At 35.7% G+C, this 117,753-nt stretch overlaps 11 protein-coding genes across 11 annotated transcripts; 6 read left to right on the top strand and 5 right to left on the bottom strand.

Annotated features, from left to right (window-relative positions):
• The first annotated feature begins 3,761 nt into the window (after positions 1 to 3,761).
• Positions 3,762 to 7,117, top strand: LOC133861774 (acyl-acyl carrier protein thioesterase TE3, chloroplastic-like). The gene is made up of 5 exons (XM_062297616.1): positions 3,762 to 4,118; positions 4,249 to 4,349; positions 5,813 to 5,922; positions 6,330 to 6,425; positions 6,502 to 7,117. The coding sequence occupies exons 1-5, from the start codon at positions 3,913 to 3,915 to the stop codon at positions 6,670 to 6,672; spliced, it is 684 nt and encodes a 227-aa protein (XP_062153600.1). The 5' UTR covers positions 3,762 to 3,912; the 3' UTR covers positions 6,673 to 7,117.
• A 1,792-nt stretch (positions 7,118 to 8,909) lies between these two features.
• Positions 8,910 to 11,796, top strand: LOC133853066 (universal stress protein A-like protein). Its single transcript, XM_062289573.1, has 4 exons — positions 8,910 to 9,224; positions 9,334 to 9,425; positions 10,577 to 10,695; positions 11,513 to 11,796. Exons 1-4 carry the CDS (start codon positions 9,029 to 9,031, stop codon positions 11,589 to 11,591), a joined length of 486 nt encoding a protein of 161 aa, XP_062145557.1. The 5' UTR covers positions 8,910 to 9,028; the 3' UTR covers positions 11,592 to 11,796.
• A 2,224-nt stretch (positions 11,797 to 14,020) lies between these two features.
• LOC133861866 (uncharacterized) lies at positions 14,021 to 16,076 on the bottom strand. Its single transcript, XM_062297721.1, has 4 exons — positions 15,828 to 16,076; positions 15,545 to 15,611; positions 14,358 to 14,438; positions 14,021 to 14,240 (listed from the first exon to the last, which is right to left on the bottom strand). Exons 1-4 carry the CDS (start codon positions 15,987 to 15,989, stop codon positions 14,173 to 14,175), a joined length of 378 nt encoding a protein of 125 aa, XP_062153705.1. The 5' UTR covers positions 15,990 to 16,076; the 3' UTR covers positions 14,021 to 14,172.
• Positions 16,077 to 17,467: 1,391 nt separating this feature from the next.
• LOC133853082 (D-xylose-proton symporter-like 2) lies at positions 17,468 to 29,543 on the bottom strand. The gene is made up of 14 exons (XM_062289574.1): positions 29,122 to 29,543; positions 28,429 to 28,526; positions 26,830 to 26,908; positions 26,499 to 26,558; positions 26,289 to 26,355; positions 26,071 to 26,195; positions 25,447 to 25,548; positions 24,890 to 25,258; positions 24,761 to 24,808; positions 24,596 to 24,658; positions 20,785 to 20,865; positions 20,437 to 20,535; positions 18,510 to 18,647; positions 17,468 to 17,913 (listed from the first exon to the last, which is right to left on the bottom strand). The coding sequence occupies exons 1-14, from the start codon at positions 29,164 to 29,166 to the stop codon at positions 17,782 to 17,784; spliced, it is 1,506 nt and encodes a 501-aa protein (XP_062145558.1). The 5' UTR covers positions 29,167 to 29,543; the 3' UTR covers positions 17,468 to 17,781.
• A 3,188-nt stretch (positions 29,544 to 32,731) lies between these two features.
• On the bottom strand, positions 32,732 to 37,399 carry LOC133853098 (probable NADH dehydrogenase [ubiquinone] 1 alpha subcomplex subunit 12). Its single transcript, XM_062289575.1, has 5 exons — positions 37,243 to 37,399; positions 36,368 to 36,394; positions 35,080 to 35,168; positions 33,155 to 33,264; positions 32,732 to 33,074 (listed from the first exon to the last, which is right to left on the bottom strand). The coding sequence occupies exons 1-5, from the start codon at positions 37,332 to 37,334 to the stop codon at positions 32,919 to 32,921; spliced, it is 474 nt and encodes a 157-aa protein (XP_062145559.1). The 5' UTR covers positions 37,335 to 37,399; the 3' UTR covers positions 32,732 to 32,918.
• Positions 37,400 to 38,492: 1,093 nt separating this feature from the next.
• On the top strand, positions 38,493 to 47,336 carry LOC133853114 (ERAD-associated E3 ubiquitin-protein ligase HRD1B-like). Its single transcript, XM_062289576.1, has 8 exons — positions 38,493 to 38,649; positions 39,383 to 39,928; positions 41,225 to 41,401; positions 43,167 to 43,316; positions 43,410 to 43,615; positions 44,789 to 44,945; positions 45,605 to 45,884; positions 46,879 to 47,336. The coding sequence occupies exons 2-8, from the start codon at positions 39,396 to 39,398 to the stop codon at positions 47,041 to 47,043; spliced, it is 1,668 nt and encodes a 555-aa protein (XP_062145560.1). The 5' UTR covers positions 38,493 to 38,649; positions 39,383 to 39,395; the 3' UTR covers positions 47,044 to 47,336.
• A 5,333-nt stretch (positions 47,337 to 52,669) lies between these two features.
• LOC133861958 (laccase-15-like) lies at positions 52,670 to 57,269 on the top strand. The gene is made up of 6 exons (XM_062297825.1): positions 52,670 to 52,818; positions 53,085 to 53,236; positions 53,318 to 53,562; positions 53,712 to 53,840; positions 55,925 to 56,869; positions 56,988 to 57,269. The coding sequence occupies exons 1-6, from the start codon at positions 52,720 to 52,722 to the stop codon at positions 57,116 to 57,118; spliced, it is 1,701 nt and encodes a 566-aa protein (XP_062153809.1). The 5' UTR covers positions 52,670 to 52,719; the 3' UTR covers positions 57,119 to 57,269.
• A 964-nt stretch (positions 57,270 to 58,233) lies between these two features.
• LOC133853130 (laccase-15-like) lies at positions 58,234 to 61,907 on the bottom strand. Its single transcript, XM_062289577.1, has 6 exons — positions 61,720 to 61,907; positions 61,326 to 61,477; positions 60,996 to 61,240; positions 60,727 to 60,855; positions 58,687 to 59,631; positions 58,234 to 58,579 (listed from the first exon to the last, which is right to left on the bottom strand). Exons 1-6 carry the CDS (start codon positions 61,816 to 61,818, stop codon positions 58,449 to 58,451), a joined length of 1,701 nt encoding a protein of 566 aa, XP_062145561.1. The 5' UTR covers positions 61,819 to 61,907; the 3' UTR covers positions 58,234 to 58,448.
• A 5,929-nt stretch (positions 61,908 to 67,836) lies between these two features.
• Positions 67,837 to 75,509, bottom strand: LOC133862049 (ER lumen protein-retaining receptor B-like). Its single transcript, XM_062297939.1, has 6 exons — positions 75,321 to 75,509; positions 73,848 to 74,113; positions 72,436 to 72,551; positions 68,514 to 68,587; positions 68,361 to 68,424; positions 67,837 to 68,047 (listed from the first exon to the last, which is right to left on the bottom strand). The coding sequence occupies exons 1-6, from the start codon at positions 75,409 to 75,411 to the stop codon at positions 68,011 to 68,013; spliced, it is 648 nt and encodes a 215-aa protein (XP_062153923.1). The 5' UTR covers positions 75,412 to 75,509; the 3' UTR covers positions 67,837 to 68,010.
• Positions 75,510 to 80,437: 4,928 nt separating this feature from the next.
• LOC133853146 (protein EXPORTIN 1A) lies at positions 80,438 to 106,150 on the top strand. The gene is made up of 32 exons (XM_062289578.1): positions 80,438 to 80,785; positions 82,194 to 82,310; positions 85,040 to 85,132; positions 85,252 to 85,323; positions 86,075 to 86,182; positions 86,259 to 86,341; positions 87,643 to 87,781; positions 87,868 to 87,936; positions 88,026 to 88,103; positions 88,235 to 88,297; positions 88,378 to 88,422; positions 89,269 to 89,376; positions 89,481 to 89,582; positions 91,129 to 91,332; positions 92,624 to 92,683; positions 93,916 to 94,026; positions 95,176 to 95,273; positions 95,363 to 95,471; positions 97,416 to 97,481; positions 97,663 to 97,761; positions 97,843 to 97,923; positions 98,085 to 98,174; positions 101,756 to 101,841; positions 101,987 to 102,067; positions 102,170 to 102,352; positions 102,898 to 102,964; positions 103,732 to 103,842; positions 104,021 to 104,128; positions 104,207 to 104,344; positions 104,422 to 104,559; positions 104,660 to 104,764; positions 105,392 to 106,150. The coding sequence occupies exons 1-32, from the start codon at positions 80,687 to 80,689 to the stop codon at positions 105,512 to 105,514; spliced, it is 3,234 nt and encodes a 1,077-aa protein (XP_062145562.1). The 5' UTR covers positions 80,438 to 80,686; the 3' UTR covers positions 105,515 to 106,150.
• Positions 106,151 to 107,499: 1,349 nt separating this feature from the next.
• Positions 107,500 to 117,248, top strand: LOC133853162 (uncharacterized). The gene is made up of 7 exons (XM_062289579.1): positions 107,500 to 107,838; positions 112,443 to 112,533; positions 115,010 to 115,125; positions 115,713 to 115,772; positions 115,855 to 115,920; positions 116,677 to 116,876; positions 116,953 to 117,248. Exons 1-6 carry the CDS (start codon positions 107,782 to 107,784, stop codon positions 116,866 to 116,868), a joined length of 582 nt encoding a protein of 193 aa, XP_062145563.1. The 5' UTR covers positions 107,500 to 107,781; the 3' UTR covers positions 116,869 to 116,876; positions 116,953 to 117,248.
• Positions 117,249 to 117,753: the final 505 nt, after the last annotated feature.

The following is a 117,753-nucleotide window of genomic DNA, read 5'->3' on the forward strand; positions in this document are numbered from 1 at the left end:
TTAAGGCTAGGTCTATATAAGGCCCAAAGTCTAATGATGGGATTACCGAATTGGATTGTAAAGTTTTGAACTTTTGGAGGCTTAGCACCTCGAATACTATGGAGATTCGCCTTCTCGAATGTGGCTATTTTGTTACAATTTCAATACAATTCGTTATTGATTTTACTGTTCATTCAGTCCTTCCATCAATTCTATTCGCTTTTCATTCAAATTCAATTACAATCCAGCAAGCGAAACCCTATAAATTCTATAACAGATTTGGATATGTTACTATTGGTATCAGAGCATCGATCTATACTTCCGCTCTGTTGATTTGATCAATCTTGATGACTCAAACAAATCGATCGGCGCTGAAATATTCTGCTGATAAATGTGGATGGTACGACGGCTTTGCTGGATTTTATCTTGTTCTTGGAGTTCCAGAGCATGTGCGGAAGAAGCAAGAAGCTGAGCGGAAATTTCAACAAGCTGGGCAGCAACGAAAAGCTGCAGTTATCGCATTCCTTGATGAATGTATTGAGCAGAATGCTACATATGCTAGAAAGTTCCAGGAGTTGCTGCAAGAGCAGTTACAGAAGACTTAAGACGCCGAGCGGAAGTCTCAAGAAGCCTCGAAACAACGATCCAACACTCGATTAGCTGAAATTATGGCAAACATTCGGAAGAGTCAGGCTAAAGGCGTTAGAGAGTTCCAGGAGAACCTCTTCAGCAAATTGTCTCCGGAGGCAGAACATTTGGCCATGAATGGAAAAGAAACGCTCAACGAGATAGTGGCAGTTTCTCCAGCGATTGACTCCATCGAATTTGAAGAGCTACCTCCAGTTCCTGAGAAGGTAGAAAACCTAGAAAAATTCAAGAAATTTCTAGGTTTCTTGAGTCTTCCACGAATACTCTTGCTGCAACTCCTGGAGCTTTCTGGCGTATGTCGCATTCTGCTCAAGAAATTCATCAAGTAGTGCGATAACTGCAGCTTTTTGTTGCTACTCAGCTTGTTGAAATTTCCGCTTAGCTTCTTGCTTCTGTTGGGGTTGTCCCACATCGGTTGTGGAAGGGGTTGGTGGTCAGTTTATAAGTGTGAAGGAAAATCTCACCTCATAAGCTAGCTTTTGGGGTTGAGAGATGCTCAAGACCACCTAACACTGGTATCAGAGCCCAGGTTTATAAGTGTGAGGGAAAACCTCACCTCATGAACTAGCTTTTAGGGTTGAGAGAGGCCCAAGACCACCTAACAGCTTCTTCCGCATATGCTCTGGAACTCCAAAAACGAGATAAAATCTAGCAAATCCGTCGTACCATCCACATCCATCGGCAGAATATTTCAGCACCGATCGATTCGTTTGAGTCATTTGGATTGATCAAATCAATAGAGTAGAAGTATAGATTGGAGCTCTGATACCAATTGTAACAGTACTGAATAACTGTTACTGATTTTATGAGAGAAATGAGAAAGATTAAGAAAGATTTGAGAGAGAACGATTAAAGGAGAAAGATGAAGAACAATCGTATTCAAACCCTTGGCAATTCGAGGAGCCACATGCCTCCACGTTCACAAATGAACATTTGATTATAACTTCCAGAATGAATTAACAGAATACAAGTCTCCTTATTTATACACCCGCCAATTAACAGAAGCTAACATAAATACAACTAATCAGAAGTTTGCATGACGCATGGCCTAGAGCAACTGCCAAGTAACTCCCTCAAGTCCACTTGCCCTGCCACGTGTCAATAGTAAGATTTAGGCTCCTTACAACTTCCAATTATGCTCCCTTTGTTATGCCTAATCTACCCATCTCATCTCTCTCAAACTCGCTTCCTCAAACTACCTACGTGTTGTGGGTTTCACAATTTGTGCCTGTTCTTAGAAGCTGGAAAATTTAAAAGATAGAGAGAAGGGGTGATCTCTTCGAGGGGATCAAACCTCCAACTATTACTCAAGCAATGTGTATTGTTCTTTGATGATTAGCCATATGATATTCACAGCTTATTTATAAGGGAAAATCAAGCCCAATATGGAGAGCGATAAGTGTAACAATCAAGAATAAACGTAATAATCAAGCAAAATGATACAGAGAAATTAGGGGGGAAGATTTGGGAATCCCAACATTCTTCCACTCTTAAAAGACAACCTTGTCCTCAACGTTGAGTAGTGAGTACCAAGTAAATCAAGGAACCTCTCTTTGACGGTCTTAGAAGGTTCACATCTTTTTGTAGCAGGTGGGAGCCCGATAATGGCGTTTTGTAGAAGTATCCAATTTCTTTTTCAGACATGAAACATGGAAGACTGGATAGATCTTGTAATTAGGTGGAATGTTAAGACACTAGGCAACATGACCAGTACATTCAAACACTTTATACGGGTCGTAGAAAGGTGGCGAGAGCTTCATTGACGACCGCAACTGGATAGAGGTCCGACAGTAAGGTTTTTTTTTTTTTTTTGATGAATAAGTAAAAATTGATATTAACAAAAAGAATAGTACTGTACAAACACCGACAAAACCAATTAAACCACAAACAAAACAGAGGAAACCTCTGGAAACTCATCTACCAACTAACAACCTGATTAAACCAAAACATTAACATCAATGTTCCAGTTCAAACACAAACTAATATTTTCTAGATTTTTCTTAAAACTTCTCTTCCCCGAAACTCTATACCGGACTTCCCAGATGATAGATTTCAATATCTGTTCTTCAGTTTTGATCTGTCCTCCATGCCGAATAGCATTACGAGCCTTCCAAATTTCATAAACGGTGGCACTTAGCACCTACCGACAAAGAACCCCTCTCATGGCCTTCGTCTTCCAACTTCGACACCCTTCCTCAAGAACTCAATCGACGTCCGACTTCAAATTCATATTCACTCTTACGCTTATCAACGTAATACTTCATGCGGGCATGCACGGAGGTAAGATTATCTTTGAGAAGCCGCAAGACTTGAGTAAAGTGGGGGTAGTGGTATAGTCACACATTGGTTGGTCTTGGCAAGAGGGGAATGCAGTGATCTTGTGACCTTTGGGGCGGGAGCCCTTTTGGTTCAACAAAAATATCAAAAAAGAAATTGATAGCAATGGTTCCAATTCAAAGACTCGGTTCCTCTATCTTCGCTCCTTAATTGTAGTAAGTATTCGTGACAGTTACCACCTAGTAGCACCTACAACATTGATATTAGGGAAGCTTGTTTTTCCCTAGCTAGATCCTTAGTTTTATGGGGTCAATTTCTGTATCTGTTTTTTTGATCAATAAAGTTTCAGAATTATTATGTTGTTACCACGTTTTTCACTGAATGTCATTATATTCCAGTATAAAATAAACTTCATGGTTAACTAGGAGAAATTCCAAAACACATCACCCAAGATTGAAAGAGGTTGAAACATCCAACATTTATATTGCCAATTTTGATAATTTTAAAGCGACATTGCTAACCAATTTTGAAAAAATTTGTCCGATAAAATATAGACAAGGTTGTGTTGGAAAGACAACAAAGCAGTAATTTGGGTGTGTTTGGTAACCACCCTCCCTTTCCATTCCCTCTTATTATTTTTCAAAAAAAAAAAAAAAAAAAAAAAACTGTTTTCAAAATATTTTAATTTTTTGAACTTTTTAGATTACATTAATAATTTTTTATTATTATTCAAAAAAAAAAACTTACAACAAATAATTTTTTTTTTTAAAAAAAAAAATTCATACAAATTCTTTCTATTTTATATTAAATTCAGTCACTTCTTACTTCCAAAAAAAAAAAAAAAAAAAAAACCTTAACGATGATTACCAAACCAAACCATCCTTGATTTGATCAAACAGTAAGGCAGCGAGTAGTAGGTGCAGAGCCGTTGGTACAGTTGCATGAATTGTAACGCCAACGAATTGGCACCACCTTCCCCCAATTCTCTGCCTTCTCCGTCCAAAGGGCATGTCGCAATTGCACTCGCTTCTGCCGGCCCACCCCACGCACGCGGCGGTTCCCGCCTCGCGTGTCAAGCCTAAGTGGCTCCATCTCCGCCGCCCACTGGCAGCTTTTCCCTTGACACGGCCGCTCTCGCTGCTGCGCGTCCAATCATTCCCAGCCGCGAGAAGCTGTAGCGCACTCGCATTTTGGGACCTCAAAGGTGGCAACGGGTACTTGCAGCTTACTCTCTCTCTCTCTCTCTCTCTTTGTTTTTTGGGTTTAATTGGAGCTTTCTCGTAGCATTTCTAAAAGACTTCAATTAGAGCCTTTGTTGATTACATCCATCCCCTTGATTTGCAGAATGAGTGGGTTCCATGATGTTGAGTTCAAAGTTCGTGATTACGAGCTGGATCAGTATGGGGTAGTCAACAATGCTATCTATGCAAGTTACTGCCAACACGGTGAGACTATTTGTGTATCGATTCCTATTGAAAAATTGAACAATTTTGACTGCTTGATTTGTTTTCAAACTTGATTATAGGAAAATTTTCTTAAGGGTGGGCTGTGGGCAGTAGTTTTTATGCCATTGATTTTTATGTTCCAAGAGCATGGTGTATGAGGGCAGTTTGTATGGATATTGTATTGGGAATTCATAAAAGTGTGAAATTAATTAGGAATCTTGAGGCTATCATAGTCCTTATTATTCCATTGTAACACTTGAATGCATGATACTGCTAGACCTGAAAGTTCATATGAATGCATAATACTGCTAGTAAATTACTTTGAAATTGTTGTACTTGTTATTCCATTGTAACACTTGAACAATATCATTGACGGAAGATATATTTGATGAAATATTTTCATGTATATCAAGTACATTCCTATGAAAGTTTATTTTTTTATTGTATCTCACTATGTAAAGCACAGTCCTTTCGTAATTTACATTTTGTTTTTCTGAAATTCATATTTGTTTCGATTAAATAGATCTGAAGTGTGTGTGTGTTTTCTTTCTCTGGCTATAAAAGTTGATATGTGCAATGTTGTCGAATTTGGATGGGCATTCTCAAGTAGATAGGTAGAAGTTGGCTTGAAGGGGTTCTTCCCAGTGTCTGGGAATGAATTGGATGATGTAGTAAAGATTTTGAGAAATTTGTTTGTTTTGTGTTTTGTGGTGGGCTTTAGCGATGAAAGTTAGGGTTTTAAGGCTAGGAAGTAGGGATTATGGAACTATGCCTTTAGGGTTCATTTAAAGAATTAGTTGTGCAAAAGACAAGGTTAAAGGGTTCAAAACATTCAGGAAAAAGGGTTGAGATCAAAGGATTGAAAGAAAGGAAAAATCTTCAAGCTGTGAACAGTACCATGATTAGCAACATGAACAGTGACCAATAGAAAGAGAAGAAGAAAAGAAAGCACTCTAGGCATACAAGCCTTCCATAGACCAGAGCACTCAATTTTATTATTGAACTCTGAATTATTTGAGTACAGCGAGACACTTGTATAGACTCTGGATATTAATTTCGCTAATAAGCTTGGAACTCTTTGACTAGTAAACAAATTCCTAACTGAGACTTTGCCAAAACTTACACCTAAAAACCCATATGCTAAAGAAGACTTATTTATTAACAAAATAAACCCCAGGCCCAAAAATATAACCCACAACCAGCAATTATAGAATTATAAAAATACCCTCGACTCTAGAAAAACCAAAAATAAAATAAAATAAAACGTTATTGACCTAATTAACTACCATGGACACTTGTTCTTGGACGCTTGGTTATGCCTTAGTTTTGGGCTATAAAAGAGGATGTTTCTTCTCTATCCATGCCATGGTTGCGCCATCATTGGCTCTTCTACTAATCCTAGCATTTGTAAGAGCCTACCCTCTTTACACTCACTAACAATTGATGAATTTTCCTGAAATCAGCTCGTTTTGAACTTATGGAAAGGATTGGTGTAAGCATTGATGCAGTTGTGCGCAGTGGTGATGCATTAGCACTGTCAGAATTGTCCCTCAAATTCCTTGCACCTCTAAGAGTATGCCTTTGATCTTTACAGCACAGTCTCTATATATTTTCTCATTATTCATTAAATTCATGAGGCACTAAATAGAATCCTGTTGCACATACTTCTTCATTACGTCTTTGTCCATTCCAAAATAAATGTCAAGTGTAATACAGCTCTTGATCTCAAGAAAGTGATATATTAGCTTAGGATGTTTTTGCAACGAAAAATGGATTCTAATAGCTTAAAATTGGAATTTGCTTGGTATTCATGAAGCACTGTATTTTTACAATTTAAACATGCTTTTATTCCTTTTAGTAAGCAGTTTAAAGCTGTTGCATTTCGTGATTGATAGGATTGGTCTTGGTACATTATGGCTAAAGCTCTTGATCATATCAATATCATCATATCTGTTCTTATGGTTTTTCATGTCCATCTAGAGTGGAGATAGATTTGTAGTAAAGGTGAGGATCTCTGGCTCCTCAGCTGCCCGGTTATACCTTGACCATTTCATCTTCAAACTACCAAATCAAGAGGTTTGTTACCTAGGCACCAATTTTGTTAACCATCTGAAGGATAGATGCTCAGTAACTTGGATAACATTTCATGCAGCCTATTTTGGAAGCAAAGGGCACAGTAGTCTGGCTTGACAAAAACTACCGTCCTGTCCGTATTCCACCAGAAGTGAGGTCTAAAATTGTTCAATTTATACGCCATGAAGATTCTCGACTGCAAAGAGAAATCAACGGAACCAATTATGTGGCCGAGGACCCATTGGTGTAGGTAATTTGTTTCCCTGTTTGTACTTGTTTTGCCCTTGGAAAAAGAAGATGGAAGGAAAAAAGATTCTAGCCGCAAATTACAATTTTAGTGAGGAAAGCTTCTCAACTTGAGAAGGAAATATTCCGTCACATAGGATTCATCATACTTGTTCAGTTCATTTGTTTGTCTGATGCAAATACAATTATATGAAAGAGTGAGAGACATTGGAATCGCTGGGTTTTGTTCAAGCCCTGTAGTCCGCTTGCAGTCCTGTAAGATGATTCAAATTAAGTAGAAAATCAACTGGGGGCTTCCAAATCTAATTCTTGTTTTTGTGTGAAGATGGTTCACACCTTGAACAATATACTTGTGGAGTGTAAACCAACCAGAGCTAACTTTTAGAGATCAAATGTGTTGGTAATTGTTTTAGATCTCGAATGATAATAGAAACCCTCCCACTCCCAAATCTCTTTTTCCCATGGCTTTAACACAAGATTTTCCTTTTAAAGGTGGAGAGGTATCACTTGATTATAAAGGGCAAAGGGCAAGTGGAGTTGAAACGGTTTATAGAGTTGAAGCATATTATTTGGGTTTCAGGGTGAGATAAAAGGCATTTTAAATAACATGGCGCTATATACACCATTAGCTATAGCAAAATTATATATGTTATAAATAAAGTTAAGAAATTGATTGGTAGATTTAAGGTGTCAAATTGATGTATTCAAGAGATTCTATTGCTGATTTCTTTTGAGTCCAAAAGAGGCCCACTGTGTAGCGTTACAGACTGGATCTGTGGGCTACACCATGAGAGGTAGCCATTTTTCTTCTCTTGAACCCTTTGTCCCAGGTGGATGCTTGTTCAACAACAAGAGATTTTAGCAGTGGAGCTATTTTATTACTGGTTCACATATGTTAATTTGATCATTTTCAAATTCTTCGAGAGTATTGGCATGATGAAGTACTCCTTAGAATTCGATTAGTGGAAAGTTATGTGTTATGCGTCGAGTGTATGCCACACAGCCACATGGTTTGGTGCGAGAATTATACGCCATTTTTTTACTACATAGCTCATAATGGTTTTTGTTTTCCAATTCAAGATTTTTTTGAATAAAATTTTAACAAATTCACAAATCTCTCCAACTGAAAGTTCATTATCAAAACTTTCAAAAATTTCGAAATACTGATTATTTTTATTTCTGGTTAAGTTTTAAATTAATTTGTAAACCATATCGAACTAGTATGTATGTTGCTAGTAGGGTTGTAATCGAACCGAGCCGAACTGATCAGCTTTAAGATTTTAAGACTGGCTCGTTTATAAGTCGATTCGAACTATAAAATGTGTATTTAAACTCAACTCGTTTAAAACTCAGGCGAGCTCGAGCTCGTTGAGAATGTCATTCGAGTCGAGCCAAGTTACTTAACAAGCTCAACTCAATTAAAGTTCAAGCTAGGCTATTAAATTTTTTAATGTGTAACCAAAGTAGGGTTCAAGTCCGAGTTTGTGAACAATCTCTAAACATTTATCAACAATATAAATATATAATATGTAACTATAAAAGGCAGATTATAAAATATAGTACATAATCTATAGACTATAAGTAACAAATTAATAATATATTATTATATATAACTAGCGATTATAAACTATGGTATATGTATAATGTGAGCAAGTTGTAAGTTTAATATATTCTATATGACTTTATATGTTAATTTAACATACTAAATACTATTATCAAAGTATTATAATTAATATGTAATGCTATATTTACTTAGCTAGTATACTATATGCTTATTTAGTATATATATATTTTATCAAAAAATGTCCTATAAATTGTAGTTAACTACTATATATATATACATAGAAATATCGAGTAACATCCATATTTACTTATATAGTATATATTAATTAACTAGATAATATGTTAGTTTGTAAACTAATTAGTTATAATGTTAACTAACACATATAAGTATTAAATAACATATATTACTTAATTACTAATATACATGCTTAAATTTATATAACTTATTTTTAGTTATTTTTAGTAATATATATATATATATATGTGTGTAAATCCCCGTATATCTAAAAAGAGTAAACACGACTAAACTTGCATTAGGTGAGAAATTGAACCAAGAAATGTTACCCACGCAAGCTGTCCCATCAGAAGCAGCCCCGCCCTCGTGGCATGTTCGTCTTAAATGGATAAAACTATTAAAACCGTTGCGAACAAACAATCAAAGAGCGCGTGGAATCTCGTGGACTCGTTGTTGGTTTGTTTGTGAATTGTGAGTTGGTAGTAATAAGAAGAAGAAGAAGAAGAATCAGATAACCCCAAAGGAAGAGGTGACCGACAACACGTACGAGAGCAGAGAAGAAATGGCTGAAGGAAGGAGTGAACAGAAGAAGAAGAAGGTGATGGTGGCAATAGACGAGAGCGAGTGTAGCCGCTACGCGCTCCTCTGGGCTCTCGACAACCTTCACGAAACCATAGCCAATTCCGAGCTTATCCTCTTCGCTGTACAGCCCATTGTTGACCTCAGTTTCGCTATGGTTTCCACTCTCGGCGCTGCCCGTATGTTTCTCTCTCTATATTAATAAATATGCTCTTTTCATAATTTACGATATCGATCAAATCAAGAGTTTCTTTGTAAGTGATTCTTTTTCTCTTTTCTGCTTTACAGCCCAGGATTTGATTACATCTATCCAAGAAAATCAGAAGAAGACGGCATCAACCTTGTTGGAGAGAGCTAAGGAAATCTGCGCCAAGCAGGGGGTATCTATATATATTCTGCTTCTTCTTCACTCATTGTTTGGTCTATAATTTGCATACTGAACATGGTGTTATTCTTTCCTAGTTCGATTTTGCTCAAATACAATTATCCTTTAGCCATTATATATATAAGTCCAACGGCATGTGAATTTACATGTTGACTTTATTTTTATATAAATTACATGTTAATTGAGAGAGAGAGAGAGAGAGAGAGATCATCAATTATCATATCCATTGGACCATAGTCACACTAAACCCTTCAGCAATTTCCTTCTCAATGTAGACAACCAGATCATCTTTAAGAAAGTCATCCTCCATTTTATTTCAAAGTCGTCTTGACAATGCTTGTAGCTAAAAAATGCTCGCTTAGTTAGAAAACAAAGAGAGTCAGGACTAGGTGAATCAATCTATCAACCAGATAATAAACTTGTAATTCTCCAGTTTTCACCATTACTTGACATAAGTTAGAAATTGTGGACAACTTTTGTAAATCTGGATGATGAGCCACATTCTGCTCACAGTGTTGCACTTGAAATTTGAATTGAACTTTTTCTTATTCAATAAAATCTTGAGGATAAAATCTCTCTACAAGACTACATATGTTGTCAATTATGAATAACTTGAACTTGTAAACAGTTTTAGCATTCAAAGAAGAATTAAGTGCAATAAACTATATTGCCTTCTCATTAAATCTATTATTTAACTCTTGCAATTATCCTTCCATTTGCTGTTTTGTATTTTTTTTTCACCCAGCTACATTTATTTACTTTTTCTTTTTTCTTTTTTGCCTTGAGGGGGAAGGGGAAGGATTTTTTTTTTTTTTTGTTTTTGGAGGGGGAGGGGCTCCCCTAGTGCCATCCCTGCTTATGCCATCCTTAATCAACACATCTGCAATTGGAATATTGAACTCATCATTAGAGATGCCCTCCTTCTCTTGAGTAACTTTTCTTCCTGGTTTTTTTTGTAAAATTCATCGTAGTGACAGCCTCTTTGTCTCGCCTCCAATCTTATTTATGGAAGCATTCCTATTTCTTCCATCCCCATGTGTATTGAGATCGCTTAATGACCTCAAACCTCCTTAATCCCCCCTACTCTCTGTTAAAAAAATTTCTACGTGATGGATAGAGTAATTTTTTTTTTTTACCTTGCTATAGATAGTTGCAACGACAGTGACAGAAGTTGGGGATCCTAAAAACGCAATATATGAAACAGTGGAGAAACTCGACATTCAATTACTTGTATTGGGCAGCCATGGTCGTGGTGTTATACAGAGGTAAGTAGCTAATATCACTTGTCCATGCCTTAGTTAATGTATATACATACATACACACATACATATATATATTGTCATTTTCTTTAAATTGCAAAGTGTTTCTTTCGGAAGTACTGCATGTGTTCATGCGGGAATTTCATTATGTTCTTAAAGTAATAAAATAGTTTCAAATTTATAAATCAGAAGACATGGTGCATTGCGCAAACAATAATAACTTGGTTAGATACTTTCTTCGACCGAGTTAAGGAAATGCTTTGGGCAAACTCCTAGATTTGGAAACTTATTATGTGTTTCAAAGGAATTATTATGTATTAGTTGTTGGTGTAGTGTATCCGGAGCTTTAACCTCAGGTATACTTGAATCAGAAGTGAACAACAGCTATGCACCAATGCATGCTTGTTGTTTTTACAGAATGGTTTAAATCTTCGATTAATGTGTTTCTTTACTCATGGTATCTTTGTTACTAATTTTGCTGTCATGCTGGTGTTAATAGCATATCAGTTTCCATAACTGAGGAAAAGAGATGCATCCATTTTCTTTTTCTTTCTCTTTTATTGGTAGGTTTATACACGTTCCGAGTGGGTTTTGAACCTACGACCTTGCCTTTTTAACCCCCATTCTTATGCGCGCGGGGAGGGGGGGATGCCACCCTTTACTACTATGTATACCGCCATGCCCATAATCCTTTTCATGTTAAGACTTTTAGCATGTAAATTGTCTATTTTCTGCTTGCATGCATATATGGCTGCCTTGGCTGTGCTCAAGAAGACAGGTTAGTATTCCATCTTGAAATACTAATGCAAATTTGTCGGGACAGGGCTTTCTTGGGAAGCGTCAGCAATTACTGTGTTCAACATGTCAAGTGCCCTGTTCTTGTCGTGAGAAAAACAGATTGAAGAATGAACTGTTACTATGTATCGTTGTTCTGAAGAAACGAGCAAGAAAGATTTCTATTGTTATCAACTTAATCTATGATAAGAAACCAAAAATTTCTTTGAAGATATTCATATTCTGTTTTGCTTAATGGAGAATTAAGTCTTGTAGAAATACAGAACTTAAAAGCTGTAAATAGAATAAATGCAATGCACTTGATTTAGCTTCTGTTATCTATCTAATTTGATGAACTAACGTGAGTTATGTTTGCTTGTTTAGCATTCTCTTTCCAAAATATGATTTAAAGACAATTTTGGTTGGCTTGCTTCCTCATTTCTTTCATCAGTACTGTCTTGGCCATTGCTCTGCAAATAAAATTGGTCAATGTAAATTGTTGACCAATGTAAATATAATATATGATTGTACAAGGGGAAGAGAATTTCCATTTTATTTTTTTTTTGGATGAAAAAAGATATCTTTAAGATATACGGGGGAAGAGAATTTTGGTTTGATGGGCGGAAAACACAGTTCCTAATACAACAAAAAACCAATAGAGGAAGGAGGTCAAACAGCAGCAAAGATCAGTGATGCTAAATGATCCACAGGTAATGAAAAGTTTGTCAACAACAGAAGTTAAGAAATCACCAGAGCATTTTGGGTCTCTTTCAGATGCTGGTTTCTGCTCAAGGCTTTTTGGTGATGGAGATTGATAAGCATGGATTTAATGAGCAGCTGCATCAGTCTCTTTCCGAATGGCGTATTTGTTAATCTCTTTCCAAGAGTAAACAGAAAAGAAAAAATAATTTGTGCAATTTTTTAAAAAATATTAATTAAATAATTAAATTCTTTCTTTTTTATCGGCTTAAGCTTCTATAAGACTCGTAATTATGGTGTCTACTGCTTCAGAGTAAAGTAGATATTGCCACACGAAGAGATGAACTCCTAAAGCAAGGGTACGTGATTTTGCCAAGATCGTTTATACCTACAAACTCAGTTTGACTTCTCTAGTAAGTTCTTCGGATCCTCTTTTAGTACAACTCAATTTCAAGTCTTCTAATGTTGGCAAGAAGAAAGGATTAGGAGACTAATTATGGAAAATCTCACTTCAGGATAGTAAATTTAGATATAATTAAAAATTATGTATTTTTAGACTTTATGAATAGTCTAAAACCGAACATAATTTTAGACGTTTGACCATTGTCCGTTGGTGATTTATGGAAGATGATAGGTTCATTTATAGGCCAGTGATGTGGACTTATGGAAATCGAAATTCCAGAGGTTGAGGGGATGGGTGAGAAAAAGTACTGAAGCGCATCGCACGGTCGATACGGGAATCGAAAAAGGGCTGAGCAAGTGAGGAGTTACAGCACTCTGAAATGGGTAGGTGATGAACCGGTGGACATTTGATGGAGCATCTTTGTTCCCACGTGATCAGCCTCCTCTGTTGTAGCAGAACAGCCCTGAGGAGATGCATACGGATTTTAGGGATATAGGTGAAATTTTGGTGTTTCATGTTTTGAAAAAACTGAGTGAGAAAAAATATAAAAGAAATGGGAAAATGGGAAAGAAATATGGGAAAAGCCCGCCGAGTGCTCAGAAGCAGGTAGGTGGAAAATTGGGGGGGGGGGGGGGTGTGGGGGGAAAAGGTTTTCAAACAGGGCCAATGTTATCATAAAAATTAGAATTTAAATCGTTATCATCAAATTCATTAACTCATCAAAATTATTTAGACTTTTTCTTGTAGAACCTCACAAACCTGTAAGATACATTCATGAAAAGAGGCAATCAAGAAGAAATCCACTAATCAAAAGTGGAATACGAAAAATAATAGCAAAGAAAATTCACTCAAATCCAAAATGCTAACACATCCAAATATTTATCTCACGTGAGGCGCAAAAAGAATTATTCTTTCATATGATTCTCTAATCGTAACCAAACAAAAAGAGCATGAAAAAACAAAAAGACATTGCAGCTCATGCCAATAGACTTGTATTGTATGGTAGCAGGGAACTCCCGCAACCCTCCCTCCGCCCTATAAAGGTGGTCGCAAGGGTGGGGTCCCTCACAACCCACCCCAACATGAGAGGGTGGGCTCAGAGGTGGAGCTAGGATCGGACTCTTGTAGAGGTGGAGCTAGGATCGGACTCTTGGAAGGATTAACGGGCCAAACCGCATATGGACATAAATATTAATCTTGTAAACTCAAAAGCCCAAAAATCAATTTCATCACTATCTAAAAATTCAGTGTGTGTTTTGATAAACACCAAGTCCACAAGAACCATTTTGGATTTAACCCTAATTTTAAATTAATATGTTGGAGGCACCATCATTATGCATGACCTAACTACAATGTACACACGAGAAGAGATGGGGGGGGGGTGGGTGGTGATCATATCATTCCCCCTTGTAGCCTGTTTTGGCGCCTTATTTATAGTGTGTTTTCCTTCTCGCATATTGTAAAGTTATGGATCAAATACCAGAAAGAGACGAAAAAGTGCATTATCATGTTACAAGCTAATTGAGGAACCAATAATACTCCTAAACAAAACGAATCTCTACACTTTCTCTCTCAGAAATAGTACAAGGATTGAGTTTCTCATCATTTTACTCCTCTAACATCACATCCACAGAAGCTTCAGCAGCTGGCTTTGAAGATTTTCTTTTGTTCTTACCTGTATTTATTCACATGATGAGTAGAGAATTTACATGAAATGGTCCACATCAAACTAAAAAATGATTAATAACTTGAAATGGCAGCAAGGACAAAGCTCTACATGAGAAGATCTTACCTCTGCGCTTTAGTTGTTTAAGCTTCAGACTCTTCTTCACGTTAAATGTTGTTGGCGTTCTGTTGGTGTCTTGAGATGTGCCTGGTTTCAGAAATAAACTTAGCGCAGCTTAAATTAAATGCAAAAACAAACTTAGAACAGCTTGAATTCAGCATTGAATGCAATGCAAACAATAATGACCTGTATATTGTATCACAGTCTAAGATGAACATAGCCTGCAGAAGGCAAATTTGTTATTTTTCTCAAAAGGTTTGCTCTGAACATGTGGGGGTTTGGTCTCTGGTCATCAATACAACTAAATAAGAGAGAGAGAAAATGACCACAGCCAATCCAAACACCAATACATATCGGTATTCCTAAGACCTTGACAGTCCTAGCATGAACTTGAAATGACCACAGGCAAGAATTATTAGTCAATGTGGTAAAGCAGAACAATAAAATTTCAAGTATTCAAACGCTAAGATTAGAACAATCGTTTGCAATTCCACGGTTATCCACGCAGTTTAGTTTACGCAAAAGTAGGAAATCCAAAAAATTACTAGTACTCATCACCCAACTCAGGCACTAGTTAGTTGTATAACTTATTAACTTCATTCAATTGAGTCACCATTTGCACTTACTACGGCAAAATCAAAATATGTTTTGTTTTCCACAATTTCAGAAACATAAAGTCACAGCTTAGAATAGGATGCGGAATACAATAGCTATCCAAATCTCGGGCCCAATTCCCCTTTTAAGTTTCAACATAAGTGATATAGCCTCCATGCTGGCATTTTTCTTATTGGTAAATTACGCTCACACTCAATGGGTCTTGCACCTGTAATCTCACCCTCCACCCCATTACGGGAGGAGGCAATGCCGCTCGAGCTATAGCTCATAGGCCTGGCTACCAACCTCACCGGCCACAACCACCCTAAATAACCAAAACATCCATGATACGATGCATTTGAGCTTTTGATTTTTCAAACAAATCATTATGCAACGTTAGAATCTTGTCTAGCTTTACAAAATGCGGCTTTCTCATTATTGGTAGTTCTTTTACTATAATCTCCGAACGCCCTTTAAAAAATTTAACATTGGCAATTAACAGGCTACAATAGCCATAATGAAAGCATATGAACATAACCCAAGAACAACAAATAGCAAATTTCGGTGAAAATAATGTGTAAAGGATGCTTTAGAGGTACCTTCAGCTGCTGCCATTTCCACATCTTCCATGCTCACTAGACCCTTCTCCATAGCATCCTTCTGATCCTGCGTCTCAGAAAACACAAAACATTAACCAAAACGAGAGAACAGGCACAAAATTCACATTCACAGAACAAGGTACAAGTTCTTAAATCACAGAATACAAGTATCTAAAAGGGCCTGCTTGTCTATTATATTTATGTATTTTAGAAATTATTCTTTACCAGAATTCAAGTTTCACATACAATTACAGCGAGAGAGACAGAGAGAAGGTGGTAGTACCCTGCGCCATTTTTTCAAGAGCTTGCGCTTGCGTTTGCCAGAGATAGAGAGGGGCTGGGGCTTGATCTTGAGTTTGCCAGAGGAAGGGTCTCCATGAATCGCTCTCTTCTTCTCTGCTAATCGAGCTCTCCTCCTCTTCTGCACCACGTTGAACTTCGCCATCTTTCTCAAATTTTCCACTCCCTACCACTAAAACCCTAACTCTCCCTCTCTCCTACACTTCTTATTTCTCTCTACTCTCTAGGGTTGCTGTTGATCATTTACCGGTCCAAACTCAAGCCCCAATATTTGTAAAGTATGGGTTGGGCTTCGGCGTAGTCTATGCTTCAGCCCATATTTGCTTCCCTGGATTGGGCTACGTTGGGCCGTCAATCTTGACTACCTAATGGATATATGATATATCGATTCATATATTTACAAATTTTGGACAAAACAACAATTTTTTTTTCTTATTAAAAAAAAAAAAAAAAATTGAATAAAAGTGCGTTTGGCGATTTCATACACTAAAAGTGTGTTTTAATTGAATCACTCTTTTAAGGGTTGAGAAATATTAGGGGTACTAAATCTTTTACTAAGAAATGGGTACTAAGATAATGCGTAACTTATTCATTGAAGATGATCAAAACAATTAATAAAAAGAAATGCTACGGATACTAATGAATAACCTCCACATCATTTTAGTACCCATCTGTTAGTAAAAAATTTAGCACCCTTAACATTTCTTGGATCTTTTGGATGTAATGAGCCTTTTTCTAACATTATCTTCATATCTCCTGCTTAATGGACAATTAATATTTACTTAGAAAATTTTGATTGTACAGAACATTATTATTTATAGGAAGAAAAGAATACTGTAAAGGTCCACAGGGTTTAATATTTTCTTAAATCAATATTTAAGGTTTAAAATTTATAAAGTTATTCCTTAAGATATGTTCTAATATTAAATCACTCTCCTATATACCTGGTATTAGGATTTTTAATAGAGCTTGTGACATGTATGCGTAAAATAGCTCCATGTGTATAAAAGTGTCACGTTTACTTGAAAACAAAAACCCAAAACCTGAATCTAAAAAATAAAAAAAATAAAAAAAAAAAAATTTGAAAGAAAAAAACGACAACAAAACACTCAAAAAGAAAAACATAAGGAAAAAATATATGAAAGAAGTAGCTACACAACCACGCCGCTCACCCCTCTATTTGGGAGCTAACTTTGCAGCCATTCCTAAATTATTTATTTTATCGGATTTCCTTATTTTTCATTTTTTCTATTGGCCTACATTTCTTTGCCATGTGTCAAGCAGAGGTAGCATTTTTGCATACGTGAAGTTATTTTATTAGGTTTGATATGATCCTACGGCTACATGTCACAATTTCCGTTAAAATCGCCAAGGTCAGATGTACAAAGAGAGTGATTTGATAACGGAGTATACCTTAAAGAGTGATTTGATAAATTTTTAAACCCGTAGAAGTAATTTGATAAAAGGCTAAATTCCAAAGACATCTATAGTATTTTTTTTATTTATTTTTTCCCGTATTTGTATACAAATGGGTTGACAACATTGCCTCTTACGATATAATCTTAGGTCATTGCCTCATTTTACTGACAAAAAGATAAAAGAATATACTAATTTAAAAAGAAAAAAGAAATACATGGATGCGTATAAATACAGGACTCAAAATATATCAAGTTATAACATATATATACGGCGGGAAAATGAAGAATTAGTAACATAATTTTAGAGACGAAATATAATAGACAAGAAGATTCTGCGTTGCTCCTACACCCTCGTAGGAACAGAACAGAAACATCAGTTTAACTCATGACTATTGTTGGTTACGGCCACGTCTCGATTGCATATAACATACGGTTTCTAGTTTCTACCTGCAGGTATGAAATTTTGCACAGGGATATCTAAACTAAAACCTCAGTACGAGGAAATGGAGGCTAAAAATCCTATAGGCATTTGGCTTCGATTTCCTCAAGAGTAAGCCCCTTTGTCTCTGGTACCACGAAAAATATGAAAAGCAGAGACACCACAGCAATTGCCCCAAATGCATAAAACAAAATTGCAGCTCCCAGCAATGCCTGTAACCAAATGTGAAATAATCGTAAGAATTTCCCAATGATCATGCAAATTTAATGAAGAATGTGGCAATCATGCATGATGCATGATGCGCGGGTGTGTGTGTGTGTATAAACTATAATCAACATGATGTAGCTTCCTTATATGGACAACCAGAAAAGGATTTGAGGTTTGATAACAGAAGTTGAAAAGCATCTGAAAATTCAAAAACCGCAGGGAGTTGCTTTTTGCAAGAATGACCAGGTATAGTTGATAAAAACAGACAATTCTTTTAAGGAAGATAAAACATCCAATTTCTACGACCAATAATGCCAGAGGACGAGGATGACAAGACAATCATATTCTCTTGGTGCCACCGGCTAAATAAGCTAAATTGTCAAAAACTTGATCGCATTCTCAATTAGAGAGACACTAACACAAGCTGACAAATAAGTACTCATGATTATAGCATGTATAAAAGTGAAATCCGTGGGATGCGCCTTCTGGAAATCTTGATGACTGTCTTGCTACTTATGGCATGAATAAAAGATGATGCCAACTCCAGAAATTTAAAGGAAATAATGTTGGCAAAACAGAAACCATTGAAAGACTTTCTCACCTTCAAAGGGGAAAACGCAAATGTCACCAGTGCATTTGCTCCAAAATTCACAAGCACTGCAATACTGAGTCCTCGCCCTCTAAGCCGTAAAGGGAAAATCTCTGAAATCATTAGCCAACCAATAGGGCCAAAAGATAACTGCAAGACCAATTTCAAGAGTCACAACGTTATGTGGTACAAATTGAAACAAATTGGAAATAAAAGCTCTAAGCCAAGTGAACAGAATAAGTCGAAAAGTGGATGTTTTGAGAGAATTTAAATAACAAGTTTCAAATTTGGCAACAAAAAAAAAAGAATCTTTTTAATAAATCTGCAGAAATGTACAGAAAAGATACTATTATTTCTCTGCCATACATGTAATAAAATAATATGCTGGGCTTTTTATCAAATAAGAACTTTTGCCATCACAGCTGTGAATCAATTTATTGAAACCATGCAGTTGAAAGAGCCAACAGTTAACGGGCACTACCTAAGTCATGTAGAACTCCTATTAATTATGTTTATGATCACAAATCTACTTCGTACTAAGTTCTGATTGATTGAAGGAACATATCTCACTACACATGATCAATCATTCACCGGAAGGTTTCAGATATGAGGATAACCATATTACAGAAAGATGCATCAAGTACTCGTGAACACCACTATGTCCACCCTCAAACTGGAATATTTTTTCCTCTGTTTAATGTCTGGCAATAAAAAGCTATCCAAATCTTCCTCCCTAAAGATGGTTCATTGTTTATTATATATTAATCTTTTTAGTTTCATTTCACTGTCACACCTGCCTTTTCAGTAACCCTTGTGTATGAGATAGCCTCTAGATCATCTTTGATGCAATGATATTACGTATGGATGCTCAAAGTTGTTAAATAGATATAAGTCAGATTTATTAACTAAATTGGACAAACCACCAAAGGCAGAAGAACTAATGCATCCTTTTGAACCATGGGCTTGAGGTATTACCAATATTTACAATGATGTCTACGTTGCATACAGCACAGATTTTGCCACATAACCTTTAGTATCTTTCGTCCTACCAGAGAGATTTTGATGTACTTTGACTAGGAGAATGAGGAAGACACCAAAAATCCTGTTGCCAGATCCTGGGTTTAAGGTCCACTCAAGGATCATTTAAGTGTTCAACAAGATAATAGACTGTTATTATTCCATTTCTTAAATCAATTCTTATAGCAATATAATTATGCGCACAAAGTTGACTTTGCATTATGAAATAGATGAGTACCTAGCGACAGACAGATAAACGGGAGGGGAAAAAAAAAGTAAGTGCCCTCTATCCCTCCCTCCATCCCTCTCTCACTCACTCCCTCTCTCTCTCTCTCTCTCTCTGGTGGCCAAGTGTCTTCAAAGGTATCGACATACATATAAATCAAATCAAAGGCAATTGTAACTCTAAAAGCCACTAAGGATTTTTTTTTTTATTGTTTTTTTACATATTCTACATAACTAAATTTTACAGTATTTGCATACGTAAGGCAGCACATCATCAGAAGTCTAATATTGTACACTATAATATTGAAGAATTTGCATAATATGGGATAAATAAGGCTGATATGTAGATCTTGTTTCCTGGAAAGAGTAATTTTCAAAAATGAAGAAATCAACTTTTCATGACTTTGATGGAAGTTGGGGAAAGATCTATTTTCTTTTGCTACGAGAACAGGAGGGGATTATGCCAATAATTTAACATTTCTTCCCGCTGGTGCACAACAATTAGAACTCTACTATTAACTGCCTTTAACAGACACCAAACATGCATAAGTTTGCAAACCACATCTCAATTTTCACCAACACATGTACAGCAACAGATATTCTACACCGTGATAGTATAAAAACGTCTCATCACACAAAAGCACAAATTTCTGAGATGAGAAGTTCAATGAGGAATGAAATTAATATTTCTAATTACCTGGTAACACCCAACATACAATAGCAGAGCTACAACAGCCATAACGGGTACATCATCCAGGAAAAGGTAATATGACCCCAGAAGGAATAGAGAGATAACCTGTTACATAAAAAAAATATATATATATATTATTCATATTTCAAATAAGTTGCTCAGAAATCCATTTTTTTCAGATAATTCGAACTCCCATGCCTTAATTATTCCCCTCTTTTCTACTTCAAAAAATAAAAAATAAAGGAACGGGCTGGCCTCACAATTTCAGTAACAAGTCAAACGTCACATCTATTCATCTCAATATTTTTTATTTGAAAAATGAACCAACCATGTAAAGAAATGTAGGGGCTTTACCATCCCAGAAACACCTCCAAGTAATAAAGGTCTTCTCCCAAGTCTATCAACTACAAGAACTGCTACTCCAGTCATGATCAACTACACAAAACAGAAGAACAAATTTTATTAAAATTGCCAAGTTCTATGGGGTGAATAACCTCATGTAATTTTATTTTTTTTGCCGGGGGGGGGTGGGGGGGGTGGGGGGAGGAGGGAGACAGTGTGATGGGGTGATCCTCTGTATAGAGAACTCGCACCAAATATGTGTTTGTGTGTGTAAACATGATGTATATTCAGAAGAGAAGATAACATCTATCATCACTTGCATGATTAATTTCAAAGGTAAACAATGTACAAAAAATTTTACAGAGTACTAGGGATTGTATAAAACTGTGAAATAAACCAGCTATTTCTTATGTATACAGGTGCTAAGACATGCATACCACACTTAGAAATAATTCAGAGAAGTAATTAGCAATATTTACCCCTTTTATGTAGTAAAAAATTGTTGCATTTGAAATCTACATTCTAACACATGCATGCTAGTATCAATATTAAGCAAAAACAATGTTATTGCATGCACAAATGTCAACAGCACAGGTACATAGATAAGCACTATATCATAAAATAAAGGGAAAATTACAGTTTAACCCCCCAAACTGCTAACCATTTTGTAAGTAGCCCCACAAACTACTAACGCTTAGATTATAGCCCTCCAAACTACCAAAAAGTTTTAAAAATGCCCATTTTGTCGAAATATGCCTATAATACCTCTCCCACGTGTCATTTTTCAATTAAAAAAAAACCCTAAAAAACCTAAAAACTAAAAAAAAAAATTAAAAAACTAAACCAAACTAAAAAATCAGCTCATTGTTGGAGACGGACATGCGCGTCAGCCTTCAGGTACACCTTCTCGAGCCAGGGGTAGGCGGCAGCCATGGTGTTCACCCAGAGCGCGAAGTGGGCCCCCCAGTCCAGCGGCATCAGGTTGAAGTCAGGCTGTGGCTCGACGGGGCGACACCGAGTAGCAGTTCCCGATGAAGAGCTCGGATCGGGTCAGTGCCTCCACGCGGCACCACGACTTGCACACCAATGACGCCGTGTTTCGGTCTCGCCATGTGCTCAGGAACTGGAGCACGTTCTCCAGCACCTGATCCGGGTACGGAGCCTGGAACTCCATGGAGCTCGGCCCGGTTACTCCGCTGCAATTCCAAGTCTTGCTGGACGACTTGACGATGTCCGCTCTGCGAAGATCCGACGGCAGGGAGCAGACAATGTTACAAGAAAATTGATAATTTAAATATTGTTTAAATTAGAAAGAAGTTGGATTTTGGAAGAGGTTTAAAACACATTCTCCACATCCCCTGTTTCATCGTCCAAAAACAAAGCATGATAGAGGCCATCCCACGTTTTCATATGTTGTCTTCTGCATGTTCTATTGTGTGCATTCATTCATATGTTGTCTTCTATGTGCCCTTGAAGAGCCGTCACACTCTCCAAATCATCTGGGTCTCCAAATCAGCATCATGCAATTATTTGTTTTTGTAAATTAAAGTAATGGCCTTGGGCTCTTGAGGTTCTTCTTCTTCTTCTTCTTCTTCTTCTTCTTCTATATGATTGGTTCGAGAAGTTTTCTTAAAGCAGTCCAGGTGGGCATGCAAGGAATCTAATATCTAATACAGAAGCCGAAGATTGATTATGTTCATTTAAGAGCAAAATCCAAAGCGCTTCTTCTCTATCAGAAACTTTGAGAGAATGGGTTCGAATCCTTCGGATATGCAGGAACCGAGCATCGACACTGACAAACTCAGCTACAAAATCTTCTCCATCCTGGAGAGCAAGTTCCTGTTTGGCTACGACAATCAGAAGCTCTGGATCCCCAAGCCGATCGCTCCCGCGCCCACCGAAGTTCAGCTTCAAGCTCAGTCCCAACCGGCCGCCGCTGAACAGAGGAAGAGGTTTTACCGCTCCTCCTTTGGTTCTAGCTCTAACGGCGGTGGTGGCTTCTTCCGATGGCTAATCAAAGGCATCCACTTCGCGCCCTGGGCGAATGCGATGGCCGCTGCCTACTCCATTTTAAATTTTAAATTTTATTTTTAGTTTTTTAGTTTTTTTTCTTTTTTTCTTTTTATTATTTTTTTAATTGAAAAATTACACGTGGCAGGAGTATTATGGGCATATTTTGTCAAAATAAGTATTTTTCAAACGTTTTGGTAGTTTGAGGGGCTAGAGTCAGAGTGTTGGCAATTTGTGGGGCTAGATGCAAAACGGGTGGTAAGAGCATTCCTAGTAGCCTCACCAAAATAGCTATTTTGGTGAGCCAATTTGATGAAAACACTAAAAAGCCACTCCCAGCAGCCTCACCACTTTAACCAAAAAGTTTTGGTGAGTGAAAATACTCACCAATTTTGATGAGTAATATTCACTCACCAATTTCGTTTCTCCTTTCTCTCTCACATGATCACAGCACACTTTTTTCATTTCTTCTCCCATTTTCTTCTCCCATCTCCCATCTCTCTCTCACGATGATGATGTCCTTATTTCATGGACATAAAAGTTTCTTTGTCCCTGACATAAACTTTGTGATTCTTTCATTTATCTTTTCTTTCGTTCTTTCTTGAATTTGGTTGAGAAGTAATGATCTAATCTCAAGATGAAGATATATGGTAGCTTGTTGTATAAAAAGATTAAATAGAGAAAGAATAAAGAAATTTGAAAAAGTATTATTTAAATGGAATAGTGATAGTGAATAGTTAAAATGGTGAGGCTGTTGAGGGAATTTTAAAAAAGTGGCTTACCAGAATAGAGAAAAGTGGTTTTTAGATATTTTAGTGAGTAAAATTTGGTGAGGCTACTAGGAATGCTCTAATTTGGAGGGCTAAACTGTAATTTTCCCTAAAATAAATTAATGACATCATAGGTTCACTACATAAAATTATTTCACAAATGGGGGTCAAAAAGTGGTTAGGATGAAATATTTTGTCCTAATTAGCACCATATAATACCTCAAATGCTTATGGTTAGAAACAAAAATTTTGGCCAAAATTTTTTTTTAATTAGTAATTTTTTGGTCCCAAGGGAAGGGAGAAGAGGAGATTCGAACTAGTGACATTCGCTTCATAAGGCCACAACTAGAAGTCTCTCTAGTTTTGGCCAAACTTTATTTATTCTTTTTTTTTTTTTTACCAGAAAAGTTTGGCCAAAACTATAGACTTCTTCCGTCTATAAGCCTGTGAAAGTAATAATAAATAAATTGGGTGCTCCGACCCTCCTTTGGGTTTAGGTGAAAATATACGGACCTCCCTTGTATTTCCTAAAATGTTGTCCATGTTAGAGGATTCCATCAATAGAATATGTAAATGAATAGTCCTGCCCTTTTTTGTTTTTTGACAAAGAAATCAGGAACTATACTTCCTTTAAGCAAAAAGAATTGAAATATGATGCACAAAAGGGGGCAAAGGGTATGGCTCTAATATAAAAGATTTACGATAATCTTAGAATAAGAATATTAGGGATATTCTAGGTCTTTCACATAATACTGAAAGTTCTATTAACAATTTTTCTATATATGAGAGAAGGATTGGACTAAAGTGTATGCCAAATATAAATCAAAAGGGAGGTATGAGCATTTCTTAGAAATCGGAGGGAGGTCCGTGTATTTTTTATCAAATTCAGAGAAGGTTAAAATATTTTAGCCTAAATATTTTTTGGATTACATAAGAAATATCATTTAACAATTTCAAATGTCATGAAATACCTAAGGATAAGATTACTTCCTAAACATGCATCAAACATAAATCCAATTATTCAAAGAAAGAAAACAGGTCACCTTCAATAAACCAAGTAAAATTGAGACCCGCGTTGCATCGGATGCTGCAGAAAATCCTGCACTCTACATGAATATAGGGTCAGGATGTAAGTACACTTCACCCAGTAAGATGTACAGTGACTGTCATTACCCAATTAGAACCCTAGATCTAAATCAAAAATGTACCTGAAGGATAGATGCAGCATAGTATAGCACACTCGGTTGCCCAGTGATCTGTCGTCAAAGTTAAAGATGCATATCAGCCAGAGTCGGTAGTTATTACTTCTCATCCAGTGTAATAACTAATTAAAATACCTGTTGAAACAAGACTAATCCTGCACTAATTATGAGGGCCTTCTTGCATTTTCCTTGGAACATTTCCCCTAGAGTAGCTTCTTTTTCTTCGCCAATATATTGAAGCTCAGTCAGTATCTCATCTACTTCTTCAGAAGCTGAGACACCAATGACTGGACCCCTGAGCCGGCACAAGCAATATACAGCAGACTCTCTTAATTCCTGCAGGTTGCCTTTTCCCTGAATGGCACGTAAAAGCAGCCATCTAGGTGATGCTGGCAGCCAACACATTCCAACTCCCATAATCACTGCCAAAGGTGTACTAGCTGCATACATGTAGCGCCAACCAGCAACTACGTCAACTAAAAGGCTACCAACTCCGTAACCTCCCTGCACAAGATTGCAGTTGCTTACTATTTTCAGACTATAATCAGGTACACTAACTAAATATATTGATTAGATTTGAGGAAGCTAGAAAAGAGAATGGTAAATCCAAGACAGTTCTTATTGGCTTCACTTCATGTATTGCATGCCCTAAAACAAATTCGAACTCCTCATATCAAAGTTGAAGCACTTACAACCATCCCAAGAACTATGAAGAACTCCTTCAAAGAGATTAGTCGACCACGTATCCGACTTGGAGCCGTCTCAGCAATGTACATAGGAGCTGCATGCATTGCCTAAAAGCGAAGAAATTGAAAATCATGTCTCACATCAAAATAAGAGACAAAGAGAAAAAACACCACATATTTAGACCTCTATATCTTCAAGAATGCATTAACAGTCAACTAATATCATAGACAAAGAGATATTTGCTTTTCCTAGTTGCTCTTTTCTTTGCATATCTTAACTTCTCCAAAACTAACAAAATCACAAGTGCAATTTGAATTGAAAAGACCAAAACATAATCAATACTTCTATTATGAACTACTTCACATAAATAATTAATGGATTTAACATTTTATGAGTGGATTAACTTGAGTTTGTACACAGTACTCAGGGAAAATATAGGCATATGCATATGCATGTCAATATGGAAATGATAGCGCCTAGATATGTGTGTATGGTTGTGTTAACATGGACATGGTAACGCATAAAACACATATTCTTTGTTTGCATATCTACAATGTATATCTATACATCTATTTGTAAGTCCATATATGTAAATATGTATAGATTAAAAAAAGCATGATGATTATTACCAGTCCAATTCCTATGCCAAACACAACGCGCCCAATGATCATAATAGGCAAGTCAGGTGCTAATGCGGTTACAAGAGCTCCAGCCAAATACAATATCGAAGCTGCAATCAACTCCCTTCTTCTTCCTTTGGTTCAAATTCACCATTTAAACTTCATCAAGACATGGAGAATACCATATACATCAAATGTATAGCTCAAATGTTAATAGAGAAACTAACCTAGGAAGTCAGCAACATTAAAGGCCAAGAAAGAACCAATCAAGGCACCATATAATGAGCCACTAGTCTGCAAAAGGCAGAATCCACAACATTAGAAACAAAAACAAGGGTGTAATTTTTTTTCACCATCAGTGTAAAAGTTCAAGAAACAACTCCTTGTATCCACCCACAAAATTACAACAATAACTAGAGATTCAGTTGTAAACTCACAATAAGACCAATCTCCACCGAAGATAAGTTGTACCATGATATTCCACTTAATGTGGCTGACTGCAAAAAGACACAGGCTATTAAGAAAAACAAAAAATGCCATTAACTTGGCTTATTTATTCAGGGAAAAAAAATCATTAATTTGGAGTACAAGTCCTAAACGCACCAAATAAACATATATAAGCTGCAATTGAGTCAGTCCTTAGAGCAAGGAAAAATACACCTTTTTTGGCTATTAAGATTACTGAGAATTTATAATTAGAAGAAAGAGATCAGGCCAGGCCAGATGAATTATAGTGCTGCTCAATTCATAAGTACATTGAAAGCATACCTCTATAGAGATTGTAGCACAAGATGTGGATCCAATGTCATAGCCATATAGTAGTCCTCCAAGAGCAGGGAAGAGAAATCTGAAAATATCAAGACACACCTTTAGAGTACGTCTGAAGTAATTAGGTAGAATTTTGTTTCATTCTAAGAGCAATCACATGATCAGTTTGTTCGCTTGGTATTAGTGGGACATGAATAATACCAGTCTGGTGGCACCCAGCAGGCAAGTCAAGTAAGGGTTGAGGTGGGTTCAAAATTGGGTTAACTGTTTCGTTCGCGAGTTGCCAAACAAAGAAACGAACACAAAATTTGTAGCATCATGTATTCACCACAAATAACACTTAATATCTAGATTATCTCAATCATTGCAAAATCAAACCTGCAACTGATTAATTATATCCTATACATTATAAGGGAAACCAAAAAAAAAAAAAAAAGAGTTGACAATTGCATAAAGAAATTTATTTACAAAAACAAGACCTGAAATTCACAGATTTTAGCATGATATTCCAATAAGTGCTTTTCACAACCAGCATAACACTAACTAAGAATTTCTATTACGCATAAACTAATATCTTTAAGTACATTAAGTTTGTAAAAGAACCATCGGACACAAATGGTCTTTCAAAAGCGGTTTCTAGTACATTTAAGTCAATTGATTAGATATTACATGATTAAACTATACCATTTATAGTTAATTGTCTTAGACAATATTGTATGGATAAACTTCCCCATACCCTATGTTGCTGAATTTTTTAAATCTGGCATACAGCAACTATGTGAAATACCTAAAAGCCATACTCACACAGGTTGAAAACTTGATGTTGATTGTCATTACAAATCAGAGATGCTTCCACTTCACATGTGGCCCCAAGCAAACAAACAAACAAGAAGAATACAGAGACACACACACAGAGATCATGTTAGAGTCTATACAAGTCTAACAATCCCACTTCTAAAACTTGAAAATTCCAATGAAGAACCTTGATCCCAAAATTTTTATCTCGTGAAAAAGTTGATCACTCCAATTCATATTAATCAAATTTGGATTCACAAGTATTTAGACAACACATCCATCTACCTCTGAGTTTGTATTAGAATTTTGATTCAAGTGATGTAACACCCCGGTCCCATATGGAAAAAACCAGGAGTAGCTCACATAATGTGAGTGGTTTATAAAATTAGTGATTAGTGAAAAGTCTCGCATTTCCTAGTTATTAGGTAAAACAGGGTTTTATAAGGATTTCTAGAAAAGCTTCAAATTGACTAGTCATTTTGGAATAATAGCGCAGATGTAACTAGTGTTTTTTCCTGGGTCATTACAAGTGAAGAAAGCTGAAAATCCAAGTTGTTTTACATTTCCAGCAATCATTCACTGCCATTTTTTTAATTACTCAGCCAATTTAGCCATTTTCCCCTATAATCAAAAGTTTCCTGTCTTCTGCCAAACTCTATGAGGAGGATGCTAAATTTTAACTTGTCCCAAATAGTGGCCAAATATCAATATCGTATAACTAGAGGCATGACAATTCACATGCCGATCTTGAGGTAATTTGGTACAGGGGCAAAATTTTACAACATAAGTTGAATGAATACTCACGGGAGGATTGCTGCGAGAACAGAGTACTTTTCAGAACCGTGAAGCCCATTTATAAGAGGCTCCTCTACACCGCCAATCTCACCCGAAGACTTTCCTACCTAATAAACAGCAATATAACAATTTAATACTTCAAACTATAATCTTAATCACCAAATACGGTATAGATTCGAAAATTATATATATATATATATATATCCAGGCGTAAATTTAAAATAACGTACATAAGAAATTTCACAAATAATCTCAAACACTAAAACTAAACGACATTTTCTTTCTTTTCCTTTGTGTTTCTAAGAAAGCACCAAGGAAAAGGGAAGAAAGTTGCTTCAAAATCTTCAGTATTCTCTCTGATAATGGTCACGAAAAAAAAAATGAAAAGTAAACCAAAGAGAGAGAGAGAAATGTAGCGCAATCCCCTCGCTTTCGCTCTGGCTGCAGAAAGCTAGAGCGGCCATGGCAGCCCCCAGGTTGCTAATGTGCGCCTATGGCACTATCTTGCGCCACAATTCTCATTCTCATGTTGTTCTTTCATTCTCATGTCCCAGAGAAAGGAACAACACCTTCGAATTCAGAAAACATCCCAGGTTTCTTACACTTTCTATTCTTTTCTCAGTACCCAGACAGACCACAAAACAATAAATAAATAAAAGCGAACTTTTCCGAACAAATTTAGTGAAGGGAACTGAAGAAGACCTTTCCGAGAGACGAAAGCGTGGGCTGCTCACGATCAGACGCCATATAACTCGGGTGTCAGAGATTGGAGCCAAAGGAAGAAACCAAACTGACGTAATCAAAACACGTAACGAGTAAATTGAGTAGTGGCTGGAAAAATGGAAGTCTTAAAGAGAGAGAGAGAGAGAGGAAGAGATATTTGTACTGGAATGGGTAGGTAAGGGAAACTGTAAAATGAGACCAGAGGGAAGGGAAAGGGGGTTAGAGAGTTACGTAGGTCGGTAGGGAGCTTGCGAAGGAAGTTTGGTTGGGTGGCACTCGAAACAGAACTAAAAAAGCTCTTTGCTTTGCCTTTCTCTAATTTTTTTTAATCCATCCAAGCTTCAGATCGGCTGCCGATGACCGTTTGATAGAGAGAGAGAGAGAGAGAGAGATATTTTGCCCAATCCCAGCTGTAGAATACTCTATTGGATTAAATGTTCTAATTCAAATCACGTGAGTATACTCTCTTTCTGAGTTATCCAGTTGAAACCCAAATAACAGATAACCTTTACCTATTAATGTTTGGATGACAAGAATGTATAGTTGGAGAGATCTTTTACTAGCTAGAGCAAGGCCATCCCCATCACACATATATATACAACAAACGGATGCAATGTGAACAACATGCCTCCGATGCTTGTCACCAGCTTGTTTAACTTTTTGTGGTGGATATAATCGTTCTAGTCCTTTCAACTTCATTTTCTTCTTTGAAGTCCGAGCAGAAAAGTATATTTAATTAATGGTGTGTTGGGATACGGAATTTAGAAAACAAAATATAATTTTAATTGTACTTTTTTTAAAAAATATATCATATTTTATTTGACTTCTTTTTTTTAAAAAAAAAAATTAAACTTCGAAATTTATAAACAGAATAAAAATTTAATTCCAATTTTAAAAATTTAACGCCCAAACACACCATAAATAACACGAATCCTTATTAATATTCAATAAATAGGTCATTCAAAGTCACAATCCCTAGTACCTTTGGCTATGAGCAAAAACGAGAGAATAGGGATGCTTATCTTAACATTTTTACTTGTACTATTGTAATACAATGTATTCTATATCCATATCCCTGTTGAAATACACAATAGAAGTAAGTTAATACTTCTGATTGTAAACAAAATAGAGTTGAAAGGAAGGTGACAAAAGTCCCTCTACTTGACGTCTACTACCTTTTATAACAAATTCTTCCATATCCGTATGGGATCCACCTAATCGAATAAGTGGTTGAACAGTCCAATTTTTATTTGATCAAGTGGGTCTCATAAATAGTCTCTTACAAATTACCTGTCCGAATTCTCTCAGATTTGGACAAATAATTTGAGAGGATCCTGATCATTTTCTATCTCCATACAATCAATTTCAGATCCATCATTTGATTTGTGAGACTCAATGTGAATTTGAAAATGAAATGAGTAGGAGATTGGTATGGAATGAATTTGTATCTTTTTTTAAGGTATAAGATATGCTGCATACTTTGCCATTAGGAGATGAAACCGCTACCAATGTCATTTAGATTGCTTATTTTAGTGAAAATGTTTTTTAAAAATCATTTTTTCTATTTTCTAGGGTTTGATGCAAATGGAAAATACTAATGAACGGAAAATATTTTCCCTCCAAAAATTAATGAAAATTAGTGAAATATTATTTTTAAGGTCTCAATCAAATAATAAAAAATATGTGATTCTTCCCAAAAATATTTCCGACCGAAACATTTTCCCCCAAAATCCATTTTACATCAAAATAAACACAAATCTTAATATCTACTTGTAACACATCAACGCCCTAATGTTGGACCAACTATGAAATATAATTAAAAAAAATTGATTCGAACAAGGAATAAAGTGCCAACCGTTTTCCTCTAAAAGTGAGTCTCATACGCCACTCTTGGATGACTAATTTGGAATTTTAAAACCCACATTTATTATTCACCTTCAACCGCCACCCCTGACGCACCCCTTCCGCTTTAAGCGGCCTCCCCTCCACCCCCCACACCCCTTTCCCCCTGCGAGTGAGCCTCATGTGCCTCCTACAGTTACACCACCCAACCGGAGCTAAGCTCTATAGCTTTTTTGTTAATTTATATTGCCTACGATCTCCCTTGTTACAAGTGCCCCTCATTTAGCCCTCGACATAGCATAAATTGATGTCTTTAGAGCTTCATTTGTCGAGCACCCTCCCTATGAGACATTTTTAAGAAGCTCCTTGCCAATGGCTCAAAATCTATAAATAACAGTGCATCCTCTCTGTTCAGGTTTTAAATTCTCTCTCATTTGACTGGATGTGATTATTTGTGTATTACCAATTTCGATTGCCACTTGCTATTAATTTTTCTTTCTGAGCAATTGCTACTTGTAATTAATTACGATTGAGTTTGACTTCTTTCTGTCCTCGTATTTATTTGTTGTTTAGCATTTCAGATTTAGTACAGTGAAGGACAAACTTTTCCTTTAAATGTAACTCAATCTATTAAACTGACATGTGTTCTAAAGACGTGTAATTTTTACATATATTTTTATTTATTATATGCATTTTAAAAAATACATATAATTCACATGCATTTTTTTTTAAAATACATTTTAGATACATTTCGGTTTAATAGACTTGACTTGAAAAAATTATTTCAACTCAATACGAAGAAAAACTTTGTTCAAGACGAAGAAGAGAGAGAGAGAGAGAGAGAGAGAGAGAGAGTAGCTTGAACCTAACACCGAATAAATAGAAAAGACGAAGATGGAATTCGAATTCTGGTGGAAAGTCCAAAACACTTTTGTTTTTCCTCCGGTAGAGACAAAAGTCCCAGAGCCAAACAATTAGGAATGTCTCATAACCGTATAGAAGTGGGAATCTAAAAACCGCTTTGAAAGTTAGCAGGCAATTGCCATTGGACCTACCTTTGTAAGCATTCAGTAGCCTCACCAAATTTTACTCACCAAAATAACTAAAAATCACTTTTTTCTATTCTGCTGAGCCACTTTATTAAAATTCCTCTACCAGCCTCACCATTTTAACTAGTCAATATTCACTATTCCATTTAAATAATAATTTTTTCATATTTATTTATTTTTTCTCTGTATAATCTTTTTACAAAAAATCATTTATATCCATGAAATAAGGACATTATCGTGTGAGAGATGGGAGATGGGAGAAGAAAATGAGAGAAAAAAAGAAAAAAGTGTGCTAATCATGTGAGAGATAAAGGTGAAACAAAATTTGGTGAGTGGGTTGTTGAGTGAAAATGCCTCATCTAATTTGGTTAGTAATTTCAGTTATCAAATTTTTTTGGTTAAAATTGTGAGGCTGCTGGGAGTGGTTTTTCAGGATTTTCATCAAATTGACTCACCAAAATAGCTAAAAAATTATTTTGGTGAGGCTACTAGGAATGCTCTATTATTTTTTGAGCTACTTTTCTAGTTTAGTTGACTTCCAAGTAGAGTCTCACCCTATTCGTTTAACAGCAGTTGGACCCGGACTGTCGGATGCCTGCCTCAGCAGCCAAGTTATGGTTCGGTGCCATAGTTTGGTTTGTTTGCAGCCCTACGTGTGTATATATGTACATAGGAATTTTTGCTAAATGATGACAGTATACTCAACAACATAATAGGTTCCATTAATCGGATAATGAAGTTAAATGGGTCACTGTTTCTTCTAGTGAAACATGTGTTAAGATCTCAAAGCTTCAAAATGGTACAAGGCATTTATTCATGAATCTAGGAGACAAATATCCAGAAGATTTCCCGAGTTTTACCGGTGATTTGGGCTGAAGGAAAGGCTTAAGCCTTGGTGGGTTGCCATGGTTGGTATCTGGTCCAGTCTCTCTGCCCTGGATTAAGGGCATGTCCCTTGGAATGGTAGATCAACTCTTCACCCTCTCCAGAAAAGTTTTCCTTGTGCTCAATCCCATACCTCTTTGGTTTCAGCATCAGAAGCTGAACAAATGCATTGTTTGTTGAGCACATATTTTTTTTCTCGAAACAAGGTATCATACAAAGTAAGGAAAACGACTTGCCTCATCTCCAGTGTTATCGGTTATGTAATGGAGCCAACCATGCCATTCTGCTGGCACCTGGGAAGCATTGTAGCGACCCTTCTCTGCATATTCCACCCACCTGTGTCGCCCTACAGAATCCCCAGAAAATCACAAGCTGTAGAAATGCATCAAGCAATAATATAGAAACTATGGAAAGCTATAAATGATGGTATGCCTCAAAGCTTTCATAAAAAGATGCAAAGTTTCTTGATTAAAGGCATCATTAATATCTTATTTTTTCCGATGAATGAAACCTTTAATAAAAGCAAACACACAATACAACTCTCCAGAAATAAGGCATTGTTATATTTGCTCTTGTTTATGGTGACAACTCTCCCCAAACATGTGCACACATAAAATAGAAGCATGAAACTACTGTTCTTATGGAATAAGGCATGATCCTGTTGGATAATTGTAAGCAACAGAGAATCACTCAAGTGTATAAGTGAAACAAATCTACCCCAAGCAGTTTTTTTCTCCTTTTCTTTCAAGGAGAAAGAGAAGAAAAAAAAAGCCAGTCCTAAAATAACACTGGGAAAAGAATGTATCCATGATGAATGCAAAGGTGTTTGCCATTAGAATGGTGATGTTAATATGGTACTATTATAAGATACACACATATCCTCTATTGGCCACAGAATACCCACCAAATTATTTTAGATGAGCATGTTAGGGGCCTAACATTGATTCAAAAGCCCTAGAATTGTTGGATATTTATTTGGTTAAATCCTTAACCCTTAAGATCGCAACATTCCACTATGCTTCCAAATTCAACGTCCACAGCGGCTACTTTATCGACACTAACCCAATAGAAGCCCTTTCTCTTTTGGCGGTTCCACTTACCTATCAATATTCAATGAAATAACACTACGCACATACATAATACCAAGACATTTTAATCCAGCCTATAGGTCACCCCCTCCATGACTCGAACCCATGTCGTGGTACCTGCTTTTATACCAATTGTTAAGGGCCTTAACCATTAATCCAAAAGCCTTAGGACTATTGGATACAAATTAGGTTAAATCTTTAACCCTTAGGATCGTAACAGAGCAGCACATAATAACCAGCAAATTCCCACTAAACAGGGGAAGGAAATCAATTTTCCATCATAATGGAAGACAGATATTTTAAAAAATTTCTTACTGAAAGTTGTAAACCTCTTGTGCTTCTAACACCAAGCAAAAAGATCTTCTGGGGTCATATTTTTTATGTACTTCTTTGCAGTTCCATGGTCATAGGCCCCAAAGTGATGAACATCAAAACATGCTTGCACGCAGATGGACAACCAAACAGAGCATTTGGACATCCCACTAAAACTTTTTTTTTTTTTTTTAACATATGTTTTCTTCCCCAACAGCATTCATGAAATCTCCGTGGCCACATGCATCAAGGGATGTTTTAGTACTCAGTGAAATTACAAAGACTCAAACATTCGTCGTCATCATTGTTCAAAATGGCTCCATTTCTAAATGACTTCCAACTACCACAGATAAAACTATGGAAAGAATCCATATTCACAGCATAGCCGAACATGCTGTAATAAATCTCTCGTGCAAGTGAAGGGGAAAGAAATAGTTTTCTTTTCCTTTTCTGCTCAAATTCAAATTCAGTTGACAAATGATAAAAGACCAAAATGTAAGGCTCTGCCCGGTTTTTGGTCTCCAGGCTAATGACAGGTCAACATTGAATACATGATTTTGAAAGATTTGGAGCATATATACATGATGTTTCAGAAATGGAAACACCAACAATCAGAACAACCCTCAACAATAACTGTGAGAGTGAATAGCAGGTTGCATAACTATAATATAAGACGACCACAGTTTCTAAGAATTTTCAATTGGTAAAGATATTGAAATAGCGAGAAAGTATATAGCTGAAAGACAGAGAGAAAAACTAACCATACTGAGTGTCAAGTTTCTCATAATAGCGGTTACCAACTTTATCAACACCCACAAGCTTAGCCCCTATATTGTGGATCTTGGTCTGCCTGAATCAATCAAACAAAAACAAATTAGAGTTGCTTAAGATAAAGGCTGATGTTTTAATACAACTATCATGTGAAATACGAAGATTAAGGAAGTAGACAATATTAAAAAAAGAAAAGAAAAAGTATATGTAGACAATATTAGAGGCAGCAACTGATAATGCCTTCTCAGACTTCATAATGTGCGTGAAAAGGATAAAGACAAAATTACCAAAAGATATAGCACAACTGAAAAAGAAGGCATATAGACCAATTAAATCATGAAAAAAGTTGTGCATATCTACTGGGATACTCAGTAGATGACTAACCAATCTATGGGGATACTCAGTAGAGCAATTCTAGAAGATGACTAAGCAATTTCCCTCCACCTCACCTCTTTCCTCTAACCCATACTTTCTTCTCTTTCTAGAATATGACTAAGCAATCTCCCTCCACCTCATCTTCTTTCCTCTAACCCATACTTTCTTCCGTTTCTTTGTTAAAGCAGTTCATTTTCATACAGCCACCTTCCTATGATCATATGCAATAAGTTGTGCATATCATGTAAAACCGCCACTGCAAATGCACTATAGTTCTGGGGAAAGCCAGGCAGTGTGTTTCCTAGTTAAACATAACTCATAATCGTACAAACATTAGATCACTACAATGACCAAAATGTTCCCAGCATGGATAAAAAGATGATGTCATACTAAAGCAAAAGGCAATCCCCAATACTTTCGTTGGGGATAGAGTTCTCCAAATGATTGATAATGCCACATAAGCCGACCCCAATTTTGAATAAGTTACCCTTGACTTTTTTCTAGTGACTTTAATTTACAGTTAAACATAGTAACCAACTTTTTATTATCTATGCCTCAATTGTTTTTTTTACTCTCCTTTAAAAACCATAACATTAATTCCTGCAACCTGGAATTTAAACAGTAAATTATGGTTTCTTTATGAGAATTTTAGACTGGACCACAATACTTCCCTCTCATGGTTTTACTTTTGCAAACATAATATCAATATAAGTTAAATGCAAACAACATTCAATTGATAGATCTCCTATTCACCATATGCATATATCAAACAATACTCATAATATCAACAAAAATGGAATTGGAGAACCACATCAAATATATTCAGTTATGTAAGTGAGTTTATTGCTAAATCCTTTAATCAGTCCACAAATTGTAAAGTATTAGTCAAGTAATTTGACTTACAAAAGGTTTCCATCAGGAAAGCATTTCCTGTAAAGAAAAAAATAGAACACAAGAAAGCGGTCAGTGCAGAACGTTATATGAGAAGCAACCAAAGGGCCAATCAAACCATTCAAAAAAACATCTCACTGAAGAATGCGAGGCCAGAAGAAAAACACAAACTTGACTGGTATTGAAGAATAATTTGCTAATCAAGCCAAACAAAGAATGCATATCCCAAGGTAACAACTACTTAGCAACCATCAATTTCGTTGATTCTACAGGTGATCTCTCTATCCACAAATAAATAAGATAACCATAGCCATTCGGTAAGCCTCTATTTTGGTTGCCCATAAAGTTGACCAGACCAAAAGAAAGTAAGATTTTAAAATTTCATTATTCATAAAATTTTAATTTCAGATTCTACGTTTTCTCAGCAAACTATTAAATGAATGATAGACTAAAAAAAAATTAATCATCTAGTTTATCATTTTCCATCTTTCCCAAGGATTTCCGAGCAACCAAACAAAGGGTGAAACAACAGCGACAAAATCACTAATCCAGGAGACCAATTTGTACTTTCAATTCAACATTTTGTTTGCTAAGAAAATGATGGAAAAACAAAGCTAATTGGGACTCCCAATCAAAGGAGCTTCCATCACAGCTCAATTTCTTTTGGTTTACTCAAATTTCTCACCGCCCAAACTAAAACTTGAAACATAAAAGAAAAAAGAAAAGAATTCTTATTTTCAATCCGTTCCGGAACCAGAAACAGAAATCATTTACGCCAAAAAGGAAAAAAATAAAAAAATAAAATAAAGAAAGATAAAGCTGAGCAAGACTGAGATCTTTCACATATAGAAGAAAAAAATAAATTTGGAAACAGATGACGTATGTACGTGTAGCCTTCTTCCTTGAGTTCCCTGAAGAAGTTGCCTAGGCCTTTCTCTCTGATTGCCTTCAACGCGTTCTTCACCACCGACGATGCCATCTCCCTCTGTCTCTCTTATTCTCCCTTCAATGTTAACGGAGTAGTATACGGGAAAGATGAGATGTGCTCATGTGCTATGGTTGTTTTGTTATTTTGGAATCGGAAAATTCAAATATTATTAAAAATTTAAGTATATCAAAGCTTATAATCCGTTTATTTCGATGTAATAGGATTTTCATAGTAAAATAATTTTCGATGAAATAATTTTTCAGAAAAAATAATGTTTTCGGAAATATTTTTTGGTATTTGATTTGTATAAAAAAAATACCAATGATGAAAAACAAAATTCGACAAATGCTACCAAAATTCGACCTTCGACCGCTGCCACCGAATTCCGGCAAACCATAATCTAACCAATATTGTCGGAATTTGGCCAAAACAGCCGGAATTCGGCCATTATTGCTTGAATCCGGCCATTCTCTAGCTAGATCTCGGTCAAAACGAGCAGGATTCAGCCAGCTTGGAAGGATTGGCCAGAACGGCCGAAATCTGGTCCATCTAAATCCAGCAATGGCAGTCAGGCGTTGCCAAATTTCAGCACTGACAAGATTCCGACAGTCGACGTTATTGCTAAAATCTGGCGACACTCACCAAATTCTGACAATCGAATACGAAAATTTGGGACCTTCGACAGCAAATTCAGGCTACAATCAAACTCCAATGTTTGACGATGGCGAATTCCCACAAACGTGCATGCAAAAATGAAAAGTACAAATTTGAAAAACAATTTACAATTTTTCGTTTTTTAAAAATTAAAGAAACTTTTAAGGTTAAAATGAAAATGATTTATATTTACTATTATTTTTGCCCTCACCAAACATCGTAAAACGTCAAAAATATTTTTAAAAAAATATTTTATGCCGAAACAAACATAGCATTAGTCAATTAAATTTTCCTTTAATTTTTCAACAAAAAATAAGGTTTATTTTCTAGAGACATAATGAGCATATAGTAATCAATGTAGAGCCGATTCGGGTGAAGAACGGGTCGAGCAGCGGTTTGTACTTTATATAACTGATGGGCGGGGAGAGCGTGCTCGATGCGGGCCAGCCCATCAGCATTCCACATCGAGTTCGGATTCGAGTCGTAGTTTGAGCCGCCTTGCCGTTTAAAACGATTCCGGATCCGGGTCTAGGTACAACTTAGAGTTTACGTGGCAATCACTAATTGGCCCGACTTACATCACCGTCGCTCTGTCTCTAGACGTCTTCTTTTTTTCTCTAATTGTAGAATAAAGCGGAGAGAAAAACAGAAGCTGAACTTGTTCGTGACAGAGTCTTAGTTCAGATTTTGACGACTACGGAGCGTTCTTAAGGTAACTCAAAATGTTGAATTTTATAGTTTTTTTTTTGGGTTATAATTTAATAATTTGATTTCTAAAGATAGTGGATTTGGGTTCTACTTTTTGTGTGGGGCTCGTATTCTCAGAAATTCGAGTGCCGGAACTAAATTCTGGGTTTTGTGGGTGTGTTTGGTTGCCGACAAACTGAGCAATGAAAATAAAAAAAGAACAAATTTTACTGCTTTGTGTTGATGCTATGGGGTTCTATATTGATTGGGTCTCGAATCATTATGTATTAGACTAGAAATTGTTTTCGTTCTGGATGTAGGGTTCGTAATTATTATTTTTGCTGTCATTATATTGTTTTGCTTAATTTTCCTATGCTTTCTCAGTCATCGAATTTTGGTTCACGATCTGTAGCTCTCCTGATGGCATCATTAAGTTCCCCGTCCCGTCTGTTTCTCATTTTGCATATCAGTTTTTGGAATTATTGATTATTTGGTAGCTAAGGAGATTGAGGAAAATATAAGAAATTGAAAATAGGTGGAATCTTATGGCTTATTTCTTATTTTGCTTAGTTGAGTGTTTTTTTTTTGGAGGTTTATTTGTTTGGTTCATAAATCATGGAAAATCTAATATTCAACATTATCTGGAATGACAAGTTTGTAACCACATGAAGAAAAAGAAGAAGTTGTGTTTAACATGTTAGGGGATTTTGATTTGCATATATTGGTTGAATTTTTAATTGAATGATATGGTTTAACAGTGTCTGGAGGAAAATGATGAGGCTGCAGACATATGCTGGGCTTAGTTTAATTGCGACTCTAGCGGTTATTTATCATGCATTTAACAGTAGAGGCCAGTTCTACCCGGCCACGGTTTATTTATCGACCTCTAAGATCAGTTTGGTGCTTCTTCTCAACATGGGTCTGGTCATTATGTGCATCTTGTGGCAATTGACCAAACGGGTATTCCTTGGTTCCCTCCGGGAAGCAGAGGTTGAGAGGCTAAATGAGCAGTCATGGAGGGAGGTTATGGAAATCCTATTTGCAATCACTATTTTCCGGCAGGACTTTTCGGTTACGTTTCTTGCTATGGTCACGGCTCTGTTGTTAATCAAGGCTTTGCATTGGTTGGCTCAGAAGAGGGTTGAGTACATTGAGACCACTCCATCAGTTCCCATGTTGTCTCACATTCGGATTGTTTCTTTTATGGGGTTCCTCCTTCTTCTAGACAGTCTCTTTTTATACAGTAATGTAAAGCATTTGTTAGCGACAAAGCATGCTTCAGTTTCGCTCTTCTTTTCATTTGAGTAAGTCATCTATCTTTATGCTTCTTTTTAATTCTTTTCAGTTGTGTTGAAACATGTTCTTCATGATTGCATTGTCATGACTAGTGAAGCCATTTTGCTTGGTGACTGCTATTTCGTATGTAAATGCCCATTTATATGAATTGAAATGAGAAATGCGCTTGCTTCATCGAAACAAATTGTTGCAGATGAGTTTAATATATAAATTTAAGTTTAATGCTTTCACTTTTACCAACTGCTTAGAAATAGCGTGGTCTTCTTAACATGAAGTGATTGTTAGGGGGATAACTGAACTGGTCGGATTTTTGAATTATAAGGACTTATAATCCAATAAGGAAAGGCAAAAATACAGGAGATTAATAACTAAAGTTCAAGAAAGATGAACCATTTCAATTTATCATTAGAGTCGGAGATCTGATAGAATTTGAATTAGCATCAGGGATACATGGTAAAGATCGATCTAGATGGAAGAAGGATAAATTATTATTATTATTATTTTTATAAGCAAGGATAAATAATTATTGACAAAAACTCGAAGGCAGATTGAAGAAACTACAGCAAGGCGCATGTTCTAGAAGATGGTTTTCCCGATATGTGCCAAGAGAAATTTGAATGCTCATTCATTGTTGATGTAAAAAAGTTGCCTGAGATATTGGGGCTTATGTAGCCTTAATTTACAACAATATAATATGGTTTTTCACCGCTTGTATTCTCTTCAAACAAAATTGACAAATACTCAAAGTGAGGTCCGGCTAAACCCTTGGTACGGAAGTTGCGGTCAACCAACACTTGCACAGGTTTAAAAGTTATTGAAGAGATACTCTTTTGTTTTCAATGACAAACAAGGTAGCAAGGATTAGTTTATTATATCTGTTAAGTAGTAACTCCATTGATGCAAAATTGTCAAATTGCCATTTCCATGTGATTGCTTCACATTAGTCTCTGCTTCCAAATCTGAACCAATTTCATATTTTCTGCAACGAGTTACAATCTTGACTGATTGCTCCACGCACTCCACTCCCTGAAAATGTTAACCCTCTTCTTTAGCATCCATTATGTGTGTCATGTGCATTTGCAAGATTCCTTTCTACTTCCCTATGGCCACGAATGCTTAGGATATCTCGATTTAACTTTATTTTTGACATATGTCATTTTCTGATGTGTATTATGTATCTGCAAACAGTCATTTCTGTTATATGGTTATGTGTTTCATGTGAATATATATACTTATACATAGTTTCAAAGTCCTATATTTTGGGTGTTTCTTATTACAGTAACGTCTATTACTTTGTACCTCAGGTACATGATACTGGCCACAACAACAGTGTCGACATTTGTAAAATATGTGTTCTATGTTAGTGACATGCTTATGGAGGGACAGTGGGAAAAGAAGCCTGTCTACACATTTTACTTGGAACTTATCAGGGACTTGCTTCATTTGTCTATGTATCTGTGCTTCTTCCTCGTGATCTTCATGTAAGTAATCTACTCACTCACTTACCCGAAAAATAAAATCTTCCTACCCTTAAATTTTACACATTCACTTGTGTATGCAGATAAGTGTACCTAGATTACATGTATAAAAACACAAACACATGGTATCCTATTGGACAATGCTCAAAACTACATACATCTCCACTTGTTGACTATGATAAATTTGACTAGCTACGTACACTACACAGAGATGCATGTGAACTTAATAAAGATTGTACCACGTATAGTTATGCGTTATGGGTCCTTTTGCATAATATGGAGATTAATTAATGTGTGATTTCTCAGTATTCTTATTAAAAGAATTTCCACCTTTCACTTATAGGAAAAAAAAGATTCCACCACCCCCTTTCTTCTGTTTAAAATCTTTTGTCATACTTAAAGAACCAAGATTAGCTTCACATATCTCTTATAAGGGGAAATTACACTTGCCCCCTCAAACTATAGTCCAATTTGCAATGTCCCCTCAAACTTCCAAAATTTGCAATGTCCCCTACTAATCTACCAAGCCATTTCATTTACCCTAACCGTTAGGATAGAAAATCCTTTCATACAACCTATTTTGTCAAAAGCAGACTGTGATACCTCTGCTGAGATGTGATGAAAATACAACTATGCCCTTAGATTTTATTTTTTTTTTACAAAAAAGCTTCGCTGGCCATGCACAGTCAGCAGACCCACATAGGTCCCTTTTTCTTTTTTCTTTTTTCTTTTTTTTTTTTTTTTTTTAATGTTTTATCGGAAGGGGTATTATTTTTGGTGCACGTGACCCATTTTCGATCAGATTTAACAGAAAACCCTAACGGAGGTGGTTAAGTGGAAGGGCTTGGTAGATTGGTAGGGGACATTGCAAATTGAGTGGTAGTTTGAGAGGGGTAAGTGTAGTTCTCCTCTTACAATCTTCAATTGATTTCAGAATTTGAAGATATATGGTACTTGTAGTACTCTCTTAAGAGGTAGGGGTTCTCTAACGTGGGTTGGAAGTCAACCTTAGCTCAAACTCCAATAATCTGAGATGGGTATGCTTGAGCTTAAATTTGAACTCAGTGTTTGAGCTTGCATCAGGCTGGATTCAACTTGGATCTGAATTGGCTGGAGATACCAAGTATCGTGATCTCTGTGATGTTGATGAGGGACTCTGTGGATTAGTTTATCCTCATGATGAAAGTTGCCATGAATGAGGTACTGAACATTTGAGAATCAATCTGGGACCTGTCATGGAATGTTGATTTTGTGTGCAAGAGAGTAAAACCCTGGATGGTGGCCAAAGGTGTGGGATTTCACTTCCATGGAGAAGAATAGGGCCGGATTCCCTTTCTTTCACTAAGAATAATTACATAGTTGCTCTAATGACAGCTTAAACCCAACTATAAGTTACCCAATTTGGCCTACGAGGGTTCAAACTGCTACCTAGCTTTGGTATGTCTATGCCGGTGCATGTGTATGTCTGTCAACATGGAAAAAGGCTAAAATAGTCTTACCTGTTTTATGTTCCATTTTCCTTTCCATCGTTATTCACTCCATTGCTAGGTAGTTTTGATGTGATTCCTGTCTAGATGGTATACTTCATTGTTTTCCACTAAAGTTTTTATTGTTAAACTAATTTGTAGTTAGTTTTATTTTCTTTTGATTTGTTGATATATTCTCTATTGCCTCTTTTTTTCTTTTTTTAACCTTGTCACATCTTTGTTTTTATGTTTAGTTTATGTCTATATCCTATATGTGACTGACTTTGAATTGGATTCTATAGGAACTATGGTGTTCCTTTGCACTTAATACGAGAACTTTATGAGACATTTAGGAATTTTAAGATTCGTGTTGCTGATTACATGCGTTATCGAAAGATCACTTCAAACATGAATGATCGATTTCCCGATGCAACTCCAGAAGAACTTAATGCGTGAGTTCTACTGTTTGCTACTGTTATGGTTGTGATACACGTACTAATACACATACATATTAGTATTCTTAATTGTTTCTGATGGTTTTGCAGAAGTGATGCAACATGCATTATTTGTCGTGAAGAGATGACGACGGCCAAGAAACTAATCTGTGGGCATCTATTTCATGTGCATTGCCTCCGATCATGGTTAGAGCGACAACATACTTGTCCTACTTGCAGAGCCCTAGTTGTACCACCTGAAAATGGGACAAGTACAGCTGGAGGGCACGGATCACGGCCAGATGTTAATCAGATGGGTAATTACTTCATTACTCTTGTGATTGGGGTGAATCAATCTTGTACACACATATTTGTGTAGTGCTTAAATTTAAATTGCACTGTGAGAACTGCGAATTTTATGTATTTTCCCATGTCATATTATGAACAAATCATTGCCTTTCCTGCATATATTGACATTTTGGTATCATTGAAATTTATGGGCACAATATCTTATCAACTAAGGAGAGAATAATAAAGCACCTATCAGAAGCAATAATTAGACCTCAGTCCTATTTTACTTTTAATTAATCAATGTTTTAACAATCATCTCTTTGCATTCACACACAGCTGCATCTTTCTTAGACCTCAAGCTCAGTTTTGAACTGCCGCAGTGGATGGCAGATGGATATTATATGTATCATGTGTAGCAGAGAATTGACTAGACTGTACTGGATTAGATTTGTTAATTCTTCCCAGTTGTTCAGCTAAAAGTTTGCACCACTTGAAGAGTTAAATAAAGTGGCTTAGGCCATAAATTTCCCTTCTGTATCAATTTTTAGCTTGTAAATAATTTTTTAGCACAATCATGGAATGATTGGGACCAGTGCATAAAGCCTGCCACATTACAATTTCAATATCTGATTTTTAGTTTCAAAAGTTACTTTTTTCTTCTAAATCATAATTCTTAGATGTTATTGAAAATTCTGTGTTGGCCCTTGATAAATCTATTTTTGAAGGAGAAACTTTAGACTAATTTAATAATTTTAGTAGAAATCATGATTTGAGGTCCAGATTACTGAGTTAATTTGAGCTATCGTTATTTATTATCAATATTTGGTTGCTTTTCTGCAGAATTTTTTGTATGAATATGTCAATTTAGATGTGATAGAAAAACTATAATCTAGATTCTATGTAAGTGTAATGCAATGTGGTTAGTGTAGAACTCCGAGATGGATACTGTTGGCATTATCTTGTTATCATAGAATTGCTGTTCTGTAATATACTCTTTCAGATTCTCGTTTACAGTTATAGTAATTTCATATTGCCAGTCGTTTAAACCTTATGGAAATGGAGTTCTATATTGCAATACACTTTTATGTATCTTTTTTTTTTTTTTTTTTTTAAAGAAAAGAGTTCTTCACTGTAATGATTTTGCACTCATTTATTGATATTTTAGAAAGACATTGACGAACTATTTTAACTGGGAACAGGGACAGGCACGGGAAGTACATCTGCTCAGGGTTCTGTTGTTAGTGGTGTGGCGGGTGACAATTTGAGCCAGCATCAAGTCAGACTCCAAGCTGCTGCTGCAGCCGCCTCAATATATGAGAAATCTTATGTTTATCCGTCTGCAAATACGTTAGTATGGTATGCACCTTTGTGCTACGAAATGTGTATGTTCTTGTTCAGGTCATCTGTTGGCCTGTTTTTGTGTGTGTAGTGTCTGTGTTTGGTGGGTTTATGTGGGTGGAGCATGGGTATGCTTCCTATCTGGATCACAGAATTTTTAGACATAGAATGCAAGAACTCTCAAAAAACAAAAATGGCAGTGCTATAACATATTTCTTAATGCTGCCTTTATATTCTCCTATAGTAGGAAGGGTTAAGAAATGATACATTATTATTCTGATGTGCATAAAGCTCTCGGATGATCCAGTCAGGTTACTGACTGCTGTTTGACTTAATTGACGTTGCAAAACAGATTAATATCAAAAGCTGCAAAATATATATCGAAGGCTTCAAGGTAGACTAGGATTTAGAGGTTATAGGTTGAAACCCCCCTTCTCCCCTGTCTCTTACTTTTAATGGTGGTGGGACCTACTGTTCACCAGTTCAGATTTTAAAGCGGTGACAAAAGAAAACATTTGATTGACGATGACCCTGATGACTTAAAAAATGATCCTAGGAGCCAACTCAGATTTAATTGGGATTAAGGTTTAGTTGATTTGAGTGTAATTGAGTTTTGAGACCGACTGTTTCACTAATATAATTGGTACATTGAGTCTTATACATACTCTTCTTTGCAGGTCCGCTGGATATGCCGTACTTCCTAAGGCTCAAAGAACTTCGGCTGATTCTAGTAATGCAGAATCCAGTGGAGAACGAGCTTCTGTTGTACAACCACAACAGTTTGCAATCTCTGGTGGACCTGCAAACTTGTCCTTTCCTCAATTTCCACACTGTTTTTTTGTTCCTTTCCAGGCGCATGGAGCCAATTTGACCAACGGAGAGAGGTTTGCCAGCAATCTAAATATTCCAGACTCACAGCTGGAATCTCAGGAACAAGTTCTTAGACAGCAGATTGAGGTACAGTAAATTGTCATGCTGATGATTTTGTCATCGTGGTATATGCTTTGATGCTACCATTTTCTGTTCTTTAAATGTGACTGCATGGGTTGTTTGAATCTTCTTACTGTATGTTAATGGATACCATGTGATAAGGTCACATACTTCAAATTTAACTAGCAAAATGTAACCATGAACTTCTAAACCGTCATATGACACGCTCTCTTTCTCTTTTGTGTGTGTGTGAGTACATGCTCTATGTTTGCATGTGCGCCCACACGTTTGTATGCTTTGTTGACATTTTTTGCTCTCCTGGACTGTTTGGTTAAGCAAGTATTATACATTCCTACTTACAAGCATGCTCCACGAGCAAGTGTTAAAAAAGAGTTTGCTAACTGTGGTCAGGTGTTGTTTATATTTTAAGTCTCTCATTTGAATCCTGGTGCTAGTTATAAGCAAAGCCTGCAGCAACTGGAAAATTTGCTGTTGCTACCCTTCATTGTTTCCAATGCCGAACTTTAACCTGATTTCAGCTACACAGCAATTGGGTAACTTTTATGGCTGATCATTGTAGTTCTAACGGTCATGTAGTGTTCAATAAGCTCACAAGGTGATTGCATGTAGAATTACCTGGATCTTGGTAAAATGAGTCGGCTTTTTGTTTGATTCTTTCTTTCTGGAAAATCAAGAAAAAATCAGCCTCGACTCAAAACATTGAATGTGCGTATATGTTAGTGGTTGCATGCATAAAAGCAATTGTGACGTGTGTTTGATATCAGCCGATAACTGTCGGCAATTTAAGCTGATGGGAAGGGCATGGCATCCATATCAAATTTTGACAAACTTGGGCCCCAGGAATCATTTTGTTCCTCTTATTAATTGCATTACATGACTGCCCTACAATTCTAGTCATATTGGTTTCCGTGAAGTCTTGAATTAACATTGTTGCATTTTTAAGAAAATAAACGAACTTGATTCTGTTGTAATGTTGTGGTAACCGTCCCTTTTCATGCAGGTCCTGCAAAATAAGCCCCACATTCTACAGAAGCCGAAAGTTGAGGAAAACAAGGACATGTTTCCCGCAACATCATCGGATGGCAAAGGAAAGAATGTTGCATCTGCATCTTCATCTGTTTCAGACTGTGGTCGTCATGGGGAGAATGATGAGGTTGATACATAACCTTTTGGATAATTATAGACGTATTACAAGGAGACTGCAGAATGTGAATACAGGGAAAAGAAGCAATAGACATTACAACGTTGCTTCTTTTAGAGCCGTTGATGTGAGCAATGTTGGGAGGAAGTCCCCCTTCCGATATTATTATTATTTTTTTTTCATTTTCTAATCCTATTGATTTTTAGGTTTCGAATATTAAGCAATGTCCCTTGCAAATGATCAATTTGTGCCAAATTGTATTCGGCTTTTGATGTAAAAATGTGCTTATCTAATGCTGACAAACACATCTCTCTCTCTCTCTCTCTCCCCCCCCCCCCCCCCTTGCAGGAGGAACATAGATCTGCAATTTAACACAATGGTTGGCTCGAACTCGAAAAGCATTTATGAAATAAACAAGTTCGAGCCGAGTTTGAGTTTGTTTTAATTTTTTTAAAGCACCCAATAAGAGACTCGAGTAAAAAAAAAAAATCTATAAAGCATGATTCCTTTGACAAAGGAATTTTTCCTCTGTTTTCTAAGAACCCAAACAGAGACTGAAGAGAGTAACCAAATATCTTAGACAAAGTAACAAAAGAAAATATAAACTATAAAACATCATATCTGACTGTAAGAAGATTGTTTGCAAGAGTGAACCCAAAAGTGGCCGCAGAGAGTGAGAGGTAGACACTGAGAAAAAGGGGTAGAGTATTCTCGGTAATAAAAATAAAACAAATTCAATGTGAGGTTTTTTGTTCTACGCCATTCAATGTGAGGTTGAGGGCATTATCTCTCTCCTATTATCGAGAATTCTCCAAGAGTCTAAAGCCTTAAAACATAACTGTTGGATCTTGAGCCATTTGATCTAAGCCATACATCAATATGAGTGGAGTAGTTGAGACTTGAGACTTTTGATATGAAGGCGTTAACTTACTTAACTCTCTGATGACAACTTTTCTAGAACTTGAAAAATGAAGACTAGACTCTATAAGACTATAAGGTAGTAGGATAGTTGGGTCTCCGATCCGTTAAACCTATTAAACCGAATTGTAGCTAGGCCTTTTAGTCTTTATATATAAAGTCAAATTATGAATTTTATATATATATATATGAACGAGTTTATCGAGCAGAGTCGAGCTTTGTTCACTAGCTTATTTCGAGTCCAGTCGAATATTGGCATGTTTAGTTGAATATTGGCATGTTTAGCTCGTATACTTAAAAATATGTTCAAGATATGTTCATTTAATAAACAAACTGATTTCGAATCGAGCTAATCTGAATCGAACTCGAATATGTTTACGAGGAGCTCTACTCACTTACGGCCCTAAATTGATTACAATAACTATATTTTCTTTATAAATGCATCCTCTATATGAATGATTTGTGGATTTGGTTAAATAGTTGTATTTTTATAAATTTTATGAGGTTATAATAAACATTTTACATGTTAGCCGTCTTAACTTAAAAGTAAAATAAAATAAAATCAACAGCAGGAGTTAATAGAAAAGAGCAGGTAGAATAGCTCACCATATTACAATTTTTAAAATTTTGAAAAAACATTGCAAATATGATGATAGTTTAAGGGGATAAGTTTACTTTATGAAATTGCAATCTCAAATCAGATTTTTATTTCAATGATGCGGATACAATTGGCTCCTTCCTACCTTTTCTAGGAAAAAAAAAACCCATCAAAAAATTAATTTTGCATTTAACGTGACTTTAAAATAGTCCTTTATATTACTTTTTTGGGAATGAATTCCAAAAAAGTGATGGTCTCGGACATTACTCGTGAATTTGACCCTCTATTATCAAATCAAACTTGAGGGATATATATATATATATATATATATATATATATATATATATATATTCTTGTTGTTAATCTGGAAAAATAGCTGAATGCTACAAATGAAAAGTTTTACCTTCGAACGTACTTTGAAGCAAGATTCATATATTCTTGTTCGAAAATATGACAAAATAAATCCCATAGAAAAACATAATTTTAAAATAAAAGCAGAGCAGATATTAGTTAGAAAGCTTTAAAATAAAATTAATTTACCCATTTTTGTTTGAACAAAATATTATTGCAAACTTGATCTTTGAAGAGAGGATGGTTGGATCGAGACCAGACCTTAGGGATAGGTTCTCAATTAATTTTGAGGTGATCAAAAGATCTAGATGGAAGCAATAGGTTCTCAATTATGTAGGGGCCATTACTTCTATGGGAACAACATTTGCAACTAATCAGTTCCATTTTGGACTGCATAGGGTAAATAGGGATCTTAAAATTCAAATCAAAGGGCCTGGCCTACTCAACGAACACCATCAATGTGCTGAGATATCTTATCAAATACAAAACAAACAATATCAGGTATCAATGAAAAACTATAAATGTACGAGGTTAATCACATAATACTTAACGCCATCCTGATTTAGGGTGGCGCAAAAGGCTTGTAATAACAATTAATAATAGAATTATAATTATTTTCAAATCAAGATTCAATTAAGGAATTGAAGCAAAAGGGATACATAGAAAACGAGTAGTGCTATTCGGTCCTCTCCCATCAGACTTTCATCCGACCCATGCATAATTTATATATATATATATATATATATATATATATATATATATATATATATATATATATATATATTCAAAAGAAATGTCACGTGGGTCAGATAATGGTGTGAGGGGAGGGGGCCGAATAGCGCTGTTCATAGAAAACTACTCATCTGAGTGTTTTCATATTAATAAACTGATAAAAAAAAAATACATAAACTGATGGCTAAATCCATCTTATTAGACTTATATAAAGCCTCAATTTGAAAACCTAAAAATAATATTAAAAAAAAAAAAAAAAAAAAAAAAAAAGCACTTTGCACTAAAAGAATACAAAATGACAATTTTCACCTAGTAAAAGTTGAAATTAAGAAAATTTTGTGAAATACAAAATTAATTATAGCCTCTGAATAATTATAAGCTTTTCAACGCCATCAAATTTGTCTCAATCCAATGTTAGAATCAAAAAATGTAAATTTCTTTTTAAGTAAAACAGATCCAACAAAAAAAAAAAGGGGGAAAGTTGGCTTGCATCATAAAATTCTGTTCACGTTGATGACTAAAATAAATTATCACAATATGATCAATAATCACACATATATAGAAGATGATATATATTTTTCACGTAGAAATCTAAATAGATAAGAAAAATAAAATAAAATAATCATAGACCTAACTAATTCAACGGTAAACAAATATCACATCTACAACTAACTAATTAACAATTAGTAATACTACTTTAGAGGGTTGCTTGATCGAATTGAATTCCACAATTTTCCTCTTTGGGGGACCGACCTGGGTGGGTGTGGTGTTAGAAATTAAGGCTAGCTATTAATGAGGCAGAACTGTCGAAGTACTTTTTGTCATCAATTTATAGAAGACGCAAACGTATACGAAAAGTCTGGTCTCGATAATTCTAGTGAAAGAGTCATAAACTACAATTTGATCATTGAATATTGTGTAACGAAAAAAAGGCAACTTTACTTGCTCTGAATTATCATCCTTCTTTTGTTAAGTCGATCTCTTCAAAATTTCAACATTATTGTAATGTCCTTCTTCGATCTATTAGGTTTAGGTTATGTCATACAGTAGAAAGTGTAAAATAACTTGTATACCCTTCAAAATTTTATAAGATTTCAAATTTTCCTCTACTTAATTACAAATATCTATCTATATTTTTTAAGAAAAAAAAAAAAAGTGACAGAAAAACGTGACTGTCGATTACTTGGGACCCATCAAGTGACCCATCGGTTACACCGGCCATACAAATTTTTATTTTAATTATTTTTGGACAAAAATTTCTTACAAGTCAGTTTGTAAGAAATTTCATACAACCCACATATAAGAGTGACATGTGTCCTTTAAACATGTATTCCTCACATGCCAAGAGACACATGTCAATCTTATATGTAAGTTGTATGAAATTTCATACAAACCAGCTTGTAGAAAATTTATGTTCATTATTTTTTAAGTTAAAATCAGAGCATTTTGAGAATATCATGTCCATTTGTTAGGATTTAAAAGAAAATCCTGAGAGAAGGGGGGACATTACAAAAATGTTAAAGTTAGTTACACTAAATTAAGATAAATTGAACTTTAGAAGGACATTATAAAAGGGTTAACAATTCATGGGAGTAATGAAGTGAAGTTTCTTCAAAAAAAAAATAATAATAATACACTGAAAAAGCAGAAAAACATTTGCATATATAGTTTAGGTGCTCTTGTTACAATTTCTTTCATTCATTTGCACTACTAATTAAGTTCAAATTAAATTTACCGTTCAGATTGCACTTCAAATCATTAGACCAGTACGTATATTAGTGGTGGTTGCTAGACAAAAAAAAAAAAAAAGATATATATATATATATAAACAAAATTCTAATTCAATTTACAAGTCATTCAAACTCCAAATGAGATTGCACTTGTATCCAATTAATATGGAAGGCTATGTGCTCGTGTGTTTATTTATTTATTTATTTTTGAAAAATAGGATGAAAAAAATACCTTTATGTTTGAATATCCTTGCATGATAATTGATATGCCCAGTGGCGGACCCAGCCTTGGGGATTTGGAGGGGCCAAATTAAAAAAAAAATGTTATAATCCAAAACTAAAAAAATCTAAAAAAACCATTTCTTCTAGTCTTCCACACCTTAACCTAATATATGATCATATATAGCATTTTCACAACCAGCAAAAATTTGATTGAGTGGAATCATCACAACTCTAAACTATGATACACTTTTGAACAGAGAGATTTAAGATTACCTCGTAAACAAAACCAGCACTACTATCTACTGAGCTTAGTGGAGAAGTAGTGTTCAAAAACGGTGAAAAACCTCTTCTCTCTAGCTTCAACACCTACAAACATCAAAACCAACTTAAAAAAAAAAAAATAAAAAAAAATCCTTCTCTATAATGCACTAAATGCTAGTTTAATTTTCACAATTTCACTCACAGCCGGAGACTTTCTTTTCCACTACAGGCAGTAGCACCCTACACCCACACCAAAAGTTTTTATGTTTCATCTCTGTGAGTACGTGACTATGTCTCTTTTTCTTTTAGAAGGTCTATATGTCATTTCTTATTTTCTTGTTTCCTATCTTCTTGAGCCATTGGGGTGCTATCCACCAGTCATCTTGTCGACTGTCACGCTAAGCTAGAGCCTAGAAGTATGGTGTATGGCTATGGGGATGGACCGGATTGTTGTATGGACTACTGGAGAAAAAAAAAAATTGAACGTGACTCTGACTTGTGGCTTTAATTGTTGCTTTGACATCTAAAACTCATATTGACTCTAGGGTAGAAAGTAGAGAGTAGACTAAAGTCTAAATAGTACTTTGATGGGCCAACTACAAGAGTGCAAGTTTGTAAGACAAAAATAAGTAGTAATTTTCTTTTGTTTTAGAAGCCAGTGGCCCCTTGCTGGCCTAAAAGCTAGAGATCCGCCCCTGGATATGCCCCATATTATTGAGGCCAGGACATAATTTAGATGAGCTGAATATATTTCCCATATATATATATAAGCTTCAAGGTTAGAAGGTTAAAACTCACAAGTCACGTCCATATATATACGTCCGGAGTTCATAACCAGTACTACAAGTGAAAAGGTTTTCCGGCCATCACCCAACTGAAAAATTAACCATGTGGTTCGTCCTGAAGGTTTCCAGCTTGCAAGTCTTAGGGATCCTATTTGTGATCGGAGCCTTCCATTCCCAAGCTTGTGTTCGTCATACTTTTGTGGTAATTAATTAAATTAAGTAATTAATATCTTGTCCTTTGTGATGCTAATTTGCTCGATCATGAGATCATGAATCTCTGGTATACATAAAACCTTCATAGTAATTTATTTATTTTCTATGAGGATCATTTTATTTATTCATTCGTCGATCATTTTCTACAACATGCGTCGATCAATCGTACGCTTGCATGCATGGAGTTTTTTTTTTTTTTTTTTTTTGAATTTGCATGCATAATCTATGCATATTATCCATACTTTCTATTTATAGGTAAAAGAAGCTCCGTACACGAGACTGTGCAGCACAAAGAACATCTTGACAGTTAATGGCCTGTTTCCTGGACCAACACTACATGTTCACAAAGGAGACACAATCATTGTTGATGTTTATAACAAGGGCAATTACAACATAACTATTCATTGGTAATGATTCATTGATTATATTATATAATTAATTGCTGTCTAGTATAATTAATCCGACAATATTTGTAAGTAATTTTGTAGGCATGGAGTAAAACAGCCGAGAAATCCGTGGTCGGACGGTCCTGCATATATCACGCAGTGCCCAATACAACCAGGTGGTAGATTTAGCCAAAAGATTATATTTTCCACAGAGGAAGGAACTCTATGGTGGCACGCTCACAGTGAGTGGTGGCGAGCAACTGTTCACGGTGCTATAATCATATATCCCAAGCATGGAACCAGTTATCCTTTCCCCCTTCCTCATGCAGAGGTTCCCATCATCTTAGGTATATATAAAAGTCCTCTCAATTAATGAGTCAAAAACCTCTACAAATTAATTACAATTAACGACTAAAGAAAATGTTTGAAAATTTGAGGAATAAATTTTTATTTTTGAAATAATCAATTAATGGAAATATAATTTGAATTATTGCAGGAGAGTGGTGGAAGGAAGATATTGAGAAGATTTATAATGAAACTCTTCAGACGGGAGGAGCACCCAATGTCTCTGATGCTTTCACCATCAATGGTCAACCGGGTGATCTTTATCCGTGCTCAAAACCAGGTCAACTTACATATATACATATACATATATATAACAGTTAGTACGTAAAAAAATACATACATATTTTCTCAAAAAAGAAAAAAGAAAAAACATATATATATATATATATATATATATATATATATATATATATATATATATATAAAATTGTGGGGAGATTGTCCGTCACATTAGGAGATAAATAGATTGTTAATTAATTAACTGCATGGAGAACACTATCCCGAAAAAGAAATGAAGCAGCGCGCAGTACGAAATTCTAGGAATGGAAGTGAATTTGAGTTGTGAAATTCGCCCAACAAACCCTAATAACACTTAGCTAGAGAAGGGTGAATATGTGTTTTTTAATAAACCCAATTAATTAAAAATTGCAACAATACACAATCACTAAAATTGATAAAAACATAAAATATATAGATAGAGCATAACAATTTCGGAGACGAAGTTGAAACTTTTTGAAGAGTTATTTAAAATTAAAACTACTTCGGGACAATCAAACCCAGAAAACCGATCAATTATAGAAGATTAAAATTACAACCAATTTGTACTTACTAAACGACTTTTGTAGTAAAAACTTGACTTGTACCAAATGAACAACCCTTTTGTCTTCTACCACAATAGCTCAAGAACTTTGCCCAGTTGTTTATTCAATCTCCTCTACAACCCAAAACTCCGGTGGCTTGAAAGTTTTTGTGAATTTCTGTGGTTTAAAGAAACTCTAGGAGATGTAAGGAATTGAAACCATAACGATGCAAGCGTTATCTCTTAGCTTACAAAATATTGTCCTCGAGTTCTTATGAGGTTTAGGTACTGAAAGTTGGTTTTTGAAAAACACAACGAGAGGCAGCGACGTTCGAACGGATTAGTGAAGCGTTCGAATGCGTATTGGAGTTTCACAGTTTTATAGCTATGGGCATTCGAACATGGTACGACTGGAATTGCGACCAAACATCTTGAATCTACTTGACTAAACATCATGTTCGAAACTTCTTCAATCGAGCTTACAACCGAGCTTCTTTGTGGCTTTTTGAAAAATATCACGTCCGAACTCTCTTTGTCTGCAGTTGTGACTAGATCTCTCTTTTGCTCTTGTGAAACTCATCCATCCGATCATTCTACGACTGCCATTGCGATTAAAGTGCTCAAAATTTTTGAATTTCAACGGCATGAGTATCTTCATTCGAACTTCCAACAATCAAAACTACGACCGAAGCTCTCGGTTCTCAGTTTTTTTAGGTGCTTGAAGATCATGTTCAAACAGATATCAATCAGCCTGCCAAACAACTTTTGTTCTTCAACTTTAAACACAATTTTGAAATTTAAGACTAAATCAACTCGGCCACTAGAGACTTATATCCAACTTAGTTTTGACACTGAATTAGTTAACATAAAACCTAACAAATTATTAATGTCCATGACTAGTTTTTATTGAAGCATCATCAACAAGTTAGGCCATATAATATTCAAGCTTCGTTTATTAAATTTTCAAATATGCATTCATGACCTAGCTTGATGACTTTTATTTCATCTTCACACATCAACAAACATTATTACCAAATTGTGAACCTCTATAAAGCTGTTAGTAGTTTTCACCTCTTTTTATCTAAATCATAGTTAAGATTGATATATTTATCAAGTTAAGTAGATGGATTATGGTGTATCATTGGAATACGGGCCCACTGGACAAAGGAACAAGGCCCAAGGCCGATGACACCCATTATAAATACAAGCAGCCATTGCAAGCAAGGGAATTCTGGATAAACTCACTATTCTTCTCTATTTCATTTTCTTTAAAATTTTATATTAATTATCTCAAGAAGTTTCCTTTAAAAGTAGTAACATTTACGGAGGATATATATATATATATATATATATATATATATATATATATATATATATATATATATATATATATATATATATATATATATATATATATATATATATATATATATATATATATATATATATATATATATATATATATATATATATATATATATTGTCTTTAGAGATCATTGATCTATGATTTAAATTAGTAAATAGTATCCTCACTTCTAATATTGCGATTAACTATTTGCGCGCAGAGACATTCAAGCTTAAGGTTGATCAGGGCAAGACCTATCTACTCCGCCTAATAAATGCTGCCGTGCAAGAAATACACTTTTTTGCCATCGCCAAACATAATGTCACTGTGGTCGGAATAGATGGCAGCTACACCAAGCCGTTGGAAACATCTTACGTGGCAATATCCCCCGGCCAAACCATCAACGTTTTGTTGAAAGCTAATGAGCAACCTGACCACTACTACATGGCTGCTAGAGTATACTCTGGCTCCCCTGCGGTTGCTTTCGATAACACAACCACCACTGCTGTCGTCCAATACAACGGAAACTACACGCCATCTTCACCTCCTTCCTTGCCCAATCTTCCTTACTACAATGACACTAATGCCGAAGTTAGTTTCACCAGAAGCCTTAGAAGCTTAGCCGATGAAAATCATCCCATTGAAGTCCCGATAAACATAACCACAAAATTGTTTTTCACAATTTCCATCAACACATTCCCATGTCCAAACAATTCATGTGGAGGGCCTAATGGGACACGACTCGCCACTAGTATCAACAACATAAGCTTTGTGGACCCCTCCATCGATATACTACAAGCTTATTATTATCATGTCAATGGAGTATTTAGGACTCGTTTTCCAGACTTCCCACCATTGATATTCAATTTCACGGCCGAGTACCTTCCGTTGTACCTAGAGACACCGAAACGTGGGACGAAGGTGAAGATACTCGATTATAACACGACTGTAGAGATTGTTTTCCAAGGCACGAATTTGGTGGGTGGGAATGATCATCCAATGCATCTGCATGGATTTAGTTTCTTTGTTGTTGGATCGGGTCTCGGAAACTTTGACAAGGATAAGGACCCTTTGGGATATAATCTTGTTGACCCTCCTCTTCAGAACACCATTGCTGTCCCCTTAAACGGCTGGACTACCATTAGATTCAAGGCTAACAATCCTGGTTCGTCACACTGCAACTACTAGCTATTCTTTTTATTTTTTCTTTTCTTTTTTATATGTCGGAGCTACTATATATTGCTATTATGACGCTGATGTTTTTGTTTTGTGTGAATATATAGGAGTTTGGTTTATGCATTGCCATTTTGATCGGCATATGACATGGGGCATGGACATGGCGTTTGTAGTGAAAAATGGGAAAGGCCCAGAGGCGCATATCATACCACCACCACCGGACATGCCACCGTGTTGAAGTTGCTGCCAGCACGTAATAAATACCCCGGCCTCTGCCAATGATTGGTGGTGAATGACAAAGAAGTGGCAGAATAGCGGTTACAAAACATGCAGTTTTTGAAAATATATATAACAATTTCAAAATGCAGCTAATGAAAACACGATCATAATTCGTGCGTTTGTATAAATGCTTACATATATGGTCAGTTGTCTATTGTGGTATTAAACAACAAACTTAAATGGCAATTTGAAAACTGAAGAAATTAATAAAATCAAAGAAAAAGATAAAAAGAAAAATGGTTACACACCTAATACAGATGAAGTTGAGGGGCATTTGTGGGTGACCAAATCCACAAGACTATAACGTAAGACCAATTACCATGGTTGCAATCCAACTGTAACACACTCTCTCTCTCTCTCTCTCTCTCTCTCTCTCTGATATATATCTTTTTTTCTTTTTTTGACTTTCTACGTTTCGATCTATATATCTATCTAATTAAGAGCTTCCTTAATTTGTTGAACGAACAATTATCGATTATTATTATCAGCAACAAAATACACACAAACACCGTACCAACCCAATTAAAACGGAACCTCAAAAAATATTCATATTTTTGTTCCTATTAAAACTCCTCACGAATCTCACCAGTTTCGAACCTAACCTACCACTCTTACCATTCTTTCACGAATCTAGCTCACCACTTTCTTAAAAAAAAAAAAAAAAAAATTGAGAAAGCACAAGTTTTAAATTGCACGTTCCGAAAACGCAAACTCAACTAAACTTTAAAGCAGTCATGTGTTCCTAAACATGTGCTTTTTCACTTTTTAATTTTTTAATTTTTTTTTTAAAAAAAAAAAAAAAAACTAAGAGAAGAAGCCACGGTTAACTCCAAACTTGTTCGCCTAAACAATCATTTTCTCCCTCTCACGCGTCTAAATTAAGGAGTACCATTCAAGAACTAATTCTCTCTCATAAATGGGTTTTGGGTTGGTAAAGTATATATAATTTTTTAATCTACACTAACGGTGATTTCATGTATTTTGGATTTCTGTGCATTTAGTAATTAAAAGCTACGTACCATAAAACTAAATTTAAGAAACAACCAGTCAACCACTAGCTACTTCATGTTGAAGTGAATCCAAATAACGCCACCAATGTTATTTGGCTGAAGCAACGTACAGTAGTCATTGTGGAAATAACGCCACCAATGTTTGTAGAAATTAAACAGAAAGAATAAAAGCATCTAAAAAGTCCAATTTATCCACAAATATTCTGCCACTTCTCTGCCATTCGCCACCAATCATTGGCAGAGGCTGGGATATTTATTACGTGCTGGCCGGCAGCAACTTCAACACGGTGGCATGTCCGGTGGCGGTGGTATGATATGCGCCTCTGGGCCTTTCCCATTTTTCACTACAAACGCCATGTCCATGCCCCATGTCATATGCTTATCAAAATGGCAATGCATAAACCAAACTCCTATATTTTCACACAAAACAAAAGCATCAGCGTCATAATATAGTAATAGTAGCTTCATCTGACATATAAAAAAGAAAAGAATAGTTAGTAGTTGTAGTGTGACGAACCAGGATTGTCAGCCTTGAATCTAATGGTACTCCAGTCGTTTAAGGGGACAGCAACGGTGTTCTGAAGAGGAGGGTCAACAAGATTATATCCCAAAGGGTCCTTGTCCTTGTCAAAGTTTCCAAGACCCGATCCAACAACAAAGAAACTAAATCCATGCAGATGTATTGGATGATCATTCCCATCCACCAAATTCGTGCCTTGGAAAACAATCTCTACGGTCGTGTTATAATCGAGTATCTTCACCTTCGTCCCATGTTTCGGTGTCTCTAGGTACAACGGCAAGTCTTCCGCCGTGAAATTGAATATCAACGGCGGGAAGTCTGGAAAACGAGTCCCAAATTCTCCATTGATGTGATAATAATAAGCTTGTAATATATCGATGGAGGGGTCCACAAAGCTTATGTTGTTGATACTAGTGGCGAGTCGTGTCCCATTAGGCCCTTCACATGAATTGTTTGGACATGGGAACGTGTTGATGGAAATTGTGAAAAACAATTTTGTGGTTATGTTTATGGGGACCTCAATGGGATGATTTTCATCGGCTAAGCTTCTAAGGCTGCTGGTGAAACTAACTTCGGCATTAGTGTCATTGTAGTAAGGAAGATTGGGCAAGGAAGGAGGTGAAGATGGCGTGTAGTTTCCGTTGTATTGGACGACAGCAGTGGTGGTTGTGTTATCGAAAGCAACCGCAGGGGAGCCAGAGTATACTCTAGCAGCCATGTAGTAGTGGTCAGGTTGCTCATTAGCTTTCAACAAAAAGTCGATGGTTTGGCCGGGGGATATTGCGATATAAGATGTTTCCAATGGCTTGGTGTAGCTACCATCTGTTCCGACCACAGTGACATTATGTTTGGCGATGGCGAAAAAATGAATTTCTTGCACGGCAGCATTTATTAGGCGGAGTAGATAAGTCTTGCCCTGATCAACCTTAAGCTTGAATGTCTCTGCGCGCAAATGGTTAATCGCAATAATAGAAGTGAGGATACTGTAAAAAATAAAAAATAAAAAATAAAATTACTGACATGTACATGATTGAGTACTTCATTTCTTTTTGAAATATGATACATTGTTACGTCAAGATACAACTTTTAACCGTATTTACTCACGTGACAACTTTTACACTTTTTTTTTTTTTAGAAAAAAAACCGTAAAACTTGCTAGGGGCGGGCCATATTATCATATGAACAAATTGGTCAAGAGTTGTGTCTTGCAGTGATAAAAAATCATATCTCTTTCTTTTCTACGCCAAAGCGAACCTTTTCTTTTTCTTTGGGTTAACGAAATGGTGACTTTATTATTAATCAATTATCTCTACGTATTCTTTTAAATGAGAAGGTGATGCATTCTAAATGGTTAAAACAATGATTTTTAAAAAATGTAAATGGAGTTGATTTGGACAATTAGTGCAAGATACTCTCGTAATTTTAAATTTGCTTTTTAGTTGATAGATTCATTATATTAGAAGGGTCACTAATAATGTGACGCATGGTTTAATAAAGGTTTGTCATTAAACATAAACATATTATAGATTAGAGTTTTGATGAAAATTAAAAAATATTGTTTTGTTAGAGTAATTTACTCTATTTTTCTTATCGAGCCTAGGAAGTTCAGCTGGCACTTGCGCTAGCAAATTAAAGAAGGCAAAATTACCGCCAAATTGATCTATGATTCATAGGTCAAACACTTGATCCTCATACACCACTACAGATCATGAGATTTTTTGAAACTCTACAATTAGTGGTTTATTATATATAAGCTCGATCATGAAAAATTAATAAACCAAATTTGAATATATCCTCTTCTTTTTCTTCTGGGAAATTTATAAGCAGAGTTTTTTTTTTTTTTTTTTTTTAAGGAATAAGCAGTGTTAATTAATTTCCCACGCGATTAGCCGTCTATCTGTCTCCTCTTCCCATCTTTTCATTTTAATTTCTAACTTCAATCATAATATATAACAGTAAGTTAGTACAAAATACAAAAGAAACAGTACTTTATATGCACGTGTATATATATATTCTAAAACTTAATAAGTATGTGACCTGGTTTTGAGCACGGATAAAGATCACCAGGTTGACCATTGATGGTGAAAGCATCAGAAACATTGGGGGCTCCTCCCGTCCGAAGAGTTTCATTATAAATCTCCTCTATATCTTTCTTCCACCACTCTCCTACAATATCAAATTAGATTTCCATTAATTATTTCAAAAATAAAAATTTCTTCGTCAAATTTTCTAACATTTTCTTTAGTGTTGTAATTAATTTAAGTTTTTTTGACTCATTAATTGATAGGTCTTTTATATATATATACCTAAGATAATGGGAACCTCTGCATGAGGAAGGGGGAAAGGATAACTGGTTCCATGCTTGGGATATATGATTATAGCACCGTGAACGGTTGCTCGCCACCACTCACTGTGAGCGTGCCACCAAAGAGTCCCTTCCTCCGTGGAAAATATAATCTTTTGACTAAATCTTCCACCCGGTTGTATTGGGCATTGCGTGATATATGCAGGACCGTCTGACCACGGATTTCTCGGCTGTTTTACTCCATGCCTGCAAAATTACTCACAAATATGGAAGTATTAATTATATTAATTACTAGCCAGCAATTAATATAATATAATAAATGAATCATTACCAATGAATAGTTATGTTGTAATTGCCCTTGTTATAAACATCAACAATGATTGTGTCTCCTTGGTGAACATGTAGTGTTGGTCCAGGAAACAGGCCATTAACTGTCAAGATGTTCTTTGTGCTGCACAGTCTCGCGTATGGAGCTTCTTCTACCTGCATGCAATAGCTAGAAGGTTTACAAATATAGATAACTCATAAACCAAACATGCATGCAAGCAGCGTACAAACATATATCATTCAATGTACGTATGTACGTTGTAGAAAATCAACCAACGAATAATTAAATTGATCCACATAGAAAATGAATTAATTAATTACTAGTAGGGTAATTTACGCCCCATTAATTCATCTCATGAGGAAATTAATAGCATAGAGAAAAATAAGATATTACTTACCACAAAAGTGTGTCGACGAACCCGAGCTTGGGAACGAAAGGCTCCGACAAATAGGATCCCTAAGACTTGCAAGAAGAAAACCTTCAGGATCAACCCCATTTTTATTTTTTTTTTGTATCTTTTGGGTGATGAAAACCTTTATCTTTCTTTTATGATTTGTTGTGCTGAGTGTGACTTCTGGACTTGATGATAAGAGCTAGTGGTGAAGGTACCATCAATTAGATGCTTAATTAAATACTAGTCACTAGCACCAGGAAAGCACGCATCTTCCTCTAAATTCAACTATAATTAATTTCAACTTAACAAATATTATATTATAAAAGTATTTTTCTTCCCCAATGTGGCTTGTTTCTAGCTATTTCAATTTATTAATTGTGTAGCTTTCAATTAAACATGTTACACGGGTTCATGAAGATCTACATTTACAGCCATATATAGATTAATTAATATCATAATTTTAAGAGCTAAATACGTTTGACTCCCATGTGGTTTAATGCTTTTATTTTTTGTTCCATGTAGTTCATTTTGTATCATAAATGATACATCGTTTCTGGCTAAAGACAAAAATAATACTTCCGTCTAAAAATCAACGGAAGTCCGCATTAACACCTCTCAGGTGTTGACACGTGTCCTATATATTAAAAAAACTTAAAAATAATAAAACTTAACAAAAAATAAAGGCATTAAATTTTTTTTAAAAAAAAAAATAGAAAGGCCCTTTGGGCAAAATAGGGGTGGCCAAAACCACCCCCAAAAGCCTTGGGGATGGCTCGGCCATCCCCATTTTCTCTTTGGGGGTGGTTGAACCACCTTTGTGGCCCATGGGGTGGTTTGTCCTTTAGGGTGGCTAAACCTAAATCATATCAAAATTTTCAAAATACTTATCCTTTTTTTTTTGGAAAAAAAAAAATTGCTAAGATTTAGGTGTTGGTTAGAATTTAATGGAATTTGTAAAAATACCCATGCCTAAATCTTTGAAAATTTTATAATTTTTTTTAAAAAAAAATAAACACAAGGGTTTTTTTTTTTGAAATTTTGATAGGATTTAACGAAAAATTCTAACGGATGACTGAGATTGAAACTTTTTAAAAAATTGATACCCTAAATTGAAACGTTTTAAAGTTTAGGTACATTTTTTCAAAATGGACGAAAGTTCAGAAATTATAAGTGAAGTTCTTTCATAATTTTATATATATATATATACTTATTTCTTCTGCGTTTAGCATTTTGGCCCCATGTAAAATCTAACTTAATAATCATAATATAATGTATGAATCCAAGCAGATTAGACAATTGGGGCGGCTTACTCAACCGTACGTCTAAGTGATAGAACAAAGTGCCATACATATGAGAAAGACATTCATGATTCAGCTCATCTAAATTATGCAGTGCTATTTGTGTTTTTTCTTTTGGTGTATTTGTCTTTCATTAGAGTAAATCCCATTATACTTTTTTAGCTTTCGATCATTAGAATAATCATGCACATACGTACTTTTCGTATAGGTTGCGATCCTTTTATTAATTAAGGCCTCGTTTGGTTCACAGAATGACTATTCCATTAGAAAAATAAATAGTTTTTTCTGGAAATAGAAGTTGGCGGAATGGAATGATTATTCATATTCTTTTGTTTGGTAATAACTCACACATTTTAATCGGAATTCAAAAAAAATTCTTAAAATAACCCTACATTATTTGTTTTTTTTTTTTTTAAAAAAAAATCAAACTAAAAAAACTACAAAACTAAAAAACTAAAAAAATAAAAAATAAATTGGTGGGTGGCCGGCCACCCACCGTTGAACCGAAGGCCACCCCCGACGAGAACTGGGAGTGGCTTGTGCCACCCCCAGTTGCTCCGGGGGTGGTGCGACCACCCCTGGCCCTCCAAAGTAGCTAGCCGACCACCCCAATTTCAAATATTGGGGTGATCGGCCAGCCACTTTGGGATTTAGTTTTTCTCCTCTTTTTTTTTTTTTTAAACAAAATATTTGAAAGAAAATAAAAAATGACTTTTTTTTTTTTGGAAATTGTATTCTTTACCCCCAAAGAATAGGTATTCCTTTTCATAAGGGAATAGTTATTCTATGGAATAGACCCCTACCAAACAAATGAATGGTTATTCCTATGGAATAATCATTCCATTCCAGGGGTCTATTCCCCAAACCAAACAGGGCCTTAGGAGTCTATTCCAGGGGTCTATTCCTATGGAATAGAAATCAAAAATATTTCTACCTCATTGATAATAATTGAACTTACGAAAAATTACAAATTAGCCCTCCAAACTGTCAACCATTTTGCAAGTAGCCCCACGAACTGTCAAAGTTAGACTTTGGCTTCCTAAACTACCAAAAAGTTTTCAAAATGTTTATTTTGTCAAAATATGTCTATAATGCCCCTGCCATATGTCATTTTTCAATTAAAACACTAAAATTTTATTTTATTTTTTAATTGAAAAAATGACACATGCAGGGGTATTATTGGCATATTTAGACAAAATGGACCATTTTAAAACTTTTTGGTAGTTTGGGGGCCAGAGTTAAAGCATTGACAGTTAGTGGGGCTATTTGCAAAACGGCTGGCAGTTTAGGAGGTTAAATTGTAATTTTCCCTTGAACTTAACAAAAAAATTTATTGAAATGTGAAATTCTAGCCTTACCAATAGTTCTAGGATTAGTACATTTACTGACAAAAAAAAAGACCAAAGAAAAAAAAAATAGAATCAGATTTTAATTACTAACTAATACAAAATAAAGCAAGCAAACTTGACAAGTAAGAGTTTTGCTTTTAATTTACTATTTAACATTTAAAGGAGAACTAAAAGTTTTGGACTTTTGGTGACTCGAGTTCAGTATTACTTAAAATGGAATTAAAAGGAAAATTATTCTTATAAAAAATATATATATTTTTAAAATAATAATAATAATAATAATAATACAAGAAAGTGAAATATAGTCCATTTATTTTGGGTAAGTAAGGAAGTAAAATAAAGACACTAATTATATGAGTAATTGTGGTTACCTCTAATTAACGTCACCTTAATTTCTTGGAGCTAGAGGGCATGAGCTAGATTGTGTCCACGAATCAATCTTGTACCTAGTTAACTTTAAGCAATGATAGTAGTGAGCCAGGGTTTTTAATGCAAAAGTAAACTACATAACAATTATGTATATAACATTTAGTAGATTATTTCATTTATTAATTGTTTATGCCACTTGATCATAGCTCGGCTAATATATATATATATATTTTTTTTATTCTTGAACTAGTAATTTGATCACAAAAGTGAGTAAAAATCTAAAAATTGCATAGAGAAATCATTCACTAATGTAGAAATATATGATGGGGAATATGAAAGAGAGAAGAAGAGAGAATAAACATATATACAAAGAAACTGAATAATATAAAATATCTTAACAACTGATTAAACAATAACTAAAAGAATAAATCAGTAAAACTAATATTATATATATAGTATACTTGCCAGCCCAAAAAAATCTCTAAAAAAAATTATTGTATACTATGAAATAACCTAATTAATGCTGCATTTCTTTTTGGGGGCTATTTACCAGAGGTTCTTTTAATTATAACAATAAAAGACAAACAAATAATCGGAAAAGTAGATGATAGAAGGAAGCTTTTTTGATAGGTGGTTTTCTTAATTAAAAAGTTGAAATGTGCACTCAAAGGATTTCAGCTACTCTCTTTTTTTATTTATTTTCAAATAAGGGTGCCATTTTATGTGCTTTTTTTTTAAAAGAGGCGAACAACACAAAAGACAAGTGATCATAAAGGTTTGTCTGTTTTCTTAGGGTCATGGACGGTGTTTTTTTTATTAATACGAAGTTGAATATATTGTTTTCTTTTTTGTTTTGTTTTTAATAATTTTTTATTATTTTTTTGGTTTCTTAGATGGGTTTATTTCCTTCATACTACGCAATTTGGAAGTCAATACATGCATATCTCGGTCACTTAATTAATTAATTGCTTAAGTCAACATATTTGACGTCACTTCATGCAATTCATCGCTTGTTTCTTTGTTTATGTATTTAATTGAGACGGCGGTCCAAATTAAACCTTGGTCAATATATAGAACATCAGTGTCTGGCTTTTCCTGATTAGATCTTGTGGAATTGCATGCCTTAGCTTGTCAATTGGATATGAATTCCGGTGAGGCGTCGAAGAAACAACAAGACAAATAAATCATTATTTATTGCTTGAAATTAAAAATCACACTTCACATTAATTCCAAATATAAAAAAAAAAATAAAAAATAAAAATGTAATAATCATTAACATGCATAGCAATTAAATGAGCCCTTTAATTTCTTCCTTGAATGGTTAAAAGATCCAGGAAGAAAGTCATAAACTGTTTGGTTACGACATATGGTTGATTTCCTTTTCTATTTGATATTATTGCAGACAATTTGTTGGTCTTTGATTCTCCAGCATGCTCTCAAATCATATGCTCATTTCTCTTGGTTATCGTTAATTAGATCAATAATTATCCACATTAGCTACTTCTAAATTATTATTTTTTTTGAATAATTATTCAAGAAATGTCACATCATCAATAATCCACATAGATGCTATACACATCAGCATCTTGATAGGTATACCTATCAGCGTGTTCGATAGGAAAGAAAGAGTGGGAGAATGGAAAGTGATGAAAGGACAAAAAAGCATGGGTTTGCTACTCTTCATACCCGCTGATACGTTGAGTGTTTTAAGTGACTAATATAAAATGCCACTTTAAATATGTCACATCAATCGATCCTGCAATGAGTGTGAACGTATTACGTAAAATGATTTTACACAACATCCGTAACGCCAAGGGTAAGTACAACTAAGAATTCACTTTCAGTTGGTGGTACAACTTCAAACTTGGGCATGCACAGTATGCATGCAGGGTTCAACATTTGGTTTGCCTTTGAACATTATGATAGAACAGCGAAAGGTTGTTTTGTATTGAGCATGAAGTATACATAGACATGACCCTTAAATGATGTCATGTACAGAAAGAACAGATCGAAAACTAACAGCAATATTTGAAGCACTTGACAAAATATTAGAGGCAGTCAAACAAGTTAGATCACAAAAAAAACGCTTGAGTGAGTCCTTGAAATTGATGTTAATGAACACCGGCACAAGTCTGCATTGTTATCAGTCTTGCATATAGCAGTGTTGCCACCAAGCTGGTGATGCGGTCTTGAAATATGCCCTAGTTTCCTGACTTATCAACGGGTACTATGAACCATTAGGGTGGTGGTTCAATGGTCCAGGAAAATCCCCAAAGTGGTTAGATACGCGCTAGGGCATGAATTCGAATTCCACTATGAAAATCTTCAAGTCTAATTAGTGTAAACCACCTTGGTTTCATTGATGCCTTAATGAAATTGAATCAGGCTATGGCTCAATCGAACTTGAAAGAGCCCATGGTTGGTCTCTCCCGCCTACCCCTTCAAATAGGAAAAAACAGATACTAGGATTTTATAAAACGCTTTCAAAGACCAAATGCAACTCTACAACAACTCTTAATATCCTTAATGCCGTTGAAAAAACTACAAAAGATCTCTTCTAGTTTTAATACAACACCTAAGCTAAATCTGTTAAAAACACCCTTAAAAGGGTCCCACGAAACAAAGCCTAAAGAGAGAGAAAGAAAGAAAAAGTGGATCCCTTCTTTAAGTTATCAATGGTAAGGACTAAAAAGTACTCTCATTGGGCATTTCCACTGCAGTACCAACCCCCTCGTCATAAAAAGTAGAGATAAAAATAAAATAATTTGGCTGTTTGGTCACCATCAGCCTGGAGCTCGAACGGTCCACTGGATGCTCGATGAAATGCAATTCATGGAAGGGAATGAAACTTCCCTCTCCTTCTCTTCTTTTCTTTTCAATCCCTTCCACGAATTGCACTTCACCAGAGAGATTTTTTTTTTTTTTTTTTTTTTAAAAGAAAGATCGTCATTCAAATATTTAAAATAAAAATCTAAATAAAGGAGCATATACAGGAGGGGCCCAATTCCCACACGAAATCATGAAAAGGGTCGGAGCCATCCAAATCATTGTTCGATGATCAAAAACCAATAATCTTTGGACAGGAATTTCATTCATGATTCTCTTTTTCTTTTTTGGCGATTTTGCTCCTAGTTCAGCGCATGAACATTTTAGTAACAAATATAAAGCTGTCTATAAAAGAAAGAAAGAAGAAATGAAAAGTCTGTATCTAACAACCTGAGGTAACCTTATTCTTCTGTCTGCGAAATTCTAACTCAAGAGGCCATGAAAGATCAACTTCAAGCAGGAAGCTTTAGCTTCTCACGGTTCTTCCAGCTGAACAGAAATCAAACAAGTTTGTTATTTGGAAAGCAAGCAACCTTCAAAAGCCAGTTTTTAGGTGTTTATTTCTATCAAGTGTTATTTTCCAGCAGGGGGAAAAATCACATTTAACCTTTTTACCGAAGTTGACTAGTTATTTGCTTTTGCAACATTTTTTTTTTCAGGACAGAAATGAAAGTTGTTGTAGCTTTGGCAACTCACTCCAACAAACTTTTTTTCTCCACAGGGAAACAAAACCAATGGTTACTGTAGAAGCAAGTGAAGTGGTAAGGAAATGACAGGGAAAAGGTGGAATGGGGGCTAGTACCTCTTGATATAGTAGTAGAAAAAGTCAGCATAAAGAGCCGTCTGAACCAAGCCCGATATCCAAGCTGTATATTTGACAAGAGCTCATTAAAAAATATCACTGTAAAATGAGCTGGTAATTAAAGTGCAAGCAAACTAGCAAAGGCAAACTTACGTATCCAGCGAAATTGGTGATTCTCCATAAAGAAACGGTAAACCCAATTGAGGATATACAAAGCCCGATAAGCACTACAAGATTATCAGACAGAAATATCACCACATAAAACCAGATTCATGTAAACAAAAAAAAAAAAAAAAAAAAAGTCAAGCTAACCATATTAATATACGCTCAAATCCTAGATGATTACAACTAATATTTGACATATAAGTTAGCTGAAAGCTGCAAAGCATCATTAATTTAAAAAGAAATAGTAAAAAAGAAAAAAGCTATGGTTAACATAAAAAGAAACCGCATCAATGGACATCTGGAAAGTCCTCAAAAGATAAAGTCAGTCCTCAAGCTTCGTGCAAAAATAGAGTAACGATCGTAGGAGACACTAAAATTGCCCTCATTTCACCTACTCTATAGTGGTCCCCCCATATTTCAAATTAAAAAAGAAAAAAAAAAATGCTCGCATATACTTCAGTATTCTGTAGTGGTCTCCCCATATTTCAAAAACAATATGTCAATATGTGACACAGAACAAGTTGGATTAATTCAGTTATCCAAATCACCCTACAAAAGTGTGCAGAAACTATGCAAAACATGATTTATAAAGTCAAATTAAATCCATATTAAGCTACCAAATTGTGTCTAAATACTAAGAAAAGTGCAAAATTATTTCCCGTGAAAATGGGTGGTTACCACCGCCAGAGTAAAGTCATGGCATATGAGGACAATGTAATGTTTACCACGTTGAGATTCTCAAAATGCCTTTAATAGATCTGTCTAGGTCCCAATAAAAATTAAGAAGTCCACTAATGCTCCATTAAAGGGAATAGGATCCTCTCCATTTCAAATAAAATGGAGATAAGTCATTTCATGGTTAAGATTTTATTTTATTGCATCCAACAGTATACATGATGCCAGGTGGTGAATATGTTGGCATCATGTACACCTTTAGATCTAACAAAATAAAAAATCTTGACCATAAAAGTACTTCTCTCCATTTCAAGTGAAATGGAGAGAATCTTTGTTCCCATCAAGGTCATGTTCATCCACCAACAGCCTTGTAATTCTGTGAAACATTTAGTTTTCCAGACTATGGAAGTTAGCCAAATAAAACCCAATGAGGCACTTTCACTTCAATAAACAAGTAATGACCACTGGCAGCGTTCTCGTGGGGATTCATGCAACTTTTCCTGCGACAGAACTTATCATGTATATAAGAAACCTGTGAGTCAATCTTTCATAAGTTAAAAAGTCTTGGAGCGGCAGCACTACTAGCCAAAGTCCTTGTTTTCCTTTGCAGTTAGCAAAGAAGAATAAAACTAAAGATGTTGCTTAAATAGTTTATAAGGTTCTAGCGTTCAAGAAAAAGTAATCTACATACCAACTGATATTTAGAAGCTTAAGATAATTGCCAAGATGGCTTTGATAGCTAAAAAGCACAATCATTTTTGCCCCAGTGGAAAATTCCAAGTGTAAGTCATTTTCTAACTAGTAATGCTACTAGTTTTACCCCTATTAGATTTTAGTGTTGGCTTATTCAGTGATCAAAATGATATTTGTAAGTCTTGTTAACACTTAAGTGTTTTAGGGTTTTCATCTCGAAATGATTAAGTGAAGATTTACATTGGTGTCAACAAAGGCGTCTTGACATGACTTTTCCAAAAGAGCCACCGAGAGCCTCATCGGCAATTGGCATCAGCTAGCCGTCCTGACGTGAGTGGTTTAGAAGAGCCACCGAGAGCTCCGTCAGGAAGGGCGTCAGTAGTCCGTCCTGACGTGGCTGGTTTAGAAGACTTACAAAATGTGTCATTAGCACAGACGTCCTAACACCTTTGTTATTTCACTGCTGAGACACACGAAATCCTAAAGGCGTCCTGACAAGACTACTTATGCGTCCTGACGCCGCTTCGTGACCTGCATGGATTCGAAGGATTTTCAACGTGCAGATTAGGGTTTCATCCTTGATCTTTGTAAGGACGATCAAGCACGATTGTTTGGCAAGCTTAAGCCATTAGAGTCGTTCCAATATTGAGTGCTTAGCTTCCTTGTTTCATTGTGAGCCAAGATATATATCTTTGTAGTGAGCTTCTGCTTCTTATTCTCTTGAAGTTGTTTTTTTATTAAATCACACAGTTCACCAACAGCAACCTGAAGTCTAATCAGAGTTTTGATTAAGGAAATTAAATAGAAGAATTGTCCAAAGGTTCTTGGAGAACTACTACAATAGCGGGCAAGTGGGTTGCTTGTTCAGTACAACAGAGGGTTATCACCAGAGTGTTTTACCTTTGAAGAGTTCTTGAAAGATTTTCACTTCGCTAATAAAATATGCTTTGTGGTTTGATAAATTGATATTTTTTGCTGCACTGAATTTTTTTAAATTGCCATTGTTGCTGCACAACACCTACTCACCCCCTCTAGCTGATTGCTTTGGAGTCTAAATAGCATTTTTCAAAACCCCAAAAACAACACCACCAGAAACCTTCTTCACCATCATCAAATCAACCAAAAGAGCACCTTTGTTGGGCCCACTACTAACACCAAGACCACTAATACTTCTGCAGACTAACCACCATCACCACTACTTTACCAGAAACACGAACACAACCATTATATATCGCTCTACATAATGCCATAATTACTGCTGCTTCATCAGCCATTATAACCACAATAACCCACATCCTTAATAGCATGGTGGCCACCACCTATGGCTCCACTATTGATGTCTCCTCCAACTCACCACCAACTTTCTCACCCTTAGAGGCATAACCCATGCAACACCAAATAACTGGAAAAGTGAACTCCATAATTCTCTTGCAACCTCACAATGAAAGAGGTGATCAATAGACTTCCCACTTTTCTTACACATACACAATCCACCACAATAACATTCTTTTTTTGTAAATTATCCAAAGTTAAAAAATTTCCCTAAGCGGAACACAAATATACTATCCAAATTATTTATGAAACTCAAAACACTATAAATTTCACCAATATAATTTCTTTATTTTTGAGGCATAATCTCATAGTTTCTTTTCAAATGCCCTGGAAATCTACATAACCACAAAAAGCACAGCAACCTCCCCCATAATGATTGTCGGCCATAACATTCACTTGATTTTCCCATAGGCTCATGAAAAATGAAGATGAGCCCATCTCATGTAACCAACATGAACATTGAGTGGTGGTCCAATCAAGAATTCTTTCACACTTTGGCTCAAATCCCTTCAGTCCTAAAGGGGATAGATATTTTGTCAATCATGAGAAACCTTTCATTAGGCCATTGGAACTTGAGTTAGCCCGTAAAAGAGTAGGACAGGGAAAGATATTAGAATGGCTCCAGCTTAATGCACAAAACGCGCGCGGGCGCAAGAGAGAGAAGACAGAGTATAGATACTTTCTTAATTGTACTACAATGCTCATATAATCAATATTCTCAAGTTCTACGTAAGTGCCATAGAAAAAGCACACCAGCCTACAGTCAATCTAACCAGAAAATTTATCTTTTAATTCCTCAATATATGTTTGGTTGACAAATGCATAGCTCAAAATCCTGTCATTTTCCTTTTTGGAAAGATCCACATGCATAGCTTATTTGGTTACATCATGATCTTCCAATCCTTATTACGAAGAATCGCTGTGTGTATGCAGAAGGCATATGTGTAGGCACACCCTAAAGTTGGAGAGATCTGCATATGTGTAGACACACACTAAAGTTGGAGACATGCACCTTACGGTACAGTCAGACAATATGAAACATAGAGAGTTCACCAAGAACATGAAAAAAGAAAAAATTGCTTTATGTACAGTGAATAAATCCAAAGCAGAACGAAGATTGCATATGATTAAACTAAATTCCCTATGCATCAAGATCACTAGGACAGAAAGAATGTATCCCAGCTTCTGCTAAAGAAAATAGGTGACATACCCAAGAAGAAATACATAGTCTCCAGTTAAGGTGTCAATGTTCCTCGACTTTTGTAGTAATACCAATTGCGGTAAGATTGCTACTGCTTCAAGGTATAGTGAAAATGTCCACAGAACCTTCAAATTAGGTCAACATTCCATCAGAAATTATATACAATTGCAAATAAGGTACTATAAAATCTGATAGTACCAGAACGGATTTTTTAAAAATAGAAATATCATTAATGATTAGTGTTAGAGAGAGAGAAAATGCTATGCTATGTTATATTCTTCAAGAAGATAACCTTGGTGAGATGTCCCTGTACAGCTGTCCCTACCAGCTGTCTATTTCCAGAATATTATGTCATATTGTCATATTGTAAATGTATGCTTCTCCTATATATTGTGGAATGAATGGAATGAGGGCTGTGACATAAAACAGCTCTTCCTTTTCATAGATTCTCTTCTTATTTCATTAACAAGGATTCCTACCCAATTTTATTAGCACCAACTTTCTTCTTATCTCTGTTTGCATTAGTAATTGTCCATTACCCAAAAATTGTAACATTCTTTATGTTACCTCATGGAATCTGATTTATTTGTTGATAGTTTTTAACTCAATATTAATATTCATTCTTTTCGAGGATATTCCACAAACTAGAGATGACCTATTCCAAGAAAAGATACACAAACACGCACACATATACAATATATGCACATGTACTTTCGTGGGTGTATGTGTAATATGCATACGTACACCCATTCCAAGTATGTATTCGTGTATGTATGGAAATGAAAGGGAACACGTTAGCCTTTGTAATTCACATAATGGATATTGTACTTTCATTAAATTTTTATGGCATGCCCTGAAACTATAATTTTATTGGTTGCTTTCTTTTAAGCCATGTATGTGTGCTAAAATGAAATCAATTTGATCCTTCCAATATATAAATTTGAACAAAATTTCTGAGCAGACACTTTTGATGACTGGAAAATATTATCTTCATGCTGGATGCCCTCCCCACAGCCCTAAATCATTTGAATCAATCCAGTATTGTAAACCGTCTTTTCTTGCAACTTCTATAGATGCTGCGAATTAAGTTATTCTCCGATTTTCCAATGAAATATCTAAAATTGTAGAGCAAATACTATGTTGCTCCAAGAAAAATTATCATCGTGCAATTTTTTAGTTGCTACAAGAACTATAAAACTAAAATGCCATATTTCCCAAAACACGAAAGGCCAAACCCAAATTTTTGTCAGGGCACCATGTTTGACCTTAGTTTAAGGGTAGATTAAGTCTTGAACAATTATTTGTAGCATTTGTATTGAGTAATAATTTAATATGATTCTCTTTGGATAAGTTTCTCTATCAAAAAATATAGTTAAGGAAAAACAAACAAGAAAGAAAACAAAGACCAAAGAATTCCTTACCTCAATTACATTAAAAGCACGGTGGATCAAAAGAGCCAGTAGAACGGATAGCAGTATAAGAAAGTAATGCCTAAAGGTATCTTCCTCCTTGTTGTATGTTTGCTTCACTACTTTGTGGTACCTCATATACCAGACAATACCAATCGAAGTTCCAAGAAAGACTAGCTTCATAGCCGTGTTATAGACAGAGTAGTACTTTATGAACAAGTCTAGGTATCGAGTAAGAAAGACTATGACATACAGTTCTTGAGTCTTAAGCGAAATTCCTGGAGCAAGTAAAACTAATGTTAGCCTTGGGAGAGGGTTAAAAATATTCATATAGCGACAGTCCAAAAAATTGGTAAACTATGCATAAAAAATGTATATGATTTGTTTCCTCTTGCTTGCATTAAGGTTCCACCCACTCTTGGAATCCCTTAACTGGGTTTCTCTAATTGAAGCGTAAAATGCAGGAGTTTAAGTTGCAAGTTGTTCGTCTAATCCAAATCCTATTTTCTGAAAGATTTACAACTATGCAACCTTATCTTCCACTGAATCATATACTATTCTATATCCTGTTCCAAAAGGTTACCAAGATGCTAGATGATTTTCACCCAGTATAACATCCATAAATTCACTGTATTATTCATAATTCTGGGGTGTTTAGTCAGTAGTAAAAAAATATGTATACCTGTTACATTTTTATTCCAATAGAAGAATAGTAAATATATGTGTGTGTGCGTCTGTCTGAGAGTCTGCAAAGTGCATTACTTATTGAAGAACTTCCAGAATCTCTTGAAAAAAGAAGGGTATTTAGAAATTCAAAATTTCCATGAATAACCTCTATCATTATTCAATTAAACAGTATTTCATTGAGAAAATAAGCAATAATGAATAATAATAGCATAGGAAAACAGGAAACCAATAGGGAAATCGGGGAAAAGGGGAAAGGGGATTTTATATACAGTTCCAAAAATTAACATCTGCAAAACTAGCGACACACTACCAATCACCAATTAGAACTACAAAATGCTTTAGCCAAATTGTTACTTAGATCAAAGTTCCAAAAAAACATACCTTCAAAATTAACAAACTGTTCTTTCTACAATCAGAAACACCTTTTTGGAAAAAGCAAACCCTTTTCGAGAAATGGAAATTTAGAGAATTTGATAAATTACTTTCTTTTATCAATATTGCAAATAAAAAGCTTTTTAAACGAACAACCTATCAACTATCTATCACTAGTTTTAGCTAATATTAAAACTATATAAGCACCAAACAACAATGTCAATGGGGGGGGGGGGGGGGGGGGGGGGGGGAAGACTTCTTTTTTTGGTGGGTGAATAAATTTCACCAACCCAAAATTAAGTGAACAGAGAGACATAAACTATACAATGAAACAACAAGGAGCAACTCAGCCCCTCACAAATTCAAGCAAATGACTTGGGAGGAAGAGGAAATTAAGCTGAAACATATATAGCATGCAGAGTATACCAGCACAAGATTTCATGGTGCGGATCTTAAGGAGCAGGACCACAATGCTGAGGAGGTGGGTCATGTCCCCTAACAATCTGAACAAGTTCATGATTACTGCTCTCTCTCTCTCTCTCTCTCTCTCTCTCTCAGCTGCAACTCTTTCTTTCCCCTTCGTTTCTTTTCTTCTCCTTTATATTGATTTCTTGTCTTTCCGTTTCTTTTCCTCGTTTTTGTTGGGTTTGAGACTGCACGCGTGTCGTTTACCGACGTTTCTTCCAAGCTGCCAAGTCTATTCCATAAAATACTATCTATTATATGAAGTCCAAAAAATGGATATGGAAGACTACGACGGTTGACTGGGTTAGGACCCCGTTAACCAGAACTAAGACAAAGATTATGTTTCAGCAAATGTGTGAATGCTATTATAGTAAAGTCATTTTTTATTTGAAATAAACAAATAAGGAAATAATTTATTATGATTTGTTTACTGGAACTATTCTTGTTAGCAAAATCAATGGATAATGTGCGCGATAAGCCGGATTTGGATCCGGTCCGGTAAAAACAAAAAAAAAAAATTTAAAAAAAATAACTTTTTGTGGTCAGTTCCGGTTCATGACAGAAAAAAAAAATAAATAAATAAATAAAAAAATGGAAAACAAAACAAAATCAACTTGTATAATTAGCCTAAATTACAAATTGTTCCATGTCATATTACTAATGGTTCCATGTCTATTGGGTATACAGAAATACAATTTAGTCTATGGAATCAAATTCTTTTAAAACAATTTACGGGTTCCGTTAGGTACCATATCAGCGCCAATAAAATAATGACACGTATAATTCCTAATAAAAAATATAAATATATAAAACTAAAAAACTAATTTTTAAAAAATAAAATAAAAGAAAATAAAAAATGAAAGGGGTGGCTCGTGGGTCACCACTAGATCTGGCTGGGGAGGCTGTTCGGGCCACCCCCACCTCTACGGTGCCGCCACCCCTTTTTTATTATGAGTGACATGTGTCGTTATTTTATTGGCGTTGACATGTCACCTAATGGTATCTGTAAAATGTTTTAAGATAATTTGACCCTAGGAACTAAATTATTTTTTTGGTATACCCCATGAATCTCTGAATTTACTTTGATGCGATAATGAATGATTTATAATTTATGATAACCACATTGACTATTTTAAGATAACCAAAAAATGAAATACGACCAAGCTTTTGAATGTTTGTTTGGGGCGAGGGTAGTTCGACTACCCTATATCTCATTAGGGAATGGGAGTGGTCGCACCGCCTTAGCAAACACCTAGTCACCTACAAACCCCTCTCTCTTTTTTCTCTTTTTATTTTTTATTTTTTTTATGAACGGCCAAAGTCCTGATAAACCTTTGTAGCTTGGAAATTGATAGTGGCCTTTGTATTTAATACTACGTTTGTTTCGGCGTAAAATGGTTTCTGAAAAATGATTTCAGCATTTTTCGGTGTTTGGTGGAGGCGAAAATAATAGTCTATCGGAAAATGATTTATGTTTGACAAAAAATGCTTAGTAAATTTTGGAAAATTATTTACGCTTTTTAAAAACGTAAATCATTTTCTCAATATGGCAGACGCAGTTGACTCTCTTTTAAACGATGCATTCAACCATAGCCGAAATCCGGCAACCATCGCCGGCTTCCGACAAGCCAGATTCCAGCACATGTCAGAATCCGGTCAATGCCGAAATCTGGAAATTTATGCCAGAATCAGGCAACGTCCGACTACTGTCGTAGAATTCCAATGGTTTCCGGCTGTTCTAGCCAGATTCCAACCATTTTTGGCGGAATTCGGCACTAATGACGAGATTCTGGCCTCATTCGCCTGAATCAGACACAAATGGCCAGACACTGGAATATTTTACATTAATATTTTATGTTGTAAACAAAAATTGATTTTTGTAAATTAACATGATTGAATGAAAATATAAAAAAATATTTGTAATTTTTCGTATGCCTCAAACAGTGGAAAATGTTTTCGGCGAAAAACATTTTCCTAAAAAATGACTTTCCTACAAATATTTTACAATGGAAACCATTTTATGCCGAAACAAATGGAGTATAAGACAAATTTTTTTATCCAAATTAGGTCTGGATAATTTATTTCAAGTTAGTTTATTAAATTGATATGTGTCCAAAAAATGTAATCAAATACATTTTTTTAAAAGGCAATCACATGCATTTTTAAAAGAAAAATGCTATACTTCCAACTATTTTACAATTTTTGACACGTGTGGGCATGTGATTTGAAGATGTTAAAATTTTTTTTTGTGACTAATATGTATCCAACCACATGCTAATTAAATAGATTTTTAAAATAATTTTGCATGTTAAAAATGCAAGTGAAAAATCACATGCTTTATTAAAAATATATATAAGATTTAAAAGTGCATGTGGTAATTGTTGAGTGTACTTGTGAGGTGTTCCCACATTGTTAAGATGTAAGGAGAGTGAGTGGTTTATATAGCATTGTTGGGCCCAAAACCATAGGCTTAAGCTATTGGATTGTGTGGTATCTCAACATGCTATATAATAGGCCCACTAAAAAATGACTTTCATAGGAATTCCCAACAATAATCACATATAATTTGAATACATGTTAGTTTAATCGACTAAATTAAAAAAAAAAAATAAAAAAAATAAAAAAATCCTTAACCCAATTTGAAGAAAAATCTATTCGATTGAATATTCCCCTATTGGCATTAAGTTGGACCTGGATCCCCCAATTTCTCTTAATTGCAGGTTTTGTTATTTGAACAATCCATCATTACATCAACAAAATATGACACATTTCAAATTTCAAAACCTGTAAAAAAGCAAAAAGAGGATCCACAAACAATCCCTCAAGATGAATGGAGTTGTAGGAGCAATTTTTTCAACGATCGAAAGGGCGACAGACTACTTGCGAAATAGAGAAAATAGTCACTAAAAAATCCCCCAATCTATGGGGGGCCTGGGACACTCTGATGCTTAATTAATAGGGGTGTACAAACGGTTATAACCGACAGTTATTGGCTAAATACGTTAACCGTTTAGGCGGTTATTGCGTTTTACCTACCGTAACTGTCAACCGCCTAGGTGAATATTTTTATAACCGTATGGTTAGCAGTTATTAAGTAGATAATTAGCAATTGTATAACTGTTTTTCAATTTGATTTTTGGGCCTGTGTTTGGCCTTTTTGGGCTGAGTTTTGCCACTTTTTGGCTGGTTTTAGTGCAAGTATTAAATCCAAAATCCAAAACAAGAAGAAAAAGAAATACCGAATCCAAATACAAATACAAATCCAAAACATAAAAAATAAAATAAAAATACATTCATCAACATATTATTGAATGATCATGATTATATAAGTGAATAAATAATATACTTCAAACATCAGTAAATAGAGAACATTATATACCAGTAGCCACAATACATATCACACAGTTTAAAATCTACCCAAAATTTATATAAAAAAAAACTAACACCCACTTGGTTGGAGCTCAAATACACATACAAATAAAACCCTAAAACCGAAACCTCCAATCAGTCCTCCACAATTGAAACCCTAAAATGAAAAACTCTAAAACAAACAATTTAAAATCACATAAACCAAAATCGCACAAACCCTAAAAAAGTCGAGACAAACATAGCAATGGAAAGCGAATCGAAAATGCTAACAAAACTATGAAAAAAAAAAACTCATAAAATGTGAAAGAACGGCAGAGACGAGTTGAGCTGAGAGGAACAGCGCTGGAGAGTGGAGACTTGAGAGGATAGGCTAGAGGCCAAGAGGCGCGAGCGGCGACAAGGTGAGGAAATAAAGTATGAAATGAAATCCTAAATGCTAAAAGATGTTTATAAACATCTTGTTTTAATGTTTTATGTATATAAGCAGTTGGCGGTTGTTAACCGCTTTTCCCAAACCTATAACTGCTTTTGAAAAAGGTGATGCGATTATATAGTTAACAGTTTTAAAACGGTTATAACTGCTCCGTTTGTACACTCCTACTTAAATCAGTACGTTGTTTAACAAAATAATTGAATAGAAAAAGTTTAGAGATAGCATATTTGAGCATATCTCTTATTTTTTAGAGAGTGCCAATTTTTAACTCAAGAGGCTTCTGAATATGGTATTTTGATGTTTGTCACATGGCGGCTAAAATTGTATGATTAATGATGCAATTATTTGTCATGTAGTGGGAATTATTTTCCATAGAGTGATCTTGAACAATTATTTTTCAAGTAGTGAGTTGTTTGAGTGGAGGTGATTTGTGGATCAAACTCGGGAAATAATTCTTACGACCCTTATTATGGCTCCCAAAGCCATTGAGCCACACAACTCGGTGGGTTTTTATGTTCTCCTAAAAGAAATAGATAATGCCTACTTATTATTATTATTATTATTAATAAAAAGAATTGTTAAGAAGGCCTGGGATAATTTTACGACACCAACAATTCCTATTTTCAAATAAGTTCTACCGAAATTTTATTTTGTCGCATTTCCTAAATTGTTTTATTTATATGCATTACATGATTTCAAGATGAATTTAATGGAATAATCAAATAGCAAAGCTTACAAATAAACTTTTCAAAAGAGTTGAAAAATAAAATGAATTAACTGGTGAAAATTTGGTAAGAAGTGCATTGAATTATTTTTTGTATGTCATTTTATGTACAACCTTATTGTTCTTATCAGTGTACCATTCCTGGCCTAATCCTATTATACGAAGCCCATACTTCTGTAGTTTTTCTAGACAGCTCACAGCTCACAGCTAACGCTAAAAATAAATGAGTAAATCCACAATTGCACGACAACTCGGGCTGACCAATAAAAGCCCATCTCCAAACCCTTCAAAGACCCCATAATGCCCCTACTAATCCCAAATTTTCCCCCTCTCTCCCGGCCCCGGCCCCCACCAACACCAACACCAACACCAACACCCACACCACACGCCCAATCTTTTATATTCTAGGGTCCGAAACACGCTCTCTCCAAAACGGCAAAACGTCAAGCCGTCGTCACTGATTTTAGTGATTACTCACTCTCCCCCCACCTATTAAAACAGGAGGGAAGGCGAAGGATCAAAAAAAAAGGAAGAAAAAAACAAAATCCCATTTCCAATTGAAGCCCCTCTCCCTATAAAACTCTGCTTCATTTTGAAGCTATCTTTTTTATATAAAACCCCGGCCTCTCTTTTTTCTCTCTCTTTAGTAAAAATCCTCTAGAACCTCTCTCTCTCTCCCTCCTCCTCTCCCTCTCTTTCTAGAACCTTTCTCTCTCTTAGGGTTTTCTGTTCGAGTGTTTGGCTCAGTGCGGTGAGTACGGGTCGCTAGGGTTTATCAGTGCGGGTGCGTGTTGTGTGGCGATGGCGGCCGAGAAGCTCAGGGATTTGAGCCAGCCGATCGACGTGGCCTTGCTCGATGCCACCGTGGCGGCCTTCTATGGCACCGGATCTAAGGAAGAGGTGAGAGATTGTTCCTCTTTTCTCGCTCCGGTTCCCGTTTGGTTCTCGAGAAAGTGCGGGAAAATTGGGGCGAAGTTGAAGCTCTAGAGTCCTAGGGTTTAAACCATGTTACAGTTTACTTTTAAGGTGCTATTTGACTACTTACCTTTACGTACTCTCTATATCTTGCTCACTACTTTCTGTTTGGCTCCTAAGAATGAGGAAAAATGGAGGGAAATTGAGACTTTTCAATTTTTAGGGTTTAGTACTTATATGTTTTTGGTCGTGGCGGGTTTTGTGATACGTGTTTATGTTAGGTGTGTTTTCTCGGTAAACAAATCAGGGTTTTAGGTCGGAGTCGGCATTCGATCTGGGTTTTCCTGTTCATTTTCCACAGATAGAGGCGTTTCCTTGGGGTTGTACTGTTTTGCTGTCTTCAATCCTATGTCGGTTCCGTGCCGAGAGAATTGGGGAAAAATAGAATTGCAATGCACTATTTTTCTACTATTTTCTTTGAAGCAGAAAATTCGTTTAACCGTCCAAATAATTGTGAAAACTGCAATTGGATTAATCACACTTAAGGTGGTTGGTTATGTGGTTGTGCTTCCATTTTTTTTTTTTGCATTTCGTTTGGCTGCTAAGATAATGACACAAAAGGGCTGGGGGATTAAGCTGTATACTTGTTTGGTTGTTGTTTTGGTTTACAAATGGATAAATATTGACTATAGTAGAGCCTTTCATCTGGTGGAGTTTTAATATTTGTTCATGAATATGAAGAGTTGTGACTTTTTAAGTTGAGTAAGTCTATTTAGTAGACTATTATATAAATGCCATACAATTTGACGAGGTGGCAGTCAAAATCAGCCTCTGGATTATATTTGTTTCATTTTTTGGACAACCAAACAGGCTTCAACAGAACAAATGATGACTAATATGTGTAATGACGGGCTTTGTTAATAATGGCTTTGATTGTTAAGAATCACTAGTTTGGTAGGCAGATATTCACAGATTTCTTGTAACTGAAATAAAAGAATTATCTTTTACTGAAAGTTACTCTTGGTGGGAAATGTTGTGACTCATGAGCAGATGAGTTTGGCATCCTGTTTTTGATAAATGATGTGATACCTTGATAACTTGTATTATTCTTTTACTATTTTTTAGATTTTTCTACTAAAATAAAGTTGCCATTTGGGAGCACAATTTCTTTAGTGGCAATTGTCGTAGAACCGACATTTATGTCAATCTTGATTCTTGACTGTTATTTTTCCTAGTATATTGGTATTTAATTCGGGTGATTTGTTTTTTGATAAGTGTATACATCGGTGAAATGCAGGCTTAATTTTGGTATCTGTACCATGTTTGGTCAATTGCATATCTATTTGTCTCAATATTTTTTTTTTCCTGTTTGCACTGTATGTCGGTGACTCAGAGGACAGCAGCAGACCAGATTTTGCGGGATTTGCAAAACAATCCAGATATGTGGCTCCAAGTTATGCACATTCTACAAAATACAAAGAACCTAAATACCAAGTTCTTTGCCTTGCAGGTTAGTTGTCTTTTTGCATGAAACACTATACCAGTGCTTAGATTATGTTTTTAGCATCTTACTGATATCAGAAAGTGATTTCAATTCACCTGTTATAAAGGTAAAACAATTATTTTTCTCCCTAAAATTTGAATATTTTCAATCACCAACAGTATCATTATCTGTTAGGGGCCTTCTAAAGGATTCCACATGTTGTGGGTGAGATTAAGTTTGATATATCTACCAACATAGTTCGCTGGTATGATTGTCTGTCTTTTAGAAACCATGATTATTAATCATGTTTTTATAACGAGTAATGCTATTTAGTAGAATTAGCCTTTGGATGAGCACCTTTAAAAAAAGTGGGGTAATTTTCATTGCAACATCATTTAAGTTATATGGCAGTTGTATAGTTGTCTACTAAATAACCTTACTCTTTTATGAAATATGTGACTTAGGGAGGGTTGACTTTGGATTGAGATTTAAAAAATAGCGATTTTAAAACGTGCGATTTGAAAATGCGATTTTTGAAAACATAGTTAAGTGTTTTGTAAATCGCAGTTTGGCTTTTAAAATTGCAGTTTATTCTTAAAATTGTGCGTTTTTTAAAAAGGCACCCCTTGCATGCGATTTGAAAACATAGATTTTCTATGTTTTCAAATCACAATTTTTTAAAAACGCATTCCCAAACAATATATTTTCTGCTATTTGGTTTAAAATTGTACTTTGGTCTACAAAATCGCAGTGCCAAATGCACTTGAAGTACTAGATGTTTTGGGAAAATAACTCCGGGTCTTGATTGATTTGCAGTGAGTGTCTCTTATGTAAGCACTTTGTTACATTTCTGAAAGACTTCATGTCAGATGAAATGAGCTCCCTGGTTAATTTTTGTCATTTGTCATTTATTTTTTCTTTGGGGTCGTGTGGTCATTGGACAGTACTCTAGCTCCTTTTTGATTGTCCTGCCGAGTTCATAGCAAAAATTGTCGAATATTTAGTTTCGTATGTTAGCCTCACATTATTCCAAAAGTGATGGCGGGATGTGAACTTTGTTGGACCTGTAGAGCTATCTTAGTGCAAACAATAGTATTTATTGCTGGGATTATTCGTGTTGCTGTTAGAAAGATAACCCTTTGACTCCAGGATAATTCACAATAAAGGTGTCAGTATTCATACCCTATCCTGATTGGGTGGCTGCTACCACCAAAGGAGCTTTAGTAGTAATCTGTTAACATCCAGGCTCTGTTCAATGTTACCATCTCAAAATTTTAGATTTTTACCAATGGAAAGCTTGGATGTTGTAATGTTGGCTTCTAGAAAATTGTCTGAATTGCTGTTGACCATTGGATTTTGCAAATTGTTGGTCAGAAACAATCTTCTTGTCTTTAATGAAGGCCAAAATTTAGATTTAGATGAACCAGGAAAGATGCATTCTTTTAAGACTTTGATGTTGGAGATTTTTTTTTTTTGGGGGGGGAAGGGTGAAGCTTTCACTTGTATGATGGATTTAAGTTGTTTGATGTTATTTGGCAAAAGATGGTTGTCTGCTTCTGATCTAAACTTGCTATTGTTCAAACCTTGGTTGGCCTGTTGCTTGGTGCTATGTTATACTGGAATTTGTGCAGAGATAGGGTGCTGTGAGAGCCTTTCGGTTGATGTTTTTTCAATTAAGTTTCTTGTGAGAGGGCCAAGATACTTTGATTTCTAACGTTTTTTGTTAACAGTTTGTCTTTTTTGCCAAATATGCTATTGTGCTGTGCAAACCTTGATTTGCTGTCTGGTGTTATGTTATACTGGAGTTTGTATGGAGATGGGGTCCTGTGAGAGCCTTTCGGTTGATTTTTTTTCAATTGAGTTTTTAATTTGGCCAATGGGAAGGGATTGGTTTGTGAGAGGGCCAAGATACATTGATTTCGTACATTTTTTGTAAACATAGTTTGTCTGTTTTGCTTAATTTTAGTTTTGCGGAAGAATGAATCTGCTCTTTTTATCTTTTTTATTTTTGTTTGAACCGGCCAAATAGGGAAGAGCCTCTCCCTTGTTGGATAGGAAAATCATGATCGAGATAGTGGACCCAAAATGGAACTTGGGTGTGGGTCCTTTTTGTAAATGTGACGCTTTTATTTATTGTTGTTTTTTGAGCAAGAGCTTTTAAGTATGATGAATGCACTAGTGATGGATATGATGCCGAGTGACATAAGTTTTGTGGTGTCTGCTTGTTAGTGGATTGCCGACAACACTCAAGAGTGCTATTGTGTGGAAAATAGTGTCTTCTTGCCTTTTGTGGTGTCTATAGAGGGAAATGAACGACATAAATTTTGAGGATTATGAGAGGATATTGGAGGGGATTAAGTCTTTATTCTTCAATACTCTTATTTCTTTGGACATCTATTCTTGTTTCTCCTTTGGTGATTAGTAGTTCATGTTGATGACTTTAGGAGCATGAATCTTTTTATATCAAGGTCATCAAATTAGGGATGCCTGCCACATTTTTGTTAATGTTTTTGTTGCATATGCATTCAATTGGCCAATTAATGTTCATGTTTCTGAAAAAATGAGTTTTCTTTTTGCTTTGCTTTTTTTTGGTATACTCCCTGTGTATTTGATTGCGCTTTGCATTTTTTTAATGATATTAACCTCTTATAAAAAAAAAAGTATTATTATTCATGAATTGGGAGTTTTTTCTTTTGACTTTTCAAATCATAATTGTGAATGCTGATCAGCATGTGTTTTATGTGCTTCCATTATAGGTTCTAGAGGGAGTCATAAAGTATCGGTGGAATGCATTGCCTGTTGAACAGCGAGACGGAATGAAAAATTACATTTCTGAAGTTATTGTGCAGGTATAACTTATGTAGTGATTTTTTTTAGGAGAGGAGTTTGTCTTGTGTCACATCTTTTTTGTTGGTATTGCATGCTTTCAAAACAATGTCTTCTTAACTTTTTTTCTTTTTTGGCATAGCTCTCAAGTAATGAGGCCTCTTTTCGAATGGAAAGGCTGTATGTCAACAAACTCAATGTTATATTGGTTCAGGTATATTCTGGTTTATCTTCCCAAATTATGGTCTAAAGGAGTTGATTACTATAGTCTTTGGTAGTTCGTTATCTCTTGTAGTGTGCTTGAGGATTTATGATCTCCTGGGGATGCTTATTGTTTTCTGTTTTTGTTGGATGGGGTTTATTTTTTGTATGTTTGTAGCTGTAGGTGAAAAATAGTAACCATGGCTCCTTTCAGTTATTCTTCTAATGGAGTTGTAGATGTTGTTACCTTCTTGCCTTTAGTTCTAGTTTGTAGGGGTGGGCGTCGATTCGGTAGGTGGTTAAGTCGGTTAATTCGGTTGGTTAACCGACTTTTGTCGAAATGCAGTCGGTGAATTTATTTCGGTCAAGTCGGTTAAGCGGTTAATAGGTGGTCGGTTAAGTTAGTAAAGCGGTTAATAGGCAGTCGGTTAAGTCGGTTAACATGGGTAATGAAACGATATCGTTTTCATTTTTTTAAAGGAAAAAAAAAGATCAAACGTTTCGTTCTTACTAAAACGATGTTGTTTCGGTTAATCGGTCGGAATAAAAGGTGGTTCAGTTGCCGAACCGGCTTTTGGAACAAAATTTTATACCGACTACAGAACCGAAATTAGTCGGTAGGCGGTTGATGGCGGTTGGGTTCGGTTCGGTAAGCGGTCGGTAGGCGGTAGGCAGATAATTTGCCCACCCCTACTAGTTTGTTTTATTTGGATACATGTTGGCTTTAGTTAATGTTCTAATCATAATCAGTACTCAATATACAGATATTGAAGCATGAGTGGCCAGTCAGATGGCGAAGCTTTATTCCTGATCTTGTAGCAGCAGCTAAAACTAGTGAAACAATTTGTGAGAATTGCATGGCTATATTGAAAGTAAGTCTATCATTATATGCCTGTTCATTTAATTTGGTTGTGGAATATGCTTGTAACGCAATATGTTGTCTTTCAGCTTCTAAGTGAAGAGGTTTTTGATTTCTCAAGGGGGGAGATGACTCAACAGAAGATCAAAGATCTCAAACAGTCATTGAACAGGTAATTGCTGGATGGCTGTTGGATCAGTAGGGATAATGTATCGTGAACTGCTACTCTAGGTGGTTGTTCACTGAGTTTTTGCCTGGGCTGCATCTACTTCTGTAGAAGTTTTTAGGTGGACTGGTGTATTCATCTGGAACTACAGGTTTTACATTGGGAGTTATTCACAATATATGCAATTTGAAATTTGTCAAAAAATATCTTTTTGTCGCCGAGCTTTTTTGCTCAACCTGTTCTTGAATGTTTGAATGCTTCTATTTGAGCTGCCAGAAAATTAAAAATATCTCGGTAAAAGGTGAAAATGAAGGATCCGTATTTTCTTTATATGTTATTTGAGCAGAAAACCAAACTTTTAGCACCCTTTTCTCCCTGCACCACAGGGTTGAGTGCAGGATGCACTATGACTTGGTTACATCATGACGCAATGTTTCTGTAATTCAACAGTGAGGGTTATGTGGAAGATCAGTTTTTTTCTTTGAGACTGCTGTGCGGGCAAGATACCATACCTTTTAGCATCCTTTTCTCCTGCAATTCATGCTTGAGCATAGTACTCATTTGCATCATAAATCAATCTTCTGAAACTTAATAATGAAGATTGTTTCAAAGCAGAAATATTATTTTGACGCAAGTGCTACTGGGTTATTAAGAAGGCCTCAACACTGTTCCATTGGTCATTTGAACAAGATTGTGGCATGAAACCAATATATTTTACACTTGTTGATGCTGAACTCACAAATGTGAGATAATTGATCTCCTGAAGTCCCTAAAAGTTATTCAAATGTGACGCCAAATGTTACCCTATATTTTGAAGATACAATTGAAAACATCATGATTTCTTTGCCTGTTTGATAGGACAAGGATCCTCTCCATTTCAAATGAATTGGATAGCATCCATTGAACAGTTAGGATTTAAAGTTAGTACATCTAACGGTGTACATGATTCCCCATTATTTAAGTTTTTTAAAAGATGCGTCAATATTGAGTTTAAATACACCGTTAGATGTACCAACTTTAAATCCTAACCATGGAATGGAGAGGATCCTATTCCTGTCTGACATCTTCATGTGTTTGCAGATTATTTTTCCTTTCTTTTCAAATCAAATTAATATCAAGTGAAGATGATTTTTAATTGAAGTATTCTTTATGTGGATCGACTGATGCTATTATTCCTTCTTATTGACATGTGAATTTTTTAGATTTTATGTGCCTATCTTTTTAGTTGATAGATTACCTTTAGATCTGCAACTCACCATACATGGCTATCAATCTTTTTCTGACAAATGTGTTTTGGTTGGTTGCAGCGAGTTTCAACTCATTCATGAGTTATGCTTATATGTACTATCAGCATCTCAAAGAGCTGAGCTTATACGTGCTACGTTGTCTACGTTGCATGCTTTCCTTTCATGGATTCCCTTGGGTTATATTTTTGAGTCCCCATTGGTATGTACAATGATCTTGCATAGTTGATCTTTTCCCTATCTTAGAAATTATATTTTCTGACATCTCATATCGTCTGTGTGTCTTAGCTTGAGACACTCCTAAAACTTTTTACTGTTCCATCATATCGGAATCTTATCCTTCAATGTTTGACAGAGGTACATCAGTCTTCCATTGTTCTTGAGTTATTCTAGTTTTTAATCTTTAATTGTTGAGTGGTCAACCTTTTTTTTTTTGGTTTTTGCAGGTTGCAGCCCTTAATTTTGGGGACTTCTACAATGTGCAATATGTTAAGATGTATACCATATTCATGGTGCAGTTACAGGTCTGTCAGAATATAATTACTTATTTAATTTTTATCTGCAATTGAATTTCTGACGTTTGAGTTCCTAATTATTTTTAACTTTAATTGACGTTTTATTTTCTTGGTTTTTTTGTTTTTTCAAAATTATATAGACCATTCTCCCCACTGCTACAAACATCCCTGAGGCTTATGCACATGGATCTAGTGAGGAACAAGTGAGTGTTTCTAATGCTCGTTAGGACTCGAAGTCTATTGTTTCTCTGCTCTAAGTAAGTTTGTTTTGTTTTTACTTCAGGTATTTATTCAGAACTTGGCACTGTTTTTCACCTCATTTTACAAGGCAAGTTTCTGTTTCCTAATTTTAAGCGAGATAGATATGAGTGTTGTTGATTTGAAAAAAATGGTGGTAAATAATGGATAAGGTTTGTAAATTTTAAGCCAGATAGATATGAGCGTTGTCGATTTGAAAAAATGGTGGTAATAATTGATAAGGTTTGTTTTGGGTTGGACCTTGGATGTTCTTCTTACCTTATGGGGGGGATGAGTCTATTTTATGTAATTTGGAGAGGTACAGGGCCACACACAAGACTGCCTTTTATGATTTTCATAATTATTTTTAACTGTACAAGTCAGGAAAAACGTAAAAGGTGCTTTTCCAGGAAGTGTGGAAGTTAAGCACATAAAGATATGGTTATATATTTATACCCACACACGCATGGGTGTGCATGTGTGGACGTATGTATTTGTACTTGTGGGCTTGCATATATATATATAAATAAATGTGTGTGTATATATACATATAAATACACGAGCGCACACACACACATGTAGTTATATATATGTATATTAGTGCTGTTGTCAACGGGCATTTCTTTTGTGTTTCTTTTATTCTCTCTCTCTCTCTCTCTCTCTCTCTCTTTAATACCATAGTTCTGGTATTGCAGTAATCCATCTGTATCTCTACATTGACTTGAACTGTTTGTTGATTGCATCATCTTTCCGTTATTCTGATTATTGAATGCTTAAATTTTCTAGTTGTTAGATTGATTTGAATGCATAGGCATGTTGCATAGGATGTGCCATGTATCTTCCACTACCCCAATTGCACCTTGAGCTTTGATATTATGTTGCTGAAGAGCTCCATTGTCTTTGATAACTATGTTGCTGATGACCTCATTTTATACAGTATCATATTCAAGTGTTGGAAACCACTCAAGAGAATATAGCTGCCTTGCTAATGGGTCTTGAGTATCTTCTTAACATCTCATATGTGGATGACACAGAGGTCTTTAAGGTCTCCGTCTCTGTCTCTGTCTCTCTCTCTCTCACTGGCACACACACAGACACTGAGTTTCCAAAGCTACGACATTACTTCCACTTTGCTGTATGATTGAACAGGTTTGCTTGGACTACTGGAATTCCTTAGTTTTGGAGCTGTTTGAGGCACACCATAATCTTGAAAATCCTGCAGTAGCAACAGCAAATATGATGGGTCTGCAGGTATCAAATATATGTTCAGATGACTTTTTTATCCCTTTGGCACAGGAAGATCTGCTTCAAAATTTGGAATAACTACTTTCTTGAAGTTACATCTTAGTTTCTCTTATAATACTTTTTGATAAGTAAGAGAATTTTATTAAAAAAGTGTAAGGCGCCCCTAAGTACACAGGTAGTATACTTGTAGCGTGTTTACTAATTTTTCATGAATAGATCACTATTTTCTACTATGGAGCCCTTGTTTTGTTTGATTATCAGACCTATCAGTTCCCCCCCTCCTGCCCCTCTGTTTCCTTTCTTCTAGATTTTAAATGAGGAATCATGGGTCCATGTGGTGTGTTATGTTGAAGATATACTGTGATCTATTTCCATTCGCAAGATTTGTTTTCAAAGAAATACTGTTTTTAGTATCTTAGAAATCTTTTTGTTATTATCTTGGACGTGGTGCAAAGAATTGTGAATCTCTTTCGTTTTTTTTTTTTTTGTTTTTTTGGCTAATTTACGAGCTGATTTGTGAACCATTGTTTATATGTTATGCCTAATAAAATTTTGAAGGCCTGAATTGGGTTAGGAGAAGTGTGTTCCTGGCTTTCTTGCCTGTAGGAGGTTTCGTAGTCTTTTTTTCTGTGTAAAATGCATGTTTATGCAAAGAATCATTGACATAGTATGTGCACACTTAAAAGTTATATAGCTAGAAGCATTCACTTGATGATTTTAGATTAGCTTTTGTTAATGTGATGAGATGAGTTTAATTTTGTTATCATATGTCATTCTAAGCCGTAGGTTGAATTTTGTTGGCCAAGTAGCTGCTGCTGAACCAAAAGAGATTGAATTTCTTTGTTCGTATGGGGCTAGAAAAGAATTCTTGAATTGGAAAAATATTAAAGAACCAAAAAAGAAGGATTTTTTGAATACCATGAAGCATTCAAAATTCTTTTGTTGTAATATTTTTTTTTTTGTTGGGAAACTACATTTATCCCCCTCTAACAACATTCATTTTTGTAATGCCCTCCCCAATATTGGGTGTTGGCGCATAGCTTGGGTAGTATGCCGTACGCTAATTTTTTACGTTCTTGTTCGTTTCAGTCTTCTTTTTAGGGGCTCCTTTGTATACTTCCTGTGTACTAGGGTTGTGCCCCTCTGCGCTTTTTAATGAATTCTTACTTATAAAAAAAAAATATATTTCAATTTTTGCAATGTCCCTCCCAATCTACCATTGGGGTTCCAATGTCCACCTTCCATGACAAATTTTTACCTAATGGAAGGTATTTTTGTCAGAATGATAGATTGGGAGGGATATTGCAAAATTTGAAACATTGGGGAGTCATTAAAAATAATGTTAAGGGGGGGGGGGGGGGGGGGTAAATGTAGTTAACCCTTTTTTTTTTTATTAACTACATTTACGTTTGCAGTTTCTATCTGTTTGTGACTTCGCTATTTCTGTGTAGCATATGCTATGCACTTGCTAGTTATTTCTTTATTTTCCCTTTGTCAGTATTATCAAATTGTTACTTATGTTTGCATTTATTGCTGTAATTAATCAAAGCAGCTGCCATTGCTTCCTGGTATGGTTGATGGCCTTGGTTCGCAACTTCTGAAGAGACGACAACTATATTCTAGTCCAATGTCAAAATTGAGAATGCTTATGATATGTAGAATGGCTAAGCCTGAAGAGGTTCTCATAGTTGAAGATGAAAATGGGAATATTGTTCGTGAAACCATGAAGGACAATGACGTTCTTGTTCAATATAAGGTAATAGACTCGTTTTTGCTGATATCTGAATATAGTCTCTAAATTCTTGGATATGGATGAGTATTTTCTTTTATGTGAATATCATGCTTCATAGAGCTTACCTGCTGGTCCTCTCTTGCCCCATTGCTGTGTTAAAAAAAAGAAAAAAAAAACTTGTATTCCTTTGGATGAATAAAATGTTCTAGATTGTTGAGGAAGATGGCCATGCACAGCTATTCGGTATTGAAATCTTTATCTTATGTGACGTCCATTTAGCAGGATCTAGAGTATAGTTTCTATTAGCTAGCTGGTAGCCACAAAGAAGTGTTTTGCATCTTATTTATAAAAAAAAGAAGAAGTATAGCATCTTAAGATATCTCTTGATATGAGTTAAACTTAAGTTCTTAGACATGGAACTATATCTAATCATATGGGGTATCACCATTTCTTATATGTTGGCTTTTGCATGGGTCAAGAGATTGATATTAATGCTCCGTTTGTTTCGACATAAAATGGTTTCGACAAAATCATTTTTTTTTTATAAAAATTTTCGAAAATATTTTCTGGCGTTTGGTTCGTACAAAAAAAAAATTACGAAAGGTGAAAATGTAACTGTCGCCGGAATCCGATAACGTCCGATCGCCGTTGCCGGATTCCGGCAAGCATATTTGGCCGGATTCCGGCCGGACTCATCTAGATCCGGCCGGATCAGTGGGCGGATCCATTCAAATCCGGTCGGATCCTGGCCATTTTGGCCAGATCCGGCCGGATCAGTGGGCGGATCCATCCAAATCCGTCTGGATCCTGGACATTTTGGCCAGATCTGGCCGGATTTCGGCCAGTTTCGACCAGAATTTGATCCGCCGGCGCGGTGGCCGGATGTCGCCGGATTCCGGCGCCGGCAATATTTCAGTTGACGGATGTTGTCGGATTTCAATGCCGCCTAGATTTCGACGACCGACTATTGTCGGATTCCGGCAATCGGATATCAAACGTGTGTGCAAGGACAGAGTTCAATTTCGAAAAACGTTCGTTTTCCAAAAATTAAAGAAGGTTTTACGGTCAAATTGAAAATGATTTTCGTTGACCATTATTTTCGCCCATGCCAAACACCGTAAAATGCCGAAATCATTTACACCGAAACAAACGGAGCATAAATCTATCCCCATGAGAGTATTATTGTTGAATAGAATTTTTATTTTATTTGACATTTTGAAGTTATAGTGGTTTTTGCATTGGAATAATCATTATGCATTTTAAAGTATCTTTCTTTTTACCAGTTTCTATGGTTAATCAAAGTTCACTGGTGCAGATCATGAGGGAAACACTTATCTATTTGTCACATCTTGATCACGAGGACACCGAAAAGCAGGTAATGTATTTAATGGCAGGTGTACTCTTGATGTTTCTTGGAATCATAATAAGCAAATACTATGATGCTGTGCTCTCTTTAGATACTTCTTACAGCACCATGAGCATCTGTGCTGCCTGAAAGAAGGAAAGATCTATATTTTTGTGGCATTAACAGCTTGAAGCCGTGTGCTCAAATAGTTGTGATTATTATCTTTTTGTGGCACAATGATAAGTATGAACAATGTTTAAGCTTCTTTCCTTAAGTCATATTGTTGGATAGGTCTTTGTTTGCATTCTGCCAGAGAAAAATTATTCCATGGACCAGAAACTTATTGCATAATGTATTTGGAAAAATGGGAGTAGAATGTTTTGTAGATTTTTTATTATTATTATTTTTAATTATTTTTTATTTCTCTTACTAAACTAGGCAGAAATTATTGGCCCCCAACCCCCCTACAAAAAAGAAAAACAAAGAAACCCCCCAAAAAACCCCTTCCAGTAAAGGAATCCGACGTGTAAGAGGGAAAATCAGTTTTCTGCCTACTGGTTATGAGGTAGCCATGGGATATATTTAACGTCATAGTGGTGGATTGGTGTTGCATATGTAAGAGGTGTGGGGAGACCGTAGATCGCCTTCTCCATTGTGAAGTGGCTAGAGATTTGTGGGTTTCGAACTTCGGCTTTTTGGTGTGGAGTGGTTCATGCCTAGAAGGGTGATGTAGTTGGTTAGCTGGAGAGCTCAATTGGGAAGCCCTTGCAAGTTAGAAGTTTGGAGGATGGCTCCTTTGTGTGAAATGTGGTTGATTTGGAGAGAGTGGAATGTGATGAGATTTAAAGATTGCGACAGATCGGTGTTAGAGTTAGAAGCCATTACGTTCAAATTTCTTTATGCTTAAATGGCAGTGTACAATAGTCCTTCCTTTCCAACTTTGCAGACTTTCTAGACTTTTGTCATTGTTTTCCCTAACGAGAAATGCTACACTTCCCAAAAGTTCTCTCCCAAATTTTCTCCACAAATGATGTTTCACAATCTTATGTAGTTTATTATTTTGGGAAATGTGTCACCATCTCATAGGATTGTGACATTATTTGGAGAGCAAATTTGGGAGAGAAAATTTGGGAAGCATAGTATTAGCTGGGGGTCTGTTTTGTATACTTCCTGTGTACTTGGATTGTGCCTCTCTACACTTTCTAATCAGTGGTTTACTTGTTAAAAAAATATTCATGCTTTGTGTTTTATTGTATAAGCAGATGTTGAAGAAATTAAGTAAACAACTGAGTGGCGAGGATTGGACTTGGAACAACCTGAACACATTATGCTGGGCAATAGGATCTATATCTGGCTCCATGATGGAAGAACAGGTAGGCTTTACTTCATCTTCCTAAAAATGGGGAGATTTGCCCTGTGTGTGTGATTTATGAGAATTGTCTGTCTGAAACATACTCTTTTCTCCTTCCTAACTTTATGAATCTGTGTGTCATATCTTTGATGTGGGATCAAATTTCAAATGGTGTAGAGCTTGAGGTAGATATATGCCGTAATGCCTAAGTTGCCTAAAACATTGATCATTATGGTCGTACATGATGTGCTACTCACCCTGAATGTGGTAGACTTGCATAGAATTGAATAATTCATCTATATATACATACATCGTATCCATGCATATTTTGTTTGGTTAGAAGTAAAAATGTGGTAAGTTTGTCCTCATTTCAAAGTTTCATAATTATTGCCCAATTTTGTTAAAAGAATTAGGAAAGGTTTTAATATTATCATATATATATATTGGATGAGGCCCAGATACCTGTTTCAAAATTATCAATAAGAGGAGGGAAATATAGAAATTTTGGATCACCAAAAATGTTGTTGGATTGGAACGAAACCGTAACTCATTTCCGACTGTGATCCTTAGCATGGTTCTTTTGGGTGGTAATGTATTTTAGTAACCCTGCCCATTACTTTTCTATGCGACCTTTGATTTATCAAAACCACCATTTGGCTATTTGTGTTCATACCCAATGCATATTGGGTATGTCATTGATCAGTATCAGGTAATTTTTCAAAAAGAAATTACCGTTCTTGTATACTCCCTGTGTATTTGATCGCACTTTGCGCTTTTAATGAAATTTCTCTTATATAAAAAAAAAAAATTTCAAACCATGATCACATATTATTTTTTTAAAAGGTATTAGGTACTGGGATAATATTTTATGGCAGGGATATCTCCTTGTATCTGGTCAAGTTGACTTTTGATGAGTGTGGCATGACGAGGAAACATGTAGTTTAACTTTTGCTTGGTAACATATAGCAAATAACCTGTGTTATAATATCATTTCTGTTTCAAACTTTTCCAAAGCTGGATGAAAATTCATGCAAACACTTATTTTTTTCAGGCTCAGCTGTATGCATTTTTGAAGATTCTTTTATTCACTATATATGGTCATTCACATTATCTATTTTTTATTGGTTCTATAAATATTTGTCTTTAATTCCTTACCTTAACTTTTTGGCAGGAAAACAGATTCTTGGTGATGGTGATTCGTGATTTACTGAATTTATGTGAGATCACAAAAGGGAAAGATAATAAAGCTGTTATTGCTAGTAACATTATGTAAGTTATTGGGCATCTGCAACCGGGGGACTCTCTTGGTATATGAAGTTCCTAATTTTCAATTTTGTAATTGTTGGTTTTGTTGGCAGGTATGTTGTTGGACAGTACCCACGGTTCTTAAGGGCCCATTGGAAATTTTTGAAAACTGTTGTTAATAAATTGTTTGAGTTCATGCATGAGACCCATCCAGGAGTTCAGGTTCGTTTTGCTTTTATGTATTTTTATGTCGGCATCTAAATGTTTTTGCGCCTAATAAGACGAGAAATTGTTGTATTGTATCCAGCTCAAATGCCTGAAAAGAAGCCTTTTGTTTTATTTTTAGTTTCAAGCAGAAATTTTGGTTTAATATTTAATCCATTTTCCGCAACTTTAGTTTAATATTCTCGGAAAGTTATGTACTTGCTCAGTTCCTCAAACTTATTAACAATTACTCCATCTGTCCTAACTACTCCCTCTTTGAAAAATAGATGTCTTGGTTCTGAATTACAGGAGTATTCATGAAAAGTGGAAGGTCTAACTCCATCTGTCCTAACTACTCCCTCTTTCAAAAATAGATGTCTTGGTTCTGAATTACAGGAGTATTCATGAAAAGTGGAAAGTCTAACTCCATCTGTCCTAATTACTCCCTCTTCCAAAAATTGATGTCTTGGTTATGAATTACAGGAAAAGTGGAAAGTCTAAGCAACTTTCTATAATATCCTTTATTCTGCATTTAGAGGTGGACAAGGGTTTTATTGGGACTCAAACATTTTTGAGAAGGATAGGAATACTTTAAATTATCAAAGTAAATGTCTCCACTTTTGGAAAGTATAATGTTCCTCTGGGATGACTAAATGTCACATTCGCCGTTTTTCAACTCTAAAATTTGTAGAAATGGTTGGTACTTATCAATTTTTTTTTTTTTTTTCTAGAAATGGTTGGTCTTGTTGGATGGAGTGTCATTCTTTTATACTTGACAGTGGAAAAATGAATGTTATGGTAGACTATATTTTTCAATAATGACATGTATTGCATTGATTTGTGAAGAAAACTAAAATTTCCAGGATATATACCAGTTAAGACTCTGTGTATGTATCTTTATCGGTGTCCACATCTTGACCAGTTAACTGTGTAGATATTGTATGTAAACAATGCATATGTCCAGTATATACCTCAGTCAAAATGTGCGTGTATGTATGTTTGTCAGCATGCACGTCCTGGCCGCATCTGTGTACATATTGTAACTAATGTTTAATTTCTTTGTGAAATGTAAACATATGAGAAATGATTTATTAATATGCCTGATTTGTTATTCGTTAAACAAAAAAAGTGAATGATGGTCAAGTCCAGTCTAATAGTAGCAAGTTTACAGATATTGTCATGAAAAATACTCATCTCCAGTACATACTGCAGTTAGACTATGTGGGGATTAATGTGTTTTTATCCTTGTCCCTGATACATCTGTGTAAATGTTGTAGATAAGGTGTAATGTCTTTGTATATGATGATATTATGCAAAACCTTCATTCGACTAATAATAGAGAAAGAAGAGTTTTCTTATTACTTGTTGGGGGGAAAGCACTATACCCTTGATTTGACTTGTAGTCGTTGAGGGAGATATGCGTTATTTGACAAACCTATCCTAAAGGATAAGGAGGAATAGGAGCTGGATTTAATTAAAGTAAGGACCGAAAGTACCACATAACCTTGGATCTGGTCGAGTTTATTCCTTCTGACAGTTCTGATGTAGTTTGGATTCCTTTTTGAATCAAGACGTGAGTAACATGTATTCATATGTCCGATTTCTGATTTATTCAACAAAATAGAATATGATTGTTGAAGTCCAGTTGGAAAGTAGTTTGATATGTATTATATAGTTTCCCTTAACCTTTACAATATACCGATAAAGGCACTGCTTTCTAAATCAAAAAATTATGCTTAATTTTAATGTCTCCTACTCTGTCCAGGCCATGTCCTGAAGTGTCTATAAGATGACACTTTTGATATTAACAATGAATTTTTTTTATACAATTGCAAACTAGGACATGTCAAAGGTGTGTCCAATATATATTCTGTTTTATTAACTCCTATATACTTATATTTTTTTGTGTTCAATTTTGCATGGTTATATTTTATTTTAACCTACATGTTGATTTTGTTTCAGGATATGGCCTGTGACACATTCTTGAAAATTGTTCAGAAGTGCAAGCGTAAATTTGTTACTGTGCAGGTACCCAGTTGCTTCATAATTTTCCATTTCTCACTTGCCATAAAAAATCTTGTATAGTTCTTGTATAATGATTAATATATTTTAATGTGGGTTTATACTCCCCCTCCCCCGGGCGAGGAGGAGGGAGTAGATATATTTCAATGTTATCTGCACATTGATGGTGTGCTTCTCTTATTCTCAGGTTGGAGAGAATGAACCATTTGTATCTGAACTTCTATCAGGCCTTGCGACAACCATTGCAGATCTTGAGCCTCACCAATATCATACATTTTATGAATCTGTATGAATTTTACATGTCCTCCTAACACTACAGAGAATTTATTCTAGCTCTTAACCATTTCTATTTTGTTTCTTATTTCAGGTTGCTCACATGATACAAGCGGAATCTGATCCCCAGAAACGGGATGAATACCTACAGAGGTTAATGGAGCTTCCAAATCAGGTTTACTGTTTTTGTTTTGTGGAATTGGCTTGTTCAATAACATTCTCTATCTCACTCACCCACACTATTGTGCACACATGCAAGCAAAAATACATACTTATTTTGTACGAGTTGTCTTCATAGCTTGTGGCTTAAGGTATTGCGCTCCTTGTTTGGTGTAGAAATGGGGTGAGATCATAGGGCAGGCACGCCAAAGTGTTGATTACCTGAAGGATCAAGATGTAATACGCACGGTGCTTAATATTTTGCAGGTATTCTTTCTAATCAATTTTGCGGCTTCCATTTGATATGTTCGAATGTCACGTGTTTAGTATTTTTAATCCAAAGTTCTTATGAAGTTAGGGATTCAATTTGATATATGTATACACTAATGTCTGAATTCTTTTACTGGCTTTATGAGGCTCAGTGGTGATTCATTTATAATTATTAATGGCAATTCCACCTGTTTTACTGAGAGTCTTGGTTATGGAATGGGTGCAGTTTTAATGGGTACTGGCTCTACCCCTCCCAGTTACTAATTCCCTTGGTTGTGTTTATATTTCGTTTGTACTGTCACACACATGGTCTATTGCACATAAAGCTATATTTTGATTCAGTCATGCATATGTTTCTTTTGGAATCCTGTATTTTTCTCCTTTTTTGTAGATGTTTTTCTCCATTTTTACAACACCATTGAAAGTCTTATTTTAAGGCAAGCTGGATGCTGAGAGAACTTTGTGATAGAAACTTTTGGTTGGAGTATTGGCTTTATTAGTCTGATTTTTAGGCTGGGGCAGGGTGAGGATGGTTAGGTATACTAGGTGGTGTGGTGATGGGCATATTAGACTAAGGTTTCTAAGGTGATGAAAGCTAATTGTGACAGGGCTTTGGGTCTTGATGGTTTAACTAGGGATTCTTCCAAGCTTGTTTGGAGGTTGTCAAAACCTCAATGCCACCTTCATTTCTCCTGTAACAAAGAAATCGGGGGCAATAGAAACTAAGGAGTTCCGACCTATTAGCTTAGTGGAGAGAGTGTACACAACTTGTTGTCATGTTGAAAATGGTAGTGGATAAGATCATCTCTAAGCCTCGGAACGTCTTCATCAAGGGTAGGCAGATTCTAGTCTCTGTTCTTATTGCAACTAGTGCCTTGATAGCATATGATAAGATCGGTATGGCAGGTGTGGTGTGCAAGTTGGACATTGAAAAGGCTGATGACCATGTCAATTGGGATTTTCTCTTGTATTTGTTCAGATGTGGTTTTGGAGATAGATGGTGTAAATGGATAGCATATTGTACTTCCTCGGGGCGCTTCTCTGTATTGGTGAATGACACTCTGATGGGTTTCTTTAGTAGCACTTGGGCCTGAGACTGGGAGACCCATTGTCTCGCTTTTTGTTTGTTATTGTTATGGAGACGTTAAATGAAATGATCTCAATTTTGGTGAATGGGGTCTTTTAACAGGATTCATGGTGGGACCAAGGAGTGGCGGAGTTATCAATATTTCTCATCTTTTGTTTGCGAATGACACCTTGATAATTAGCAGGGCAAATCCAGATTATCTTCACAATTTGCGTTTTGCTTTGAAGTGGTTTCCAGTTTGAGGACAAATCTGGCTAAATTAGAGTTAGTTTTGATTGGCAATGTCATTAATGCCGAAGGTCTGGCGAGTATATTGTGTTATAGCGTATCCTCTTTGCCTATGAAATATCTCGATCTTCCCTTGGGAGCTTTGTTTCAGGCAAAATCAATGGGGGTGACATCATTGAGAAGATAGAGCTCCGTTTGGCTGGTTGGAAAATGATGTACTTGTCAAGGGTGTGAGAGTTGCTCTAAATTAAAAGCACTTTATCTAATTTGCCTAGTTACTTAAGGTGCGTTTGGGATTGCGATTTCATAGGCAATAAGTGTGATTTTAAACTAAATCGCAGAACATAAATCGTTTTGAAACTGCGTTTTTAAAAAATGCGATTTGAAAACGCAGAAAATATGCCTTTTCAAATCGCAGGTAAGATGATGCTTTTTTGAAAACGCAAAATTTTAAAGGCTAATTTGCGATTTTGCCAAAACGCTTAACTGCGTTTTTAAAAATCATTTTTTTTCAAATCGCACATTTTAAAATCATTATTTTAAATTGCAAACCCAAACAGACTCTTAATTTATCTTTATCCCTTCCCGGTTCGTATTGCTAATCACTTGGTTAGCTGGACTAAGGTTTGTACTCTAATCTCAAAAGGAGGGTTGGGGGTTCAAAATTTTCTTGCGTTTAGTCGAGCTCTTTTAGGGAAGTGGCTTTGTCGCTATGCTCATGAGAGAGGCTTTTTGGAGGTTGGTTGTGGACTTTGAATATGGCAGGAAAAGTGCGGATTTTCAAGAAAGGGCGCTTGAGGATGGCTATGTTCCAATGAGGTCCTTGGGTCGTATGGGTGGAGCTTTGAAAAAATATTAGGAGGGTTGAGGGAAGTTTTCGAGCCATACTAGACTTGTAATCACCAAGGGACAAACGCTAGCCACATCTGCGCTATCACCTCAAAAGAACTAGTCAATTTTGGAGTTTTCTTAAAATCCCTTATAAAGCCTAGTTTTACCTAGTAACTAAGCAATGCAGGACTTAACACTCATGACTATCTTTATAAACCACCTACTGTATGTAGGCTATTCTTCATCTTCCCAATGTGAGATAGGGGGTGTTACAAACTTTCCCCCTTAAACCACTGCAGTCTTCGTTAAGGCCACATCATGTGGTGCTCCAATACCACATGGCCTGGCTTATTAGGAGGCTCTAATACCTTTTGTAATGACCAAAGGGAAAGCGTTAGCCACATCAGTGCTATCACCTTAAAATGATTAATCAATTTTAGAGTTTCACCTAATAAAGCCCAGTTTCACATAATAACTAAGCAATGTAGAACTTAACACTCATGACTATCTTTATAAGTCACCCACTCTATGTGAGCTACTTCTCATCTTCCCAATGTGGGACAGGGGGTGCTACGAGACTAGTGGTGTCTGATGGCTCTAAAGTTAAGTTTTGGCATGACATATGATGCGAGGACCAAGCCCTCAAGATAGCTTTTCAAGACTTGTATAGAATAGCCCATTTTAAGGAAGTTGCAGTGGCAGACCATTTGGAGCTCTTTCATGCCTCTATCTCTCATCAGTGAAATATTAACTCTTTTAGAGTGACTCATGACTTGGAGGTGGATATCTTTGCCTCATTTTTCACCTCGATATATTCGTTTAGAGTGAGAGGGGGTGATGAAGACAAGCTTTGGTGGGTACCCTCTATTAGAGAGTTGTTTGATGTCAGATCATACGATAATGTTCTCATTCCCCACCATGGACAATCTAAAGAAACGACATGTCATTGTGGTTGAATTATGTTGCATGTGCAAGAAGAGTAAGAAGTTGGTGGATTATCTTCTACTCCATTATGTGATTGCCAGTGTTCTTTGGAGTACTATGTTCAATTGTGTAGGGTTGGCTTGGGTTATGCTTAGTCGAGTGGTAGATCTCTTTGCTTGCTGGAAAGCAATTGGTGGTAGGTTTCAGCTTTATGCAATTTGGAAGATGATTTCGTCCAATCTTATGTGGTGTCTTTGGAGAGAGAAACGATCAGAGCTTCGAGGACCTTGAGAGGACTTTGCTAGAATCGAAGGCTTTATTCGTTAAGACCCTTTTTCATTGGGCTGCAGCTTTGGACTCTAATATTACGAACTTTCATATATTTTTAGATTTTTTCGTGCTACTATTTAGGTGTCTCTATTACATACTTCTTCTCTACTTGGGTTGCGCTTTGCACTGTTCAATAAAATTGCGATTACCGATTGAAAAAGGAATTGTTGCATTGCAGACAAATACCAGCGTTGCCACTTCACTTGGAACACATTTCTTATCTCAAATATCTCTGATCTTTTTGGACATGCTAAATGTATACAGGTATTGTTCCCTACATATAAGTTACGTTAGTTCTGTTGCATTTCTTCTCGACTAGTTGGAGTTATCCCTTGGTTGCATGCACTTTTTAATGAAATTCAATTACTTACCAAAAATAATTTCCTGGGTCCTTATTTTTTTGTAACAGGATGTACAGTGAGCTTATATCAAGTAGCATTGCAGAAGGAGGACCGTTTGCATCTAAAACATCCTATGTTAAACTTTTACGGTAAATGTCAATATTATGTAGATTGTCCTTCAGTTTTGTTATATAATATCTTTTATATCTATGATATTATATGTCTCATCTTCAATTTGCTCCTTCAATCAGGTCAGTTAAAAGGGAGACTCTTAAGCTCATCGAGACATTCTTGGACAAGGCCGAAGATCAACCACAAATTGGAAAGCAATTTGTGCCCCCGATGATGGATCCGGTTCTTGGTGACTATGCTAGGAATTTGCCTGATGCTAGAGAATCAGAAGTTCTGTCACTCTTTGCCACAATTATAAACAAGTATGCCATTATTTTCTCATTTGTTGTTTTGCGCTTGTTTCTTTTTCTTTCTTTTTTTGTTAGGGAGCAGCAATTTTGTTTTTGGTGGTTGCAAATGTGAACGTATTACTCTATTAGATGTGCAGCACATGATGCCAATATGCATTTTTTTTCAGTGAGAAAAACAACACTTGATGAATTTATCCCCCTTCCCCCACTTTTTTCCTTCTCCTTCTAAAAGAACGAGGTAACAGAATTGAATCACATTTTATGGGAATGTTGTAACAATTAATGCTTTTGTACATTTAAATTCGTTTTTCCTTATGTCATCTGATGTTTGTGTTTTTTTTTTCTTCCCTTTTTAGAAGTATTATGAGTTTCATGTTACGTTGATAAATTAAAATCGCATCACCCTTGGAATCATATCACTTAATACTGATCCCTTGTTGCCTTACTAGGCGATGGACGCTCTTTCTACTCATTGCCTTGATTTTATCTAAATATAAGATATTATTCACCAAGCGTCTCTTTTTTAATGGTTCGGTTTTCCTGTCCTACACATGTAGGTACAAAGCTACAATGATAGATGATGTGCCTCGTATATTTGAAGCTGTTTTCCAATGCACATTGGAGGTGAGGGTTTTGCTAATATTTATTTTTTGGATTTTCTATACATTTTTAGGGCTCGTTTAGACTCACTGTTGACAACACTTCCTAATAGGGGCCAAGATGTTTGACAGAAGTAACATTTAGAAATTGAGTAGTTAAAAAATCAGAAATATTCTCCTTCTAGCTGGCTAAGTGTTTTCTTTTGTATATTTCCTGTGTGCATGGGCGTCTTACGTTTTTAATGATATTTCTGTTACTTATAAAAAAAAAAGAAATAATTATTTCATCTATGAGATATTCGTAATACAGTAAACATTATTTTCCGCATTTGATATGTGTGCTAAATTGAAGGTTTGACAGCATTCTGTAGTTGTTTGAAAGTCCATCCAACTAGTTTAAGGTTCAATAATATGTTGTCCCCGTGTTATGAAATGTTCTATGCATTAAGTTCAATAATATGTAGTTGGTTTATTTTTGATTTTTTGTAACCATAATATCAAATGCTGGACCAACAGTACAGAATGTTGCTTCATGCATGTTTTGCACAAACTAGGTTATGTGGTGGGTGGTATGTATTAATATTGTGTCAAAAATCCCTTGATGTTTAGCCCTTACAACATGATAATGATGCATTGTGGAAGGAGGCTCACGTCTTATGCGTGATGGTGATATATGTTATAATTCAAATGTTGGGAACCATTATGTGTTTCAAGAGGTTACATCTAACTTTAAACTATGTAAGTTTTGCTTCAATTGTATGGCTAACATGTTTAGTTGCTTTGCCCCTGCAGATGATTACAAAAAATTTTGAAGATTACCCGGAGCATCGCCTCAAGTTTTTTTCTTTACTTCGTGCGATTGCTACATATTGTTTTCCTGCATTGATTCGTTTGTCAAGTCAGGTTTGTGTTAAAATTTTCCCTGTTTTGTAGAGCTGTCTTTTCATATTGTCTTTGACAAGACGGGAGCATAATTTTGTTGGATTTTGTTTTATGCTTCACTTTATTATATTGTTTTCAGTCATTCCAATGGGCTTACCAACTTATTCTTGGCACTCTCTCTCTCTCTTTCTCTCAACAGCAACTTAAGCTTGTCATGGATTCCATTATATGGGCGTTTCGGCACACAGAAAGAAATATTGCTGAAACTGGGTTGAACCTTTTATTGGAAATGCTGAAAAACTTTCAGGTGTAATTTATTTATTTTGTTGGCGTTGTTATGGTTATAAACTGTTGGATGCTAACAGTATTTTTGGTAAATTGACAGAACTCTGAGTTCTGTAATCAATTCTATCGGACATACTTTTTGTCAATTGAGCAAGAAATATTTGCTGTCTTGACGGACACCTTTCATAAACCTGGGTTCAAGTTGCATGTCTTAGTGCTACAACACTTGTTTTGCCTGGTAATGTCTCTTATAATGCCTTTGCTGATCAGGGAACAGAGTTCATATTGATTTACCCTTCCTTTTTCTTTCTCCAGGTCGAGTCTGGTGCATTGACGGAGCCTTTGTGGGATGCGGCTACAGTTCCATTCCAATATCCAAATAACACAATGTTTGTCCGCGAATACACCATAAAACTTCTGAGCACATCATTCCCTAACATGACTGCAGCAGAGGTTTATTAAGAAATTTCACCTCTCTCTCTCTCTCTCACACACACACACACACACACACACACACTTGGGTGCACATGACTAATTTAAAGGGATTTTTCAGGTCACTCAATTTGTGAATGGATTATTTGAGTCGAGAAATGAGCTCTCCACATTTAAGAACCACATAAGAGACTTTCTTGTGCAGTCGAAAGAATTTTCAGCTCAGGTAATGCTCTGAAGTATTGATGTTGTGTAAGATGCCTAGTAGTTTGGAAACTGCTCCTATTCTTCTTCCTGTTTTTATTTGTCCTCTTAGAGGTTGAATTGCCTAGTATTCATTGTGTGCGTATATTAAAAAGGTCATGGAAGCCAGGAAAATAGTATATTTGCTACAAATTTTGCTGCATTGTTTTTACCAAATTAAGTGGCTTTTGAGTTATGTTACGTGTACCATGCAATCTTACTTACGTGAATTTTGTGTGGAGTATGCAATGTTGTGTAATGAGGAACTGCCTTGTCAGTTTGTTGGTACATAGATTAGGGTTTTCATGATTTTACATTCAGTCAAGTTTCGCTAACTTTTTTACTTGCTAAGTGGATGGTTAAAACATCCTATTAGGGTAACATGGAACACTTAATCAGAAGAGTCATCTGGGTTTTTTTCCTAGGGTCATTCTTTGTTTTTGTTTTTGTTTTTTTTTCCCAAGCATGTAGGCTTGTTGTTTACATGGTGTTTGAATGCATGGCCAAGTAAGTTTTGTTGTGTACAAACTGAATATTTTGTCTTAACATATGCTTAAAAATTATATTGAAGTTCGGTGTGTGTACTGTGGTTGGTCAAAATCTTCTACAGGACAACAAAGACCTCTATGCAGAGGAGGCTGCTGCTCAGAGAGAAAGAGAGAGACAAAGGATGCTCTCTATTCCTGGGCTTATTGCCCCCAATGAGATACAAGATGAGATGTTGGACTCATAGATGGCTAACAACGGTGTGGAATCTAATCTCATGGACTTCTATAGCTCAGAAGCGCAACGGGCAACCTCGATTGATTTACCAGATTCTAATAGATGTGAACAGATAAAGAGCAAGCAATTTTCCCTAATGTGTCCCTCCTGTTCTCCAGAATTTTCTTGTTGAAACTGGTGCAAATATCTAAGGTGCCTGGGAGGAAAGGTTTGGCTGCTGGCGATACTGCCTATTTGTCTCTTGGCTGGGTGTAGATTATTTAGTTGCTAATGTAGGGACAAATTGAGTCATTGTACGGGTTTTGCTGGATCCAGCTTGATATATTGTATTTGCGGGATGGACTGAGATGCGGGCTGTTTAAATGGCTCATCGTCAAGTATTGATGATTCATCTTAGGTGTAACGTATACTAACCGTGGAGGCCTGTGCAGAAATTCCTTCGGTTCATAGAATGTGATGTTTTGGTGTTTTGTTAAGGGCTGTTTTTCTTCCAACCCCTCCAGTTTTTGGTGAAGGAAAGCTCAAGTAATGTTCTGTTTCTCTTTGTTTTATCGTACTATTTGGGTTCACCTTGTGGTGGTTGTATTTGTCTAGGTAACTGCAGAAATCTATTTAATTAATCAATTGAAAGTGTTATTCCGGTTAAGTGCAATCTCAGAAATTCAAGCAGCTTGGCACGTTGAAGGACTATCCCAAAATAATGGTTGTCCCCAGGTTATTGTGTGCTTGTTTGTCTGGGTGGGCCACTCATTTTAGGTTAGAATATAAGACTGGATGTTTAAACTGGTGGCAAAACAAGAGCGATGGGAAACTGTAGTATATAGTAATATGTGATTTTAAAACTCGATTATGTATTTGTGGGCCTGTATAACTTGTTCTTTAGTGTTGTTGGAATGGTAGAAGGCCAGGAAAAATTGTTTGCCCAAAATATTTTCAAGTGTTGGAGGGATTTTGGCTCTTCGAATTGCCATTTCTGTTTGCTTAATAGCATTTATACGCCTATCCCAATCAAATTCACCTAAGCTCATGTGGAGATATTTTTTCAACAGATAATTGAAGACATGTCATGTGGAGATAAATTGTGCATGTGTATTATGCAAATTTGCATTCGAGTCTCCGGAACATAGCCAAGTGAGACTGTAAGAGTGAAGAAAGCCGGATAATCTTGTTGGTACATTTTTTAAGGTGGAAATGGATTTCTCGTTGATTGGTTTGCAAATAATCTTTACTAGCCCATTTTGTAAATTGGTTTGCTTAGAGATCAAACCATCAAGCACGCGTTAACCCCCATGGACCGTGGGAATAGAGACTCTCTTTGTTGGTTGAACCATGGTTCAGACTTGGGCAGGACCCAATGGAATGGGTTGGTGCGGTAGTGTTCTCCTGACCCAGCCCATTCTGTTTTACAAATTTACAACCAAACCAATTTTACTACTAGTTATACAAAAGATCAAAGAGTCATATAGCCGCAGCAAAATTTGGGACAGTTTTTTGTAAATTTTTTTTTTTTTTTTTTAAAAAAAAAAAATTTAGTCACACGTGTTTAAAAAATTACATGTATTTTTAAAAATGCATAAAAAAAAATCACATTCTCCATTAAAAATGCATTTACTTCTAAACATATGTTAATTTAATAAATTGGTTTGAAATAATTTTTTTCGAATACAATTTGAAAGGACTTTATCCCAAAATCACAAAGAAGATTTCGAGTGTCACCATTAAGCAAATTCCAATAAAGTCAATATATATATATATATATGCTTGGCTTTTTTCCCCTGAGCAAAACAGGAAAGACACCACTTTGTTTACAGAGGGAGATGACGACCTGTGAACCTCTTCTGCCAACACACACCATAGAAAATAAATGAAAAGGAAAAAAAGAAAAAAAGCTATTGACAAAAAGAAAGAAGAGAAGGATAAATAAGGCATAGGCACCTTGTGAGTTTGTAAGTGGTGAGTCGGGCTCGGTATTCCCTAACAGTTAACGGGCACAAAACAAAAAGAAAATGAAAAGAAATAAAAAAAGAGAATATTCTATTTTGTTTTGCTGAATTTCTTTCTTCTTTCTTTTATTTTTCCCGGTAGATTTTTCACAGATAGAAGCTGCAAGGAGGGAAGGCGAGAAAGAGGGGAAAAAAGCAAACGCTACCGTTCTCCAATCGAATCAAATTAGAAACATCTTTTTGTGATTGATAAGCTTTTAAGTTTTTGCACAACTCAGAGAGAGAGAGAGAGAGAGAGAGAGAGAGAGAGGGAGAAGACGGATTGAAATTCCAAATGGGTCAGGCTTTTCGGAAGCTCTTCGATTCCTTCTTCGGCAACACCGAGATGCGGGTACCACACACTCACTCACTCTCTTTTCCATTTGTTTTTTTTCTTAAAGATTTGTGCTTGATGATCGTACGTGCTGGGCTGTGGATGGATTAGAGCTCAATTTTTATTTTTATTTTTTTGGGTTATGCCTAGGATTGTTGTTGTTGGGTTCTCTTTTTCTTTCTCTTTTTATTTATTTATTTATTTAATTTTTTAGTGTTTTTTGGTTGATTTTATGGGATTGTTAGGATTAGCACGTATTACAGGCTTTTATGGTTTTTGCCATTTGTTTTTGGGGAAAGTACAGTTATAGCGAATCTAAAATACTATCTTACTGTTTTATAACTAAAACTATAGCTCACTGCCCAATAATTGTAGACTACAAGTATGCACCGTGCATGTGCTTTGCCTAGGCTTATAACAATACAGTAATAAGGAGCTAATCAAGGAGAAAAAGGTGCAGGAGAAGGTCATCTCAAATTTTACAGAATGCGTTTATTAAGAGGTGACATATTCTGGATTCATTTTTGGTTGCAAATGAGTCTGTTGACAGTCGAATCAGATCAGGGGTTCCTGGCTTGTTGTGCAAATTGGATCTAGAGAAGGCATATGATCATGTGATTCGAGAGTTTTTGTTGTATCTGTCAAAGAGAAGTGGTTTTGAGGAGAAATGGCGAGCATGGATAGCATTTTGTATTTGTACAGTGCAATTTTCAGTTTTAATAAGTGGAGCCCCCTCTGGTTTCTTTAGTTTTACTCTTTGTTTAAGACAAAGAGATATGTTATCTTCTCTACTTTTTGTAGGCTCTGAGTAGGATGATATCGACCATGTTGGACAAGGGGCTTTTAGCTGGTTTTGTTGGTGGGGTTGAGAAATAATGCAGAAATGGTTGTGTCGCATCTTTTGTTTGCGGATGACACATTGATCCTTTGTGAGGCTAATTGTGAACATCTTCGTAATCTACAATGTCTCTTTTTTATGCTTTGAAGTGGTATCGTGGTTAAAGATTAATTTATCAAAATCAGAGATTATTCCAATTGGTGAGGTGGATGATGTAGAAAGTTTGGCCAGTATTCTTTGGTGTAGGGTGGCTTTGTTACCGATGAAAGTGCACCATACAAGTCTACTTCTATATGGAGCGTCATTGTTTAAAAAATGGAAAGGCGGTGTTCTGGTTGGAAGAGTGTTATTGCCCACATACTATCTGCCATTGTTTACTATTCCTATTGGTGTGGCCAATAGGCTTGAGAAACTTTAGCTAGATTTTTTTTATGGAGGGTATCAATGAGGAGTTAAAGTTCCATTTAGTTAATTGGTCAAAGATTTGTTCTCCGAAGCAAATTGGTGAATTGGGGGTAAGAAACTTCACTCAGTTTAATCAAGCATTGTTGGGTAAGTGGTTATGGCATTATGCTACGGAGATGGAGGCTTTGTGGAGGCTGGTGATAGAAGCAAAATATAATAGTATGAGCAGAGGTTGGTGTTTTAAAGAGGTAAGGGACACCTTTTGGAGTTGGAGTGTGGAAACATATTAGAAGGGGGTGTGTGCGCCATTTGGAATGTTTTCTGTAGTCGGTTTGGGTTTTCTTTGGTTATGCTTAGACGAGTAGTTGGCTTGTACGCTTGTTGGTGGACTGCCAGTAGTACTCCGAGAGTGTTGTTGTTGTGCGGAAGATGTTGCCTTCGTGCCTTTTGTTGTGCCTGTGGAGGGAAAAGAATGACAAAAGTTTTGAGAACTGTTAGAAGACTTTTGAGGAGATTAAGTTTTTATTTTTCAACACCTTGTATGCTTGGACAACTGCTTTTGTTTTTTCTTTGGTGATTAGTTATAATGATTTTATTTTATTTTTATTTTTACTTTTTGTTCCTACTGGTTAGGTGGCTTTTCTTGTATACTCCATGTGTACCTGGGAGCACCTTATGCTTTTAATGATATTTCGTTTACTTATAAAGAAAAAATATATTAGAAGGGGGTGGAGAGTTTTTTCGAGATTTATTAGATATGAAGTGGGAGAAGAAACTAAAATTAGGTTTTGGCATGATTTATGGTGTGGGGATCAACTTCTGAAGAAATCTTTTCTGGAGTTGTTTAGTATTGGAGTCGTGGGTTGCAGATAATATGCATTTTTCTAATGGTAATTTTCAGTGGAATTTATCTTTTATAAGATATGTACATGATTGGGAGGTCGATTTGGTGTTGCACTTTTTGATTTGTTGTATTCCCTCATATTGAGACAAGGTGGTGAGGATCGTATTTGGTGGATCTCTTCAAAGAGGAGGAAGTTTGAAGTGAGGCCGTTTTTTCACAAGTTCTCTAGTTCAGGGAGTTCATCTTTTCCTTGGAATAGTATTTGGAGAGTCTATTTTCCATTAGGAGTGAGTTGCTTTGTGTGGATGGCGGCCCTTGGACAAATTTTGACTTTGGATAACCTGAGGAAGAGAAAAGTAATTGTGGTGGAATGGTGTTGCATGTGTAAGAGGAGTGGAGAATCCATAAATTATTTTCTTCTCCATTGTGAAGTGGCAAGAGAATTATGGAATGCGATTTTTAGCCTTTTCGGAGTAGAATGCGTTATGCTCAGAAGGGTGATAGAGCTATTAGATTGTTGGCGTGGTCAGTTGGGAAGTCGTTCAGTTTTAACTTCTTGGAGGATGTTCCCTTTGTGCTTAATGTGGAGCATATGGAGAGAGTGAAATGCAAGATGATTTGAAGATCGTGAGAAGTTAGTAGAAGAGCTCAAGAACATCTTGGTCAAGTCATTTTATATATGGACAAGAGTGTATATGTAACACTCTGGTCCCATATTGAGAAGAGATGAATAGCTTATATAGAGTGAGTGGTTTATAACAGATAGATGAGTGTTAAGTTCCATATTGCCTAGTTACTAGGTGAAACTGGGCTTTATAAGTGATTCTAGGGAAAACTCCAAATCGACTAGTCCTTTTGGGGTGATAGCACAGATGTGGCTAGCGCTTTTCTTTGGGTTTTTACAAATGGTATCAGAGCCACCTAGTAATGTCAGGTCATGTGGTATTGGAGCATTGCATGACGTGGGCGTCAGAGGTTAAGGGGGGGAGTTTGTAACACCCTGGTCCCATATTGAGAAGAGATGAATTGCTTATATAGAGTGAGTGGTTTATAAGAGATAGATGAGTGCTAAGTTCCATATTGCCTAGTTACTAGGTGAAACTGGGCTTTATAAGTGATTCTAAGGAAAGCTTCAAATCGACTAGTCCTTTTGGGGTGATAGCGCAGATGTGGCTAGCGCTTTTCCTTGGGTCGTTACAGTATAATATTTCACATTTTTCTAACTTTTTTGAATTTGTGGTTTTCTATTATTTTAATCATTAATGGAGGTTATCTCTTGTATACTTTTTGTGTACTAGGGTTGTGCCTCTTTGCACTTATTAATGACATGCATTACTTATATAAATAAAAAAATTCAGGACGGTAAAGAGTGTTGAATGCAGTGGTTTTTTAGTTTGAAGAGCGATAAGCTACGTGTCTACGTAAGCAATTTGTATATACGTGGCCGAACATTAGTGTCTATGACGCAGTTAATAGGATGGAAAGATATTAGTTTGCAGAATAGTGGATGGTACCATGGAGGGAATTATGATAATGAATGTGGAGTGAAAGGGTCCTTTTTTGAACCTTTGGATCATTGTTTCTAGTTCTTCCATGGTCATATATAAAGTGGCCGTTTTCGCTGCCAAGGGTTTAATTTTTTCTCTGGCCTTATGAGCTTAAGAATTTATGTCTTAGGTCAGTATTTATTGGCTCTTAAAGCGGTTCAACTTCTGCTAGGAGTGTTTGTTTAGTTGAGGGTAGTGATAATTGTGAATCTAGACAGATTTTTGTAGTACACTCCAGATCAGAATGAGACAGCTATTTGTTACTGAATCACATACCAGTGGAAGGTTGTCTGCTCCTATTTAGATTCTAGTGTTCTGAAACTTGAATATTTTGGTTTGTAACTTTTTAAGCTTACCTTTCTGAAACTATTTGTCTTATATTCCAAATAACTGAAGGTTACCAAAAAGCAGAAAAATTTCACGTGTTGCACAGTATGACTAGATGTGCTTGTTGAACTTCTTGTTCTTCCTGGAACACTCCTTTTTATAAATTTTGATTATAACACTTTTGGAACATATTATTTGTAATTGTGATAACACTGATAATTAAATTGATTCTCAATCTTTACCATTTACTGCTGACCTTGTTGATGTTGCCAATAATATTGTTTTTTTGTTTATAAGGCTACAATAAAAAAATCCTTTTTTTTTTTGGTTTGAGCATGGTGGAGGGAGTTGATTTTTATGTCTTATTTTTGGCGCCTTTCCGTACATATATTTACTAATATATACTCATGGAGTAATCTTGCTCTTCTTGTTTCTACAGCATCCTGAACACATTCTGCTGTTTTTTCTTTTCTTTTCTTTTCTTTTCTTTTTTTCTTGGTAGGCCCATTTATTATGGACAATTTATTTTAAACATCTCTATTCTATATGCCTAATCTCTAGCTTGTTTATTTTGTGGTTAATGCCATGATATGAACAGTTCATTATTTAGCATATGTCAAGCCTCTCTTCTTATTTGTAATTCTTATTTGAGCTGGGTTAGGTTGTGATGCTTGGCCTGGATGCAGCTGGAAAAACAACTATACTGTATAAGCTGCACATTGGGGAAGTTTTATCAACTGTTCCTACCATTGGTAAGGCACATTGCTCATGAAACAAGATTTGTTGATACTGTTAAATAAGGCTTATGATTTGATCGCATCATCTGTGATATACGTTTAACAGCGAGTAAAGTTGTTCTTTCCCTTTTGTGAGCAGTATAATGATGTCTTATTTTGCTGTTTAGTTTCTGTTCTTATGTGTTGGTTGATGGGAAGTGTAAGTTGTTTTGTTCCTTCCCAAGTTTACCTAAAACGATATGAAGCTGTCATAAATGAAACAATTTGAACTTGGAAGAAGAACTTATGCGGAAATATTGTCAAAAGCTTCCCTTTTTCCTAATCTACATTCAAGGGCAACCATGCGGGAGTGGTGGGAAGAAATAGATGAAAAAGAGAACACTTAAAAAGAAAAAAGAAAAAAAAGTGAGCTTGTTTGAATTGATGAAATTGGATAATTCTTATCATCTAAATAGAACCATGGGATCGTGAAGTGGGATCATGGATAGTTGAACATAATTTTTTTTTTCCTAGTTTTTCTGATTTTTTTTGAACCGTTCTTCTTTTTCTCCTGAATAAGGGGTTATATTGTATACTTCCTGTGTACTAGGGTTGCGTTTCTTGCGTTTTCAATGAGGTTCTATTATTTATCCCCTCATCCTTTTGGGTTTTTTGTGGAGGTAAAAAAAAATAGTAAAACGTTGCATAAGAAATGTTTTAGAATTAACTCAATTCATTTTAGCATAGATATTTCAATACACAATTAATTGTTTTTCATGAGAATGTTTCCATCAGCTTTGTCGTATATTGATGATATTGCCTTTATGTGTAAAGAAGTGATACTAGGTTTTTCCATTCCGTCATTTTTAAGACGGTTAGGCTAATAAGCTATTTTATTCTTTTCAGTTAGTACTGCAAATGAATAATATGCTTTTATGACATGGTTACTAGTTATCAAAAGCTTAGATTACTTGGGAAGACAATCTAGGGAGGTTTAGACCTGTTTTGGTGTTGCCATCATTGTATTAGTACGATCATTCTTGGTTGTAATCTAAGTATCTTGTGACTGGAAGACATGTTGTTCCATTGGAATAATATATTTGCTAGACCTGTGCATTATTGGAGGTGGAAGTGGTTTCGTGGTTCTTTGAGATGTATTCTCAAAGACTAAGGCATGGAGGTGAGGATACAATTTGCTGGATTCCATCTAAAAGGAAAACATTGAAGTTAAGTCGTATTATTAGGTATTATCTAATGATGTAAGGTCCGATTTCCTTTGGAAGAGTATTTCGAAAGTTAAGGCGCCCTCGAGAATGACGCTCTTTGTTTGGATTGTGGTTTTAGGGAAAACCTTAGCGTTGGATAATTTACGAAAGATGAATGTTATTGTAATGGAGTAATGTTGTATGTATAAGAAGTGTGGAGAGTCTATTGATCATTTATTCCTTTATTGTGAATTTGAAACTTAATTGTGGAATGCGATTCTTCATCTGTTTGGTGTTGATTGGGTTATGCATCGAAGGGTGAGTGATTTGTGGGAAGTTGGAGGGGACACTTGGGAACTCATCATGCTTTGCAAATCTGGAGGGAGCAGAACGCAAGGAGTTTTGAAGATCATGAGAGTGGTTTGCTAGAGATAAAAAAGATGATGCTATAATCCCTATATACGTGGAAAGTGGTATGGAATAGTGTGCATGTGTTGTTATAAGTTGTTTAAAATTCCAACTTTTTTGGAGATAAAAAGGAAAAAGGGGAAAAGAGAGGTCAAGAATCTAGAATGTTCTATTAATTTTGATGCTAGGGGAGTGGGTTCTAGCTGGGTTAGGGGCAAGAAGTTGGGAGCTTGATGTAGAATTTCTTCTTTTGGGTTTTTCTGGTGTTCTTCTTTTGTTGTTGATGTTTTTTTTTTTTTTTTGTTTGTTTGTTTGTTTGTGGTGGTGTCCTTTTTGTATGCTTAGGGGCGCATTTTACGCTTTTTAATGCTATTTTGTTTATTACCTATCAAAAAAAAAAAATTCCAACTTTTTTCGGTGCATAGTGTTGTTATAAGTTGTAACCAATGGAGGGAGGCTGTCTAGCCTAGATTCAGTGGCTTCTGCTGTACACAACTTTAGGAGGGGCCTCCATTATCCGAGGAATATCACTAAAGGAATTTTTATGATGTCAAGACTTACCAAAATGTGCATGTTGGAGACATTTCCAATACAAAATAGCAGTGTTGCTAAAAAAATTATATCAAGCGGCAGGACTTATAATAAAATGTGCTTGTTATGTAGGATAATCACCTGTCTGCTCTATCACCCCTCTTTAAGGCATCCTCATACTGAATTGCTGACAGCATGACATGGCCCATGTGATTTTGTGATGGGTTTTTCATCTTGGAAATTGTTGTGCTTTCTTTCCTTTTCTAATGTAATTTGTCTAACTTTTCTGGAGTTTTTGCATTTAAAAACTCCAGTGATCACCATTATGTGAAGGTTGAAGTACAATTTGATTTCCTGGTTCATTGTAGGTTTCAATGTGGAGAAGGTTCAGTATAAGAATGTGATATTCACAGTTTGGGATGTTGGTGGACAAGAAAAGTTGAGGCCACTCTGGAGGCATTACTTTAACAATACGGATGGGCTGGTAATGATTAATTTCTATGGTCTTTTCCCAGACTATGAATAGTTTTTGGAGGCATTCCCCCCCCCCCCCCCCCCCCCTTCTCTTTTTGCATCAAGTGGCAAAAAAACATGTTGCTATTTCAAGTTGCCTTATTATTGTTTAATTTTATACTTTGTCCCAGTAATCAGTTAGTACTTCTTAGCTATGTGTTGAAGCTAAAGGCACATTATAATTTTTTTCTTTTGTAAGTAATGTATATTCATTTAAAGCTCAGAGGGGCACAACCCTAGTACATACGGAGTATACAAGAGAATCCCTAAATCATAGAAAAAGAAGAACATAATTCTAAAAACTCAGAAAAATTCGAAATAGGCAAACTATTCCATGCCACTCTCCATATATACAGGGATTGTAGCACCATCTTCTTCGTTTCTATCCATCCAAGATCTTCTAAAGGCACTTTATAATTATCTTCCTTGTACTTTCTTTTTATTTGTGGTTTTAATAAAAAAATAGTATTTTTAAGGAATTAGTATTTCATTAGAGAAATAAAAAATGATCCTTATATATACACACTTATATATCTGTAAAAATATGTGTTGGTGCAGATATATGTTGTTGATTCCTTAGACCGAGAGAGAATTGGAAGAGCAAAAGCAGAATTTCAGGTTGTTTATTCATAAAGATATAATAACTTAAATACAACTTTGTGGCTTATAGATTCTCAGTGACCTACTAATTTCCTTTCAGGCCATCATCAAAGATCCATTTATGCTCAACAGTGTTATCTTGGTATTTGCCAATAAACAAGACATGGTATGTTTCATTAGTAACAAATTTATGCAGCTTGGCACATCTTATGATTGATTTTCACGATTGGCTTGGATCACCATAATATTAGAAATGGAATGTATATGGAAAAATATGCTATGTTGACATATTTAACAACTAAAAGTATGTTTTATTGGTATGTGTCTGCAAAAACTCTGAACTTAAGTACTTATGAAAAAGTACTTTGAAATTAAGTCAAGCTTTGTCGCTCTTTTAAAAATGGAGTCATCTATAGTAATATATTATCTGTTTAAGGTAGATTAGGATCTCCACTCGACCTCTTGGATACTGGAGAGATCTCCAAAAAAGTAGCATCTTTGCATCTAGACCTGCTTTGTGTGAATCTGTACTGATTCGGTTCCCCACAAAAGCCCCAACCCAGAAAAAAATAATAATTTAGTGATCTTCTTTCATGTGATTGTCAGTGCTGGGCAAACATTTTTAACTTTTGGATAATCTCAAGAATAATTTGGTGGTTGTTTAGACTTCATTGAGGCTTTGCCACTGCATAAGTAAAATATTAGTGGAGGCCACTAAAAAATCTTTGGAAGTTTGTCCAGACTTCCCTAGCTGGAGATTTTCCCCTCATAATTAACCTTACCTGCTGAATTAATGATTTTTATGGCATACAGACTTCCTTGTACAGACAAATAAATAAAAGAAGAAAAACATATTTTCACAGAGTAGTCCTATGCAACATTATATTTACTTGATGATTTTATGCTTTCTCCTCCTGTTCAGAAAGGGGCAATGACGCCAGTGGAAGTATGTGAAGGATTAGGCCTCTTTGATCTCAAAAACAGAAAATGGCACATACAAGGGACTTGTGCGCTTAGGGGAGATGGCCTTTATGAGGGCTTGGACTGGTTAGCTGGAACTCTCAAGGAAATGAAAGCTGCTGGATACTCTTCAGTTGGCACCTCATCTTTCTAATGGTCCAGGTTGAAACTATCTACCTACTTAATCAAAAGAAGCAAGCCATGTATTCCATTTTGTTCTCATTCACTTTTTCAGCAGGGTTTTATGTGGCCTTGGTCCTGTCAATTGATAAAGCTATAAGGAGTACCGGGAGTTGGACTTTGGAAAAAACTCCTGACATGTATCAAAAGTTTTGGGCTTTTCTAAAGCAAACGAAGTTTAGTAGGTGCTTACTTCTGGCCTTGACACTTAAAAAGCATGTGTTTTCTACCAATGTAAATTGCAGATGCACGTTCTGCCATTGATAAAATCTAATTGGAATCTGGGAATCTATGTATGCTTTGAATTCTGTTTTCATATATTCTTAATACTATATAGAAAACCAATGGCGGTTATCTCTCTCTCTCTCTAACGAACTCATCCATGAATGCTTTGTGCTCTGTGAATGATTCTTTAATGTAAGTATCTCAAGTCTTGCTTAGGATCTTGTACATATATACTGAATGATATGTGGGTTACCAAGTGAAATTGAATTGGGTGTCTCAAGTAGTGAACGCAAAAGCTCATTTGTTGAGGATGTGTTTCTTGGTGATTATGCCCAAGGAGAAACTCAGGAAATAGCTTTTTTAAACAGTATTTAAGTGCTGGCATTAGTCTTCTATTACATTTGGTAAGCGAGAATGCTAGGAGCTTGCTTTCACTTGTAATTTTATTTTTATTTTTGTTTTTTTGAGCGATAGGGAAGGGGAACGATTACAACAAATAAAAATACAACCAATAATAAGCCCCCCCAATACAATGAACAGTGCTGAAAAACCTAAATCAGATGGACATAAGACTGTTTGAGTTTCACTATCACTTTTTCTGGGCAGCTATATTCTTGGAGGTCATACTGAATTG

Source organism: Alnus glutinosa, chromosome 1, assembly GCF_958979055.1.
Source record: "Alnus glutinosa chromosome 1, dhAlnGlut1.1, whole genome shotgun sequence".
NCBI classification, from domain to species: domain Eukaryota; kingdom Viridiplantae; phylum Streptophyta; class Magnoliopsida; order Fagales; family Betulaceae; genus Alnus; species Alnus glutinosa.

What these genes read in the sequence shown, in the direction of transcription:
- LOC133861774 (XM_062297616.1), top strand. Translation starts at nt 3,913, where the DNA reads ATGTCGCAATTGCACTCGCTTCTGCCGGCCCACCCCACGCACGCGGCG. An exon ending in GACCTCAAAGGTGGCAACGG is followed by an intron (nt 4,119 to 4,248) that starts GTACTTGCAGCT and finishes CTTGATTTGCAG; the next exon opens with AATGAGTGGGTTCCATGATG. An exon ending in AATTCCTTGCACCTCTAAGA is followed by an intron (nt 5,923 to 6,329) that starts GTATGCCTTTGA and finishes ATGTCCATCTAG; the next exon opens with AGTGGAGATAGATTTGTAGT.
- LOC133853066 (XM_062289573.1), top strand. Translation starts at nt 9,029, where the DNA reads ATGGCTGAAGGAAGGAGTGAACAGAAGAAGAAGAAGGTGATGGTGGCA. An exon ending in TTCCACTCTCGGCGCTGCCC is followed by an intron (nt 9,225 to 9,333) that starts GTATGTTTCTCT and finishes TCTGCTTTACAG; the next exon opens with CCCAGGATTTGATTACATCT. An exon ending in AAATCTGCGCCAAGCAGGGG is followed by an intron (nt 9,426 to 10,576) that starts GTATCTATATAT and finishes ACCTTGCTATAG; the next exon opens with ATAGTTGCAACGACAGTGAC.
- LOC133861866 (XM_062297721.1), bottom strand. Translation starts at nt 15,989, where the DNA reads ATGGCGAAGTTCAACGTGGTGCAGAAGAGGAGGAGAGCTCGATTAGCA. An exon ending in TCTTGAAAAAATGGCGCAGG is followed by an intron (nt 15,612 to 15,827) that starts GTACTACCACCT and finishes TCTGAGACGCAG; the next exon opens with GATCAGAAGGATGCTATGGA. An exon ending in GGAAATGGCAGCAGCTGAAG is followed by an intron (nt 14,439 to 15,544) that starts GTACCTCTAAAG and finishes TTCTGAAACCAG; the next exon opens with GCACATCTCAAGACACCAAC.
- LOC133853082 (XM_062289574.1), bottom strand. Translation starts at nt 29,166, where the DNA reads ATGGCGTCTGATCGTGAGCAGCCCACGCTTTCGTCTCTCGGAAAG. An exon ending in TAATGTTGCTGACTTCCTAG is followed by an intron (nt 26,196 to 26,288) that starts GTTAGTTTCTCT and finishes TTTGAACCAAAG; the next exon opens with GAAGAAGAAGGGAGTTGATT. An exon ending in TGTATGTTGGGTGTTACCAG is followed by an intron (nt 18,648 to 20,436) that starts GTAATTAGAAAT and finishes TTGGTCTTGCAG; the next exon opens with TTATCTTTTGGCCCTATTGG.
- LOC133853098 (XM_062289575.1), bottom strand. Translation starts at nt 37,334, where the DNA reads ATGGCATCGTCGGTGGTGAAGAACGCGTTGAAGGCAATCAGAGAGAAA. An exon ending in CTCAAGGAAGAAGGCTACAC is followed by an intron (nt 36,395 to 37,242) that starts GTACATACGTCA and finishes TTTTCTTTACAG; the next exon opens with GAAATGCTTTCCTGATGGAA. An exon ending in GAAACTTGACACTCAGTATG is followed by an intron (nt 33,265 to 35,079) that starts GTTAGTTTTTCT and finishes GGGATTCTGTAG; the next exon opens with GGCGACACAGGTGGGTGGAA.
- LOC133853114 (XM_062289576.1), top strand. Translation starts at nt 39,396, where the DNA reads ATGATGAGGCTGCAGACATATGCTGGGCTTAGTTTAATTGCGACTCTA. An exon ending in TTCTTCCTCGTGATCTTCAT is followed by an intron (nt 41,402 to 43,166) that starts GTAAGTAATCTA and finishes TGGATTCTATAG; the next exon opens with GAACTATGGTGTTCCTTTGC. An exon ending in TTCTTAGACAGCAGATTGAG is followed by an intron (nt 45,885 to 46,878) that starts GTACAGTAAATT and finishes CTTTTCATGCAG; the next exon opens with GTCCTGCAAAATAAGCCCCA.
- LOC133861958 (XM_062297825.1), top strand. Translation starts at nt 52,720, where the DNA reads ATGTGGTTCGTCCTGAAGGTTTCCAGCTTGCAAGTCTTAGGGATCCTA. An exon ending in TACAACATAACTATTCATTG is followed by an intron (nt 53,237 to 53,317) that starts GTAATGATTCAT and finishes GTAATTTTGTAG; the next exon opens with GCATGGAGTAAAACAGCCGA. An exon ending in ATTCAAGGCTAACAATCCTG is followed by an intron (nt 56,870 to 56,987) that starts GTTCGTCACACT and finishes GTGAATATATAG; the next exon opens with GAGTTTGGTTTATGCATTGC.
- LOC133853130 (XM_062289577.1), bottom strand. Translation starts at nt 61,818, where the DNA reads ATGGGGTTGATCCTGAAGGTTTTCTTCTTGCAAGTCTTAGGGATCCTA. An exon ending in TTCGTCGACACACTTTTGTG is followed by an intron (nt 61,478 to 61,719) that starts GTAAGTAATATC and finishes TATTGCATGCAG; the next exon opens with GTAGAAGAAGCTCCATACGC. An exon ending in ATTCAAGGCTGACAATCCTG is followed by an intron (nt 58,580 to 58,686) that starts GTTCGTCACACT and finishes GTGAAAATATAG; the next exon opens with GAGTTTGGTTTATGCATTGC.
- LOC133862049 (XM_062297939.1), bottom strand. Translation starts at nt 75,411, where the DNA reads ATGAACTTGTTCAGATTGTTAGGGGACATGACCCACCTCCTCAGCATT. An exon ending in GACTATGTATTTCTTCTTGG is followed by an intron (nt 68,588 to 72,435) that starts GTATGTCACCTA and finishes ATAATCTTGTAG; the next exon opens with TGCTTATCGGGCTTTGTATA. An exon ending in TTCTACTACTATATCAAGAG is followed by an intron (nt 68,048 to 68,360) that starts GTACTAGCCCCC and finishes ATTTCTGTTCAG; the next exon opens with CTGGAAGAACCGTGAGAAGC.
- LOC133853146 (XM_062289578.1), top strand. Translation starts at nt 80,687, where the DNA reads ATGGCGGCCGAGAAGCTCAGGGATTTGAGCCAGCCGATCGACGTGGCC. An exon ending in TATTCATGGTGCAGTTACAG is followed by an intron (nt 88,104 to 88,234) that starts GTCTGTCAGAAT and finishes AAAATTATATAG; the next exon opens with ACCATTCTCCCCACTGCTAC. An exon ending in TCCTATGTTAAACTTTTACG is followed by an intron (nt 102,068 to 102,169) that starts GTAAATGTCAAT and finishes TCCTTCAATCAG; the next exon opens with GTCAGTTAAAAGGGAGACTC.
- LOC133853162 (XM_062289579.1), top strand. Translation starts at nt 107,782, where the DNA reads ATGGGTCAGGCTTTTCGGAAGCTCTTCGATTCCTTCTTCGGCAACACC. An exon ending in TTAACAATACGGATGGGCTG is followed by an intron (nt 115,126 to 115,712) that starts GTAATGATTAAT and finishes GTGTTGGTGCAG; the next exon opens with ATATATGTTGTTGATTCCTT. An exon ending in TTGCCAATAAACAAGACATG is followed by an intron (nt 115,921 to 116,676) that starts GTATGTTTCATT and finishes CCTCCTGTTCAG; the next exon opens with AAAGGGGCAATGACGCCAGT.